The sequence below is a fragment of the Mastigoproctus giganteus genome, chromosome 10 (assembly GCF_048544385.1).
Source record: "Mastigoproctus giganteus isolate SK-2022 chromosome 10, ASM4854438v1, whole genome shotgun sequence".
NCBI lineage: Eukaryota > Metazoa > Arthropoda > Arachnida > Uropygi > Thelyphonidae > Mastigoproctus > Mastigoproctus giganteus.
This window is the reverse complement of record NC_143584.1, coordinates 76,152,446-76,296,624: the sequence shown is the minus strand read 5'-3', so window position 1 is coordinate 76,296,624 and position 144,179 is coordinate 76,152,446. Positions and strand designations below refer to the sequence as shown.

The 144,179-nt window shown below is 37.0% G+C and overlaps 1 protein-coding gene across 1 annotated transcript; it reads right to left on the bottom strand.

Moving 5' to 3' along the window:
• Positions 1-26,701: 26,701 nt before the first annotated feature.
• Positions 26,702-141,625, bottom strand: LOC150079097 (uncharacterized). Its single transcript, XM_090382950.1, has 5 exons — positions 141,452-141,625; positions 119,900-120,061; positions 92,222-92,429; positions 44,024-44,219; positions 26,702-26,891 (listed from the first exon to the last, which is right to left on the bottom strand). Exons 1-5 carry the CDS (start codon positions 141,623-141,625, stop codon positions 26,702-26,704), a joined length of 930 nt encoding a protein of 309 aa, XP_090239076.1.
• Between the last annotated feature and the right edge of the window lie 2,554 nt (positions 141,626-144,179).

Here is a 144,179-nt window from a genome sequence, read left to right as displayed (position 1 = left end):
GATAATCAGTATTTTTAAAACATTTGTGAATAACCTATTTAACTTACCAATGTGACTATTGTGAAGTCAATAAAAACAACTTGATAATATCAAATACAATCCAGAACAGAGAATAAGAATGATCTCTAAACTACCCATAACAGTATTAAAATGCATTCATATGGCCTTTACTAATTAAAACAATGATAAAGCAATACCATGCAAGTATTTAAGTGAATACCATGTTCACTTAAATCAGCTAGGTCATCAAGTCCGAGCCATTTTGTTAGCTAAAATAAATGACATCCAAAGTGGCACAATACTAGTCTTTTGCACAGAACTGATAAACTTTACTAGTATTGAAAAAAAAAAAAAAAAAAAGTCAATTTCACATATTACTAGTATAGGTTTTAATAATCACACTAATTCTAATTCTACATTTTAGTAGGCGCCTCCGTAGCCAGGTGGGAAAGAGCAGCAGTGCGTAGCACACGCTTCTTGATTAGACCGGAGTTCGAGCCCGTCACCACCAAATACGGAGGATGCGGAAAGGTCAGGGAATGACCACCGCATATCCCGGAGCAATGTGGCTTTAGTTGCTAATGCTCCTAAAAACCAAAACAAACAAAAAAAAAAATCTACGTTTTAGCTCAAAAAACTATATTCTGGGTATCAATAAGTAACATATTTTGAACAGCACAATTCTGTGCTGTTCAAAATATGTAACTTTATGTAATCTAATATATCATACTTTATTGTAATCTGAATGCAAAGCGGTAATTACTCAAATTAAACTATTTAATCTCTGCATAATTCTTTATTTCAATATAAATAAATTTATTATTTAACAACAAACCATTAAATAAGGGATTTTTAATGGATATATTAAATGTAAAATAAACCAAAAATGGAGACAAACAAGAACAAAGATCTCAAGTCTTACTTTACCTAGTGTGGCACATCCAGAAATTTTGTTTGGGGGTTTATACCTTATGAATTGGCAATTTTTATAAGCATAAACACATAACTACAATTATGTAATTTAAAACAAAATGCTCATAAGGAACTTCAGTTCCCTTAGCAGCCCCATGGGAGAACCTTTCCTTTACATATTTTATACGTAGTTACATTCTGTATAAATATATTGCATAAAAGACTATTCTTGAATTAAACTGTCTACACACTTTAATTCTTCATCTGTGATCATCTGTATACAACTGATTGAAATATACTGTAATTAGAATATACTATTATTTTCTCAATGACACTTATCTATAACTATTCTCTAGCATAGTGATTCTCAAACAGTATACTACAAGGGATGCTTTTACCTTAAAAGGAAACACTTTGGTACTGTGAATGGTAATGTAATCCTTTGTCCTGCTCAGACTACACAGGAGGGGCATAAATTCAAATTGAGGAAATATGATTGCAGGATAGAGTGTAGAAATTTGCCCTCAGCTAGCAGGAAGTTGATTGTTGGAACAAACTTTCATCACTATTGGAAGGGATGGACAGGTGATATAGAAAGTTCTATTTTTTTTTTTGTTTTGGTTGATACTGTATAAGCTTGCTTCCCACTACTAATACTAAGTAATGCATATTTAGTGTAAACTACGACCAAAATATCAAACTTTTTTGATATTTCGGTCCTAGTTAATTATATATATAGTTAGTTATTTTTAACTATTTTATATAAAATAGTTAAAAATAACTATCTTTCTATTGCATAATTGCAATTTTTAATTGCATAATTTAAAATATGAATCAGAAATACTGTTAGATAACTGTGCTTCTAAAAATCAAGAGCATACTTTAAAAACATCTCGCCCTGTATAATTAGCATTACAAAGTAGTATCCAATCACTGATGGGTATAATAGTACACCAGGGAAATAAAAAAAAAAAGCTCAAAATTAAAACAGTATGATAAAAAGCAGCAATAATAACCAAAATTACCAAATCTGAATGAGAATTATAATTACTGAAATGTAAAGGCAGCCTGTCACAAAACATGTGCCAAGGTGCTCCAGTATGCTCAGTCTTAGGAATTACTGATTTAAAATGGACAGACACACAGACATGTATTTCTTTCATATTTTGTGTGAAAGTTCAAAATCCTCAATTTTACATACCCCAATTTAATAAACTGGATTTAATGGACAAAAAAAAATTGGCACCAGAGTACCACTATACAGTCATGATAAATTATCTTCTGCTAATTATGTACTAATGTATCAACCAATAAAGGCAAGATAAATAAAAGGATGCTTTTTATTGTTTAACTTCATTACTTTCTAATATATACAAAATAACTGTTTAAATTTTCAATTATGTAGGGTATAAATGGTCTTGAAAAATAATTTAACAGACATTTGGTAGTAACAGACATCCCCCCAATCAGTCTGTAAAATCAAGGGCAACGTATTTGTGTAAACAATGAATTTTAGTTGGATACCCATTATTTTTGAGCCCTAGATTCCGTGGCATACTGCATGAGAAACAGCTCCAGCACTATTATATTCTATTTAATTAAAATGTAACTTGCATACAATAATATACCCCCTATAACAGAGATGAAACTATTATAAACACACTAGGAAGTCTAGCTATGGAGTTTTACAATAAAAATCCTTCTAATGAGAAACTACATAAACATTTCATATAAAGCGCACATGCACACACCAGAACCGTCACTCCCATTTTAAAACTTATTGGTAAAAATTAAAGATGTACACTGGAAAGGCAGATTAATGGAAAAGAACAAGTGCAATCAGCTCGGAATAAAACTTTGATACCAAAACATCTTTACTTTTAAGTCACATCATTAGCAGAGCATAAATAGTCTATAATTATCTTCATCTGTTAAGCAAAGAAAGAATTTTATGGAACACTATTCTGATACAGAAAATTTGTAAGATGCACCAACATATATATTTATATCCTAAAAATTAAATCAGTGTCTTTTCATTTTCAAAAAATTATACACATACACAGTAAAGAAGAGGGAAAGAGATAATTATGTTAAAAAATGACTAGATCAGATAACCCAAAGTTTTATCCTTTCAATATTTTTAATATCAAACAGGCCAGGCAAGCCCATTAAAACAGCAACAATTATTGGGCTTGCCTGGCCTGTTTGATATTAAAAATATTGAAAGGATAAAACTTTAGGTAAATATAACAAGATAATAATCATCACATAGAACTGCATTAACAATTGCACAAACTGTGTACTACATCTAACGAGCTCTGATAACAATAACCAATTAAAAATAGTAATAAAGATTTAGACTTACATATTAAATAACAATCTCTCTGCAGCCTCTCTGAAGGAATCTTTATTGATATATATAATCTAAATATCAGTATGCTTATAAACATCAAAAAAATTAATATTATAATCTAAGACTGGATGACAACAAAATTCACCATCCTTTATTTTTAACAAATGATTTAGCAATGGCAATGAAAGTATCTATGTAGAAAAAAATATACTACAAACATACAGATATAAATGTAACATACATGGACAAGTAACACCTTTATTATCATTGTTTTGTTAAACAACGTTTTTATGAATGGCTATATTTCAGTAATATATCAAGCGATTAAGAGGCTGTGACAATGTCAGTATTATGCGTGTGATCAAAGGACTGGCAGAAATCCTGTAACATGAAACTTAATTTTGTGTAATATCTTCAAGATACACTTAAATAGAAAGGGTTCAAGAATATTTGCTGATGCTATCGAGGCAGTGTTAGATGGGTCGGAAAACTGCTAGCTTAGCAGGATACACGGACTAATAGATTAACAGTAGCCGCTAGCAGAGGTGAAAGTGATTCTTGCACTGCTTTTATTGGAATGAGCAGCAGCCTGGAAAACAAGGTGCAGGGGATTCCAGAGACTGCTGAGTCATTGCAGAACAAGTAAATACATGGGCTGTGTCAGGGTAGCTAAGAATAGGAACAAGTGCATGTATGCTTCCGTTTACGCCAATGCTAGGAGTTGGGAAAATAAATTTGATGAATTTCAGATGTTGGTCAAAACATCAAAGGCAGATATTGTTGGGATATCAGAGATGCGGTGTCACATGGATATAAGGAATGCAGAACTGGAATTTGGGGACTACAATGTGTATAGACAGGATAGGAAGGGAGGAGGGGTTATGCTATTAGTTAAGAAACACACAAAATCCAAGGAAGTACAGTCAGTCAACATGGCTGGACAGTGCAGTGTCGAGTCAGTTTGGTGTGACATAAGCACTGGGAAAGCAAAATTGACAGTAGGAGTGTGTTGTAGGCCTAATGACTCTGATGAGTATAATGAGCAATTGTGCACAGAAATAGAGTGGGCCAGTAAATCAGAGTGTCTTATAATGGGGGATTTTAATTTCCGAGATATTGACTGGAATTTGTGGGTTGGTCACTCACACACTTTCAAGGCTTTTGTGGATTTATTGGATGATTGTTTTCTACAGCAGCATGTTCGGGAGGCAACTAGAGGGAGTAATACTCTTGATCTGATTATCAGTAGTGATTCTTCATGCATTAAGAATGTGCAGATAAAGGAATCACTAGGTGGCAGTGATCACAGTGTACTGAAGTGCGATTTACTCAGAGAGGTAACTACCGTCAGGGGTTTTTCCTTTCATAAAGGTGACTACGGTAGTCAGAGACAGTATTTAAATTCTATACGGTGGGACCAACTGATGTTGTTACCAACAGCAAATTCAAAATGGGAAGCATTCAAAGAATTAATCTTGGAAGCTACTAGGTTATTCATACCAACTAAGAAATATTGTTCAAGGTTTAGGTTAAATGAATGTAAGATGAACTCATGAGACATGTGGCAGAGAAGAAAAATGCATGGGATACATATAAATTAACAGGTTTTGTTTGTTTGTTTGTTTGGTTTTTATTGGCGCATTAGCAACTAAGGCTATAATGCGCCAAACTCAGAAATTCAGAAATTAACAGGTGACACAGAAGCCTGATAGATATAAGCTGGTATATAACCAAGTCACAAAGGAGATTAGGCAGGCAAAGGCAGATTACTGTAAATCTTTGGCAAAGGATGCACAGAAAAACAGCAAAGAGTTCTTTATTTATATAAACTCTAGGAGGAAGGGGATGAATCACATTGGTCCACTTGATATCGATGGTTCAACTGTTGATCATTCTGCTCAGCTGGCTAACAAACTAAATGAGTATTTTGCATCTACATTCACATATGAGGAGTTATTCAGAGAGTGGAATGCCACAGGTGAATTAAACTCTAGCAGTGAGCTAGATGATTTTGTAATAACTGAGGGCAAAGTGGAGGAGAAATTGTTGAAAATAAACATATGAAAGGCACCTGAGATAGATGGGATCTATTCAGTTATATTAAAGGAGACAGCAAAGGCAGTAAGTAAACCGTTAGTCATAATTATGAGAGCTTTCTCGGACTCAGGGGAGATACCCATGGACTGGAGATGTGCAAATGTGACCCCAATCCACAAAGGAGAATGAAAGGGCAACACAAGTAATTACAGACCTGTTAGTTTAACTTCTGTTCCAGGGAAATTAATAGAAGCACTGGTTAAAGAAGCACTGCTGGATCATCTAGACAAGACTTCAGTTATAGCTCGGACACAGCATGGGTTTGTTAAGGTGAAGTCTTGTCTGACCAATCTGATTCGATACTATGATGTGGTTACAAAGGAACTGGACTTTGATATCATATATTTGGATCTTAGAAAGGCTTTTAATACTTGCACATGGAAGACTGCTGCACAAATTGGAGCAGTGTGGTATTGGAGGCAAACTGCTACTATGGATAAAGGGTTGGTTGAGTGGGAGAAGACAGAGTGGTAATCAATGGACATTGCTCATCGTGGACTAATGTTATTAGTGGAGTCCCCCAGGGTTCAGTGTTGGGTCCATTATTGTTTTCTGCATTTATTAATGATATTGATGATGGTATATCAGGCTTAATGTCCAAGTTTGCAGACGATACAAAGGTCGGCACGGTTGTTAATGACAGTACATTTCTGCAAAAGGATCTAGAAAAGTGGAGCAGATGGGCTGATTGGTGCAACTGAAATTTAACATTGACAAACGTACAAGTACTGCATATGGGAAGCAATAACCCCAGATTAATGTATCAACTGAGTGGTACTACACTGACAGTGGTAGAGAATGAAAATGACCTGGGTGTAATTGTGCAGGCAGATATGAAGTTTTCTGAGCAGTGCAGATGGTCTGCCAGAGTAGCTCATGGTGTCTTATTAATGATATACAGGAATTTTTCTAGCAGGGATAAGGAGGTGATTATCCCCTTGTATAAGGCAATGGTCAGGCCACACCCTGAGTACTGTATACAGGTCTGGAGACCTCATTTTAAGAAGGATGTAGAGCTGCTGGAACGAATACAGAGAAGGGCAACAAGATTAGTGAATGGAACAAAGGATTTCTCTTAGGAAGAAAGGTTTAAGTTTTGCAAATTACAGTGTCTGAAGACCAGGCACCTGCGAGGTGATCTGACTGAGGTATATAAAGCCTTGAATGGTTTGAGCATGCTCAATGCTGATGGGATTCTTACTCTTGCTTAGAATAATCGCCTGAGAGGGCATAAATTCAAATTGAGGGAAGACGGTTGTAGGATAGATGTGTGGAAGTTTGCCTTTAGCCAGTGGGTGGTTGATTGCTGGAACAAACTTCCATCTGTTGTTGTAGTAGTTTATAGCTTAAATAGATTCAAGGGCAGAACTAGACAAACATTTGGAGTGAGTGGGTGGGTGAAATGAGAAGGGTGTTTGGTTTTTTTTTTTTTTTTTTTGGGCTGATGCTATATAAGCTTGCTTTCTTGCATCATGTGCCTCTACTAATGCTAATGCTAAGAAATACATTACTTATATTATGTGGTACTGCGTAAATTTAACATGCAATTTAATTCTGCATGATATTAAAAAAAAAAATAAATGAGTTATAAGTTATGCTGCAGAGTACTGGGTAAATTTACCTAGTATATTTAAGTGTTATATGTTTTTTCATGCACAAGACACTTTAATATCTAAGTATTCCTATTTAGTTTCAATTTTGTTTCCTAGAAGTGCATCAACTTTCTTTAGAAGCAACGTGAGGTTTAAATAAATTTTACATAAATTGTTACCCAAAAGTTATAAGAACAGTCAAGTAAAAATGTTGCTGTTAACAGTATGAACTTTTTCAGCTAGGTTGCGATAGAGTATACTTTCATGGTAGTTATAATAAGCCATTCTGTGTTACATTAGTCATGTATATGAAACTGTTCAGCGAAGCATATACGTGATCTTCAATTTTTTGAAATTAATAATTTAAGACAACAATGAATTTGCATCCAATCTTGATGAAAGCTTGACAAAACAACTTCAGAAACACAGCACTTTACAAGGAGCGTTCAGAGAACATGCTCAAACAAAAGTGCAAACACTCAGGTAGGGGTTCCAAGATTAGAAAGCAATCATGCTTCCATTCTGACAGACAAGAACCAAATCCTTGTGATCTCCAACACCTCATACTCTCCAGACCTTGCTCCTGTGGCTTTTTTTTTTTTTTTTTTTTCTCAAAGATGAAACTGAAGCTGAAAGGATAGAGATTTAAGTGTCTTGGAGATATGGTAAAATCTCCAAGAGGTAAAATTATCATTTTATAATCCAGAAATATTAGGAAAGCAATCCAATACTTGTATCTGCAATCACATTCGTCTTTCAGAATCCAGATAAAATAAAAGGGTGACATTTCTCTCTTTTATAGCCCATCAGCTGCATAGTTACTTATAATGGCATCATATATAAAACTTATATTGACTGCATTTTTCTGTAGTAGATTGTTAAAATCAAAATGTCATGGAAATTGATAAAAGACTTTGCATATTGTAAATCTGCAATATATTATAATGAGGTACAGACTTATATTTCATTATAATTATTTCTTAAGAACAGTTCATTTTATTTCATTCTCAAATGTGAACATACTTTTTATTCGAAGACAATTTCTGATATTCTCTCTTTAACAAATTGAACTGTGTACATTTTTAATGACTGGGCACTACCTTTTATTCATTATAAATGTTTACAGATGTAAATAAGTTGTTAGTGCTTGATATTCTTTGAAATGAAATCTAGAAAATTTTAAAATCTGGTGCCATTCAATTCTCAGGACTGCCAGATTTTAAATAGTTTACTGTGTTATGAAAATATAAAAAAAAAAACAATTTTACAGGGAATACTTTTAAAGGAAAGTAATGCAAAATTAGGTAAGCAAAATTAGGTGCAAAATTAATGTGAGGTAAGATACAAAGTAACTATGCAAGGTTGCAGTAGCATTCAAAGGATCTTTTTAAAAAATAATAAAAAAAAATAAAAGTAATAAAATATTTGCATCATTACATTACACTGAAGAGCACACAACAAAGATATTAGACAATTTTAAACTTAAGCATTATATTTTCAAACAAAATACAATAAGTGTTCTTCTTTTAGTACATATAGGAACTTGATAATCTAGAAAACAGAAAATTAAATATAATTATGACCACCATGAAGTGTCTTCATGGACAGAGAGAGAGGCCACATGGAAGTACATTGTTTTATGCTCCAGGCTTAAAATTAAACTCTGGCTTTATCGTTATGATCACAGGCTGTCCAAAGTGTGAAACTGGGTGTAATGCATCTCTCACATCCATCTAAACTCACTGATACCTCATAACCGGCTGTGACAAAGTATTTATTTAATTTTTTTTTTTTTTTGCATTTGTACTACTTGTAAATTTTGTGCATTTAGAAATTTACGAAATGTTAATGTAATTGAGGAGAAAAATTTGTTTGGTGACCACTGTTATCTTCTGGCTTCCCAGATGAGAAAAAAGAGATGAGATACAAATGACTATTTTTTTCTTTTCATATTTCTATTCTCATTTCACTGCCCTTTTATTATGGAGTACACAGTCATTTGTGACCCCCCCCCACTGCCTAGGCATTAAATCTTTCAGTGAAAAAGTAGACACCCTCAGCATATTGATTTTGTTTTCTGCCCAATGTATTACTTTTATTCATCTTCTTCTCTGCTACAATATACATTTTTAACATTTTAAAGTATATGTAAAATAATGCGTGTTTATGTATGAATTGTATCTTTAAATCATCCAGTATCTTTAAATCAGCCATCTCTTTCTTATGTGTTTTCAAGTTTATGATGTATCAATTTTATGAAGTATACAAAGTTTATGATGTATTAATTTGGGCTTATGGAAGCAAAATTATATATAATTCAGATCCAGAAATTGGCAAAACTGAATAAAGTGATATAGAAGATATTAATGCATTAAAAAGTAATGAGTGTTTTTTTTAACAACCTTATTATAATTTTTTTTAAAAATTCTGATTTGATTTTTGACAGTTTCAAAATAAGAACAAATTAATATTTAAAAGCATTAATGCAAAAAAGTTTTCATTTTTACAAATTTTAAATTTGTGAAAACGAAATGAATTATATGAAGAAATTCACATTCTTGTATTCAAATATCTTGTATTCTCTCTCTCTCTCTATTTTGCAAACTTCTCTGACTTTATGTGGTCATCCTGGAGTATAAATGGAAAATTTAAAACAACAAAATGCAATGTAACTTTTAGTAATTCTGACAAAATGTTTTTTGGAAGTGCTTTAGATGACAGAAACATTATGAGAAGTGTGTGACTGGATAAGGCACACACTTTGAAGGAGGCTATTTTGAATGGACCTTTTATTGCTGCAGCACATGGAGAATATACTTGGAAAATCACTACAGGGATATCTGAAGATAAAATAACAAAAGTATTCCCAAGTTACAAAAAGAATAATGCTAGAACTGAATATTAATACTGTCACTACAAAAGATGTTTGTACACTGCAGTGTGCAATACTTGAATAGTATGCTCTGGCTCTTTCCACATCAGATTCAATGAGTTTGGCCTTCATGAGTTCTCAGCATGGCCAAGCACTATGCATTGGAATTCTAAAGAGACCTTTTATAACTTCTGTGGGGCACACATACAAACTGCACATCACCAATACTGTCTACTTTGCTTTTTTCCTATACATATATGAAAAGCTCAATGTAATCAACATGCTAAATGTAATTCACATGTTAAATTTCAGCCTGGTATGTAGGTGATTTGTAGAAATCATGGAAAATCTATAATGGTTTCTCCATGATTTCTACAAATCATGAAAATCATTTCAAATTTTTTCTAACATGGCTTATTTCATACCCCCTGTTAACTATTTCAATCTTGAGACAACTAAGGCCAAATGGCACCTATAACATACAAGGTAAATAGCTTAAATTAGCCTAATCAATCTTATAAAGTAACTAATTTTCATAACAAAGTAATTTTAACTTGTATTTTTCTTATTTTATTAAGGAAAATGTAAAGAATATGACTACATTTTCTGGAATGCAAAGAAATGTGTCACAGCTTGTCATTTGTTATTTAAATATGCTCATATGAGTAAAATTTACTCATAGTTATGATTTTATATTGTCAAACAATACTGGATAATTTCCTTCAAAGAGACTGTCAACAGAAAAAATTACATTCAAAAAATATACTTTTTTAAAATACATAAATATATCAAATACTTAATGATGTTTACTGTTATGTCCTCAAAATGTATTTTTATAGCTACAATATACTAAATAATCTCCTTTGAATAAAACTCGAAATTTTACATGAAAGACTTCTCTGTACATGGCGACAAAAGTGTCCAGTTATGTGGACTTACCATCAGCACCATTGCATTTATATTCTATTTACATCTTAAAAAACAATTCTATATATATATATATATACAGTGTGTGTGTGTGTGTGTGTGTGTGTGTGTGTGTGTGTGTGTGTGTGTGTGTGTGTGTGTGTGTGTGTGTGTGTGTATATATATATATACAGTTATACTAATGAAGGAGTATGTGTATATACATAATATATCTATATATATATATATATACAGTTATATACTAATGAAGGAGTATGTGTATATACATAATATATATATATATATACAGTTTCAAACAAAACTAATAAAATACTAATAAGACTAATAAAATATACAGAATCAGGGACTTAAAAGCTGGAGAAAATTTCTGAAATGAGATTTTAGTTTAGACAATTCCAATTATGCTAGTGACTAATTAAACATGTATAAAAACATTTAGCCCACTCCATGTGAGAAATAAATGGAAAGAAAATAAAGATCAAGCAGATGTTGTTTTGGGGGAATTTAATAAAAGATCCTAGAAGGATCAGTTTCATAATACTCTGACAAAATCATTTAGATCTAAAATTTTTAACAATTTTCTTTTTTCCTTTTAATCATTTTTGAAATATAACTTGCATTTACTATACTCTGATAAAAAAAAAACAAAAAAACTGTGCAGTAATAATTGTAAAAATATTTCTTAAATTGAAGGGCAAAGTGGCACAATTATTAATGGAAAAAAAAAAAAACCTGACAGTTTTAGCATAGCAGAAGTGAAGATAATGTTTAGGTAAATAGATAAAAAAAAAAACCTGAACAAAAAATTGCACTGACCGAAGGTAAACTATAATTTCTTATATTATTATGGCATTAACATTGAATGTTAAGATAAAATAATTAGATATCAACCTGAAGTTATAAATGAAATTTACAAAAAAGAAAGAAAGAAAAAAAAAAAAAAAAAATAGGGTACTGATATGAGATCTGAGACATTTTCAATGTAGGCAGAATTGTTCTGGAGAGAATATGTCACTATAGCTGCATATAAAAAAATTCAAAGGAGAAATATCTTTGCAGATATGCTATAACCATGCAAACATTAGTTGTGAAAATCAGCACACAATTATGTTATGATTTAATTAACTATTGCCATTATCAATATGGTATTTTAGGGTTTTTTTTTTTTAGAATTATCCATAAATGCCCACATAATTTTAATTTTGAAAATCGAACAGACTTCATCATGATCTTAATGGAGAAAAAAAAAAAAAAAGTGTACCCCCTAATGAATTAAGGACAGAGCGCCTTCTTAGTAAAAAGCAGTTTAAACTAAAATGAGTATGACAGAGCAGAAGGGAAAGTGTCCAGCATGTGCACTGAAAAAAAAAATAAAAAATAATAACTTCAAATATTCAATAAAATACAAAAAATAACTTTCACTGAAATTGCTGTTCTTATATGCAAGAATGCTCTAACATAAAGGTAAAGTGCAGCCATTATCAACCCACTGCAGGATGGAAGCCTCCTCAACAATTCATGCTGAGGGAAATGGACCATAATCTGCCACGCTGGCCCAGTGCGGGTTGGCAGATCGACCGTATTCAGCAGTCAGGGACTTGAACTCCAGTCTACTCAAAGAGCGTGTGCTACTGCACTCCCGCTCCTGACCACTCGGCTACGGAGCAACCTATTACAGGACAAATAGTAATATCATCAAATATATAAGAAAATGCTCAAAAATGAATAGACATGGTATTCTTATAGGGTGGGCGATGACGTATACTTCCAGTGATATATAACTATTGATATATAAGATATATAACTAAGATATATAGATATATAACTATGAGAGCCCTGTCAATCAATTCGGCCCTGGAAAGATTGTGCAGGGCTCAAGGGGTAGAATTTTTTTCAGCCTGGTCTGTACTTGTTAACAGGAGAGACTGCTTCTACAGGGATGGGATACACTTAAATAGAAGGGGTGCAAGAATGTTTGCTGATGCTATCGAGGCAATGTTAGGTGGGTCGGAAAACTGCTAGATTGGGGGGATACAAGGACTAATAGATTAACAGTAGCCACTGGCAGAGGTGAAAGTGATTCTTGCACTGCTTCTATTGGAATGAGCCGCAGCCTGGAAAATAAGATGCAGGATATTTCAGAGACTGCTGGGAATCATTGGGGTACAAGTAAACACATGGGTTGTGTTAGGGTAGCTAAGAAAAAGAACAGGTGCATGTATACTTGTGTGTACACCAATGCTAGGAGTTTAGTAAATAAATTTGATGAATTTGAGGTATTGCTCAAAACATCAAAGGCAGATATTGTGGGGATTTCAGAGACGTGGTGTCACACAGATATAAGAAATGCAGAACTGGAATTTGGGGAGTACAATGTCTACAGAAAGGATAGACAGGATAGGAAGGGAGGAGGGGTTATGCTATTAGTTAAAAAACACATAAAATCCAAGGAAGTGAAGCCAGTCGACATCGCTGGACAGTGCAGTGTCGAGTCAGTTTGGTGTGACATAAGCATTGGGAGATCAAAATTGAGAGTAGGAGTGTGCTATAGGCCTAATGACTCTGATGAGTATAATAAGAAACTGTTCGGAGAAATAGAGTGGGCCAGTAAATCAGAGAGTCTTATAATGGGGGATTTTAATTTCCCAGATATTGACTGGAATTTGGGGGCTGGTCACTCACACAGTAGCAAGGCTTTTGTGGATTTATTGGATGATTGTTTTCTACATCAGCATGTTCGGGAGGCAACTAGAGGGAGTAATACTCTTGATTTGATTATCAGTAGTGATTCTTCATGCATTAAGAATCTGCAGATAAATGAACCACTTGGTGGCAGTGATCACAGTGTGCTGAAGTGGGAGTTACTCAAAGAGGTAACTACCATTAGGGGTAAAGGGAAGGGGTATTGCTTTCGTAAAGGCGACTACAATGGACTGAGACAGTATTTAAATTCTATACAGTGGGATCAACTGATGATATTGCCAACAGCAAATTCAAAATGGGAAGCATTCAAAGAACTTATCGTGGAAGCTACTAGGCTTTACATACCAACTAAGAAATATTGTTCAAGGTTTAGGCCTAAATGGTTGTCAGATGAACTAATGAGGCATATGGCAGAGAAGAAAAATGCATGGGATACATACAAATTAACACGTGACACGGACGCCTATGATAGATACAAGTTGATCTGTAACCAAGTTACAAAGGAGGTTAGGCAGGCGAAGGCAGATTACGAGAGATCCTTGGCAAGGGATGCGAAGAAAAACAGCAAAGAGTTCTTTACTTATGTAAACTCTAGAAGGAAGGGGATGAATCAGATTGGTCCACTTGAGATCGATGGGTCAACTGTTGATGACCCTGCTCGGGTAGCTAACAAACTAAATGAATATTTTGCATCGACATTCACACACGAGGAGTTATTCAGCGAGGGGAATGCCAGAGGTGTATTCAACTCTAGCAGTAAGCTAGAGAATCTTGTAATAACTGAGAGCAAAGTGGAGGAGAAATTGTTGAAGATAAACATAAGAAAGGCACCTGGGGTGGATGGGATCTATCCAGTTATATTAAAGGAGGCAGCAAAGGAGGTAAGCAAACCCTTAGCCATAATTATGAGAGCTTCCTTGGACTCACGGGAGGTACCCATTGACTGGAGATGTGCAAATGTGACCCCAATTCACAAAGGGGGATCAAAGGCTGACACAAGTAATTATAGACCTGTGAGTTTAACTTCTGTTCCCGGAAAATTAATGGAGGCACTGGTGAAAGAAGCACTGCAGGATCATCTAGACAAGACTTCAGTTATAGCTAGGACACAGCATGGTTTTGTTAAGGGGAAGTCTTGCCTGACCAATTTGATTGGATACTATGATGCAGTCACAAAAGAACTGGATGCAGGGAATAACTTTGATATTATATACTTGGATCTTAGAAAGGCTTTTGATACTGCTGCACATGGAAGACTGCTGCACAAATTGGAGCAGTGTGGCATTGGAGGCAAGTTGCTGCTATGGATAAAGGGGTGGTTGAGGGGGAGAAGACAGAGAGTGGTAATCAATGGACACTGCTCATCGTGGACTAATGTTATTAGTGGAGTCCCTCAGGGTTCAGTATTGGGGCCTTTATTGTTTTCTGTATTTATAAATGATATTGATGATGGTATATCAGGCTTAATGTCCAAGTTTGCAGACGATACGAAGGTTGGCAGGGTTGTCAAGGACACTACTGACACTATGCTGCTGCAACAGGATTTGGAAAGGTTGAGTAGATGGGCTTCGAGGTGGCAAATGAAGTTTAACATTGACAAATGTAAAGTACTACATATGGGAAACAGCAACCCCAGAGCAACGTATCAACTCTGTGGTACTACACTGACAGTGGTAGAGAATGAAAGGGACCTGGGGGTGGTGGTGCAGGCAGATATGAAGTTCTCTGAGCAGTGCAGACGAGCTGCAAGAGTAGCTCATGGTGTATTGTCAATGATATATAGGAATTTTTCTAGCAGGGATAAGGAGGTGATTATTCCCTTGTATAAGGCAATGGTCAGGCCACACCTAGAGTACTGTATACAGGCCTGGAGGCCTCATTTCAGGAAGGATGTAGAGCTGCTGGAACGAGTACAGAGAAGGGCAACTAGATTGGTGAATGGGACAAAGGGGTTCTCTTACGAAGAAAGGCTTAAGTTTTGCAAATTACAGTGTCTGGAAACTAGGCACCAGCGGGGTGATCTGATAGAGGTGTACAAAGCCTTGAATGGTTTGAGCATGCTCAATGCTGATGGGATTCTTCCTCTAGCTCAGAAAAATCACCTGAGAGGGCATAAATTCAAATTGAGGAAAGACAGATGTAGGATAGATGTGCGGAAATTTGCCTTTAGCCAGCGGGTGGTTGGTGGGTGGAACAGACTTCCATCCCTTGTCGTGGAAGTTGATAGCCTAAATAAGTTTAAGGCTCAGCTGGACAGGTATTTCGAACGAACAGAGGGGTGAAGTGGAAGTGGTTATTTTTATTTATTTATGTTACTTTTTTTTTTTTTTTTTTTTTTTTGGCTGATGCTGCATAAGCTTGCTTTCTTGCATCAAATACCTCTACTAATGCTAATGCTAATGCTAATGCTATTCTTTTCCTTCTAGTTGAAGTAGCAAGTCCAGGTATTATCCACAATCACAAATCTAGTCATAAAACTTTTTGGATCTTCCTCAAAGCATTGAAGATATTTTACTGAGAGCTTGAGTCACACAAACTATCATCATGATCATTCTATCCAAATATGTTTTGCAACTGTTTTTCCATCAGAAATCAAAAGTTTGGGAACTCAAAACAAAAAAACTTTTTATTCCTTAGACAGTATTCAAAATATGTTTGCAATCTTTCCTGTGCCATGTTAAAGGCATTAGCTGTATGGGAGATGGTAGCCTCAAGAACTTTCTTAGCCTAAAAACTCAAAAATTTGCACTAACCATGCTTGGCCTTTACTGTATAAAGGGAAAAATATTCACCATTCCTGAAGGAGAAAATTCACTGCTAGCAAATAATGGCAGATGACCAAGGGATGATACCCTACATATATGATGAAAAGGCTTTTAGATTTCTTGATGTACTTAATATATTGCCATCTTGATCATCTTGGGCAACTGGCCAAATTTTGTAAAAAAAAAAAAAAAAAAAAAAAACTGATTCCCAATTCCAAGTGAGCAGGTGTCCAACTTTTGTTTCTGACAGAGTTTTTGAATACATTAAATTTGTGAATTAAACACTATTGTAACACACTGAATAGATAGTTTTGCAAACTGCAACTGGTAACATTGAAGAGCTGCAAAATGAAAATGGCTTTTCAGTTTGCACAACCTACATATTAGCAAAATTAAAAATAAAAATAAGAAAATTTCAGATATTAATATATATTTATTTACTTATTGATTTTCAACCAGCATTACCTGGTTGCAGTTTGCAACTATCCCTTCAATGCAGTAGTACAATAATTATTTTAATTTCACAAATCATTATTTGATCATATTTCAACTTATAGTGAACATTAAGTTATTTTATACTAGAACCTCTACAAGTTCATCTCTAGATAGCTACTCACTGTTCCCCTGAAAGATTCAATGGAAGATCTAACTGCCCTTTCCTTAGGGATGGAGCAGTTATTCTGTGGATTTGCCTTTCACACAGATCTTCAGAAACATAACCCATATGAATGGCAATGTCCTACTCTACAAACAATTATTCAAACTCACCCAATACTCTCAAAACCAAACATCCCAAACCTTTCCAAGGCTGTTTGTTTCCTTTCTTTTTTATCACTGCATGATAAAAAAATTATTAACGAAAGAGAAAACAGAACATAGTTTAGAACCAAACACTGAATTTAAACATGAATTAAATCCATCCAAGCCTTCATACTGTTTCCATATTGCTCCTATTAAATATTACTGAATTTAATTTGAACATATAGTTCGTGTCACTCATTGCTATAAATGATTAAAAAGTTTTGAGCATAACTGAAAAAGCAAAGGCTACAATTCTAAAATGTTATGCACAAAATGTTTCATCCTTTGTTTAACAATTAAATCTGAAGGTCTCACAATATTGTGCATGTTGTTGTTGATGGCATTTTCAGTGCAATGGCTACTTAGGCCATATTGCACCTATGAAAGTGGTTCATACTGACTGTCTTTGTTGCTGTGAAAGCAGTTATATAATCCTATTCATTTTAGGAAGAAGAAAAATTCTGTGAGATTTGAATTTTTGCCTATGATATGGCTAAGCAACAAAGGTTCCTTTAAGTTCAAGAGACAGAGAGGGAGAGGGAGGGAGAGAGAACTGAATGATACTAAATGGGCATTATTATACAAAGTACATTCGAGAAGTATATGTTTGATTGTGAGTGTGTGGCAGTGATTACACTGAGGAGAGCCGTTTCTTGACAAAAGGAACAGGTGGATTAAATGAGTATGCCCTGTTGTTGTGCATGTCTTTACAGGTTCCATACTTAAATAAAGAGCTGATAACAAAAAAAAAAAAAAAAATTCCAGAACTGTGCAGTTACTGAGTACCTTCATCAGAAAAGGCTACCACATGAGGCCATATATACTAAGATATGGTGACCGATAACCATATATCTACTGTCACTTATATTAGGTGATGATATTCCATCATAAAAGATAATAAATATATGGGAATCTGAATTCCAACATGGCAGGAATAGTCTTGAAGATGATGCAAGATCTGAGAGGCCTCAACTATCAATCATATATATAGCTGATACCTTTAAGATGGTACAGGAAAGAGTGCAATGCATTTTCACTAGTACCTAAAGAATTGAAAAAAGTTTTTGCACACTGAGTCCACAAATTTTTCACACATACTGAGATACTGTGATGATGAAAAAAGTGCATGACACATCTTCAAGTGGTTTGAAGGAGATCCAAAGAATTTTATGTATTAGATTTGTGTGATGATAGATAAGACTTGAGTTCACTACTTGTCAGTAGAAGAAAAAGAACAGCTTAATCAGTAAAAGTACCTTTCATCTCCCACCTTAAAAGAATACATAGTATTCTTTCAGTTGGCAATGGCATTACTCCTCTAGGAATTTTGCTGTTTGTCACTACACCATTGAAGGGGAGTACTGCTATTCACTTTTGTATGAGTTGTGAGAAATTTTAAAGATAAGTAGCATTCAAAGCTTGCAAAAAAGGAATTAACTTTTACCATGACAATGTGCCAGCATACTAATTAGTAGCTGTAATGGGAAAAATTCATGAATGCAGATAAGAATGTTAACATTATTCACCTGATTTAGCATAAAAAGACTTCTACCTTTTCTCCCAAGAGAAAAACATTGGGTGGAACTTATTTTCATAAAAATTCAGGCTGCTAACAATGACTTTTTTTTGGAGCACTTGAACAGCACCACCTTTGAGAATGTAATTAAAGCTTTTCAAAAGTTTATCAGTAAGAAGGGATATTTATGTAGAAATATAATAGGTATTTATTTTACTTTCATATTTAGGCTGAAAACTTTTCAATAACCCCTCTTACTACATTTATATAGTAAACCTCACTAAATAGACTCCCTTATTTTTTTTATCTTGGATTTTATTTAAGCAAAACAGATTTGTAAAAAGTGAAATTATTTAAAAGGAAAAATTATATAGCTCTAAATGTCTATCCCAGGAAACAACTGAATTTTTTTTTTTTTTTTTTTTTTTCGTGTGTGCAATTCCAATAGTGGCAGGATACATGAAAGAAGACAGTGACCAATATTAAAAGTTAATTTATTGTAAATTAGTAATATCGGTTATTAAACTATTAATTTTGTTTTTTGTTTTATTATGTCAACGCAAGGTTGGTGTAAACTACTAAAAATTTATATAATATTAAAAGTCATAACATAAAAATGCTTTTACAGCTGAGTGGAAAGGTGGAATAAAGTAGAACAGGGTAGTAGAAATAGTAACTGTGTGGAAAAAAAGATTAAGTTTGAAAAAATGTGTTGCACAACAATGGCAAAAAGGATATTAATTTGGAGGATGTACAAACATGAATAAAAGAAGATGAGTTTGGATATCATCATATATTAAAAGAAGAATAAATAGCCACAACATTTCAAGGAGAAAAATCAAGTAGTGAAGTGGGAAGTTAAGAAAAGAAGAAAGTAAAGAAGAAAGTAAAGAACAAAAAATTACATAAAGGCAGAAGTTGCCTTGATATTCTTATTAAATCTAACTCTGATGAGTTCAAAACATTTTTAGTCTTTCCAATTTCTTAAAAGAAAGACAATATGGTTCAAGTACCATCTACATCAGTGGTGTCCAAACTATGGCTCGTGGGCCAGATAGCCATGAAAATGGCTATCTTTTTTTGGATCATGTTCGTGAGCAAATTTTTTCGTGCATGAAATCAAATAAATAATTACAAAGAAACAGAATAACAGATGAGCATCTTCTCTTCAATCCGCATTAAGAATTGCAAATTTTCAAACAAATTTTGAACAATTATCTAAAATATTCAGCCTCAATGGTCTCATTAAATGTTAAGTTTTGTTCAGTAAATGTTATTATGTATTGTACTTACAAAATTTTTTGAATATTTTCAATTTTAGGTGTCATATTTATTTATTCACCTTAATATTGAAAAGCAGTGATCTTTTCAGGTTGTAAATTTTCTAAAGTGAGCATTTAAAAGAAAAAGTAAGGTATTTTTTTTAAATAACAAAAGTAAAGTATTTTTTTTAAACAAAAGTAAAGTATTTTTATAATTTTAATAAAATCTAAAAAATAAATCACTAACACAGGGGGGGGGGTGATGGAGTCAACCAGTTACTCCATCACCCCCCCCAGAACAGAAGTCAAGCCAACAGGTCTACAATCGCTCATGTCGCCCCTTGTGAATTGGGAATAGACTGGGCATAAAAGTGTTGGGCATTTGCAATTTTTATATATAGCCTGAAAATGAAAAATGGTAACATGAAAATAGAAACTTTCCTTTTACGTATAACAAGATATGGAAAATGTAACACTAATTTCTCTCAAAATCAAATCAGTGCAGCCCACGAAACAAATCTAACTTTGAATATGGCCCCCGTATGGGAAAAGGTTTGACACCACTGATCTACATGATTAAATTTATAGTTACTAATGTTCAAAACATTAATTAACATGTTTATTTTTTGTGTTTTATTTGATTTGAAGTCTGTATTTCATTTTTTTTTTGAAAACAAGCATCTTCAAAAAAAATTTTCTTCATTATATTTGTATATAATGAAAATAGAAAATACAATTTAAATTTAAAATACGTTGGCAGGATTGTGCATAAATCTGCTTTTTTTTTTTTTTATGAACTATGACTTTAAAATATTTACACATAATTATATTCTATAATTTGAACACTTCATTATAATTCAGATTATTCCCCATTAGTCCAAATTACTGAGGTTTTACAGGATTAAGACTTTCGTGCAACGTAAGAAAGTATAATGTAGAGCATTATTTTCACAATTACATACATTACTTTTATAACAAAAACTAGAGATAAAGAAATAGAGCACTGCTAAAATATTACAATTCTTTTCAAGAATTGCAATCCAAAGTTTAAACTTTAGTTGATGGTAAGACTTGCACTCAAATTTATATAAGTAAATAATTACATTACAAAAAAAATTCAAAATGTTATTTTTTTCATTACTTCGGTATATAAGGTCCAAAAAAATTAAATTGTTTTTATAGTAGTCAGACTAATGGATGACAACAATTTCCAGGAAAAAAATTTAAAAACTTAATTTATTCCATTAACATTATGTTAAAAAAATAAAACAAAATAAAATGCTATTTAAAAGTAATTTTCATAAATTTAACTTTGAGAAAGATAAGGGTAGGAAATTACATTTTGTAAAATCAGGATTATAAATTAAATTAAAGTTATAACTTAGTTTCTGATAAAAACTGTGTAAAATTTCTCTGAAAAGTACTATAAACCTTTCTATCATATAATTAAAAATAATCCAAGCATTTTATCGAAAAAACAGTAGTCAAATTTTAATTCATAAATCTGAATATACTGTATTTCCAATTTAAATCACATCATTGCAATTCAGGTATATAGAAAAAATTTCATTTGATTCTTCTAATAGAATAAGATTAAAATTGAGAATATTCTTAAAAAACTCAGAAAACAGAATAAACCTGTACTTTATCATTTAACATAAAACCAGTACAACTTTCCCCATTACCAAAGTTCATGTTTACTAACCTTGAAGGCAGTTGCACAAAATGTTTTACTGTTTACAACGTTTTAGTTTTATCAATGTATTCAAGAATTCGCCAATATGCTCAAGAATATCCTAAGAATATACATTGTTTTAGAACAATGTAATACGTGCAATTTTCAGAACTTAAGCCTTTCTTCATAAGAGCACCCCTTTGTTCCCTTCACCAGTCTTGTTGCCCTTCTCTGTACTTGTTCTAGCAACTCTACAACATAGGGATATACCAAACATAGAGATATTTAATAAATATGGGGACTAGAACATTTATTCTAAGTTCAAATGTGCAATGTGAACACATGATCAGTAGAGCTAATGATAAATTCTATACTAGACTTTTATGGATATATGGAATTAATCACTGGAATGTATTATTCAGTTTAAAGGAAGAAATTTGGCATACAGTTTACAAAGGGAGTATTCAGCACAGAGCTAAATGCCCCAAGGAAGAGAAAAAAACATTCCAATAGTATAAGTAATTTCCCACTGTAAAGGCCTTAACTACAAGTCCAGTTCTATCAACTACTTAGAATAATGAAAAATCAAATTTACACTAAAGGATTATTAAAAAGGATTTTGAGCCAGTTAAGTCTGAGATTAAACAGGACCTTTAATCTGAAATTCAAATTACACACTCAATGTAGAAAGTTAAATGGCAGAAAGCACTGATAACAAGGTAGGGTCCTCAAAGGTGAATTCTCAGATTGATCAAAGGTTTTTTCTTTGCTTGTACAAGGGAGAAGTCTATTATTTTATGGAGGATCAGGTCAAGGTGCACTCTGAGGATAAAATGCAGGCAGCCACAAACATAGGGACATTTACAATGATGATATGCTAATAGTTTTTGATATTTATAATAAATGGTAGGGTGCCAGACCTCTGTCATATTCACAAAAATGAATCCTCAAAGCAGTACAGACAACAAGTATAAAAAGGGAGAAACAAATAACTTGGAACTATCCTGAAGATGAATCTGATAATGGGCAGCATAAGAATCTCAAAGACAGCTTTAGCATTGTTAACATTGTAATTATTACTCATCTAATCAAATAGTATACTGTCAAAGTAGAATTAAGTGGAATTTCATAATCACTCCCATATCACTACTCTATTATTAATTTTTAAAGAATATGGAAAAGTGTTAATAAGGAGAAATCTAATAAATTAAAATCTCTTGGTAACCACAGAATTTAGCTGAATGACTAAACAAATGCTTCACACTTATTCAAAGGGTTGAACTTGAATTGACACTCCCTCAGTCTGACCTTGCAACCAAGCATAATGTTGTTCATAATATGGACTTCATAATATGGAGTAATGGTGGATATTAAACTAAGATGGTGAATCTCAAATCGTGCATTGCAAGTTTTATCTCTTTCAGAACAAGAAATAAATTCCAAAGGATATTTACTGAATTTTAGAGACCAAGAGGGATCAAAGCAAAGATACTTTTGAATTTTACAACTCAAATTGGCTGGTGGCCACATTAAATAAAAAAATTATTGCATACAAGGTGTGGCAATAAAGATCTCAGACTGGTGCTGTTGTGGTCATGTTTGACAAGTTTGAAAATAAAAGATTATGGTTCAACTTTCCTCTAACAGATGGTGATACAAAGATTATCCAGTAGGCTGAAAGATTGCAAGCAACAAACAGTTTTGTTAGCAGTGTTATTTTAATATTCCATCTCACGATTTTGCAAGGGAGCAACAAAAGAATATCAAATTTTGCTTTAAACTGGGAAAATCTGCAACAGAAATGTAAGAAATGTTAAAAACTGTTTGTGGTGGTGATTTTACATCATACCAGTATGCTTGAATGGTATAAGTGGTTCAAAGTTGGACACGAGGATGTTTGCAATGACCCAAGAAGTGGGTGTCGGTCAACCTCTCAAAATGAGGACAGAGTTGCAAAAGTTTGGGAAATTGTGAAAGGAGATCATTGTTTGGCCCTCAAGAATGATGGCTAATGAGTTGTGTATGAATAGGGAAATGATTCATCAAATTCTGAATGAAGATCTAGGGAAAAGGAAGGTCTGTGCAAATTTTGTGCTGCACAGCCTTGTGGATGAGCAGAAGCAAAAAAAAAAATGTCACCATGCAAAGACTTCATCCAGACTTGTCAAGACAATTCCTAATTTCCTCAAATGTATTTTCACTGGAGATGACTGTTGGGTGTTTCAGGATGACCCAGAGATGAAGTGTCACAGCATGCAGTGGACTTCAAAATCATCACAAAGGCCCAAAAAGTTTTGTTTACAAAAATCCAGAATCAAGACAATGCTGATCGTGTTTTTTGACAAACAGTATGGAATTTGTGAATCCCGTAATGTACATAGAATGTAGCGTTGACACACTCACTCACTCACTCTCACTCTCTCTCTCTCTCTCATGAAGGGAAGAGAGTCAATACTACATTCTATATACAGGTGCTTCAAAGACTACTGAAGCACATTTCCCAAGGGGAGGCCACAATTTCGAAAAGGCAGCTGGTTCATGTTTCATGACAACATCCCTGCCCATTCCACACTTGTTACTAAGACATTTCTGACAAAACATGACATTATACAAATCAATCACCCACCCTACTCTACTGGTCCAGCACAAGAGGACTTCTTCCTCTTTCCCAAGGTGAGAACTGCACTCAAAGGAAGGGAATTTCAGGATGTTGAGGACATAAAGAAAAATTTAACCCCTGAACTGAACACCATCCCTTTGGACACCTTTGCTGACTCTTTTCAGAAACTTTTAGAATAATGTAATATGTGTGTAATATAATCAGGTGGTGATCATTTTGAATAAAACTAAACCATTTTTTAACTACTTCACTTAGTTCTTTTTATTGTACCACTCTAGGAACTTCATTGTCACACCTTGTATAAGCATAAGGAATTAATATCAGAATTGAGGGAGTGATTATGTCAGTGAAACTAAGCTATGACTAATGGACAGTCTGAGTGAACACAATGTGCCATCCCACACAGTGAAACTAGAACAGTCTGTAGTGGCCCAGCACTCCTAGAAAAAAGATTAATGATTTACCCTAAAAGAGTGACAATAACAGACCTTGGTCTTAGCACAAGAGATGGTTAAGATATGTTCATAATTTTATCTTAAATTCTGTTGTTAATAGGTGTCAATGCAAAAATGTGTCCTATTTTAGAAACTTTTCAATAAAATGATTTTGACATAAAGCCAAACAACCATTTTATTGAGGATGCATTGGTAAGTTTCACTACAGTTACATGGGATTAATAAAGCAGTACTATCACATATAGCAGGATAGCCTAAGGTTGTGTTCAGCAATAATGTTATGCTGAAATGCAGTCATAAACAGCACTACAAAACTCTACTCTACTTACTTAATGGTAAAGGCAGTTAGGCCTTTGATCACAATGTAATTCTTTTATGTGTGTACTTTTTAGGAATTTTATTTGCTTTATCTGAATTTGTATCAATTCTAGTAGATACAATTTTAAACGTTTATATTTTATCTTGTGTATTTTCATCTTAATATGGTTACTGGATATGCAAAAATCAATGTGAATTATATACCTAACTGTTCAACTTATTTTATAGGAGATCTTAAATGGCCTCAGCATAGGTTATTACTTTGCTACCTTTGTTAGTTTCAAACCAGAGTTGCAATGTTCTCTGACCACATGCAAGCAAACCAACCTGAGAATTTGTTATAGAAACTATAATATACAGTATGAACCAAAAGTCAGAAGTCAAATGATGTTGGCCATTATCATACTGAACTCTTCCTTTAAAGGCCTATTTCTTTTATAGTACAACCAGTTAAGTTTTTGTTCCTTATGTTTTTATATTGTTTGTAATTAAATATAAATAAATTTGTGTTTTATTGGCTTTTATTAAGTTCTCTTAACTTTGGATTCATACTACAATACACTCTTTGCTGTAGTGACAGCTCCTGATTACAAACTCCTCTCACCGTATGGCTGCCTACAAATATAAACTAAAAAAAACAAGTTATATAAAAGTCTGATACTATAAGAACGAAGTATACCATACTCTAAATTAGCTGTTTAGCATAACTTCAGTAAGTCAAAATGGAAGCATTACAAAATTAATTTTAAATCTTAACTTCTTTACGCATCTTGCACAAATGACTGCGCATATTACTACTATCAAACAATTATAAAAAAGTACTTGTTTAAAAAAATAGCTATACAAACCTCTTACACAATGTACATTCAAGTGGAGGAATACTTAGGACTGAACATGGCAACAAGTTGAACACAGCTGTTCACCATAAAAGATGGTATCCTTAGAGAATAATTTGACTTTTATTTTTCCCCAGTTCTCATAGCATCCATGACCAAAAAAAGTATTAATAGTACAGAAAAATTATATCTTATTAGATACAAGAGAAAAAAAAAAAACAGTTTTCATTTAAATGAATTACTTTTTATCTATATAAACATCAATATACAATTATTTAAACTGTAGTTTATGTATCTCCCATATGGCTGTAGTCTATTAAAATGGAACAGACTAGAATTATACATGCACCACTTGGAATTGGACTGAAGCAACTTCCACTTTGTGGAAGACAGCAACAATGGACAACTTACTAATACAATGTATTTAACCACAAGAGATTGTCTTCTATAATTTACTGGACACTTTTTGACACATACACATGGTAAAGGGAGAAAAGAAACATGAGAAACAATTACTTTAAAATGGCCTAAATATTTAGCAGATATATGCACAAATAATGTGCTTTATTTAATTATAACCACCAATTTTTCACACATACTGAACAGTTTGGAACGCAATAACAGCTATTTTTGTGAAGGGATCTGAAGCAACTCCATTGGAGCTTATTATTAATCTACAATTGCTGTTGTAGAGCAATAACTAAATAACTGAATAACTTTCTGTCATCAAGACATACTTTAAGAGAAAGTGTTGAATACCAAATGACAATACAATTGGTACATTAATTATACTTTTTTTTTACAACTAATTTGAAATTAAGAACACTATTAAAAAAAAAATAAAAATTTAAATAAAATAACTGGAATGAAAGCTTAAATTAATATAATCAAGTTCATTCCAAAAGTATATAGTTTTCTATCCTACCTGTCAACAGATTTTAATAGCAGGCACAGGCATTCAGATCTTATCAGATGTACTAAGTCTCTTGAAATTAAATTATGCTCGAGTAGTAGAAGCTTCAGCTTGTTCAGTTGTAGGTACAATTGTCTCATGATTTATGTAATTGTAAAATGGAAATTCAAAACATAGAAGACATTTAAAGAAACTATGAAAGTTATTATAAACATTGAGCGGTAAAGGTATAAGTGGACTTGTTGAGCTCTTGTATTTTCTGTATTCTTCATGGCTAGGGGAATGAAAAATTCTAAGTGTTACAATACATTTACAGTTCATCTAGCCTAGTTTTAGATATTTAAAGACTATCTCAGCCAGCTTTAAAATAGTTTATAACAAAATAAAAGAGCTTCAACATAATTTATAAGCACACACAATGGTGACTAAATGTTCTCAACAGCCCCATTTCTTTATATATATATATATATATATATATGTATTTTTTTTTTTCAGTGTCCAGGCAATCTTTACCCAAAAGTTATTCAATGTTTCATATAAGTTTAAACATTTATTCTACTGTAGATTTTTATGCTGATTTTGGATATTTTTTCAGCTTTGTAATACTTAAATAGTTCCCAGGCTAAAAATACAAAATTTCATGCAAGTGAAAGCAATATATGGGTATACCTTACTTAACATTTCATTATAATAACAACTGAAAATTACTACCAATATTCAGTTTGTGACAACCTTCAACTTATAACAGAAAATTAAAAAATAAGCTTTTGATACTGTTCCACTTGAACAACTGCTGTACAAACTAGCACAATGCAGCAAGTTACTGCGCTTAGTGGACTAGTTTTTATTAGTGGCATCTCTCATTGTCCAGCGCTGAGTCCCTTACTATATTCAATATTTATTAATAATACTGAGGAAGGCATATCAAGTTAAAGACTAAGTTTACTGAAAACACAAAGGTACTTTTGTGTTTTCAGTTTTCAAAAGATTAATGACAATAATCAGGATACGTTGCTCCAACAAGATTTGATTTAGTTTGGTTTGATTTTATTGGCTCCAACAAGACCTGGCTAAATTAGGTAGACAGGTTAAAAAATGACAACCGAGGTTCAAACTGATAAATGTAAGGTACTTCGCTTGGGTAGCAATAATCCCACAATAACATACCAATTGGGTGGTACCACACTTAAGGTAGTGGAGTATTAAAAATATATTGGAATAATCGTACAGTCCAACATGAAGTTCTCTTAGCACTCCACACAGGCTGCTAGGCCAACTCATATGGTTCTGTCAATGATATACAGGATTTTTTTCAGGCAGGTTACAAAGAGGTAATTATCCTACTGTATAAAGCAATGATTAAGCTATATTCTGAATGCTGCATAATTTTAGAAAAGGATGTGAATCTTTTGCAACAGTTATAGAAAGTGTTAGTCTGGGGGTGCAAAAGGGTACCTTTAGCAAAGAACGGCTTTAATTCTGTTAACTGTAGTATCTGGGAACTAGGCATCTCTGATGGGAACCAGACCGAAGTGCTTAAGGATTTAAATGGATTAAATAAACTAAATGCTGATGGCATCCTTGCTCTTCTCATATGACACACAAATTTAAATTGTAAAAGGATGGTTGAAGGATAGATACACAAAAATTTGCTTTCATCCAGAGACTGACTGTTGAAATAAACTTCCATTTGATGTTGTGAGAGCAGGTAGTTTGAATAAATTAGATGGATTAAACAAATTATTACAAGGGGCATTTGAAAAATTTGTTGCCTGAGTATGAAGGGCTTATTTGAAGTCTCGTAACGTGTTATTTTTCAACATGATCTCCTCTGGAGTCAATACACTTTTGCCACCAATGCTGCAATGCATTGATTTCAGCTGTGAAGAAAGTTTACCATTGGGCCTCCAGGAATGCATCCTGTGCAGCAATAACATCACTGTTGGTGGGAAAACTGATGGCAGCAGGTATTTTTTGACGGTGCTAGATCTGATAAATATGGGGAGTGGTCGAAGATTTCAAAACCACACTCATGCAGTGCAGCCATGGCAATGTCAGACTTGTGAGCAAGATCATTGTCCTGGCAGAACAAGACTTCTTTGAGTTTTCCTTGGAGTTTGTCTATGATGTTTTTGTGCAAATACCTAACAAGGTGTGCGTGATATGCCCCTGTAACTGTCTGCCCTTTCTGAAGGTAGTTCCAAAAAAACTGATTCCATCACCTAATCAGCAGAAGGAATTGACCCGGCTTTCTTTTGAGGTGAGAAGAGTTTGGTTTCCACTGTTCGAACTGCTCCTTTGTCTCTATCTGAAAGTGATAGACCCATGGGTCACAAACCTTATAAGGAAATTCATTGGATCTGCTTACAATGCAAATATTCACTTGATAACTCTTATGTGTTTTTTGATCTGCTGCCAACAACTCTGGGACCCATCACACTGATCCTTTTTCATAGCGAAAATGGCACACACATTCATATGAGATGCCCAAGACACTGGCAATATACCGAGCTGTCACTCATCGATCACTCATCACCAGCTTGTGCACACTGTCAGCAACTTCTGGAGTGATGGATGCTGCCTGTCTTCCACAGAATGGATCATCTTCCAAGCTCTCCCTTCCTCATTTAAATTCTGCTGCCCACTTCTCAACTTCTTGGAATAGGAAGGGGCATCCTCTCTAACGTTGTAATCACATCCGTATGAATTTCCTTTGGCATTAGTCCCTTTTTAGGGTCCATAGTGTAACGAAGGGCCCTTATAATGTCACCTGGTTGTCCGTCTGTCCGTCCATCCATCTGTCACAGCATTGTATCTCTGGAACCACTCAACCTATTGACTTGAAATTTTGCATGGGTTTATACATCGTGTGGGCCAACATAATGCCATATTGATCGTTGTTGACAAAAATTTGTCTGAGAAATGGGGATGAAATGTGGGGGACAAAAAAGTCAACCTATAGCTTATTATACAACATTGGAAAGAGCTCAACGAGTAGGTTTAAAATATAATTTCAAAATATTTTTTAAATTAAAATGGCGGCACCAGACAGGAAAATGTGAGTAATTTTTGTGCCCCCCCTCTATTTCCATCACTAATGGAGCTAAAAATTTAAAAATAACATTAGCTCTGCATTATTAGATGTTATCAAGGGAAATCTTTCATTTACTTTTTGTGTTAAAATTTAAAAAAAAAAACAAAACAATTTTTTATTGCACTTCGATAGCGCGCTTCTTTGTACTAAGTAACTTTCCTTTTGGTAACAAAAAGGTTGCTAAATAGTTAGTTAATAATTCTATGAAGGTCATTTATAAATTTTGCGACGAGAAGTATTTTTTAACAATTTTCAAAGCTGGAGTTGTCCCAGCACGGAGATACTCAGAGAGCCAGTGTTGAGGTGGTGGGGAGGTGCCTGCGCAGTCTTGCACAGCCCTCACCTGCCAGTTGCTTCTGCCCCAATACTTTAATTGCTTCTCCAGGAAGAAGTCAGAGTCACTTCTCCCACCTTTGTCATTCACAACAAATGGAAAGACTCAAATAGACGTTTTCATTAGTTCCTCAGCTTTAGGCCAACCTGTGGCACTAGAAACTTTTTTCAGTTACCATAAAGCTCTCTATTTGAGATACTACACTAACAATCATTCATGACTACGGACCCTTCATCCTGAGTGCCCGGCACTCAGTAGTTGACCGATTTATTTTTTTTTTACCAAATATTGGATGACTGCACAGTGACTTATTTAGTCATCTTTCCTCATTCACACAACTTTTTTGATTTCAGATGTGTAATTAAAAAAATGACATTACTGAAACTGCATGAAACTTGGTGGATTACTTCAACATACTCAGGCCACAAACTTTTCAAATGCCCCTCTTAGAAGGAATGGGCAAATTCAGTGGATATTTTTATTTGGCTGATGCTGTATAAGTTTGCTTCCCTGCATCATTTTGTCACTATTAATATTATTAAGAAATATTAAAACCACACCACCAAAGAGCAGCACTTCAAAACTGATTAAAAGTCAATCGCCACTGTAACATTTGCTGTCAAATTGAAGCATCATTTACTAAGTAGAATGCAGTGTATATGTTAATTTTATTTATTTTTTGCTTGATACATTTATTAATTTCACTTCAATAGTCTCTTTAAAAATAAGTCCAAAATACTCATGAATGGAAAGAAGCAACACAAAAGGAAGTTAAGGCATTAAATGTGAACAGAGAAAAACTATGGCAGCTGTATTATTGAAAATTACCATGGATTAGGAGAACCAACTCATGATATATGCAAAGAAATTGCAAAAAAGGTCAGCTTAGAAAATATTGAGGACGATGATGTGGTTGTTTTATTCTACCATATCAGCCTCCCCAACATTATCATGTGAAGAGCTGATTACCAAAGAACTCCCGGAATCTGAAAACCAAGAATGCAAGATAAGGCTGAAGAAATGCTAAAGCCCTAACAATCCATAACAACCAAGGATACATCAAAAGCTTTTAAACATTTACAAGCTACAATGGCTCTTTGGTGAGAAGTTAAAATACAGTTAAAGATGCAGCAGAGCATTAAAAAAAAAAACCCATAAGAATGCTACCTGCTAGTATAAAAAGAGAAGGACATGACCAGTTAGAAGTACAAGTGATCAAGAAATTTGCATCTGCCTCTCCTGACCATCTCCTCCAACTTTACAACCACTGCCTTGCACAGTGAATATTTTCTGCCCCCTGCAAGCAAGTTATGTTAAAACTAATACTAAAAAATCAGGAGAAACCTACTACAGAACCAAGATATTATTATCCGCTGATTGTGCTGCTACCGGTGCTAGGTAAGATTCTGGAAAGAATAATTCTAAGCTGGCAACTCTTCCACCACCAACAAGCAGCTCTACACTCTGGTAAACTATTTGGCTTTAAGCCTGGAAAATCTACTGAAAATGCCATGCTACTGCTAATAAATAAAGCAAATTCCACAGAACAGAAATACATGTTAGCAATTTCTGTAGATTTTGCTGGTACATCTGATGCCTTGTGGTAGCCTGGCATCTTGTGGAGGCTACACACCACAAATGTACCACAAAACCTACACCAAATTATCTACAGCTCTCTTCAAGATTAGTATTTTTAGTGACAAATGATGCAAGAAAGCAAGTTTTTTTTTTTTTTTTTAATCAAAACCCCAAGCATGATAGGTATTAGAACCTATAGTAGTTAGCACTGTGCATGGGTTGAAGGTCAAGAAGATACTTGTTGACATTAGGATACATTAGGTTGAAATTAGGACTGGGATGGGGTACACTTAAACAGGAAGGTGCAAGAATATTTACTCTGCTATCGAGGCAGTGTTAGGTGGATTAGAAAACTGCTGGATTGGGGGATTAACAGACTAATAGATCAACAGTAGCCACAGGCAGAAGTGATTACTGCTTCTATTGGATTGAGCAGCAGCCTGGAAAGTGAGGTGCTGGGGATTTCAAGGATTGCTAGGAGTCATCAAGGAACAAGTAAATACATGGGTCGTGTTAAGGTAACTAGAAGTAAGAACAGGTGCATGTACACCAATGCTAGGAGTATAGTAAATAAATCTGATGAATTCGAGGTGCTGGTGAAGACATCAAATGCAGATATTTTCTTGGGATATCAGAGACATGGTGTCACAAAAAGATAAGGAATACCGAACTGGAATTTGGTGATAGACAGGACAGAAAGGGAGGAGGAGGAGGGAGGGTTATGCTGTTAGTTAAGAAACACATAAAATATAAGAAAGTGCATCCAGTAGACATGGGTGGACAGTGCAGTGATGAGTCAGTTTGGTGTGACATAAGCACTGGGAAAGCAAAGTTAAGAGTATGTTATAGGCCTAATGACTGTGATGAGTATGACAAACAGATGTACAGAGAAACACAGTGGATCAGTAAATCACAGTGGATCAGTAAATCACATTGTCTCATAATAGGGGATTTTAACTTCCCAGATATAGATTGACACTTGTGGGTTGTTCACTCACACACTAGCAAGACTTTTGTGGATTTATTGGATGATTATTTTCTACAGCAGCATGTTCGCAAGACAACCACAGGGAGTAATACTCTTGAACTGATTATCAGCAGTGATTATTCATGTATTAAGAATCTGCAGATAAAGGAACCACTAGGTGGCAGTGATCACATACTAATGAGTTTTACCCATAGATGTAACTACCATCAGGGGTAAAGGGAAGGGCTTTTGCTTTCGTAAAGGTAACTATAGTGGTCTCGGACAGTTTTTAAATTCTATACAGTGGGATCAACTGATGACATTACCAACAGCAAATTCTAAATGGGAAGCATTCAAGGAATTAATCGTGGAAGTTACTAGGCTTTTCATACCAACTAAGAAATACTGTTCAAGGTTTAGACCTTAATGGATGTCAGATGAACTAATGAGACTCATGGCAGAGAAGAAAAACACACGGGATACATATAAATTATCAGCAGACACAGATGCCTGTGGTAGATATAAGATAGTCTGTAATCAAGTCACAAAGGCACCTTAGGTGGATGGGATCTATCCAGTTATATTAAAGGAGGCAGCAAAGGAAGTAAGAAAACCCTTAGCCATAATTATGAGAGCATCCTTGGACTCAGGGGAAGTCCCCAACGGACTGGAGATGTGCGAATGTATCCCAAATTCACAAAGGGTGACATGAGTATTGCCAACCTGTTAATTTAACTTCTGTTCCAAGGAAAATAATGGGGTCACTGGTTAAAGAAGCATTAAAGGTCATCTAGACAAGACTGCAGTAAGAATTCAAACACAGCATGGGTTTGTTAAGAGGCAGTCTTCTCTTCTCTGACCAATTTGATTGGATACTATGTGGTCACAAAGGAACTGGATGCAAAAAATAATTTTGATATAATATACTTGGATTGAAGGAAAGCTTTTGATACTGTTGCACATGGAAGACTACTGTACAAATTGGAGCAGTATGGCATTAAGGGCAAATTGCTACAATAAATAAAATGGTGGAGTAGAAGAAGACAGAGTGGTAATCAATAGACACTGCTCTTTGTGGACCAATATTATTATTGGAGCTCTTCAGGGTTTTGGCATTTGGCCCATTGCTGTTTTGTATATTTGTCAATGATATTGATGAAGATATATCAGACTTAATGTCGAAGTTTGCATATGACACAAAGGTTAATATGGTTGTTAATGACAGTAATAACAGTATGCTACTGCAACAGGATCTAGAAAAGTTGGGCAGATGGGCTGAGAAGTGGAAACTTAAGATGAACATTGACAAATGCAAAGTACTGCATATGCGTAGCAGTAATCCTAGAGAAATGTACCATCTGTGTATTACTACACTCAGGGTAGTGGAGAATGAAAAAGACCCAGAGTAACTGTGCTGTCAGATATGAAGTTTTCTGAGAAGTGCAGACAAGCTGCCAAAGCAGGTCATGGGGTCTTTTCAATAATATACATGAATTTTGGTAGCAGGGATAAAGAGGTGATTATCCCTTTAACCAGGCAATGGTCAGGCCATGCCTTGAGTATTGCTGGAGGTCTCGTTTTAGGAAGGATGTAAAGTTGCTAGAAGGAGTACAGTGAGCGGCAACAAGATTGGTAAGGGAACAAAGGTACTGTTACCAAGAAAAGCTTAAGTTCTGCAAAATGACCCTAGGTGTGCCAAGCCTATACTCACCAGATGTGAGCCCCTGGGGTTAATTCTTCATCTTGGTCAAATTATGAACCTGAAAGGGCACAAACTCAAATTGAGGAAAGACAGTTGTAGAATAGATGTGCCGAAATTTGGCTTTAGACAGTGGGTAGTTGACTACTGAAACGAAGTTCTATATTCTTGCTGTTGTGGAAATTGATAGCTTAAATAAATTCAAGGAAGTGGACAAACTTTTGGGGCAAATGGATGGGTGAAATGGGAAGGGGATTTTTTTTTTTTTTTTTTTTGGCTGATGCTGTATAAGTGTGCTTTCTTGCATCATATGCCTGTACTAATGCTAACGTCTCTAACTTTGTGGAGTAAGATGATGCTAGAAAGTACTGTCATATCTTATCTAGATGTCAGTGATTTGGCCAGGATTTATTATAATGAGAATAAACTTTTATGGTGTCCACTCTATATTCTCGTATAAAATTCCTCTTGATATAGTGAATGGCAAACCGAACACCTTATTTAACCACCTAAATAACCAATATTCTATGCTATTCTTAATAATATTTTCACGTGTGTTTCCATAGAAATGAGAAAAATCACAGATGCGTACATGGTGACTGAAAAAAATACCTAGCAACATGTATGCCAGTAAATTCTTGTCTAGAATGCCAGATGGTGGCTAAAGTTTTCTTCTTAGTGGTGATTAAATGCTCTGTGGACAGCTTGTCATTCCAGACCTGGAACGACAAGCTGTGGTGTGTTTTTAGAGGGTTTAACCCAAGACCAATTGAATTAAGGAAGTTGGCGTGGTCAGTTATCTCTTATAGTAAGCACACTTCCATATTGAGGCGCTGTTTAAACCAATTTTCAATTGAATACTAAACAGGCAATGTGGAATGGCTCGGTTACATAATCTAATTACATAATCAGAGCATCCCCTGTATACATATAGCATCAATAACAGCGATGACACGTCGTCACCTACTGCAGATGACCTGATACTGACTGTTGCCGCAGACAACTGACTTCAATTGGAAACCCAGGCAAATCGAGCAATTCAAATTGTACAAGACTGGATGAAGGTCCATTTTCTTAAGATCTCACCGGGAAAAACCTACTCAATGCTACTTGAAAGGAACATTAAATCCCCATAGACCACCGCAAATTAAAGTAGAAAATACAACTATCAAACTACTCAGTGAGATGAAATATCTAGGAATCATACTGGACAGGAACCAATCTTTCAACCCACACTTGAAACATATCCGAGAGAAAATCAGGAGATATTCTGCTCTCGTCTCAAGAATAGCTAAAAGGGATTGGGGACTCAAGAGGCACACCTTGGGACTGTATTACATTTATACCAGCCATAACTTACACGTCACCCATCTGGTTCCAGAAAGCAACTACTGCAGTTAACAGATGGACACTGGATTCCATCCAGCAGACAATACTCCTCTCTATTTCATGGGCCTGCTGCACTGTGAGTACACATGCTCTGCAGGTTCTGGCGGGAGCACTCCCCCTTGACCTCGAGGTGGTGCGTTGTGCCATGGTGCAGCATCTCGCAAAAGGGCTTCCCTGCACCTTCCTGGGCCACTCCATTGACCCTACAGGAAACCTGAAAAGAGAGAAAACAAAACTCGCCACCCACCTGCAGCAGGCCTGGCAGGATAGGTGGTCAGAATCCACAAAAGGGAAAATAACGAGGAAATTTCTGGCTGATGTCGGAAGATTATACCCAAAAGCACCATCATGGTTTCACCCTGGACTGTACACTACGTATCTTTTAACAGGTCATGGGGCCCTGAACGCCAAACTAAACAGTTTTAAATTAGTAAACGATCCCTGCTGTGTCTGTGGGGAAGTGGAGACATGGTCTCACATAATGTACAACTGTGAAAACTATGAGGATCTCTGCTGCCTCCTGATGACAAAGCTGATTTACTTCCCTCACGATAGGGAATCAAACCTGTTGGACTCGCAAGAGGAGTATAAGGAGCTGACAAAATTCGTCCAGGGACTGTTCACCCGAAGAAGGACACTTATTGCTATCTACAGGGATCAAGAACAGGCACCACGACTAAACTAACCATCCTTGGAATCAACGAAACTGGCTCTCACCCAGATACAAGACCTTCCTTTGGGACTCTATAGAATTTTTTTTTTTTTTAAGCCACGCTCCCTTGCGTGGCCCTTTGCCTCCACTCCCTGGGCGGGAGGGGGAGGTGACTTCTGGGCTCCTCCCCTCGCTGCCCCTCTCTTCCCTCTGGTGGGGCATGGGCCTGCTCCACTGATTTGGGGGTCATCTTCTCTATGGACCCCTTATTTCTGTCTTTTCCCCCCAGCCTTCAGTCTCCCCACCCCTCTCTCTCTCTTTTAATTATAATTACTAGTGTCTGAACCATTGTTAAATTGCTTGAGCCCTACACCCAAAAACTTAACAACATTTATTTGCATAAATAGTACTTCTTTTTGGCTGACCCATAACTATAACGGTTTTTTTTTATTATTATTATTATTATTTTATTTTTTTTTTATTATTATTTTTTTTTTTTAAGGTCCTAGCCACTGAAATCTCAGGAAATTAGGTGGCAGGACCTGCCAGAGTAAATAACTATAATAGTGGTGTACCTGGTCTGCCTCCACAAGGCAGAGTGTGGACAACGTTGGGTCCCATTAGGGGCCCAGCGGCTAAATGACCAGAGGAACAACGGTACACGACACTACACATGTACAAAATCCATACACTTTTAAACCTCTGGCACTGACAGTGTTCTGTTTCACACCCACAATGTATAGCACGCGGAGATGGGGGAAACCCCTGGTGCCGTTTGACACTAAACACACTCTACACTCTACTGTAGGTTTTGGTTTCATGACCATCTACATAAGGGAGTGCTGAATACATTTGTTAGGTGTGCTGAATACATAAGGGAGTGCTGAATACATTTGTTACTTTCTTCACGTTTTATTGTACACTGTAATAAAATGCCACAATGTTAACTTTAAAAGCAATGCCTCTTAATGCAGGTGTTACACTATAATCACCATTATGGGAGATATAAAAGATGACTGGAACTGGGAATATGTGATTAAATCTCTTATTCTGTCGTCAAGATCTCTTGTCCACCTGAATAGTCCATGTCATTTTGAAACGGCAAACTTCGGAAATATAAGACAAAGTTCTGTGTATTTGTTCCGTACATGCCATTGTATGGAACAAATATTTGTTCAGTGTATTTGGCAATACATGCTTTCCAAATACACTGCCTCATCTACATCTTCCTTTTAAATTCGTTTAGTTGTCTTTGTTCTTCCCATTTTCTGTTCATAAATTATTATTCAATAAATAATTTGTTACTACTGGAAATCTGGCTTTGCTAACCCATACATAGTTATTGAAAGCAGTGCAGTGCATGTTCTTATGATAAAAGAAAAAAAATTTAAGTTCTGATACAACCACCACTCTTTTCTGAAAATTAAAACAAGCTTACCCAGCATGCTATCAAACCTTTTTTTAAAGCTTTTTGATGAAGTGCCACTATTACCCCTTTAAAATATTAAGTTCATCTGTAAAACATTAACATCATAATTTTTAATATTACTGTGCTGACCATCAAGTATCTTATCATAGATATACATGTATATGTGTTGTGGATCTCGTGGATAACAGATGCTTCCCCCACTGATCATGACTGCAGTTGGTTGGGGGACAACCATTTCGAAAGCCCCTCACTGCCTTTACTGATACTATGTTGACTTCACTTCTTGGGTGGCATGATGTGGGATGGTAACACTACTTCAGCTGGTCTGACCAGTGTGGGTATGTCAGATTCCTCTGACCCCAAGTTGCCAGATGGCAATCAAACGCCCACATAGAGTACTCTGGCCCTATAACTTTAATTCCTTCTTTTTTTTTTTTTCAATCCTAGAGCATTGCCCATCTCTCTCCCCACCTCCTTATCCAAACCTTCACCTGGGATTTAGGATGGTGGGCTCTACCATCCTAAATACTTTCTGCTGCAATTAACAATTCCTCCCCTGTGGAGGGTGGATTGCCTCTGCAGGGGTGCCCATATGTCCCCCATCCTTCAAATTCACGGTGGAAGGTTTTCCTATCTTCCACCCTCTTACTCTTCACCTATCCTCCAAACTTGAACTGTCACCCTCATGCTCCTTTCCAATAAAACTTCTCTCTCTCTCTCTCTCTCTTTTTATTTTTTTGCCCTCCCTTGTAAGCTCAGGTGACACCAGTGTTTGCCCTGCCAGAGCTCGAGTCCCTTCTTCCTGGCCCAGCTCCCTTCACCCAGGATGGAAACAAAGGATCACTGGTGTTCCATGAGCCCCTAAGCTAAGTGACCAGATGAACAACATAACCCAACACTACAAAAACCACACTCTCTCTCTCTCTCTCTGGCCTTTACAGAGTTTGTACTACCTCACAAAGTTATGATGCAGAGTTTGTGGAAAAATTCCGGCATTACATGACCAGAAGAATACATAATTTTAAATGAACTTATGTACTCACACACTTACAACAGAACAATCTTCACTGTCTGTGCCTCACTAATATTAATAAAAATAACAACATAAAATGCTTTTTTTTTTTTTTTCATTCTGCTATGTTCCTTTCTTCATTGATTATAGGATTAACGGAGATGGTTCCGCATCAAATAAATTAATCCATGAAGTTTCAATCTTCTCTTTCATTATTATACTGTTCCGTAACTAAGCTATAGTTATTACAAGTTTATGCAAACTAGATAAATCTACTTTTTTTCATTATTACTGTATTACACTCTAACAACTATTACATTTAAAATTTACTACTTAATTTTTTCCAAGGAAGGCATCTATCATTGTAACAAAGAAATGAATGGAAAATCACCATTTGCTTAATGACTTTCAGTTAATGATTCATTTTTGAGAGCTTTAACCCTGTTAAGTGGGGTATACCAGTTAAGAGAAACTAAAATATGCCAGAGTCTTCAGCTGAGTTGGATCAGGTATCCATGAGTTACCTGCAATGTGGGTTGGTTTTTAGCTAATTCTGAAGTTTGCAGGTCAGGTGTGGTTCCAGTTTTTAAATAATTAATTTTCATACAAAACCAACCAAAATTAAAAGGCTCAACATAAAGAAAAAGGTTGAATGAAGAATATTTATTTGATGTGAAAGATTCAAGCGATGAAAATGTTGAAAATCCACCTGACAAAATCACACCAAAATGAAATTTTCAATACCAATATCTGACAATGAAGAAGATTTTCAATTGTTGCAGTGGTAGAAGAAAAAAAGGATGCCAGTGCAGGTCTGGATGCAGCTCAAATACAATGGACCCAAGCAGAACTCTAAATGTGCCAAAACATTTACAATTTTGTATCCTTATGAGATGAGAAGATAATTATATTTATAATATACTAACCAGCTGCATAAAACAGGAGTTGCAGAGTTGATATAAACAGGGGGACTCTGAATGCATTTGACTTCTTAAGAAACAAGCAGTCACTGGATGTTAAGAAGAAGAAGAAGAAGAAGAAGAAAAAAAAAAAAAGCAGCAGCATTTGAATTCTGAAAAGATCAAGGGAAAAATGTCACTAACCTCAGCTAAGCGAGAAGAACAGAACAAAAACTCAGATGGTGCTGGAAGATCAATACAGTTACATGGTTGGTTTGGGGTAGCAATTCTAGCTCCTGTAAGAGAACTGCTTTTGAACATATGGACCAGCCATTGTCTATGGAGAGACCACTGGGCCATTCTGCACCATTGAATAAGGCCTGGATACAGAACAATTCTCAGAAGATTCTCCTAGTTTTATGTTTCTCTTTTACTAGAAACTGGGTATCCAGAAACTCCCTGAAGTTCTTTGCTTTCTGTGTATCTGTGTATGTGGCTGATGCTGCATAAGCTTGCTTTCTTGCATCAAATGCCTCTGCTAATGCTAATGTGTGGCAGTGTTTCTGACATGCTAACATCTAAAAATGTTGAAGGCTTTTCAATATCACTTCTTCTGACACCACATAATATGGTAGATACTGAATAATCAATACTACAATAACTGAAGACAATGCAATTTATATTGTGGATTGAATATTTTTGTACATTTATCATTCCTCACTACTGCCAGCAAGCTTAACCAATGGTTTGGCATTCCATAGCAGCAACTTGCCTTTAATGCCATAGTGCTTCAATTTGTACTGTAGTCTTTTATGTGCAACAGTATCAAAAGCTTTTCTGAAATCCAAGTATATATGATATCAAAATTATTTTTTGCATCCACTTCCTTTGTGACCACATCATAGTATCCAGTCAACTTGGTCAGGCAAGAAAACTTAAAAGACAATTAAAAAAAAAAGCTTAAAGACTTAATATAGATATAAAAAGAACCAACAGATTAGTTCAGTGGAAAATTATATAACTTCTTTTTTCATTTTATATTATCATATCAATTATAATAATCTTATAATCATAAAAAATCATAACTATGAAAAATCGTAATTATCTTAATATTATCACCTTAATATTCTAATGCCTCATTCATAATGCAAAATCCTGTACAGATTCCTGTATGGGTACAGGAATTTTTACTGGTAGCATGCACACATTTTCTGAAACTCCACAGAAAATATTTCAACATCCTTTCCACCCCTAAAAGAACTACTGACGTAAAATTAGCATACTTAAAGTATATATGATTATAATAATAATAAAGTAGTAAATTAATATCATCAAAAGTTTAATTGATAATATTAGAGAATATTATTACATTACAGCAGTGACTTTAAAAATTGGGTTCTATTTCACTTGTTTCAGTTGTTTGGGTCCTTGTGCTCCTTGGTCCCAGTAGTATTTATAGTTGTATGCCCCTTAATATACATTGTATAATTCTTTCATAAGTCAGAAGCAGTTACCTCAAAAATTTTTCCTCCTACTTAAGGAGTAATACCATTTCACAAATCATCGGTGTTCTATCAAAACCTCGTATGTTGAAAATGACTACTTTTCAGGAGAAGTATAACATACGAGGTTTTGATGGTCACAATATGCAGCCAATGACATGCGAGGTTTCTGCATTGTCTTCAAACACTTGTTTTGCAGGGAAATGTGGGACCAAAAATGAAACTCATTACAAAATCAATTTTTTTACGAATTCAACATACAAGGTTTTGATTGAACGCCAACGAAAAATTTCTGTTTTCAAAGGTGGGACATAATTTTGCTTTGAATTGAAATACATATGTAACACATTACAATATTTTCTATGCAATATGATTAAAAAATAAATAGTAGGATGGTAGCTAAGCCTCACAAAATGTTTCCCATAGCAAAAAGAAAGGTTTATTTTATGAAGTAGGTAAAAAGTAGTTATAACCTATAGTACTTGATACTGTGCATGGGTTGAAGGCTAAGAAGACAAATGATACTTGTTGGCATTAGACTTGAATTTCTGTAGACTGAAATTTTCAGGAAACACGTGAAGGAAAGTTATTCCAGAAAACAGAAACAGAAGCGATAAATGAGGAAGAAAAAAAGTTGACTATATCAGTTTAAAGCTGGACAGAGAATGAATACTGAATGCTTGTGGAATGTTTTTGGACTGGTTTGGAAATAAATCGGTCAACTACTGAGTGCCGGGCACTCGGGATGAAGGGTCCATAGTCACGAATGGTCGTTAGTGTAGTATCTCAAATAGAGAGCTTTATGGAAACTGAAAAAAGTTTCTAGTACCCTGGTTTGGCCTAAACCTGAGGAACTAACGAAAACGTTGTCTATTTGAGTGTTTCCAGTTGTTGTGAATGACAAGGGTGGGAGAAGCGACTCCGACTTCTTCCTGGAGAAGCGATTAAAGTCTTGGGGGGAGAAGGACTGGCAGATGAGGGCCGTGCAAGACTCTGCGCAGGCACCTCCCCACTGGCTCTCTGAGTACCTCCTTGCCGGGACAACTCCAGCTTTGAAAATTGTTAAAAAATACTTCTTGTTGCAAAATTTATAAATGACCTTTATAGAATTATTAAAACTATTTAGCAACCTTTTTGTCACCAAAAGGAGAGTTACTTAGTACAAAGAAGCATACTATTGAAGTGCAATAAAAAATCGTTTTTTTTTAATTTTAACACAAAAAGTAAATGACAGATTTCAATCAGGATAGTTTTCCCTTGATAAGTATCGAATAACGCATAGCTAATGTGATTTTAAAATTTTTAGCTCCATTAGTGACAGAAATAGAGGGGGGGGAGGACATGAAAATTACTCACATTTTCCTATCTGGCACCGCCATTTTTAATTTAAAAAATATTTTAAACCTACTCAGTGACCTCTTTCCAACGGTGAATAATAAGCTATAGGTTGTCAACAACAATCAGTATGGTGTTATGTTGGCTCACACAATGTACAAACCCATGAAAAATTAAGTCAATTGGTTGAGTGGTTCCAGAGATACAAAGCTGTGACAGACAGATGGACAGACAGACATTCAAGTGACATTATAAGGGTCTTTTGTTAGACTACAGACCCTAAAAATGGGGGGGGGGGAATGGTTAACCAAACTTTTGGATTAAATTTCTAAATTAGGAAGTCCCCATTTAACAATTGAATGCCCCTAGTCATAACAAACAAGCAAGGGCTCAAAATTAAAACAATTTGCAACACTGACCTAAGAAAGAGAATTAATCTATATTTTCCTAGTTTTAAAACAAGGACAGATCATTAATTATTACCTCTCCTTTTATCTGATATTTTTTTCTAGCTAATGTAGATTGTTCTTCCAAAACAATCCAATCTTATTTTTTATAATAAAGCCTCTCCAGGAATAATAGATGATTCATCACTGTTTGTTTGTTATTTGGTTTTTAGGAGTTAGAAACTAAGGACATATTGCTCCAGGGATATGCGGTGGTCATTCCCTGACCTTTCTGCATCCTCCGTATTTGGTGGTGACTGGCTCGAACCCCAGTCTAGATTCATCACTAACACAATTTCTGCCATTTTCTCAGAAAATCCACAGCTGCCTTTCATCAGCACAAATAGCTTGACCTAGCACTTTAATGTTATGCTAGGCATAACAGTAAATGTTATGCTGGCTCTGAAATGCAATAACCAACCCATACTTTCATTCAAATTTCAAAAAAAAAAAAAAAAAGTATACCGAAAGTCTTAAATTTGAATAAAAAATCAAGTCTTTTAATTTCAGCAATAAGTTTTTCCATGTTGCCTTATAATCACTGATTGGAATGGCACTGCACTTTTAACTTTTGAACTAATTCCAGCTTTTCTTTGTATGCGCAGTTGTACAAGTAAGATTTCCTTCCTTTCTGGTTCCAGACTTTGATAATGCACTCCCACCTAAATGTTATCAATTTCATCTTCACTTCTAATGTTATGGCTTTTCTGCCTTTCTTTTACACTATCATCAATACTTGATGATGGTGTAAAAAAAAAATGGCAGAAAAGCCATAACAGAAGAACACTGACCTTCCTTTCTTTTTTTTTTTTTTTTTTATCAGACATTAACGATGAATAAATCTAATATTAAAAATAAGCCCTTGCTATTTTTAATATTAAATTCACTAGTGATCCACCAGTGTTATTAATGTTATTATTAATTAAAGTGCAGATTAATACAAATCAAACAAGTCAAAAACTACTTGTGTGCATATCCATTAGAGTTCCTGAAATTAATACTAATTAAACTAAATGAAATAATTTTCTCTTAGCTTATTCAATTCATGAGTGAGATATTTTTATACTTACTCCCTGTACCGTTCATCTGAACCTTTTTCTAAGAGAGGAATTCCACTCAAAAACAAAATAATTGCTGTTGTAAATAGAGGACTCAGAATTGCAATCCACTCTGGTCCCCTCAATATAGCTATCGAAATTATAAATATTCCCCACCACAACAGAATTTCTCCAAAATAATTCGGATGCCGAGAATATTGCCATAAACCTAGAAAATAAAATAAAACACTGAATACATCCATATCAAAATGAAAAGTTATGAAACTGAAGAAAAAACATTTCATAAGTCTTATTTTATTTGAACTGTCATTTTAAATATTTTAAAACAACAATAAATATATTAATAACAACAACCTTGGTTTATAAAATAGTGTTTAAATATAAAAAAGTTGAATTAGAAAATCCATACTGGAACCAGTCCTTAACCCATATTGTGAAATATTTGAAAAAACTTTACTCTTTGTGGACTATTGTTGGGTGTGGTCTTTCAGGGCTCAGTGTTAGGCTCGCACCATTTCTAGGCATAAAGTACCTATTGCCTTTACCATGTCCATCTGACTCTCTGGATCTAACGGCTTGACTCCTGCTGGATAAGATTTTCATAAAATTTTATATTTAGCTCATTTTATAGATTCGTCTATCCCTCCCAGAATATCATTAAAATCGGACAAATAAAATCGAGTAATTATTATTATTTTTTTAATACATATCACAGACTATCCATACACTGTATGTTGTAGCCAAAAAAAACTTTATATTATAATGAAATGCTGCTGATTGGTAGAATGAATAGGTAATGTGGTTGATGTACAGAAATTTTCCAGATTCATACATGTGAAAGTCATCACTTTTGAGGAGCTTATTTTCTTGTTATCAGTTTACTAAATATATAAATCATGAGTTATTACTATTTCCTTACATTTGTCACTGGAGAAATGCAAATTATATGTTATATTTCAACTGTTATTGAAAACCTGTAGGGAAACAAAATACATTCAAAAATATTGACTGCATTATGATCTGAGGTACATATTACACTAGCCAACAAAAAATATTTTTTGTCATACTTCTGCAATTAAAAAATGTGATTCTGGAGGAAATAAATGCACTGATTCCAAAAATTACAATAAAAAGTCTAACACATCTACATCAAAAGATGTACCAACGTTTAATATTAAAATAAAGGGATATATACATATAATTCAAGTTTGTAATACAAGTGTAAAAAAAATTATACGTTCTCTATAACTTATTTAACTTCGGAAAAATTATCGCAAATCATTGCGAAACAGTTATATTTCAATAATATATAATCAGCATACCTGTAATTGTCCTTAAAAATATTTGATACTAAGGGATTTTCTCTTGTATTCCTGTTTACTCTATCTCACAAGGAACCAGCAGTAATCCCCCATCATCTTGAGTGGTTTCATCAAGATATTTCCACGATGCTTTTCCATCGTGGAAATATCTTGATGAAACCACTCCCCTTGTTCATCACTCACATCACCCAGATTTTCAGGAGAAAATTCGAGATGGGAAGGAAGAAAATGAATTTTCCATGACATTCGACAGCCAGTGTCTTTGCAGCACTCAAGTAAACACAGGGGCTCACAGCTGGTGAGTATGGGCTAGGCACACCCAGGGTCCTGAGCTGGATATCATCATGCTTCTCTTTCTTGGCGATTCCCTTCTCTCTCTCTCTCTCTCTCTCTCTCTCTCTCTCTCTCTCTCTCTCTCTCTCTCTCTCTCTCTCTCTCTCTCTCAGGAGTAACTCAGAAATATTTTTTTGGCTAGTGCAGCAAAAGCCTCAGGCTTCTTGCACCATATGGCTAATTATAATAAATATAAAATTAGACACCAACATTTCATAGTTTTTTTTCTTTCCTATTACCCATATACTGCCACCTTAAATGATCGCCAAAGATGGTTCTTGCCAAACTATAGGGACTGCAAAAGGTAACGCTTTGAATTTGCCATGTAACCACTCCTAAAGGTTGTTGTACAGGTAATACAACACTCGTGAGGTGCCCAAGGTTTGCCTTGATCATCAATTTTATATCCATAATAAAAAGAATATGAAAGTTTCGTAATGTCATAGCTATTTTTCCTTCAAGTCTTTGGAGTAAACCATCACAAACGTAACAAAAGTTGTCTGGATTACTGATACACTTCTTATGTGTCTACTTATTCATCGTAGCACTAAATGAATTTCTGCATAAATTCAGTTTCGAACACTACAATATAAAAACAACACAAATTTAATTTTTATCATTACACAGTAGTTGTTGTTATATGGTTTTTAGGAACATTAGCAACTAAGGCCATACTGCTCCGGGGATATGCGGTGGTCATTCTCTGACCTTTCCACATCCTCCATATTTGGTGGTCACGGGCTCGAACCCCAGTCTAATCAAGAAGCGTGTACTATGCACTGCTGCTCCTGCCCACCTGGCTACGGAGGCGCCACAGTACACAGATGTGGCAAATTACTAGTTCTACTCATGTGAAAACACTGAAAGTAAAAATATTTGCAAATCGGCAGGTAGAGCTGGAAATTACTTTACTGCTATTGAAAGGGTTGCAGGACACACCCTCCTATCCTCGAGGTGCTGTTTATGTTCGGAGGATAGATTTACAACCCTGAGATGTCATGATCAGTTAATACTTGGAAGAACTTGGCACAGCCTACAAAAATCCTCACCAAAAACGCTGTGTGCTCTCTTCAAATTGTAAATTGTTGCATCAGAATTTAAACCTAAGAACCAAACTATAGGTAGAAATTTGATTATGTTTATCACAAGAAAACCCAAGGCCAGAATCAACTGCTAACATTAAGATAATTATCTTATATCTCTTAAAATAAAACAGTATGTCATACATTACTGGCTAGATTATGCAAAATTGACATTTTGGTAAAACGTAACTCCCTCTATATTTAATGACTGTAACACGTTGTGAAACTATCAGGGTCATTTTTCAAATATATACATAAAAATTGGTTAAAAAACAGCATTTAAGTTCTTGGAGGTAAAAATTGTGCTGGCTAGTGTTATTATTTGTTTATTTATTAAATTACAAACATCTGTGAAATACGTGTACATTTCAATTTTTATGAAAAATCCACAGGGAAATGATTAAAGCATTACAAAGCACTAAGTGAATATTATATTATTATTAGCCATATAGTGCAAGGAAGCCTGAGACTTATGCTGCACAGGCCAAAAAAAATTTCCAAGTTACTGTGTGTGTGTGTGTGAGAGAGAGAGAGAGAGAGAGAGAGAGAGAGAGAGAGAGAGAAGTAGAAAGGAATCACCAAGAAAGAGAAGAATGATGATATCCAGCTCAGGACCCTGGGTGTGCCAAGCCCATACTCACCAGATGTGAGCTGTGCAGCTTTAAAGCATTCAGTAAACTAAATGCTAATGGCATCTTCACCCTTTCTAGGACAATACACACACACAAGGGGATATAAATTTAAACAGAAAAAAGACAGGTGCAGAATATAAAAAATTTGCCTTTTCCAGTATTTATTGACGAAATAAATGTCTACTTATTGTTGTGGAAGTTGGTACTTTGGATAAATTTAAAGGACAGGACATTTCATTAGGAGGGATGGGCAAATGAAGTGAGACACTGCTTTTTTTTTTTTAGCGTGATACCATATAAACCTGCTTCCTTGTGTCATTTTGCTAATCTTCTTCCAATCACGTAACTCCCTGAGGGGCTGTTGTGGCTACCAACAATTTCCTCCAACTGCACCAATCTCATGCACTACAAGCAGTATCGCAAACTGTCACGCCCAGAAGGTCATTGATCACACCCTTCCACCTAGTTTCAGATCTTCCCCTGCTCCTCTTCCCCTTGATTTTTCCTTCCATTATATTCTTCAACAGAAAGTTATCCCTCCCTGCTATGTGTCCAAAAATTAGAGATTCCATTTTTCACATCCATATGTGGAAACTGGAAAAATTATCGAATCAGTGATTCTCAGTTTCATCTTTAAGGGCAGACCTTGATCTCTCCATAATTTCGTCAGATCAGTGATTAATGTTTTAGCAATTGTCTGTCTTCTCTTTACATCATTTAAGCAGTCACCATTTCTATTCATTCTTGATCCTAAGTAATCAAATTCATCAACTTCTTTGATATCTTACCCATTAACCTTCACTTTGCTGGAATCGTGATTATCACCAATCACCATTATTTTAGTTTTATTCACATTCAGCAACAGTCCTTTTTTCTTACTTGCTTCACATACTCTCCTCAGAGTTTCTTTCAGATGATCCTTGCAATTGCAAATTGGCATAGTATCATCTGCATAATGAGGTTGTTCATCTTCAGCCCTCCAATTTTGATGTCAGTGTCTAAACCTTACAAAGCTTCACACATCATATCTTTGGCATAAAGATTAAAACAGTGAGGTAACAAAATGCAGCCCTGCCTGACACCTTTACCAATTTTGAAAAAGTCAGTGTTTCCCATGTTGGTTCTTACAGTTCCTTCCTGTTCCTGGTAGAGTAGCTTAATCGGCCGAATTATGTGGATTGGGAATCCCATATTACTCATTGTTTCCCCATAGTTTCTATGTTGAATGCAATCAAATGCTTTTGAATAATCTATAAAACACAAAATGGCTGGAACTTTGAATTCTTTGCATTTTTCAACAATCAGATGTAGACTTAAGATCTGATCTCTGGTTCCTCTGCCCTTTCTGAAACCTGCTTGCTCTTCTGGCATTTCTTCAAGTTTTCTTGAAATTCTGGTTAGTATGATTTTAAGAAAAATTTTGCTAGCATGAGAAATAGTAAAATCTCGTTAATACAAACTTGGTTTATACAAATTACTCATTTATATTAAGTACATACCATTCCCCTGCAAAAGGATAGGCTTTTCTATGTAAATATATTCGTTTATTACAAAATTTGGTTAATATGTATTACAAAGTTCTTTTTCACCCTGTGAGAAATAAATATTGTTATTTTGTACTTTTAATACAAATCTTAGCACAGCTGTCTGATTATTGCACCTACAACATAGGTGCATTCTGAAAACATCATGTTAAATTAACAAAAGAATAAAAACATTTTTTCTAATAAGTTGTTTACATACACTCCCTTGCTCTCCATAGGATTAAGGACAATTGCAATTGTTACACCAGTTCAAAGAATGTTTTTCTACAGTATACAGTAATCTATTTTTTTTTGCCATTTTATCTGAGCTGATGTCTTTTTCGGAACTTGTGTCTTTAAATTAATTTAAAGTTTGTTTATATTAAATATCATCTAGTAGTGTTATGGTTACAAAACAAACTGACGGAATTGAGCCTGGAAATTAAACTGAAAATTATACAAGAGGCTGATAGGATTGAACTTAGCAAAACGGACATTGCAAAGGAATACAACATCCCTTTACCTTCTTCATGTACAATACTGAAAACTGAAAAAAAATTGAACTGTGTGACACTGGAGCAGCGATAAAAAAAAAAAACAAAAAAAAACAGGAAATGAATTCCTGGTTAAAATGACAAGGAGCTTGAAACAAAACGTTTTGAGTGGTACCAACAAATGTGTGTATCTAATTTTTCAATATCAGATCTGATTTTGCAAGAAAAGGCAAATTATCTGGCTCAGCAACATGGAATTGGCAACTTCGAATGCAGCAGTGGCTGGCTCCAAAGGTTTAATGATAGGCATAATTTGGTTTCGCGAAATGTTTGTGGTGACTCTGGATCAGTCGACAAGGAAAAGGCTACAGACTGGTTTGTGTTCTGTACGGTCCATTCTTGAAAAATATGAGGCAAAGGATATTTTTAATCTTGATGAGACAGGTGTATTTTATAATTTGCTGCCAAACAAAACATTTGCTGTTCAAGGAGAGTCTTGTTATGGTGAAAAATTAAGTAAACAAAGACTCACTATTCTGTTATGCTGCAGTTCAAATGGCAATACAAAACTATGCCCACTTGTGATTGGTAAGTTTTCCAAGCCAAGATGTTTTAAAGAAGTTAACCAACTTCCCAGTGATTGTGGCCAATAGAAGTACTTGGCTTATGATCAAAATTTTTCAGTCTTGGTTCTCAAAAGTAGACAGAAGAATGGCTTTAGAAGAAAGGGAACATTTTGATGATTATAGATCACTGTACAGCACAATCTGCCGAGACACTTAAGTTGAAAAATATACAGCTGCTGTTTTTAACTCCCATTACAATTCATAGCCAAGTGGTCAGGAGCAGGAGTATAGTAGTACACGCTCTTTGAGCAGACTGGCGATCAAGCTCCTGATTGCTAAATACAGTCGATCTGCCAACCCGCACTGGACCAGTGTGGAAGATTATGGTCCATTTCCCTCAACATGAATTGCTGAGGAGGCTTCCATCCTGCAGTTGGTGATAATAGCTGCAGTTTACTTTTTTTCTTTTTTTTTTTTTTACCATCAGTTTTATGCAGCCATTGAATCGAGGCATTATTTATAACCAACAAAGAGCATGTAGGTACTTGATACTTGGTACTTGATCCTCAACATGGGAGGGAGGGAGGGAGGGAGGGAGGGAGGGAGGGAGGGAGGGAACAATTTGCAGCTAAATTGGCATGTCTTGGATGCTATTCATAATCTTGTTATTGCTTGGGACAGTATTGCATCAAGTAAAGTATAATAAACAACTGCTTCAGAAAGAGTGGCTTTGGAGGGAATATCATTGAAAAACATGGTCCAGCAGACTAATGTGTTAGCAACATTGGGGAATGGGGGAGGAATTTGAAGGAGCTATGGATTTTGTTGGCAAATTTAAATAGTTTGAGAAGGTGCAACACCAGAAGAGCTGCTAAGCACCAAGCATGTTTTTGTTTTTGTTTTTGCATGATGATGTTTTTGTTACCAGTGACAGCGAAGGTGAAGAAGCACACACACTACCATCTAAAAAAGATGCCAAAAATGCATTGAGCATAATAGAGAAATGTGTTGGCCTGCAGTAACATTGATAAAGAAACAACTATTGCATTTTATAATGTCTGTGCTGTAGTTAAAATTGCATGTAGGACAAAAACTGTGCAAACAACATTGGATTCTTTCTTTAAATTAGGTTACTTTATCAAAAGGTTGGATTGTATATCTCCTTTTATATTAACATTAATTCTTTTATTCTGATACTAAAATATTGTATATATATATATATATTGTACAATATTTTCATTTCTGTTAATTGCTTTTCTCAGTTTATCTTACAAATAAAATAAAATCTTTAAAAAGTGTGTTAATCCTTTAAATAGTTTGTGAAGGTACATGTAGTTTCTACCACAGCAATGCAACACCAGAAGAGCTGCTAAGCACCAAGCAAAACGATGATGTTTTTGTTACCAGCGACAGCGAAAGCGAAAGTGAAGTAGCGCACACACACACTACCATCTCAAAAAGATGTACTGTATTGTTAGACAAGGAGTTTGTTTTTATTAATTTTTATTTTAATTATTTTATTTTATTAATTTAAATTTATTTTTTATTTATTTTTGATATTATTATTTATTATTATTCTTAGATATATAGTATGTGCCAAAAAAAAAAATTAAATATTAAAAAAGGTAAAATTTTGACACTTTTCGGGGAACTCATTACTACAAAGCTCATTATTACAAAACTTAAAAATTTAGGTCCCTTGAACTTTGTATTAACAAGATTCCACTGTAGTAGTAGTAATGGAGGCATGTGATGCAAGAAAACAAGTGTATGAGTTTATGTGGCATCAGCCAAAAAAAAAAAAAAAAAAAAATCCAATTTCACACATCCATTCCCTCTAAAAGTTTGCCCAGTTCCTCATTGAATTTATTTAAGCTATCAACTTCCACAATGACAGATGGAAGTTTGTTCCAGCAATTAACTACCCATAATGATTGTTCAATTAAGGCAATGATTGTTCGTAAAGGCAAATTTCCGCACATCTATTCTACAACTGTCTTTCCTCAATTTGAATTTATGCCCCCTCAGGTTTGTAATCTGAACAAGCAGAATCTCATCAGAATTCAGCACGCTCAACCCATTCAAGGCCTTATACACCTCAATCAGATCACCTTGCAGGTGCCTAGTCTTCAGCTGCTGCAATTTGCAGAACTTAAGCCTTTCTTGGTAAGAGGACCCCACTCCTCCCCAAGCTTGTTGCCCTTCTCTGTACATGCTCAAGCAACTCTACATCTTTCCTAAAATGAGGCCTCCAGACCTGTACACAGCACTCAAGGCATGGCCTGACCATTGTCTTATACAAAGGGATAATCACCTCCTTTTCCCTACTAGCAAAATTCCTGTATATCATTGACAATACCCCATGACCTGCAGTGGCAGCCTGTCTGCATTGTTCAGAAAACTTCATATATCTGACTGCACAATTACTCCCAGGTTTTTTCATTTTCTACCACCCTAAGTATAGTACCACACAGTTGGTACAGTTCTCTGGGGTTACTTCTACTCATATACAGTACTTTGCATATGTCAATGTTAAACTTCAGTTGCCACTTCTCAGCGCTTCTGCCCAAATTTTCTAGATCCTGTTGCAGTAGCACACTGCCATTACTGTCATTAACAACACTGCCAACCTTTGTATCATCTGCAAAGTTCAACATTAAGCACTTCATCAATATCATTGATAAATATACAAAACAACAGTGGGCCCAAAACTGAACCCTGGGGGATTCCACTAGGCTAATGGTCCTATAATTTGAACAAACTTTCAGATCTCCTTTTTTTTTGGCAAGGGAATGAAAACTGATTCGTTCCAATCTGATGGCCGCTGTCTCATTTCCCAAATCTTTAAAATCATTTTATGAAAAAAACTCAGCACCCTTTATACCTGCAGCTTTAATCAATTCTGCTGGATTTCATCAATTTCAGGTGACTTGCCACATATCAGTTCTTTGATGGCTTTTTCAACTTCTTTCTTCAGTGGAACTGGTTCGTAATCACACTCTTGAAAAATGGGCAGTAGATTATTAGTGTCAGTAGGTGCTATAAAGAGCTGCTCACAGTATTCTTTCCACCTTCCTTTAATTGTGTTCTCCTCTGTTAAAATATCAGTTTAGTCTGGTCAAAACTTAATTACATTAAGTTTTGATCAGACTAAACCAAGACTGAGACTTTGCATTGAAATCACCATTGATAATAAAATTTAAATAAATTAAAGCATGATCCAGTGGTTAATACGGAACACAATAACTGGAAAAAATATATGTAAAGCCAAAAGTGCCAGCAATATAAATACAGATTATAAATTGAGGGCATAAACTAGAAATTACAGTTACATCTAATAATTAAAAATAATAATGGCTGATCTTGGATAATCATGATTGGCCTGTATAACTCTGTTTAAAGAGGAAAAGCCAATAACTTTTCCTTAAACATATGGTTCTTGAATGAGTACAACATCAATTGACTGTTCAAAAGCAGTATGTTTAATTTCATCACTGACAGGTCTGGATTTATGAGCATTTATCTGTAATATTTTGAGAGTAGATTGAGAGCTACTTTGAGAGTAGATTGAGAACTTAACTATGAAGCAGGAGATAGTGAAGAAGAGGATAAATTGAAATTATTCATTACTGACGAATGATGAAAGTCATTTCTTGGACCTTTACAGTTAATATAACATGGGGTTCAGTTTCATTTGGGGAGTCTGCAAACATGTGGCCACTTTGGGAACAGTGGCCACAAGACAGACAACTGTGTGTACAGAACTGCATAGTATAACCATAACCCCAAGCACTGAAAGAACCTTGTTACAATGGTAAAGGCCAGCATAAGAAAATTTTGCTGTGTGAAGCAATGGATTTATAAATGAGTGGAGAAACACTTATTACCCAATGCACTGTTTGAGTAGATTTAAAATCAAATCTAAAGGAAATTTCTTGTTTAACTTCTTCTAATGTGAATCCAAAGTCTAGTAAATTTTTATTAAATAAATCCTCTGTAAGTTCTTTTGAAAACACTGAGAATGTCATATTAGGATTGATGGATTGGGTCTTTTGGGAACTTCACAGGAAATAGCAGCAGAGGAGATGGCATTGGAGTTAGCTATATTTACCAAATCAGAATTATTTACAGTCTCAAGCACAATTCCTTTGTTATTCACGAGTCACAGCAACTTAATTTTCACATTCCTAAATCCAGTTTTTGTGATCAAATTCTTAACGTCATCACTGGTTTTCAGTTCACTGTCTTTTTTAGCACAAAGTATTAATACATTTTGTTGTGTTTTGTTATCTGTATGGGGTTTCTCAGGAAAGGAAGATCCAACATCTTGAATTGTTTGTTGAGTAGGAGCAGATGGAACTGAGCTTCCACAGACTGCTTCAGCAAAAGAGGGAACAGTGCTAGGGCTTTTAACTGTTTTTTCAATAGGCAATTTGTGAGCGTTAGAAGTTATTGTGGAGAGAGTATCCACAACTTTGTCTAATAGCTCTAGTTTTAACTAGTTCTAGTTTTCTAATAGCTGTAGCTCTAGTTTTAACTTCATCAAGAGCAGCCCTTAGTTTCTCACTGTCTATAAGCAGTGCTGTTATAATAGTTTCTAAACTGGACCATTTGTCCAAAATAAAATTGCCAGAAGTTTTAGTTATTCTATTAAATTTACATATAAGATAGCTCATAATATCCTTCATTAGGTTAGAAATTGCTTGAAAAATAGATGTGCAGCTTGATTAATGTCAGAATCAAATTCAGTGGGAGCTATATCTAAAACACTGTTTTATTTACATTTTGTGAGAGTCCTGAAACATAATTTGGTGCAGGTTGGCTAGTAGTATTACCTAGGTTAGTCCTGAGTTTCTCTAGAGTCACTAAATTTGCATTTATCCAACATCTTGAGATAAGAGATTTTCATCCAAACCAACCAAGGGTAACACAAGGATTCAATAAATTTAAGCTTTTTATATCTCCATGCTAGTATCAGCACTTAATGGAGAAAATTACACCAATTTGTCGATGATTTTTTATTCCAAGAGTTATACATACAAATACATAATTATAATACAGTGAAGCCGTGTCAGTATATAGTGAAGAAAACAGTAACAATACACAATAATTCAATATATTGCCCTAAAATAATGTTATTTGATATTTTCTTCTTGTATTGGTTCAAAACTAATTTCCTTTGTTGAAAGTTCAGGGTATATTAAGAAATAAGCAGTTGATTCTTTCTGCTGGACCATGAGAATCTACATTTACCCTTATACTTCAGCTGGCTGAGTGATAATTGGAGCATGATGCTTTGGCTGTGGTGTTAGTAGCCCTTCTAACTGATAACCTGTGGTCTTTGTCTTTCAGCAGCCAAAAAAACAAAACAGCACAGCACATAGTAATAAGAAGATCATAAAAAAAATACTGAATAAAATTAATTTACCTTTTCAGTTTTTCGAAGAGCTGAGTCATATAGCTGGGATCTTGATCTTTTATCATGGAGATCAAATGTAATCACTGTTCTTTAATTTGAACACTAAAATTTTTATTACAGGATGGAGCTATGAAACACTGAACTTTCATATAAACTGCGCACGTGCACTTCTGATGATAGTGAAGGCTCAAAGTAGGGAACAGCTGATATAAGATTATAGTTAGCACACATGGTGATCAGTTTTTGAGTGTCTGCAAAAAAGAATGGGTCACTCTCCAGATCTTTTTGGACAGTGACCCATTGAATGAGTCAAATTGAATGAGTATTTTGCATCTACATTCACACATGAAGAATTCTATAGGGAAGTGAAGGACAGAAGCTTATTAAACTCTAACAGAGAACTTAATGATTTTGTAATAACTGAAAGCAAAGTGGAGGATAAATTTTTGAAGTTAAACATAAGAAAGGCACACGGGGTGGATGAGATCTATCCAGTTATATTAAAGGAGGCAGCAAAGGAAGTAAGAATATTGTTAACAGGAGAGACTGCTTCTACAGGGATGGGATACACTTAAATAGAAAAGGTGCAAGAATATTTGCTGATGCTATCGAGGCAGAGTTAGGTGGGTCAGAAAACTGCTAGCTTGGGGGGATACACGGACTAATAGATTAACAGTAGCCACTGGCAAAGGTGTAAGTGATTCTGTCACTGCTTCTATTGAAATGCAATTGAGCAGCAACTTGGAAACCAAGGCAATGGGGATTTCCAGAACTGCCGGGAGTCATAATGGAACAAGTAAATACATGGGCTGTGTTAGGATAACTAAGAGTAGAAACAGGTGCATGTATAATTGCATGTACACCAATGCTAGGAGTATACTTAATAAATTTAATGAGCTTGAAGTGCTAGTCAAGACATCAAAGGCAGATATTGTTGGGATATCAGAGACGTGGTGTCACACAGACATAAGCATTGCAGAATTGGAATTTGAGAACTACAATGTCTACAGAAAGGATAGGCAGGACAGAAAGGGAGGAGGGGTTATGCTGTTAGTTAAGAAACACAAAATCTAAGGAAATGCATCCAATTAATGTTGAGTCCGTTTGGTGTGACATAAGCACTGGGAAAGGAAAAATGACAGTAGGTGTGTTATAGGCCTAATGAATCTGATGAGTATAATGAGCAATTGTGTAGAGAAATAGAGTGGGCCAGTAAATCAGAGTGTCTTATAATTGGGGATTTTAATTTCCCATAAATTGACTGGAATTTGTGGGTTGGTCACACACACAAGCAAGGCTTTTCTGGATTTATTGGATGATTGTTTCCTACAGCAGCACGTTCGGGAGGAAACTAGAGAGAGTAATACTCTTGATCTAATTATCAGTAGTGATTCTTCATGCATTTAGAATCTGCAGGCAAAGGAACCACTAGGTGGCAGTGATCACAGTGTACTGAAGTGCGATTTACTCAAAGAGGTAACTACCAAGAGGGGTAAAGGGAAGTGTTTTTGCTTTCGTAAAGGTGACTACGGTGGTCTGAGACAGTATTTAAATTCTATACGGTGGGACCAATTCATGTTGTTACCAACAGGAAATTCAAAATGGGAAGCATTCAAAGAAATAATCTTGGAAGTTACTCGGCTTTTCATACCAACTAAGAAATATTGTTCAAGATTTAGGCCTAAATGGATGTCAGATGAAGTAATTAGACATGTGACAGAGAAGAAAAATGCATAGGATACATATAAATTAACAGGTGACACAGAAGCCTATGATAGATATAAGCTGGTCTGTAATCAGTCACAAAGGAGGTTAGGCAGGCAAAGGCAGATTACGAGAAATTTTTGGCAAAGGATGCAAAGAAAAACAGCAAAGAGTTCTTTACTTTGGTAAACTCTAGAAGGAAGAGAATGAATCAGATTGGTCCACTTAATATCGATGGTTCAACTGTTGATGATCCTACTCAGATAGCTAATAAACTAAATGAATATTTTGCATCTACATTCACACATGAGGAGTTATTCAGGGAGGGGAATGCCAGAGGTGTATTTAACTCTGGCAGCAAGCTAGATAATCTTGTAATAACTGGAGGAGAAATTGTTGACGATAAACATAAGAAAGGCACCTGGGGTGGATGGAATCAATCCAGTTATATTAAAGGAGGCAGCAAAGGAAATAAGCAAACTCTTAGCCATAATTATGAGAGCTTCCTTGAAATCAGGGGAGGTACCCATGGACTGGAAATGTGCAAATGTGACACAATTCCACAAAGGAGGATCAAAGGGAGACACAGATAATTATAGACCTGTTAGTTTAACTTCTGTTCCAGGAAAATTAATGGTTAAAGAAGCATTGCAGGATCATCTAGACAAGACTTCAGTTATAGCTCTGACACAGCATGGGTTTGTTAAGGGGAAGTCTTGTCTGACCAATTTGATTGGATACTATGATGTAATCATAAAGGAACTGGATGCAAAGAATAATTTTGATATCATATATTTGGATCATGAAAGGCTTTTGATACTGTTGCACATGGAAGACTGCTGCACAAATTGGAGCAGTGTGGCCTTGGGCGCAAATTGCTGCTATGGATAAAAGAATGGTTCTGTGGGAGAAGACAGAAAGTGGTAATCAATGGACACTGCTCTTCGTGGACTAATGCCATTAGTAGAATCCCTCACGGTTCAGTGTTGGGTCCATCGTTGTTTTCTGTATTCATTAATGATATTGATGATGGTATATTAAGCTTAATGTCCAAGTTTGCAGACGATACGAAGGTCAGCATGGTTGTTAATAACACTAATGACAGTACGCTGCTGCAACAAGATCCAGAAAAGTTGAGCAGATGTACTGAGTGGTGGCAACTGAAGTTTAACATTGACAAATGTAAAGTACTGCATATGGGAAGCAGTAACCACAGAGTAACATATCAACCATGTGGTATTACACTGACAGTGGTAGAGAGTGAAAAGGACCTGGGGGTAATTGTGTAGGCAGATATGAAGTTTTCTGAGCAGTGCATACGGTCTGCAAGAGTAGCTCATTGTGTCTTGTCAATGATATACAGGAATTTTTCTAGCAGGGATAAGGAGGTGATTATCCCCTTATACAAGGCAATGGTCAGGCCATAACTTGAGTACTGTATACAGGTCTGGAGGCCTCATTTTAAGAAGGATGTAGAACTGTTGGAACAAGTATACAGAGAAGGGCAACAAGATTAGTGAATGGAAAGATGGGTTGCTCTTACGAAGAAAGGCTTAAGTTTTGCAGATTACAGTGTCTGGAGATTAGGCACCTGCGAGGTGATCTGATTGAGGTGTATAAAGCCTTGAATGGTTTGAGCATGATCAATGCTGATTGGACTCCTCCTCTTGTAGGTTAGATGTGGATATAGGATAGATGTGGTAAAGTTTGCCTTTAGCCAGCAGGTGATTGATTGCTAAACAAACTTCCATCTGTCGTTGTGAAAGTTGACAGCTTAAACAGGTTCAAGGAAGAACTAGACAAACATTTGGAGCGAGTGAATGGGTGAAATGAGAAGGGGAGGGGAGATTTGTGTTTTGGCTGATGCAATATAAGCTTGCTTTCTTCCATCATGTGCCCTTGCTAATGCTAAAACCCTTAGCCAAGATTATGAGAGTATCTTTGGACTCGGAAGAAGTCCCCCATTTACTGTAGATGTGCAAAGGTATCTCCAATTCACAAAGGGCGACACGAGTAATTACAGACCTATTAGTTTAAATTCTGTTCTGGTGAAAATAATGGAGACATTGGTTAAAAAAGCATTATAGGATAAGCTAGAAAGACTGCAGTAATAATTCAAACAGCATAGGTTTTTTAAGGGAAAGTCTTGTCTGACAAATTTGATAATATGATGTGCTTACAAAGGAACTGGATGCAAAAAATAAGTTTGACATCATATACTTAGATATCAGGAAAGTCTTTGATATTGTTGTGCATGGGAAAACTACTACTGTACAAATTGGAGCAGAATCGTATTAAGGGCAAGTTGTTACAACGGATAAAAAGGGTGGTTGAGTGGGAGAAGACAGAGTGGTAATCAATGGATGCTACTCTTCGTGGAATAATGTTATTAGTGGGGGCCCCCCAAGGTTCGGTGTTGGGCCCACTGTTGTTTTGTATATTTATCAATGATATTGATGAATGTATATCAGGCTTACTGTCGAACTTTGCAGATGATACAAAGGTTGGCACGGTTGTTAATGACAGTAATGGCAGTGTGCTACTGCAACAGGATCTAGAAAATTTGGGCAGATGGGCTGAGAAGTGGCAACTGAAGTTTAACACTGACAAATGCAAAGTACTGCGTATAGGTAAAAGTAACCCCAGAGAAATGTACCAACTGTGTGGTACTACACTTAAGGTGGTAGAAAATGAAAAATACCTGGGAGTAATTGTGCAGTCAGATATGAAGTTGTCTGAGCAATGCACAGTCTGCCAGAGCAGCTCCTGGGGTACTGTTAATGATATACAGGAATTTTGATAGCAGAGGAAAAGGAGGTGATTATCCCTTTGTATGAGGTGATGGTCAGGCCACACCTTGAGTACTGGGTACAGGTCTGGAAGCTCATTTTAGGAAGGATGTAGTGTTACTTCAGTGTGTATAGAGAAGGGCAACAAGATTGGTGAGAGGAACGAAGGGGTCCTCTTACCAAGAAAGGCTTAAGTTCTGCAAATTGCAGCGGCTGGAGACTAGGCACCTGTGATGTCATCTGATTGAGGTTTATAAGGCTTTGATTGGGTTGAGCATGCTGAATTCTAATAGGATTCTTCTGCTTGCTCAGATTACGAACTTGCGGGAGCATAAATTCAAATTGAGAAAAGACAGTTGTAGAATAGATGTGTGGAAATTTGCCTTAGGCCAGCGGGTAGTCAATTGCTGGAACAAACTTACATCTGTCGTTGTGGAAGTTGACAGCCTAGCCTAAATAAATTCAAGGAGGAACTGGGCAAACATTTACAGGGAATGGATGTGTGAAATGATTTTTTTTTTTGGCTGATGCTTCATAAATTTGCTTTCTGCTTTCTTGCATCACATGCCTCTACCACTACTTCTTTCCAACTTTGAACGTGGAATGATTGGGGGGGTGGGGGTAAAACATGCAAGTGCCCATTTCTCAACAACAGCTAATGTGGTTAAGTGCTCTCATTCTGAGGTATCATGTGTATACTGCAACTGGATCAACAGCAGTCGAACAACCAGACAAAGGTCAAAGGTGGGAGGGATTGTGTGGTTGATGCCCATGGTGAGCATCATGTGTCTCATCTTGCAACACAGCAGTGATGCAACACAATAACCCAACTAACCACCCAGTACAATTTATGAATAAAAAACCAATATCCACAAAGACTATGCACTGGACATTAGCTTGTATAGAGTATGGCAGTTGAGAGCTACCATGAGTACCCATGCTCACTGCAAAATATAAGAAACTGTACTTTTCATGGGCACAGTCACCACCACCAATGGTCCATTGATATGTGGAAATTTGTCATCTAGTCATTTCCAACTTTATCATGCTGATTGATATACAGTTGAAGCTCTATATAATGTCCCCCCCAGGGGAATGAGAAAAATGGTTGTTATATCAGAAGGACATTGTATTGATCATTCATAAAATCAGCAACAAAACAAGTAAAAGCTTGAACATTTAATATAATGTCTACTAACAAAACAGTATAATCTTATTTATAATATGTATTACAGTATTAAACAAGGAAATTATGATTGCAAATTTTGCATTGATTGTAGAGTGCAGTAAGGTTACAATTAAATTGTAAATTTCACTATATAAGCTACATACCTATCAAGACCTAACAAAAGAATTGTTTCATACTTTAAAATAATCTGTCAGATATGCTGTTTCAATAATGGAGCATGTTTTAAAAGAGAATTATAAAGGTGCCGATAGCAGTTATTTCACTTTCACAGTTAGGCTGCTCTAGAAAAAAATTGACGTCCTAATCCTTGATGAGCATCTTTCACTGAAACTTCTTGTTCAACCACAGTAGGTTCCTCATCTTCATCACTACAAATTTCAGAAGATTTCATTACATCTGCAATGAGTTCCTCTTCATTTGTGCATATCTTGACACATTCAATGTCCACATCCACTTCTGCATAATCTTTGAAGCTTAAGTTTTCCTGCAAGTGATGAGGTGATGCTTAGGTAATGACACACCTACTCAAATATTTATTCCCTATTATCAGACAATTCTTCAATATTAATAGAGGAAGAATCATGCAAAACTTCGCACATTGCATTGTTCAAGGCAGTAAATCCAGCATGTTTGAAGCAGTTGGTGATCACCTTTTTCATCAATTTCATTCCATGCTCAAACAAGTTTCCTGCAGGATGTCGATCTTGCATTGAGTTTTGCTTTCAAGCAGTAACACAATTTTGTTTAATAGTATTCTTCAGCAGTTTTTCTTGAAACACTGGCTTACATCTTGATCAAGTGGCTGAAGAACTAACATCATATTTGGTGGTAGGTACTCAACACTGGTTGCACTAGGTCATTTACTTCACAGAGGTGCAGTTATCCACAAACAGCAAAATTTTTCTATTCTTCTCACTCATCCCACGAACCATGTCTCTGATCCATTCTTTGTAGATTTGTGATGCAGTCCATGCCTTTTTGTTTGTGCAATACATAGTCTGTAATGTCTTCAAACCTTTAAAGCATCAAGGCTTCTGGGCTTTCCCAATGATTAAAAAAGAAAGCTTCTGTGCCAGACATGTTTGCTGGTAGGTGAATGGTAATCAAATGTTTGTCCTCTTTTCCACCACTATATTTCTCACCTTTAAATGCAAGTGTTTTCTCCAATATAAATTTTAAAAAAGAGTCCGGTTTCATCAGCAATGAAGATTTCATTGTGGTTGTATGTCAGCAAAACTTTTTTAAAATTATTTCCCTTCCATTGCTTTGTGGTGTCAATGTCCATGGCTGCACTTTCACCACACACTTTTTTGAAAGACAGGCCACGAGTCTTAAATTTCCAGAACCATCCATCTGAACTTTTAAATTCTTCAATATCCATTCAATATGCAAATGATTCAGCCCTAGCTATTCCAAAAGTACCTTTCCAAGATCAAGATAACTTCACCTTTCGTGCTCAAATCCTACCCAGTGTAGCAGATTTCTCTAAACTTTCAATTTTTTTCGCATCTTTCAGAATAGTGAACGGAGTACTCTTAGGAAAGCCGAACTGTTTGGCAATGTCAGTCTTAGAATGCACACCATTATCTACAGCTTGCAAAATCCTAATTTTAAATGTGATTGGCAAAGCTTCCCACTTTCTTGGACCATACCAATAAACATACACTAACTAATGAAATGAATTTCCAGCCGATGTTCATTTCATTACCGCACTGTGAGAAACAATGGCTGCCAGAGCCGAGTGGTCAAGCAAAATGGTACATAAGTACACGTGCTTTGAGTGACTGGGGTTGAAGACAGTGACTGCTAAATACGGCACTGTTTCTTGTATTCTCTTGATCTCGTAAACTCCTCTAACTGTGTGGTCATCCCAGAGTATAAACAGAAAATTAATTTATTTTAAAAGAGGGTGGGAACTCTTAACAAATGATTTATCATGGTCAGGCTGCAAGCTCATTAATTACTTCAATATAATTGAAAAATTCTGTCATTTTTAAACATGAATATCGTAATAAAAAAGTAAAATTTCAGATTAAGAGGTAGAAATTTATGGTCGTTATAGAGAAATCCTTTTATTTTCAATGTCATTATATTGAATGTAAAATAATATTGGGTTAGTGAGAAATTGGCCAGGACCAAAAACATAAGACGCTATAACATGTTAGGATGTTAAAAAGAGGGTCACTATAAAGAGCTTCGACTATAACTCCATTTAGAGAAAGTACCATGAGGCCATAGCAACTGGATGGACTGTTGGTGTTTGCAGGATGCAGGCAGTGTTATGTTTTGGGGACTTCTTTTGTAGCATTCTCGGGGGGGGGGGGGTCCTCTGATTACTGTTAATCAATGGCTTGAAGGAAACATCTACCTTTCTTTCATCACTGACCAAGTAAACCCTTTCACAATGGCAGTATATCCAGATAACTCCGGCATCTATCAAGATAACACATCATGGCACAAGGCCTAGCAAGTTGCTAACTGGTCTCAGGAGGATGATGACATTGAATTCCCAGTTGGAAAAGGGCATTTGGGCATACTATGACCATCCATACCTGACAATGTTCGGGCATTACTGGACACACTGTGCAATGCATGTGCAGCACTACCACTGGGCATTCTGCAACACCCCGTGGAGTGCATACCAAGACACGTACCTATTAAGAATAAAAGGTGGCCCCATGAGGTATTATGGCTCCACCTTTTATCCTTAATAGGTAAATATGTAAAGCCAACTCAGTGTATTTATGAATTTATAAAAATGCTACATTGCTAAGAATTGCATTCGTAACTGTATTGATAAAACCTCAATACTGTTATGAATGCAGTTATGAAACATCAATAACAGTTTATTGATCACCAGTTCAACATTAACACATATACAAAGGCACAGTGGGTGGGGGGGAGAGAAAAACCTGACCTGAATGGCACATGGCCAGGTGCGAGTAAGTACATGCTTACACCGAGATAAAAATGTAGTATGGCTTACATCAAGATAAAAATGCATAGTACAAATGGAAATTATATATACAGTCGAATCTCGTTAATACAAAGTTCAAGTGACCTAAATTTTCACATGTTGTAATAACGAGGTTTGTTATTCAAAATTTCCAAAAAATCCAAAAGTCAAAATTTTACCGTTTTTTTTTTTTTTTTTTTTTTGGTACATACTATATATCTAAGAATAATAATAAATAATAATATCAAAAATAAATTAATTTAAATTAATAAAATAAAATAATAAAAATATAATATAATAAAAAGAAAGGCTTGTCTAAAAATACAGTAATAGGAATAACACGTTTTTTAAAGAATTTGTAAGATAAACGAAGAAAAAAGCAATTGACAGAAATGAAAATATTGTACAGTATATATTTTGATATAAAAAATAGTTTAGTATCACAGTAATAAGAATTACAATCTCAATATAAAAGGAGACATAAATCATTAACATTTTAATAAATTAATCTAATTTAAAGAAAAAAATCCAATGTTGTTCGCCAGTTTTGTCTTATATGCATTTTTAACTACAGCACACATTATGAAATGCAATTGTTGTTTCTTTATCAATGTTACTGCAGGCCAACAAATTCTCTATTATGTTCAATGTATTTTGGGAATCTTTTTTAGTTGGCAGTGTGTGTGTGTGTGTGTGTGCGTGCGTGCGTGTGCTTCTTCACTTTCCCTATTGCTGGTAATAAAAACATCATCGTTTTGTTTGGTGCTCAGCAGCATTTCTGGTGTTGACATTGCAGTGGTAGCAACTTAATCATTTCACAAACTCTTCAAATTCACCAACCTTCACAAACTCTTCAAATTCACCAACAAAATCTATATGCTCCTTCAAATTCCTCCATTCCTCAATGTTGCTATCACATTTGTCTGCTGGACCATGTTTTTCAGTGATATTCTCTCCAAAGCCACTATTTCTGAAGCAGTTATTACATGATGCAATACTGTCCCAAGCAATAACAAGATTACAGATAGCATCCAAGACATTCAAATTTGGCTACAAATTGTTCCCTCCTTCTATATTGTGGATCAAGTACCTTATCAGGTGGGCTCTGTATGCTCTCGAGGTTATAAATAATGCCTTGTTCTAGTAGTTGCATAAAACTGGTGGTATTGGGGGTTAAAAACAATAGGCATATCTTTGTCAACTTAAGTGTCTCGGCAGAATGTTCTGTACGATCTAGAATCATCAAAATGTACCTTTTTTTCTGAAGCCATTCTTCTGTCCACTTTTAATAACCATGACTGAAAACTTTTGACTGTAAGCCAAGCACTTCTATTGGTCTCAATCACAGGGAAGTTGGTTAATTGCTTTAAAACATCTCGGCTTGTAAAACTTACTAATCACAAGTGGGCATAGTTTTCATACAGCCATCTGAATTGCAGCATAAGAGAACAGTGAGTCTTTGTTTACTAAATTTTCCAACATGACAAGACTCTTCTCAAACAGCAAATGTTTTGTTTGGCAGCAAATTATAAAATTAACCAGTCTTGTCAAGATTAAAAATATCCTTTGCCTCATATTTTTCAAGAATGGACCATACAGAACACATCCAGTCTGCAGCCTTTTCTTTGTCAACTAATCCAGACTTGCTGCAAACATTAGCATTAGCACTGGCATATGATGCAAGAAAGCAAGCTTATGCAGCATCAGCCAAAAAAAAAAAAGACACTAACATTTCACCCCTCCATTCATTCAAAATACTTGTCCAGCTGAGCCTTAAATTTATTTAGGCTATCAACTTCCACAACAAGGGATGAAAGTCTGTTCCACCAACCAACTACCCGCTGGCTAAAGGCAAATTTCTGCACATCTATCCTACATGTCTTTCCTCAATTTGAATTTATGCCCTCTCAGGTGATTATTCTGAGAGAGAGGAAGAATCCCATCGGCATTGAGCATGCTCAAACCATTCAAGGCTTTATACACCTCTACCAGATCACCTCGCCGGTGCCTAGTCTCCAGACACTGTAATTTGCAAAACTTAAGCCTTTCTTTGTGAGAGTAACCCTTTGTTCCATTCACTAATCTTGTTGCCCTTCTCTGTACTCGTTCCAGCAGCTCTACAACTTTCTTGAAAGGAGGCCTCCAGACCTGTATACAGTACTCAAGGTGTGGCCTGACCATTGACTTGTACAAGGGAATAATCACCTCCTTATCCCTGCTAGAAAAATTCCTGTATATCATTGACAACACCATGAGCTACTCTTGCAGCCCGTCTGCACCGCTCAGAAAACTTCATATCTGCCTGCACAATTACCCCCAGGTCCTTTTCATTCTCTATCACTGTCAGTGTAGTACCACAGAGTTGATATGTTGCTCTGGAGTTACTGTTTCCCATATGTAGTACTTTACATTTGTCAATGTTAAACTTCATTTGCCATCTCTCAGCCCACCTGCTCAACCTTTCCAGATCCTGTTGCAGCAGCATACTGTCAGCAGTGTCCTTAAAAAGCCTGCGAACCTTTGTATCTTCTGCAAACTTGGACATTAAGCTTGATATACCACCAGCAATATCATTTATAAATACAGAAAACAACAATGGACCCAACACTGAACCCTGAGGGACTCCACTAATAACATTCGTCCATGATGAGCAGTATCCATTGATTACCACTCTTCGTCTTCTTCCCCTCAACTATCCCTTTATCCATAGCAGCAATTTGCCTCCAATGCCACACTGCTCCAATTTATGCAGCAGTCTTCCATGTGTAGCAGTATCAAAAGCCTTTCTAAGGTCCAAATATATAATATCAAAGTTATTCCCTGCATCCAATTATTTTGTGACTGCATCATAGTATCCAATCAAATTGGTCAGGCAAGACTTTCCCTTAATAAAACCATGCTGTGTCCGAGCTATAACTGAAGTCTTGTCTAGATGATCCTGCAGTGCTTCTTTAACCAGTGCCTCCATTAATTTTCTTGGAACAGATGTTAAACTCACAAGTCTATAATTACTTGTGTCAGCCTTTGATCCTCCTTTGTGAATTGGGGTCACATTTGCACATCTCCAGTCTATGGGTACCTCCCCTGAGTACAAAGAAGCTCTCATAATTATGGCTAAGGGTTTGCTTACTTCCTTTGCTGCCTCCTTTAATATAACTGGATAGATCCCATCCACCCCGGGTGCCTTTTTTATGTTTATCCTCAACAATTTCTCCTCCACTTTTCTCTCAGTTATTACAAAATCATCTAGCTCACTGCCAGAGTTTACTTCACCTCTGGCATTCCCCTTCCTGAATAACTCCTCATGTGTGAATGTAGATGCAAAATACTTGTTTAGTTTGTTAGCCAGCTGAGCAGGATCCTCAACTGTTAAACCATTAATATCCAGTGGACCAATCTGATTCATCCCTTTCCTTCTAGAGTTTACATAGGTAAAGAACTCTTTTCTGATTTTCTTTGCATCCTTTGCCAAGGATTTCTCATAATCTGCCTTTGCCTGCCTAATCTCCTTTGTGACTTGGTTACAGACCAGCTAATATCTATCATAGGCTTCCATGTCACCCATTAATTTATATGTATCCCATGCATTTTTCTTCTCTGCCATATGTCTCATTAGTTCATCTGACATCCATTTAGGCCTAAACCTTGAACAATATTTCTTAGTTGGTATGTAAAGCCTAGTAGCCTCCAAGGTAAGTTCTTTGAATGCTTCCCATTTTGAATTTGCTGTTGGTAACATCATCAGTTGGTCCCACTGTATAGAATTTAAATACTGTCTCAGACCATCGTAGTCACCTTTACAAAAGCAGCAACCCTTCCCCTTTACCCCTGATGGTAGTTACCTCTTTGAGTAAATCCCACTTCAGCACACTGTGATCGCTGCCACCTAGTGGTTCCTTTATCTGCAGTTTCTTAATGCATGAAGAATCACTACTGATAATCAAATCAAGAGTATTACTCCCTCTAGTTGCCTCCCGAACATGCTGATGCAGAAAACAATCATCCAATAAATCCACAAAAGATGTGTGAGTGACCAAACCACAAATTCCAGTTAATATCTGGGAAATTAAAATCCCCCATTATGGATAAAGGGATGGTTAAGTGGAAGAAGACAGAGTGGGCACTGCACTTCGTAGACTAATGTTATCGGTGGAGTTCCCCAGTCATCCAATAAATCCACAAAAGCCTTGCTAGTGTGTGAGTGACCAACCCACAAATTCCAGTCAATATCTGGGAAATTAAAATCCCCTATTATAGGACACTCTGATTTACTGGCCCACTATTTCCCTGTACAGTTTCTTATTATACTCATCAGAGTCATTAGGCCTATAGCACAATACTACTCTCAATTTTGATCTCCCAATGCTTATGTCACACCAAACTGACTCGACACTGCACTGTCCAGCGATGTCGACTGGCTTCACTTCCTTGGATTTTATGTGTTTCTTAACTAATAGCATAACCCCTCCTCTCTTCCTATCCTGTCTATCCTTTCTGTAGAGGTTGTACTCCCCAAATTCCAGTTCTGCATTCCTCTTATATCTGTGTGACACCATGTCTCTGATACCCCAACAATATCTGCCTTTGATGTTTTGAGCAATACCTCAAATTCATCAAATTTATTTACCAAACTCCTAGCACTGGTGTACACTCACGTATACATGCACCTGTTCCTATTCTTAGCTACCCTAACACAACCCATGTGTTTACTTGTACCGCAATGACTCCCAGCAGTCTCTGAAATACCCTGCATCTTGTTTTCCAGGCTGTTGCTCATTCCAATAGAAGCAGTGCAAGAATCACTTTCACCTCTGCCAGTGGCTACTGTTAATCTATTAGTCCTTGTATCCCCCCCAAGCTAGCAGTTTTCCAATCCACCTAACACTGTCTCGATAGCATCAGCAAATATTCTTGCACCCTTTCTATTTAAGTGTATCCCATCAATGTAGAAGCAGTCTCCTGTTAACAAGTACAGACCTGGCTGAAAAAAATTCTACCCCTTGAGTCTTGCACAATCTTTCCAGGGCCGAATTGATCGACAAGGCTCTCATTATATACTCCCTCCTATCATGTCTGGGCAGAATTGCAAACACATTTCATGAAACCAAATTATTCCTGTCTTTAAATCTTTGGAGCCAACCACTGTTGCATTTGAAGTAGCTAATTCTATGTTGTTGAGCTAGATAATTTGCCTCTTCTTGCAAAATCGGACCTGATATTGGCAAATTAGATGCACGCATTTGTTGGTACCACTCAAAGTTTTGTTTCAAGCTCCTTGTGTTTTGCAACACGAATTCGTTTCCTCTTTTTTTATCACTGCTCCAGTGTCACGCACGTCAAGTCTTTTCGGTTTTTCAGTATTGCAGATAAAGTAGGTAAAGGGATGTTGTATTCCTTTGCAATATCCATTTTGCTTCATTCCATCCTATCAGCCTCTTGTATAATTTTCAGTTTAATTCCGTCCGTTTACATTTTGTCACCATAACACTGCTAGATAAGATTTAATATAAACATTAATAATATAAACATTAATTAATTTAAAGACACAAGTTCCAAAAAAGACATCAGCTCAGATAAAATGGCACAAAAACCAGATTACCGTATGCTGTAGCAAAAGACTCTTTGAACTGGCATAACAATTGCAACTGGCGTTAATCCCATGGAGAGTGATGGAGTGTATGTAATCAACTTAGAAAAACTGTTTTTGTTCTTTTGTTAATTGAACAACTCGTCCTTCAGAAAGATGTTTTATGTTTTTTAAAATGCACTTGACATTGTAGCTACCGTAAACTGGTTTTGTTTACACAAAAGTAATTTCTAACAAGTCAGTGCTATCCTTCAGGAAGTAGCGAACAACCAGGTGGCCAGAGACAATAATAGGGGAAATAATCTGACAGCTGTGCCAAGATTTGTATTAAACATACAAAATAACAATATTTATTTCTTATAGGATGAAAACGAACTTTGTAATACACATTAACCGAATTTTGTAATAAACGAATATATTTACATAGAAAAGTCTATCCTTTCCCAGGGGAATGGTATGTGCCTCATATAAACGAGTACTTTGTATAAAACAAGTTTGTATTAATGAGATTTTACTGTAATTACAGATGCACACTCAAATGCTTTAAAACAAACCACAATTAACTAGTATAAATAGGTATAAATAACATATAATTAACTATTATAAATAAGTACAAATAAGTCAACAGTATAAATAGCATACACAGAATTTAGCTTTATGAATACATATAAAGTAGACAAGCAACAGCTACATCAAGCCTTAGACACTTGTTCAGCAGACATTTTTCCAGAGGTAATGTAATTCAGAAATAATTTTGAGTGGTATTGTTTATTCTGTATAAACAAAATAATATCCATGTCATTATTATTTATTTAGTTAATAGCCTGATGTGGGAAAAATCTATTAAGAGATTTCATTCTATTTTTCAACGTATATATAAGAAATCTCACTCTTGTGCATCAGACAACACAGTGGCAATCTTCAAGGCAGAATGCACTGGTCCCATAGGAGCTAGTTATTGTCAGGGAAACAGGAAAAATTTTGTGCCAGAAGGATAGGTGGAATAGGCCCAGGACTGCCAGGGGTAAAAGAAAATTATGTTGCAGAGCAGATATATTTTAAGGGCACAAAAGATTGTTGAACACACCAGCACTAATGATATTAAGAATAAGAGATCTGAGGACTTAACAAGTACAGAACAATATTGGCAAAAAGTAAAAAATCTTGAATTAGGATTGAATTTGAAAGTGTCTGCAATTCTGCCCAGACACAATAGATCAGTGTATTGTGTCACAATGAGAAACACAATAGTTGAGAGCCTTTTCAATCAATTTGGCCCTGGAGAGAATGTGCAAGGCTTGAGGAGTAGAATTTTCCTCACCATGGTCTGTGCTTGTTAACAGGAGAATGTTTTTACAGGCTATCGAGGCAGTGATAAGTCAGTCGGAAAACTGTTAGCTTGGGAGATACACAGACTAATAATTTAACTAGAGCCGCCGGCACAGGTGAAAGTTATTCTTATACTGTTATTACTGGTATATGCAGCAGCCTGAAAAGCAAGGTGTCTGTGATTTCAAGCCCTATGTGAATCAGAATGGAACAAATGAATACATGGGCTGTGTTGGGATAAACAAGACTAAGGACACGTGATGTACACTAATGCAAGGAACATTGTAAATAAATTTCAAGTACTAATTAAATTGTCAAATGCAGACAGTGCAGGAATAGCCGGAGACGTAGTGTCATTCAGATATAAGTGATGCTGAATTTGAAAATGGGGAGTACAATGTATACAGGAAGGACAGGAGAGGTGGAGGGGTTATGCTCTTAGTTAAGAAGAATATTAAATCTAAGGCAGTGCATACAGTTGACTTGGGTGACGAGTACAATGTTAAGTCAGTTTGGTGCGATATAAGCACTGGGAAAACAAAACTGAGAGCAGGGGTGTGTTATAGGCCTAGTGACTGTGATGAGTATGCTAAACAGCTATACAGGGAAATAGAGTGAACCAGCAAATCAGAATGTCTCATAACGGGCGATTTTAACTTTCCAAATGTTGACTGGAATTTGCGGGTTGGACACGGACACACACACACGACTTCTGTGGATTTCTTGGATGACTGCCTTCTACAGCAGCATGTTAGAGAAGCAACAAGAGGAAGCAATAATACTCTTGATTTGGTTATGAGCTGTGATTATTCATGCATTAAGAATCTGCAGGTAAAAGACCCACTGGGTGGCAGTGATCACAGTGCACTAATGTGCAATTTATTAAACATATAATTACTGTCAAGGATAAAGGGACAGGTTTTGCTTTCGTAAAGGTGACTACAGAGGTCTCAGACAATTTTTAAATTATGTGCAGTGGAACCAACTGATGATGTTACCAACAGTAAATTCTAAATGGAAGCATTCAAAGAATTAAACTTGGAAGCTACTAGGCTTTTCATACCAACTAAGAAATATGATTCAAGGTTTAGTACCTAAACGAATGTCATATGAACTACTGAGGCATGTGGCACAGAAGTCAAGTGCATGGGATGCATACAAATTATCAGGTGATACAGAAGCCGATAGTAGATATAAATTAGTCTGTAATCAAATCACAAAGGAGGTTAGAAAAGCTAAAGCATATTATGAGAAGTCTCTGGCAAAGAATGCAAAGAAAAACAACAAAGACTTCTGTGCTTTGGGCCACTTGACTTAACTGTTGATGACCCTGCTCAGGTTGTGGACAAACTGAATAGGTGTTTTGCATCTTCATTCACACATGAGGAATTCTTTAGGGATGCCAGAAGTTTATTAAACTCTATCAAGGAGATAAATGACTTTGTGATAATTGAAAGGAAAGTGGAGGAGAAATTGTTGAGGATGGACAAAAAAAAAAAAAAAAAAAAAAAAAAGGGAGACATCTGGGGCAGATGAAATCTACGCAATTATATTAAGGGATGCAGCAAAGGCGGTAAAGCAAACCATTAGCCGTAATTATGAGAATATCATTGGATTCAGGGGAGGTCCCTATGGATTGGAGAAGTGCGAATATATCCCCAATTCATAAATGAGGATTAGTATTAGGAATGGCCACATGGTGCAAGGAAGCCTATAGCTTATGCTGCACCAGACAAAAAAATAAATAAATAAATAATTTTAAAAAAAATAATAATAATAGAAAGAAAATTAAAAAAATAATAATAATACAAAGAAAATTAAAATAATAATAATAATTAATAAGAGAAAAGGAAATAGACAACCCATGCATTTTTCTCCTCCTGTAGGTAATTTCCCCAAACTGTCAGCTCTACCACCATTGTAGGTAACTTATTCCAGTAATTTACAACTCGCTGGCTAAAATAAAACGTCCTGCAATCCAGTCTAAACTTCTCCCCCGCCGTTTGTTTTGTTTGTTATTTGGTTTTTAGGAGCATTAGCAACTAAGGCCATATTGCTCCGGGATATGCGGTGGTCATTCCCTGACCTTTCCGCATCCTCCATATTTGGTGGTAATGGGTTCCCCTGCCGTAACTTGAAATTATGGCCTCTAGTTCTGGAATCATTTATAATAGTGAAAATTTCATCCTCATCCATTTTACTTATGCCTCTCAGAGCCTTAAACACCTCAATCAAGTCTCCTCTAAATTGCCTAGTTTCCAAGCTCTGCAACCCACATATTCAGTCTTAACTCATATGGACGCCCTTTTGCCGATCTCACCAGGTGAGTTACTGTTCTTTGGACCCTTTCAAGAAGCACAATGTCTTTCTTTAGGTACAGTCTCAATACTTGAACCCAGTATTCCAAGTGTGGTCTAAAAGTAGCCTTATATAATGGGATTATGACGTCCTTATCTCTACTAGCAATCGTTTGATAAATCATCAATAGGACACCATGGGCCCTCCTTGCAACCAGTCTACAATGCTCGGAGAACTTCATATCTGACCGTATCGTAATACCCAAGTCTCTTTCCTCCACTACTGGCTTTAGTTCAACTCCGCCAAGTGTATAAGTTATTTTGGGGTTACTGTTCCCCAGGTGCGATACCTTACACTTTGCTGGATTAAAGCATAGCTGCCATTTTTCTGACCATCTCTGAATTCTATCTAAGTCATTCTGAAGAAGCTCTGCTCAGTGGCAATCATGGAACTACTCTACCAATCTTTACATCATCTGCAAATTTAGACATCACGCCCTCTATAACTTCATCGATGTCATTTACGAAAATCAAAACAACAGTGGTCCTCATACTGATTCTTGAGGAACTCCACTTCTTACATCAACCCAATTTGAGGAATAACCATTTATCACAACCCTCTGCCTCCTGCCCTGAAGCCATTCAGCTATCCATCTAAGGATTTTCCCTGTGATTCCAACTTGTTCCAACTTATAAAGTAACTGCTCATGTGGGAACAAGTCAAATGCTTTACTGAAATCTAAATAAACTATGTCGAAATTATTTCCTAAGTTTGCCCCTTGAGTGACCCAGTCAAAATAGCTAACTAGATTAGTTAAACATGATTTTCCCTTTACAAAAAACCATGCTGAGTATCCTTCAAAATTCCATTTCTATCTAAATGATCCTGAATTCCAACCTTGATCATTGTCTCCATGATTTTCCCTACTACTGAAGTTAGCCTGACCGACCAGTAATTTCTCACTTCACTCTTAGAACCACCCTTATGTATCAGAGATACATTGGCACTTTTCCAATCCAACGGAATTATTCCCAAGTCCAGTGATGCTCTCATAATTAGCCTCAATGGTTCAATGCACTCACTTGCCGTCTCCCTGAAGATTAAGGGCATATGCCATCAACCCCAGTAGTAGGGCATACAATACCGGGATCCCGGTAATTTTTTTCCGGTATTGAAATACCGGTTTTTCGGTACTAATTTTAAAAAAATAATTGTTTATAATTTAATCACATAAAGGTTATAAAATGACCTTTATGTGATTATGACGTCGTTATCTCTACTAGCAAATGTTCGATAAATCATTGATAGGACACCATGCAACATTGCAACCTGTCCACAATTCTCGGACAACTTCACGTCTGACCATATCGTAACTCCCAAGTCCCATTCCTCCACTACTGACTTTAGTTCAACTTCACCAAATGTATAAGTTATTTTGGGGTTGCTGTTCCCCAGGTGTAAGACCTTGCATTTTGCTGAATTAAAGCATAGCTGACATTTTTCTGACCATCCCGGAAGCCTATCTAGGTCACTTTGAAGAAGCTCTGCTTGGTGGCGATCATTAACTACTCTACTGATCTTTACATCTGCAAATTTAGACCTCACGCCCTCAATCCCTTCATAGATGTCATTTAAGATAATCAAAAACAACAGTGGTCCCAATACTGATCCTTGGGGAACCTCACTTCTTACATTAACCCAACCTGAGGAATAACCATTTATCACAACCCTCTTGCCTGGTGCCCTCAAGCCATTGTGCTATCCATCTAAGGTTTTCACTATGATTCCAGCCTGCTCCAACTTATAAAGTAACCACTCATGTGGGACTGAGTCAAATGCTTTGCTGAAATCCAAATAAACAATGCCAAAATTACTCCCTAAATCCAGCTCACGAATGACCTGTCAAAATGGCTAACCAGATTTGTTAAACATGATTTTCCCTTTACAAAATCATGCTGTATATCCTACAGAATTCCATTTCCATCTAAATGATCCTGAATTCCACCCTTGAGCATTGCCTCCATGATTTTCCCTACTACTGAAGTTAGACTGGCCGGTCAGTAATTTCCTGTTACACTCCTAGAACCACCTTTATGTTCCAATTTACATCAATCCAATGGAATCTCTCCTGAGTCCAGTGATGCTCTCATAACTAGAATTAATGGTTCAATGCACTCACTTGCCGCCTCCTTTAAAATTATACGGTATATGCCATCAACCACAGGAGCCTTACTCACCCGTAGGCACGAAAGTTCTCATTAAATAATCATTTGAAATTTCAACATCATTAATTACATTTTTTTCATTTTCAGTTCCATAACATCTCATTGACACAAAGGGGTTTTTTAATGTAAATATCGATGCAAAGTAACTTAAGTTCGTCTGCAACTTTGAAAAAACTCAAGTTACTTTGCATCAATAACAGAGCATCTGTTCTGGTCAGCCCTTCCCTATCTTTTCCATCATGCAGTATGATTGATGACTTTTGAGGTTATGATGAACATCGTGGCGAGATCCAATATTCCTTACATTTCAAGGGTAAAGCTCTAAAACGGTGTTCGCAGGCCGGCTGCTAGTTAGTACACCGGACCGAACCTATTGGTAACTCTCTAGGAGGCTTCTGGATCAGCTAGTGTATAATCTTGTTACCTCTACTCTGCCAGATAGTGATTGGAGGGAGTCCGGGTAGTGTGTATGCGGGGAGCATTGTCGAGGCCACGTTATGCCAAGGATCTGGGTATATTCTTACCATGTGTACGCCATATGCAAAAATTTCATTACTTCATACAGCATATCCCACCCACTTTTATTGAATACACCATGAATTGTCAAACTAATAGAGCAAGCTTATCTGCGAAAAGATCTAAACCTCCCAAGCACTTCCTAATTCATTTCACAAATACACGTGGTCTCAATTCTAATCTTAACAATGTCCATTTCCACTTGCAGTCTGCCAAGCCCCATGTACTTTTTCTGACAGAATCTCAGTTATTGGTTGATTCAACTACTGCTCATCTCAGATGCCTAAATTATTCCCTGTCAGAGACTTGGCAATTTAGAATCACCTCTCTTTGATCTTCTCTGGCTTAAAATTTCTCTCTACCTCATTGTGTCAAATTCATCTGTTGTCTCTACAGTTCTCCCAACTCCACTAATCACTTGGAGCTCTTTGACTTCCTCTCTTTGCAACTTGACTTTCTCCAGTCCAACTTTCCTAACAGTGAGGTAATTTTCCTTGGTGATTTTAATGTTCACAACTCCAGCTGGCTTCCGTTTTCTAGTCACACCGACCCAGCTGGTCGAGATGCTGAGGCTTTTGCAATTACTAATGACCTTGCACAGATTGTTCATTGTCCCTTCTAAGTACACGGTCAAAGTGAGAGGAAAAGTGCCACTTCAGATCACAACTTGGAGATTGTCTCTTCTCTGATGGAGCCTTTATCTCATCACTATTCCCAACCTCGTGTTGTTTGGAATTACAAGAATGCAAAATGGGATGACCTGCGAGATTTCTTTTCTTCTTTTCCTTGGTCGGATTACCGTTTCAAAACTTCTGATGTCAATGTTTGCTCAGATCGTGTCAGTGAAATTATTCTTGCAGGAATGGAATCCTTTATCCCACACTCCACTTTAAAATCTCATCCTTTATCTAAACCTTGGTTTTTCCAATAAATGTGCTAAGGCTGTTCAAGAGAAGAACGTTGCATATCATAATTGGCTTGTTTCTAATTCTTCAGTTTCATTTTCTACCTACACCAAAGCTCGCAACAATTGTGAAGCAGTTATTAATCAGTCCAAACTAGAGTTTGAACAGGCTAAGAGTAGAAAACTTGCTTCTTGGCCTAATGGTAGCCGAGCATTCTGGTCTCTTGCCAAAGCTATTGGCCGCAACTTTTGCCCATCTTTGTTTCCACCTGTGTTCAAACCAGATGGTTCTGTTGTCACTTCAGCCAAGGATAAAATTGACCTGCTAGCATCCCATTTTTCTTCCAACTCATGTATTAATGATCTTGGTAAAACACCTCACACCATTCCCATCATGCTCCATTGGTAAAACACCTCACACCATTCACATCATGCTCCATTCAATGCCTCCTGTGGTCTTCCGTCAAAAGGATGTCAGAAGGATTTTGACGAATCTTGATGCTAAGAAAGCTCCAGGTCCCGATGGTATTTCTCCACTTGTTCTCAAAACCTGTGCTCCTGAACTTACTCCTATTCTTTGCCACTTTTTTTCAATTCCAAAGGTGTTTTTCCTTCTGCTTGGAAATTTGCTCATATCCAGCCAGTTCCTAAAAAGGGTGACAAATCCCTCCCATCCAATTATCGTCCCATTGCAATTACTTCTATTCTTTCTAAAGTAATGGAGAAATCAATTAACCGCCAACTCTTAAAGTACCTAGAAACCTTCCATCTGATCAACGATCGCCAGTATGGATTCCGCCAGTGTCAATCCACTGGTGATATTCTGGCTTACGTTACCCATTTATGGACTAATTCAATGGAAAGGTTCGGTGAAACACAAGTAGTTGCTATTGACATCTCAAAGCCTTTCAATTGTGTTTGGCATAAAGGTCTTCTAAACAAGCTTCCATCTTATGGTTTGCCAACTGTTTTTTGTAATTGGTTATCCAGTTTTCTCTCTGATCGCTCACTGAGGGTGATGGTAAAATGGTTCTCTGTCTTCTAACTTCTCCACTAATGCTGGTGTCCCCCAAGGTTCAGTTCTTTCCCCCACTCTTTTCCTCTTGCATATTAATGGCCTTCTTCCATTGACTGGAAATCCTATCCATAGTTTTGCCGATGATAGCACATTGCATTCTACTTTCCATTTTTGAGAAACCTTGCCCTGCACAATCAGTTTCAACTTCTTGAAAATCTGCTTCCAATTCCTTAAATGCCGATCTTCATAGTTGATTTCAACCCTTCTAAAACTCAGTCTTGTCTTATATCTCGCAAAAAGGATTCTTCTGCGCCTATGCTTATCTTTAGACACTCCAATTTCTAGCAAAATGATATATCTCTTTTGGGGATTACCCTGACTTCTAAAATCTCTTGGCACAAGCACATTACAAATATTGCTTCCTCTGCATTTAAAAAACTTGGTTTTCTCTTTCGCTCTCGGCGTTACTTTTCTTCCAAACAGCTGCTCACTCTGTATAAATCGCAAATCCGCTCTGCCATGGAATATTGTTCCCACATCTGGGGTGGTGCCCCAAAATCTCTCTCAGGCTTCTTGATTCCATTCAGAAGAGGGCAGTTAGGTTAATTAATGATTCATCTCTAACCGAGTCTCTCCACTCTCTGTCTCATAGACGTACTGTTTCTGCTGCATGCCTCTTCTACAGATACTTCCATGGGCACTGTTCTTCTGAATTGGCTTCTATAATTCCCGTTCTCTCCTTCAAAACAGTCCGAACACGTGCCGCCACCAGCCAACAGAACCAACTTTTCATCCTCGTTTATTCATTCAACTGCCGTTTTCTGGAACAACCTTCCTTCATACGTATTTCCTGAAAATTACAGTCTACAGAAGTTCAAGTTCAATGTCAACAAATATCTTCTTTCGTCTTCTTAACCTCAACCCAAGCACGGTACTAAGTACTATAGGTTCTAATACCTCTCGTGTTTGGGGTTTACATAAAAAAAAAAAAAAAAAAAACCTTCAGCTATGTTATTTAATACTATCCCATGTCCATTACATAAGGGTCCAATCTAGTTTGTCCTTCTGTTCTTTGCATTTATATATGTGAAGAATTCCTTAACTGCACTCTTTGCTCTCTTCTTTATTCCTTATCCCTACTCTTTGCTCTCTCCCAGACTCAGTAAAGATACTAAGTGAAAATTATACTTCGCTGAATAAAACGTCTTTTTCCTTCATAAAATGAACATAATTCAACCAGGGAAGACCAACATGGAATAGAACATCAGTGTTCTGCAAATTCTTTCCAAAATAAGAAATTGTCTGACTCCAATGAGATTTTAAAAGATGAACTTGAGTCAGAAATTAATGAAATACTTTAAACTATTTTTGCTAAAAAAAGTTCGAAGCCTAGAAAATATGTACTGAGATCGTGTACAATTATCTCAGTACCAGAATAGAATCTGAAAGGGCTTTTTCTGCCACTAATAAAATATGTACCAAAATTAGATTCTTTTTAAACGATCATACTATTGATTGCTTACGTTTCTTAAGAGCTCACTTTATACGGACAGGTAGTGTAGTGCATGCTTAAACATAACTAAACTTTGCAGTAACAATATGTATTTTTTTTGTTTTTAGAATAACTGTATTTTAATGATTTTTTCAGAATATTTATTATTGTAATAAAAGTTTATTTAAAACATGAATTCAAACAATTACGGTACAGTCAGTCCTCGTATAACACGTGTTTACACTACACGAATTCGATCATACACGATTTATAAATAGGGGAATGATATCTTATATAACACGAACCGAATTCGCTTATGCATGATTCGCCTTTGTGTTTACAAGAAATGGCAGTCGAACGCAGAATCATCCCAACTGAACGCAACACGATAGGAATGAGGAGAAGATTCTGAAAATGTATTTATGTATTTTTTATATCAGTGAAGGGGAAACACATTTAACCATAATAACGTAAAAAGCAACACAATTCTAGCTATCGGTATAATCGCAAATGCAATTAGATGAAGTTTACTACCAGTTTATAACAGATTCCACTAGCAGAAACGCAACTGGAAATTGTTTTTATTGTTTTATGGTAGTAACCCCTAGAAATGTGCTTTAGTAAAGTGTGAGGTGTTATTAGTGTATCTCTGCCTTTACGGTGTTGTTTATTCAGTTGCTACACGCACGCAGCTTTGTTTATGTGTATTATCAAGCGTGCCTCCTCGTTTTGTAATTGTGCTTTATTCCCTAAAAATGAGTAAAATACTTAAAAGGTGTGAAAAGGAAGCGTCCTGGTGAAGATACTGCAGATTCAGAGAGAAAAAGAAAAGCAATATCAATAGAGGCGGACTGGGTCAAAAATTCTTATCCGGGAAAATTTATAGTGGCCTCATACTACGGTTTATGGCCAAAATCACACCGGCCTCCGGCCCACCGGGGTTTCCCTGGTAAGGCTTATGGCCAGTCCGCCTCTGTCGATAGAGAAAAATATGAAATTGTGAAATGCTTTGAGCGAAATGAAAGACCATGTGATATTGCACATGCTACAGACCTAAATAAGGCAACGCCGAGAATTAGAAAGAATGCAGAGAAAATAAAAACAACTTTCATAGCAGGAACAACTCAAAGTGTAATTAAAATCCATTAGATTAAGACACAAAGAATTGGAAGAGATGGAATGCCTGTCATCTATTTGGATAGAAAATCAAACAAAAAACAAGTTTGCTTACGATACAAGTAAAAGCATCAGCAATATTTTATTACGTAATAGTCGTAATAAAATGCGTAAGTATTTTATTACGATTATTTATTGTGTTTGGTAATGTTTTGGTTACAAATGTGTGTTCAATCTTGGGTGGTCGGAACCTAACCCCATTTTTCCCATAGGGCCTGTTGTTTATATTGCACGATTTTGCATTGCACGAGGGTTTCTAGGAACGCAACTATCGTGCTATACGAGGACAGACTGTACTTGTTTTTTCCTTACTTTATTGCATCTAATTGTCATAAAATTTATTGAAAAAATCGTTTGTTTTTGGAATACCGGTATCCTGGTTTCATAAATTAAAAATACCGAAATACCGGTATTAAGATTTTGACCGATATTGTAGGCCCTAACCCTTACTGGTCTGTAGGCTCAAAAGTTTCTTCATTAAATAAATATCATTAATTACATTTTTTTTCAACTTCATTTCCATAATTTCTCATCGAAACAATGGATTTTCTTCTGTAAATATCGATGCAAAATAACTGTTCAGTTCATCTGCAACTTCAGCTGGGGTATCCAATACTATCCCAAATCCATTACGTAGGGATCCAAAACTGGTTTGCCCTCTTTTTTTGCATTTATATATGTGAAGAATTCTTTATCCCCACTCTGCTCTCTTTGCCAGCAATTTCTCATAAGCTGCCTTTGCCAGCATAACCTTTTCTGCAGCACTATTTAAAAATCAATTTGTAGCTGTTATAGGCTTGAGTACTTTTTACTGGTCTGTAATCTGGCAACTTCCTTATTCATCTGACTTGCAATCTTCCTCCTGCAGTATTTTTTTTTAATGGTATATAAGCATTCAAGGCTTCTGTGATTATTGTTTTAAAGGTATACCATAATTCAATTGTATTCGCTCTCTGTGCGATATCTACCCAGAGAGGTAGATAACACAGAGAAAAGAGAGGTAGCAGTGATCACTTTCTGCTACTGGCTGCTGTACTGTCATCTGGTCCATGGGTGTTGATTAGGTATAGAATATTCTTTTCCCTAGTACTTTCCCTAACATGTCTGGAAGCCAAATTTTAAGAAGGATCTAGATTTTCTTGAGCATGTACAGAGAAGGGCAGCAAGATTGGTGAGGGGAATGAAGGGATCCTCTTACCGAAAGAGGCTTAAGTTCTGCAAATTGCAGCGGCTGGAGACTAGGCACCTGCGAGGTGATCTGATTGAAGTGTATGAGGCCTTGAATGGATTGAGCACGCTGAATTCTGATGGGATTCTTCCACTTTCTCAGATTACAAACCTAAGGGGGGCATAAATTCAAATTGAGGAAAGACAGTTGTAGCACAGATGTGCAGGAAATTTGCCTTTAGCCAGCGGGTGGTTAATTGCTGGAACGAACTTCCATCTGTCATTTTGGAAGTTGATAGCTTAAATAAATTCAAGGAGGAACTGGACAAACTTTTAGAGAGAGAATGGTTGTGTGAATTTTACATATATGCTTGCTTTCTTGCATCACATGCCTCTATTACTATGTTGATACAAATAGCAATCATCTAGTTGATTTAAAAATTTTGTCCCCCATGTCAAGTTTCCTTCCCATTTGCTCCATTCAATTAGAGGCAAATTAAAATCACCCATAAGTATTCATGCTTTCTTGCCTATTCTATTTGCATGTAGAGGCTCTCATCATAATCTTCACAATCACCTGGCCTGTAGATTACTCCAGCTCTCATTATACCTTTGCTTCCAACCATCTCACACCACACAGATTCTATACTAGCATGCCAAACGTCTGAATCCGGGAAAGCTTTCATCACACTCAGTCTGCTTTTGATAAGAAGCATGACCCCACCACCCCTTCTATCTTCCTTATCCTTCCTAAATACAGTATACATACCATACTGAAACTCATCATCTCCTATCTTCAATTGGCACCACGTTTCCATAAGCCCTATTATGTCAGCTTTACTTGTCCTAACAAGCAATTAGAATTCACTCATTTTACTGACCCTTCTTGACATTACTGTATAAACAATTAAGACTTAGTGTTCTCGTATAGTTAACTACCTTACACATCCCTGAAAGTTATTTAAGCTCACTTCCCTGGCATTATACCTGCTCATTTGAAATGTTTCTGCCCTCAGAACATCTTGCCAATATGTCACAGTAACAAGTGTTTCTTTGACATATTGGACAAATTGGTAAAAAATTGGTCAAATGAACAAGTATTACTTTGAACAATTGTTATTTTGACCCATATTATGAAATAAATGCATATCTACATTACCCATGTCCCCACCCCCCCTAAACTAGCAGTTTCCCTGAACCTTTCATCATCATCATCAGCCATTTTCAATCCACTGCAGGATGAAGGCCTCTCCAGCAACTTTCCAGTTCCTTCCTTTTTTGAGCACTGGCCATCCATTTACTTCCCACAAACTCATGAATTTCATCTATCCATCTCCGCCTTTGTCTTCCAGTTCTGTTATTTTCTTAATCCATCTGTCATCATGTCTTTGAGCTATGTGTCCTGCCCAAGACCATTTTAGTTCTTTAGTTTTGATAAGAATGTCCTTTACTTGAGTTTGCTGCCTAATCCATGTGTTTCTCTTCTTATCTAAGTCTGATTCCTAATATAATTCGTTCCATTCTTCGCTGTGTAGTTCTCAGATTCTCTTCCATGCTTTTGGTGAGTGCCCAAGTTTCACTTCCATAAGTCATGGTGGGGAGTACAGTGGTTCATTATTTTACATTTCAGACAAACTGGGATATTGTTCTTCAGTATGTGACTATATTTCCTGAATGCTATCCATCCAAAATTTATTCTTCTCTTGACTTCCAGCCATTTATTATTATTACAGCTAATAACTTGTCCCAGATAAGTATATGACTCCACCTTTTCAATTACTGCTCCTTCAATCATTATTTCCCTTTCTGTGGCATACTTGTTCATCATTACTTTTGTTTTAGCCATATTCATCTTTAGACCAAAATCCTTACTAATCGTGCATAACTGATTAAGATTTTCCTCTAATTCTTTGGGATCGTGGCTTATGACCACAATGTCATCTGCAAATCGTAAATGATTTAGGTACTCTCCGTTCACATTGACTCCTTTCTGCGACCAGTCTAATCTTCTGAAAGCTTCCTCAAGGGCAGCAGTAAACAGCTTCGGAGATATTGTGTCTCCTTGTCGAACTCCTTTCTCAATTTTAAATTTCCTACTGTCTTTGTCTAGTCTAATAAAGGAGGTAGCACTCTCATATATTTTCTTCAAAATCATAATATGTGGGGTATCTATGCCTTGTCTTTCCAATGCCCGAAACATTGCTTCATGCTGTATGGAGTCAAATGCCTTTTCATAATCCACAAATGCCAGGCATAATGGTGTTTTACATTCATTTGCTTTCTCCATTAGCTGTGATATTACTTGCAGGTGATCGATAGTTGAGAATCCTGTCCAAAAGCCAGCTTGCTCTTTTGGTTGATTCTCATCAAGTATTCTTTCTAATCTGTTAGTTTGTTTGTTTGTTTGTTATTTGGTTTTTAGGAGCATTAGCAACTAAGGCCATATTGCTCCGGGATATGCGGTGGTCATTCCCTGACCTTTCCGCATCCTCCGTATTTGGTGGTGATGGGCTCGAACCCTAATCTGTTAGTAATGACCCTTGTGAACAGCTTGTAGATGTGGGATAACAAGCTAATTGGTCTATAATTTCCAATTTCTGATTTATCTCCTTTCTTATGCAGCAAAACTATGATTGCATTATTCCACTGCTTGGGTGTCACACCTTTTCTAATGCACTTTGTGAAGAGCCTTGCCAGTTTTTGTGTTATGTCTCTTCCTCCCAATTTTAGCAACTATACAGTAACTTCATCTTCCCCCGGGGCTTTCTGATTCTTCATTTTCTTCAATGCACGTTCTACCTCATCAGGAAGAATATCGGGTATGTCGTTATGTGTTGCTACTTCGCAATCCATCTTCCCCGCTGCTGGCATCATTCCCTCGCTCCTTGTATAATTCTCTATAGTAGTCTTCTGCTATTTGAATTATGCCTTCTCTGCTGTTTATAAGTACACCATCGCTATTCTTCAGTTTCAGTATCATTTGTCTTTCTGTATTACTGCTCATGGCTGCTGATTTAAATCCTGTTTTCTCTTAATATTTGTTCTACTTTTCTTGTGTTAAATCTTATGTCCTCTCTGAGCCTCTTTCTAATGGCTTTGCATAACTCAGTATACTCAATTTTCTCCTTGTCAGTGTTTATCTTGCTCTTCATTTGTCGCCTTTGGTTCGTCATGACAAGTGTTTCTTGACTAATTTTTTCTTCTTTGGATTTCTTTTTCCCTATCGGTTTCTTGAGCTTTATCACTTTCAGAAAGTTGTAATATTTCTCGTCGATATCTTGGTCCTGAGCAGTCTGCAGAAGCTCAAACTTGTTCTTAAGTTCCAGTACATACTGCTTTTTCTCCTCTTCTGTTATCTCAAAGACCTTTGTATTATTTACTCGAGTCAGTTTTTTCCTTTATCTATATCAAGTGTACATCTTACCATTCTGTGATCACTTCCAACATTTACCTTATTCAGGATGGTAACATCATTCACAATATATCTTCTGTTAGTGGGGATGAAGTCGATTTCATTAGTAGTTAATCCATTTGGACTCTTCCATGTCCACTTTCTGTTCACCCTTTTCTTGAAAAAAAGTGTTCATTACTGACAGTCCTCGAGATTCTGCAAATTCCACAAGTCTTTCACCTCTTTCATTTCTTTCACCAATTCCAAAATTTCCTATAGTTCCCCTTTCTGCACTGTTTTGCCTTTTTCCAACCTTAGCATTGAAGTCCCCCATAATAATAGTGTAGTGGGTTTTCTGCTCATCTAGAAGATTCTCAATTTCGGTGTACATTTCTTCAACCTCTTCGTCATCATGGCTCGATGTTGGTGCATAAATCATTATAATCTTTAGCTTGTACCTCTTAGAAATCTTGAATATTAGTCTTGACACCCTTGCTGATGTACTTTTGAATTCCAAAATGTTGTTTTTAAAATCTTTACAGACCAGAAATCCAACTCCACCTTCACTCCTTTCACTGTTTCCATTGGTGTACAGCAGATTTCCACATGATAAACTTATAAGTGATTCATTTCTTCTTCTTCTTCTTTCAGCCAAACCGATGATATTCCAATTCACATTTTCTAATTCCTTTTCCAGCTCTAATATCCTGTCTTCACCGATGAGTGATCTTACGTTACAACAGGCCAAGTTCAGTTTCCGTGCATGGCAGCCTGGTCGTACCCAGAGATTCTTAGCACCCTCTGCTTCCACTCTGATCCTCTTGCTGCCGTAAGAGGGAGAGTGAAAGCTGCTGGGGACTGAGGGCCATTTGTTTCGTCGTGCTGTCATATGCTGGAGAGTTTGGTCTTTTCCTCTTCACAGTGACGAGGCATCTTGAAGAGAACCACTCTACACGTTCATTGCCACCTAAGTGACGTAACAGGGCTTACCATCGAGAAGGTGTGCATGAGTGGATTTTAGGGAAGCAGGCCAACCGGACTTTAAGGTATCCTAAATATTACTGACAAAAACACTTGCACCACCTTTGTTTAAATATATCCCGTCTCTACAAAACAGATTCCTTCTACCTACAAGTGAGGGCCAAGCTGATAGAAATTTCCCCCCAAAAGCCTTGCAGAGTCCTTCAAGCCTTGAGTTAATCCACAAGGCTTTCAGCATATAATCCCTCTCATTGTGCCTGGGCAGAATTGCAGATACAGACATTGTAACCTAACTCATGGCATTTCTTCAGCATGATGCTATATTTGTCTAACAAATCACCAGATCGTGTGTGCTTAATGTCATTAGTCCCCGCATGAATAATAATATTCTCTTCACCCCCCAACCCCTTAAAATCTACAGCCTGTTGGTGACATCATTAATAGTTGCTCCTGGCAGAAAATGTTGAGAATGCACAAAAAAAGACATCGGTGGAAGATGAAATCTATGCAATTATATTAAGTGAGGCAGCAAAGGAGGTAAGCAAACCCATAGCCATAATTATGAGAATATCCTTTGATTCAGGGGAAGTCCCTATGGATTGGAAAAGTGAATGTATCTCCAATTCATAAATGGGGATCATAAGGCAACATGAGTAATTACAGTCCTGTTAGCTTAATGTCTGTTCAAGGTTATTTTTGTTATTTTGTTTTGTTAGGAGCATTAGCAACTAAGGCCATATTGCTCCGGGATATGCGGTGGTCATTCCCTGACCTTTCCGCATCCTCCGCATTTGGTGGTGATGGGCTCGAACCCCAGTCTAATCAAGAAGCGTGTACTATACACTGCTGCTCCTGCCCACCCGGCTACGGAGGCGCCTGTCTGTTCAAGGGAAAATAATAGAATCACTGGTTAAAGAAGTAATGCAGAACCATTTGAACTTTCATGCAATTATACTACAATCACAGCATGGATTTGTCAAGGGGAGGTTTTGCTAAAACAATCTGACAGGTTACTAGGATGCAAAAAATTATTTTGACATTATATACTTAGATTTCAAGGCTTTTCATACAGTTGCACATAAAAGACTGCTGTATAAACAGGAGCAATGTGGCATTAAGGGCAAGTTACTGTTAGCATTAGCATATGATGCAAAAATGCAATCTTATGCAGCATCAGCCAAAAAAAAAAAAAAAACACACTTCCACTTCACCCCTCCGTTCGTTCGAAATACCTGTCCAGATGAGCCTTAAATTTATTTAGGCTATCAACTTCCACAACAAGGGATGGAAGTCTGTTCCACCAACCAACTACCCACTGGCTAAAGGCAAATTTCTGCACATCTATCTTTCCTCAATTTGAATTTATGACCTCTCAGGTGATTATTCTGAGCAAGAGGAACAATCCCATCAGCATTGAGCATGCTCAAACCATTCAAGGCTTTATACACCTCTACCAGATCACCTCGCCGGTGCCTAGTCCCCAGACACGGTAATTTGCAAAACTTAAGCCTTTCTTTGTAAGAGCAACCCTTTGTTCCATTTCTTTGTAAGAGCAACCCTTTATTCCATTTCTTTGTAAGAGCAACCTTTTGTTCCATTCACTAATCTTGTTGCCCTTCTCTGTACTTGTTCCAGCAGCTCTACATCCTTCTTAAAATGAGGCCTCCAGACCTGTATACAGTACTCAAGGTGTGGCCTGACCATTGCCTTATACAAGGGAATAATCACCTCCTTATCCCTGCTAGAAAAATTTCTGTATATCATTGACAAGACACCATGAGCTGTTCTTGCAGCCGGTCTGCACTGCTCAGAGAACTTCATATCTGCCTGTACAATTACCCCCAGGTCCTTTTCATTTTCTACCACTGTCAGTGTAGTACAACAGAGTTGATACGTTGCTCTGGGGTTGCTGTTGTAGTACTTTATGTAGTACTTTACATTTGTCAATGTTAAACTTCATTTGCCACCTCTCAGCCCATCTGCTCAACCTTTCCAGATCCTGTTGCAGCAGCATAGTGTCAGTAGTGTCCTTAACAATCCTGCCAAACTTTGTATCGTATGCAAACTTGGACATTAAGCTTGATATACAATCATCAATATTATTTATAAATACAGAAAACAATAATGGACCCAACACTGAACCCTGAGGGACTCCACTGATAACATTAGTCCACGATGAGCAGTGTCCATTGATTACCACTCTCTGTCTTCTCCCACTCAACCACCCCTTTATCCATAGCAGCAATTTTCCTCCAATGCCACACTGCTCCAAATTTGTGCAACAGTCTTCCATGTGCAACAGTATCAAAAGCCTTTCTAAGATCCAAGTATATAATATCAAAGTTACTCCCTGCATCCAGTTCTTTTGTGACTGCATCATAGTATCCAATCAAATTGGTCAGGCAAGACTTTCTCTTAGCAAAACCATGCTGTGTCCGAGCTATAACTGAAGTCTTGTCTAGATGATCCTGCAGTGCTTCTTTAACCAGTGCCTCCATTAATTTTCCTGGAACAGAAGTTAAACTCACAGGTCTATAATTACTTGTGTCAGCCTTTGATCATGCTTTGTGAATTGGGGTCACATTTGCACATCTCCAGTCTATGGGTACCTCCCCTGAGTCCAAGGAAGCTCTCATAATTATGGCTAAGGGTTTGATTACTTCCTTTGCTGCCTCCTTTAATATAACTGGATAGATCCCATCCACCCCAGGTTCCTTTCTTGTGTTTATCTTCAACAATTTTTCCTCCACTTTACTTGGTTATTACAAGATTATCTAGATTATTGCCACAGTTGAATACACCTCTGGCATTCCCCTCGCTGAATAACTCCTCACGTGTGAATGTGAATGCAAAATATCCATTTAGTTTGTTAGCTACCTGAGCAGGATCATCAACAGTTAAACCATCGATATCAAGTGGACCAATCTGATTCATACCCTTCCTTCTAGAGTTTACATAAGTAAAGAACTCTTTGCTGTTTTTCTTTGCAACCTTTGCCAAAGATTTCTCATAATCTGCCTTCGCCTGCCTAACCTCCTTTGTAACGTGGTTACAGATCAACTTATATCTATCATAGGCTTCTGTGTCACATGTTAATTTATATGTATCCCATGCATTTTTCTTCTCTGCCATATGTGTCATTAGTTCATCTGACATCCATTTAGGTCTAAACCTTGAACAATATTTCTTAGTTGGTATGTAAAGCCTAGTAGCCTCCAAGATAAGTTCTTTGAATGCTTCCCATTTTGAATTTGCTGTTGGTAACATCATCAGTTGGTCCCACTATATAGAATTTAAATACTGTCTCAGACCATCGTAGTCGCCTTTACGAAAGCAATAACCCTTTCCCTTTACCCCTAATGGTAATTACCTCTTTGAGTAAATCCCACTTCAGCACACTGTGATCACTGCCACCTAGTGGTTCCTTTATCTGCAGATTCTTAATGCATGAAGAATCACTACTGATAATCAAATCAAGAGTATTACTCCCTCTAGTTGCCTCCCAAACATGCTGATACAGAAAACAATCATCCAATAAATCCACAAAAGTGTGTGAGTGACCAACCCACAAATTCCAGTCAATATCTGGGAAATTAAAATCCCCCATTATGGGAAATTAAAATCCCCCGTTATGGATAAAGGGATGGTTAAGTGGAAGAAGACAGTGGGCACTGCACTTCGTAGACTAATGTTATCAGTGGAGTTCTCCAAAGTTCAGTGCTGGGTCCAATGCTGTTTTCAAAATTTATCAATGATACTGATGAAGGTTTGTTTGTTATTTGGTTTTTAGGAGCATTAGCAAGTAAGGCCATATTGCTCCGGGGATATGCAATGGTTATTCCCTGACTTTTCCGCATCCTCCATATTTGGTGGTCACGGTCTCGAACCCCGGTCTAATCAAGACGTGTGTGCTACGCACTGCTGCTCCTGCCCACCTGGCTACGGAGGCGCCTTACTGATGAAGGTATATCAGGCTTAATGTCTAAGTTTGCAGATGTAAAAGAATAAGAGAAGTTTACCTCAATATGATACATAGAACACTTCTGTATGATACTCTCCAGAAATTAAAAAAAAAACAATTAAAAAACAATTAACAATAATTAAAAATCAAATGAACACAATTAAAAATTAAGTAAAAAATTAATTTAACAAAAAAAAATTGCAAAACGATTTTCCTTCCTGAAGCTGATAATGCTTTTCGACCATATGTCGTGATCACAGGAATGAAAATTACTGAATAGGGGTGAGCATGGAACTTAAATAGGGATTATTTGCCTTCGCACATGCGGTAAAGGACCACGAGTCAGATATTAGATATGGCCGGCAAACATTAACAGAATTCTCATCTAATTTAATTTCGACAGTTACTGCAATTAATAGTCTCGTATAATTACATTGGACACTAAGTATTTTGGTCTCGTTAAATAAAAAAGTATCTTTTTCATTAACAGCATGACAGGCTAATTCTTACACTGCTGAATAAGAAAGCACGAACTGAGGCTGCATATTGATTAACATGAAAATTCAGAGGAAACCGCGTAGAACCCTGATAAGACGAGTCACAATCACTGCAAGAAATGTTGTATAATAGGTCATTTATTTGTGTTGCGAACGAGGAAAGGGCTGAGCGATTATTCAGTATAGTATGTAATTTCCGTATTGACCTGGCTACAATTTTAAATTCGGTATCTTTAAAGAATGTGTTAAGTTGTTTGTGCCACTGTTCAACATTTGGGACAGAAATAAAGTATTTTTTGATATTACTATTGTTGGTTGGTGTATTTTTTTGTATACTATCCTTAGCTTGTACCCTAATTCTGTCTATTGTAGCAAGTGGATAACCCCTGTTTAAGAATCTGCTGGTTAATATTTTTATATTTCTGAGCCCAAAGCAGATTCCATCGTTGAATATTTATAAGTATTGAGAAATTGATTAAAGATAATCGATCTTTTGTAGGTGAATGGATGATAGCTGTTATAATGCACAAGCATACCAGTGTTTGTGTTATTCTTTTACAAATATTTATATCAACGTAGAATGTATTGAGCATTATAGCTCTGGTTCATACTATCAAAGTTTGCAGATGATACAAAGTTTGGCAGGGTGGTTAATGACAGTCCTACTACAACAAGATCTAGGAAAAATGGGGTTGATGGGCTGAGAAATGGCAGCTGAAGTTTAACATTGACAAATGCAAGGTACTGCACATGGGTAACAATAACCTCAGAGTAACTTATCAACTGTGTGGTACTATGCTCAGGGTAGTGGAGAATGAAAAACACTTGGCAGTAATTGTGCAGTCAGACATAAAATTTTCTAATTTTCTGACCAGTGCAAAGGTGCTGCAAGGGCAACTCATGGGGTTTTGTCAATGATATACAGAAACTTTGCTAGCAGGGTTAAGTGGGTGATTTTCCTTTTGTACAAGGCCATGGTTAGGCCGCATCTTGAGTACTGTATACAGGTTCTGAAGGCCTCACTTTAGGAAGGATTTAGATCTGCTGGAAAGGATGCAGAGAAGGGCAACCAGATTGGTGTAGAAAACAAAAGAGTGCTCTTACCTAAAAAGGCTTCAGTTCTTCAGCATCTCGAGACCAGGCACCAAATCTAGACCAAATCGAGACCAAATTTAGTAGAGAGAAAAGCAGGCAGATTTGCTTTAGCTGAGGCTGATCAAATTACAGAGTCATATAACATGACAGGATTCAAATGCTTTAGATTAATTTAATACTGTAGAAGAATCAGAAATACAAATTAAATTTTTCTTTAGATTTCATTTACATTTCAGAGATTTAATAATATAATTCTGAAGATACTTCAAATGAAACATTAGAATCTTGGTAAATACCAAGATCTATGTGAACCACAAAATTTTCTATTAGTGGAGCAAACTGAAGGAGGGCTGATCAAGATCTATGTGAACCACAAAATTTTCTATTACTGGAGCAAACTAAAGGAGGGCTGATCACCTTTTGATTGAAAAGCGAGTAGATTTGTGGGTTTATGGCAGCACCAAACCAGAGGTTATTTTCCGACAATCTTATTATTTTTAGACATTAAGTTCCATTATAATGTATTATTTTTAAACAATATTTTAAGAGAAATATCTCACTTACCAGCATCACACCATCGTCCTTTAGTTGTGGGATTCTCTTTAAATCTGAATTTTTGAATATCTGCTATTGCTTCACAAAAGAACCCAACACCAAACATCGTAGTTCCAGCAATATCTAAATATGTCATAGGAGGTGGTGCAAATGGAATAGTTTTCCTTGGAGAATTAATGAATATTACTGGTAAACTCACTGTATACACCCAAACAGCCTAAAATATAGAAACCAAAAAATTAAATCCTTAAAAAAAAAACAATATGGAATTAAAATAATTTCTTTAATGATATTAGTTTTTATAAATACTTTTAAGTTCTCTTATTAATCTTTAATGCTTTCTAAGCTGAAAGAGTCTCAAATGATAACATTCCTGAGCTATAGTATTTTTACTGTGTTGGAAGTACAAAACCAGCAGAATAAAGCTTGCTGCTTTTTTTTTTTTTAGTTAACTGAACAATTATGTCAAACTCTTCTTGGATGTTTATTATGGCTATATGCATTCTTTACACAGGATGATATTCTTACTGTACTTCAATATCAAACAGTAAGCCTAGTGTAAATATAACATTTTATTATGCCTAAAAATTAACAATACAAAATTGACATTGAAGTTAATAACTGTACTAATCTTTAGTATTTGAAGGTATTACCTTGAAAATAATATCCAGATCTATATGAATTTGAATAGTATTTTCCATTCATTTATTGAAGCTTATTCTAACTGTACCCAACTTATTTAGAATTAAGGAATATCTTTAAAGCACTAGTTAGAGAAGTAAAAATACCATTAAGAAAATATAATAGTATATATGCATAATTGGTTGGTTTTTTTTAGGAGCATTAGCAACTAAGGCCATATTGCTCCGGGGATATGCGGTGGTCATTCCCTGACCTTTCCGCATCCTCCATATTTGGTGGCTCACAGGCTCGAACCCCGGTCTAATCAACAAGCGTGTGCTACGCACTACTGCTCCTGCCCACCTGGCTACAGAGGTGCCATATGCATAATTGCATATATACCATTAAGAAAATACAGCATAAGGAGGATGACACAAGAAGGATGAGCTGTCCTGTCTAACAGAGCAGAAAAAGATGGCAAAGGACAGTTATGATTAAAAGTACTAAACCCTATGATAGTTACATGCTGATCTATAATAGTACCACAGAAAAAGTTAGGTTGGCAAAGGCTAAGTATGAGAAATCACTATCTAAGAGAGCAAAGAATGGGGTTAAAGATTTTTTCTTGTATGTGAATACAAATAAGAAAATGAATAAGATCAGACTCTTGTCTGATCTTATTCATGTCTGAGATGTGACTGTGCAATGGGCATGGTCAAGTCTCAGAAAACAAGGCTGATAGGTACTTCACATTGATCTTCATAATTGTATTGGTACTTCACACTGATCTTCACAACTGCATTGGTACTTCACACTGATCTTCACAATTGCATTGGTACTTCACATTGATCTTTATCAGATGGCAAAGGCCCTTTATAGTGAAAAGTGGCTGTGCAAGTGACGATTAGATTAATTACGATTAGAAGTATGAAATTAGTGATACTGAAATTACACATGATTGTTTATTAGGAAAACATTTGAAAGTAAGACTCCTGGAGTTGATGGCCTAGTCATTTTCAAGGAGGCAGCAGAGAAATGCAATGAACCATTAAGGTAAATTATGAGGTCTTCATTGGATTCAGAAGCAGGAGAGATTCCTCTTGACTGACTGGAGAAGTGCCAACATATCATCCACACATAAAGGCAGTTCTAAGAGTGAAGTGGGTAACTTCACTAGCAGTCCAGTTCCAAACCAGTCAAGTCCAACTTCGGTGGTAAGGAAAATCATGGAAGCAATGATATAAAGAGTGCAATAGAGAGATGGACATTTTGATAGAAATGAAAAGATCTGAAGGCTACACATTAGTTTTGTTAAGGAAAAATCACATTTAACTAACCTGGTTAACTATTTTGAAAGTCACTCATGGGTTGGATGTAGGAAATAATTTCAACATTTCAGTCCCTTGTGTAGGGTTATTGCATAAGTTGGAGAATGCTGGAATCACAGTAAGGTGGATCAGAAGTTTGAAATTAATGGTTGCTCTTTGGATTAATTCTAAAGTTGGAAGTTGGGTTCCCCCAAGGATTAGTTCTAAAATTACTGTTTCCCATTTCATAAATGATATTGACTAAGGAATAGAAGGAGTGATGTCAAAAAAATTTGCAGATGGTGTGAAGATTATGAGAGTGGTTAATAATCAACAAACAACACTCCTTCAGGATGGCTAGGACAGGTTTCAGGGATAGGGACTACTTGGGGACTACTAGAAAAATAACTTATACACTTGGTGGGTCTGAATTAAAAAGAATAAAGGAAAGAATGGATTTGGGAGTTACAATACAGTCAGATAGGAAGTTCAAGCAGTGTAGACAAGAGGAAAGGAAGGCATGCCTATTTCTGACTTGACAATAATTTATCAAACATTTGCTTTGTAGAGATATGTAGGTCAAAATCCTGCTGTATGAGGTAATTGTAAGACTGCACTTGGAATACTGTGTTCCAGCACGGAGACCACATCTAAAATAAGACCCAAACTTCTTGAAAGAGTCCAAACACAGGCAACTTGCTTGGCAAGATCTGTAAAAGACTAACCAAAAGAGAAAATACTTCAAATCTGTAGGCTACAGAGCTTGACAATCAGGCACTTTATAGGGGACCTGACTAAGGTCCATAACACTGTGGATTTCCTCTGTGGCCTGTTTGCCATCAGGGTGGTTTAGGCTGCCAGGTTGGGGGAGGGGGGATCAGAGGATGGTAAAAATGAATGAAGGCAAAATTATAAAAAAAAAGGCCCTGAGTGTCGGGTATATTCATAATGAAATAATATTATACCAACTAACAAACTGTTTAAAAATAAATAACTTTTATGAGAAAATTTTAGTTACATATAAATATAAAATGAAAATTAAAGACTGAGAATTGTAAAAATAAAAGTGCTAAAAACTGTATATAGTGGACTAAAATGAAATACACAAAACCAATTAAAAAACCTTATAAGAAGCTTTCAAGGCATTGTGCCTTTTTGTTAAGTCAAAATAAATACGACGGTGTGTCAGTATATTGGCAAAAGTATAGACATCAGAAGGTGTTTGCTCTTGTGCAGACACCTTCCGATGCAAATCGTGGTTGGCAGAAAAAAAAAAAAAAGAAGTGGAAAAGGTATGGTGGGGTGTGAAAGTGAAGGAGGACATTACTTGTTAGACCCTGCAAACCCAGTGCAGCAGGAATTGGTGATGCAATTAGTCTGCCATTTGTCACACCACAAAATAACAGCTTCCATAATAGGATGCACAAGAGTTCCACCACTACGATTAATGGTGGAATCTGCTGCAGCTATAAGGAGAGTTTCCATCCGCATGAGATAGCGGGAGTTGCAAACAGTCTAACACCTCAACACTGGAAAGTAGGTTACAATTAAGATATTGTTCATTCCAAAAGTTTTCCACAATGGCTCAGCTAGTAACATCAGTCTCCCCCCTCCTTGGATAGCCCCCACATGCTCCAAGATACGGTCACAGAGCCTACTTCTAGTTTTCTCAATGTAACGCATCACATAACTCTGGGCACGTAATATAATAGACCATACTGGCACAATACAATAAAAGGATCATTGGCTTAACTTTAGAAAAGCACTGATTGCAAATTGATGCCAGGGGATTACATACGGCCAATACGGTATTGACATAATTAGCATTAGCATTAGTAGAGGCATATGATGCAAGAAAGCAAGCTTATTCAGCATCAGCCAAAAAAAAAAAAAAACACACACCACTCCCATTTCACCCCTCTGTTCGTTCGAAATACCTGTCCAGTTGAGCTTTAAATTTGTTTAGGCTATCAACTTCAACAACAAGTGATGGAAGTCCGGTTCCACCAACCAACCACCCGCTGGCCAAAGGCAAATTTCCGCACAATAATGTTCTAGCAAGATGTGCCGACACACCCGAATAATATGGAATATAGGCTGTAACAATGTGTCCATCATTAAGACCAGAATGGGAAACAGACCCATCATATAACTGAAACTTATCTAGAAAACACGAGGGGAGAAGTATCCACATTTTATCTAACCCTAAGAATCTCAGCCACTCTATCGACATCAGTACAATGGAACCGAGCACAGTTAAACAATGCTTTAACTGTGCTATAAAGAAGTTCTTGGGGCATGCACTGACTTATACTAACCTTATAGGTGACCAAACGGTAGCCATCACAGCAAACCAAGATATATAAGAACGGAAAAGCACTGTCCACTTTCAATTCCATAGTAAATGAAATGTACAGTGATAAAGAGTTGAAATAGTGAAGGTGCAGCTCCTCTGACTCCTGGAGAATGACTGCAAATATGTCATTCATGTATCTCCACCAGAGTCTGATAGAAGTAGACAAACCCACAAATGTCCTCCTCTAGAGCCTCCATTGTAATATTGGCTATAGAGGTACTGACTGGAGTGCTACCTTGAATTTGTCTGTATAACAAATCGCACTACTGGATAAACAAACATTCCAAGCACTACATATATCATTAATAGAGAGTGAGGTCCTATTATTCAGCATGGCAACCGTGTCAAACAACTGCCTGGCAAAAGCAATTGCAGGCTGTATAGGAATAAATGTAAACAGGAAGACCAAGACCTCATCCTCAAAAACATTAAAATTCTTGATGACCTGCAGGAATTGCATTCTACTATTTACCACATACTCTGTGTTACCAATAAATGGAGACAGTCACATTCATTCCCCAAGGGTCACAGGAGTTGCTCATTAAGGTAAAACTTTCATTTCGTAAATATATCATTATGAATAATAATAATCAATTACACATTATTCCAGAACCAAGGCAATAAATCAAATGACAGTGAAAGAGATTTACACTGCCCTGTAGGACATTTTCTTTTAGGCAGCGAGTTGTGGATTATTGAAGAGGGTTGTCTCTGTGAGTAGTTGGGGATGGAAGCTCAAGGTGGATTTCTGGGGACAGCTAGATGGCTGCAATTTTGGAATAGGAAGTACATTAGTTGTTTGCTTCCTTTTTTGTTTTTATATATACATATTTATATTTTATTGTTTATTATTAATTTTTATTGTTTATTATTAATAATAATGGGTGCTTATAGCCAACAGTTGTTGGATCAGCAAATGCATGCACTGTAGGTTCACTGCATGGTGAGGAGAAAAAAATTTTTTCACAGCCTTTTTTCTCATATCATATTATCAAACAAAAGTAATGCACAAAATTATCACTAAAGAAAGTTGGACTCTGTATGACAACAGTGGCTCAGGATCTTGTATCCTTATGGTTGCCAAAGAGTGCTTAGAATGTAGCCAGTGCATAGCGATCCACTAGTTTTCCAATAGTTTCCAATCCTGTTAGGATAATAGGATTTGGTATTTTAGTTGCATACATATTAATTTCTCCTGCTTTCCCATTAATTACTTAAAGTCCTTTTAATTTTGCTCATTGTTTCCACAAAACTTGCAGTTACCATACTCTGAATGAGTATTTTGCATACTCATTATAAAGGTGAAATTTTTCTGTTAAAATATAGTTTTTCTTTTGGATGTTGTACCTTATTTGCTCACCACAGCCATGACCTTGTTATATCTATACTCATCATTGTAAGTGGTGGCTATAACTGCTTTTCTTACAATAGTGCAATAGTGTTGAGCAAACTTAATTTTTGCTACTTTAGTGCACTACATAGATGGTTAGACTATTAATGATCCTGCATAAATGACTGATGATTGCACATAGATGGTTTTGACTATTGATGATCCTGCTCAAGTAACTGATAAACTGAATGAGTATTTTGCATCTACATTCACACATGAGTTATTCAGGGGAAATCCCCACGGACTGGAGATGTGCAAATGTATCCCCAATTCACAAAGGGGTGCAAAGGGTGACACATAATTATAGACCTGTTAGTTTAACTTCTGTTACAGGGAAAATAATGGAGTCACTGGTTAAAGAGGTGATACAGGATCACCTAGACAAGATTGCAGTAACAGTTCAGACACAGCATAGGTTTGTTAAGGGGAAGTCTTGTCTGACCAATTTGATTGGATACCACGATGTGGTCGCAAAGGAACTGGATGCAAAAAATTATTTTGATATCATATACTTAGATTTCAGGAAAGCTTTTGATACTGTTACACATGGAAGACTGCTGTACAAATTGGAGCAGTATGGCATAAGGGCAAGTTGCTGCAATGGATAAAGGGATGGCCGAGTGGGAGATGGCAGAGAGTGATAATAAATGGACACTGCTCTACATGGATTAATGTTACTAGTGGGGTAACCCAGGGTTCAGTGCTGGGCTCGTTGTTTTGTGTATCTATCAATGATATTGATGAAGGTATATCAGGCTTAAAGTCCAAGTTTGCAGATGATACAAAGGTTGCCAGGGTTGTTAATGACACTAAAGACAGTATGCTACTGCAACAGGATCTAGAAAAGTTAAGCAGATGGGCTGAGAAGTGGCAACTGAAGTTTAACATTGACAAATACAAAGTACTGCATATGGGTAGCAGTAACCCAAGGGAAACGTACCAACTGTGTGGTACTACACTCAGGGAGGTGGAGAATGAAAAACACGTGGGGGTAATTGTGCAATTGGATATGAAGTTCTTGGAGCAGTGCAGACAGCTGCCAGAGCAAGTCATGGAGTTTTGTTAATGATATATACAAATTTTGCTAGCAGAGACAAGGAGATGATTATTCCTTTGTATAAGGAAATGGTCAGGCCACACCTTGAATACTGTGGATAGGTCTGGAGGCCTCATTTTAGGAAGGATGTAGAGTTGCTAGAACAAGTACAGAGAAGGGCAACAAGATTGGTGAGAGAAACAAAGGGATGCGCTTACGAAGAAAGGCTTAAGTTCTGCAAGTTGCAGCATCTGGAGACTAGGCACCTGCGAGGTGATCTGATTGAGGTGCATAAGGCTTTGAATGGTTTGAGCAGGCTCAATGCTGACAGGATATCCCCGATGCTCAGATTAAGAACCTGACGGGACATAGATTCAAATTGAGGAAAGACAGTTGCCGAATAGATGTGCGGAAGTTTGCCTTTAGCCAGCGGGTAGTTGATTGCTGGAACAGACTTCCATCTGTTGTGGAAATTGATGGCTTAAATAAATTTAAGGCTGAACTAGACAAACATTTGGAGTGACCGGATGGGTGAAATGAGAAGGGGGTTTTTTTTTTTTTTTTTGGCTGATACTGTTAAGCTTGCTTTCTTGCATCATATGCCTCAATTAATGATAATACTAAACACCTTTTTTAAAATGGAGAAGTACATTGCTGTTTTATTTAGTTTTTGCTACTGCCCAGATATGAGTTTTGATCCTGTTTGGAGTCTTGTCAGTGAGCAGATAGGCAATATAAAGATAGTAAATAAATTTGATGAATTTGAGGTATTGCTCAAAACATCAAAGGCAGATATTGTTGGGATATCAGAGACTGTTTGGAGTCTTGTCAGTGAGCAGGTAGGCAATATAAAGACCTTAGCAACCCAGTGACAAAGTCTTCACAATATATGAGATGCAAGAGGATGCACAAAAATAATACTAAGTAATATAAGTTATCAAACAAAAATTAGAGATGTGCAAATGTTTCTTCTGTTTACAAAGGGATCATAGAACAAAGCGAAAAATTATAGACCTGTAGGCTTGACTGGGCATACTTCTGATATTCGCCATCCCTAAAAACTTATTTGCAAGTGAATGTAAAGAAAATATTTATTTAGATTGTCAGCAACATGAATACGATCATAATTATGCAATTCGTATCTGGTGGGCAAATACATTTAATTCCTTTTCTTCTAGTTTTAACATAAACATGTAAAGAAAAGTAGAAAAGAATTCTTTGCTACTTTTCTTTACATTCTTAGCAAAGACTTCTCATAATTTGCCTAATCCCCTTTGATCATTTGTGACCAAGGAGAGTAAGGCAATTTATGATCATTTCATGCATTTTTCTTCCCTGCCTCTAGTCTCATCAGTTCATCTAACATCCATTTAGACCTACACCATGAAAAGTATCTCTTAGTTGGTGTAAAAAGCTGAATAGTTTATATGATTACTTCAATGAAAATTACACATTTAGAATGTATAGTTGTTAACATCCTCAGCTGGTTCCACTAAATTAAATTTAGAAATTACCCAATCACTGTAGACCTCCCTTTCCAAATTCAAAATCCCTTCCCTTTACCTTTGAGAGTAGATACATCATTAAGTAGATCCTATATCAATATATTGCAATCACTGCCACCTAGTGCCTCCTTAATTTGGATATACTTTGTGCATGAGGAGTCACTGCTAATAATCAGATCAAGGGTATTGCTTTCTCTCGTTGGCTAACATGCTGATGTAGAAAACAGTCACCAATAGATCCAGAAAAGTGTCTTGCTGCTGTCTGAATGACCAATCTATCTGTTCCAGTTAATGCCAAGAAAGTTAAAATTCCTCGCTAAAAGAGATTCTGATTCATTGGTCCACTCAATTGGTCCTTGAGGCTGTCGCAGACATTCTCTCAGGTATGCCAAGCTGTGCTTGCAACCTGGGAGTCTAAAATGCTGATGGAACCAATATTCCGGTGACACTCAAGTGGCCCTAGTGGTGCCCACACCACACAGAAGGATGCTGCTCCTCTGTGTCACCAGGCAATACTACAGTAGATGACACTCATCAACCAGTGTAGAATCGATGTGCGGAAATTTGCCATGGAACAGACTTCCATCTTTTGTTGTTGAAGTTGATAGCTTAAATAAATTTAAGGCTGAGCTGGACAGGCATTTGGAACAAATGGAGGGGTGAAATGGGAGTTTTTTTTTTTTTGGCTGATGCTGCATAAGCTTACTTTCTTGCATCGTATGCCTCTACTAATGCAGTGCAATAGCACCACTTTGCTTACTGGAGGCTTGAAATGGTGGAACTCGTGTCCAGAGCAAAGCTCCAGCAAACCCTCCCCCATCTCTTCTATCATGCAGTACAACTAATGACATCAATGAAGCGAGGAACTTTAGTGGACTTTTTAATAATAAGGCCACCGTAGCCTAGTGGTCAGGCGCGTGGATGCATAAGTACACGTGCCTTGAATGACCGGGGTTCAAGCCCATGACTGCTGAATACGGTGCTGTTTCTTGTATTCTGTCTATCTTGTCAACTTCTCTGACCGTTTGGTCGTCCCGGAGTATAAACAGAAAATTAATTTATTTATTTATACTAAGATGCATTTAGCGCTAAAGCCTCAAGCTGCGAGCAAATTTAGACTATGTATATATTAAGTGTAATAGCATCATTAATACACAGCCATTTCTGAATGAACAGAATATTTATAAGGCAGCATCGTTTTAAGTTATATCTCATATTGTGAATACCTTCACGAGTTGCCATGATATTGCACTATTTCGAATAAGTAACGCTTCACCTAAGGAGAAGACTAATGTTACTTATTCTCAGATAGGTACCACCACCCAGATGGCACCGTTTCAGGGCTATTTGTCCCTGAGGTTATGAAGAACATCATGGCAAGATACACTTTCCTTACATTTCGAGGGTACAGCTCTAAAACAGCATTCACAGGCCGGCTGCTAGATAGTCCACCGGACCAAACCTATTGGTAACTCTCTAGTAGGCTTCTAGATCAGCTAGGTTATAATCTCACTGCCTCTACTCTGCCAGACAGTGCCTGGACCAAGTGCAAGCAGTGTATATGCAGGGGGGAAGGGCAACGTTCTCCCTTGGACCTATAGAATGGGTGCACCACTCGGTAAATTTAACTGACCGTCCAGCTAAAATTAAAGCAATTCTCGTAGTACCGTATGGTACTGCTTACTGATCTCAATCAATATTAATTCGAACATACTATGCAATTGAGGTCAATGCAACAGGAACATATAATGTCAAATTATGCAATTAATTTTTACTCTGGATTGCTTAAGTCACATTTACAAATAACAAAAAATTTTATAATATTGCAAAGAATTACACTTCCCCACCTGACTACTTCATAATGCCACACAGCTGGCAAAATTTTCTGGGGAGACTTTGGGGGGAGGGAAGCTTTGTTGAGGCCACATTATGTCAAGGAGCTGAGTACATTCTTACCATGTGTATGAAGTATACAAAAATTTCATTACTTCATTCAGCATGTCCAGCAACATTTTCTTACTTCTGAGTACACTACGAATTGTCAGACTAACTGAACAAACTTATCTTAAAAATGATCTAAATCTTCCACACACTTCCTTGTTTGTTTCACATATATACAGTGGTGGACAAAAAAACGCATCACTTGTGAATTTTGCAAATAATGTGTTTTGTGCTGCATTGTGGGTTGCAGAAACGTTCAAAATCCATTTATTAGATGGGATATATATCTCTGTGAATGAAATCCAATAAAAAGACGACACCTGATATACCTAGTTGCCATAAATATCTTCCCAAAGGGTAAAATGCGTAATTAATGGAAATATGAGAAATCATGCAAATGGCAATAATGACAATCAAACATACATTTTATTGCATTTACGCGTCTGGCATACAGTTAATCAACTTCTGGATATACAGATGCCGAATTTCGTGGTACCACACCCTTACAATGCTCTCCTGCAGCTGAATCTTACTTGTTGACTTCTTCGGAGCAATTTTAGACAACATCATGTACCAGCAATTTTCAATAGGGTTCAAATCTCGACTATTGCTTTCCGGGCCAGCCAACACTGTAATGCCAGCATTTCTGAGGTATGACTGCACCTTAAGGGAGAAAAACGAGGGAAAACATTGGTGTATGTTTTAAGCCTTGTGAGACACAAAAACAAACTCATCATTAAATCTAAATAGCATAAAACTTACCAATTTTGCTGTGTGGCAAGGTGCTTAGTCCTGTTAAAAAATGCAGTTTTGGATGTCTGTGTGGTGAACCCTAATAATGGGTTTCAGGCACTCCTCTCCAAGATAGCAGTGTAGGTTTCTGCATTCACCGTTCCGTCAATAAACTTAATTTGCCCCACCCCTTTTGCTTGTTATGCATCTCCAGACCATCTGACCGCTGGGGAACTTTACAGCCGATGTTGTGCAATCAGGATGATATGCCTCCAATTTTTGTCTTCTGACATATCGCTTCCCATTCGAGCCATGCAGGTTGAGTTTTGATTCGTCAGAAAATATAACGGTGACCCATTGCTCTTTTGTCCACGAAACATGCATTTTAGCCCAAGCAAGTCGCTTTTTCCTCATTTGTTGGGTCAACTAAAGCTTCTTCTTGAAACAATAGGCATGCAGACCACATTCTGAAAGTGGTTAGTTCATGCACTTGTTTCAACACCAGAGGCCATCTCAAAGTCCAGTTTTAGATCAAGAGCACTAGGCATGGCGATTACAAAAGCTTAGCCGTTTCAAATATCGATCTTGGGAAGGAGTAATCACTCTCTCTTATGGCCTGATTCAGGTCTTCTCTTCACATCAGCAGTTTCACGCTTTAATTTCAGCACCCAGAATAATATTGACTACTGGCAGCCTATTTTATCAGTGATAGCATACATAGAAAGCCCTTCCTGGGACAGAGCAACAGCCTACACTTTTTTCCTTGGTGTCAACAGAACATATGGAGCTATGCTTACACCTCCGCAAAACAGTATACCCTTCCAACGCTGTATTTATAGAAACGGCTGATGCCATACCTTGCAATTACTGTCTGATGCAATAGAAGCGTTATCCGATGCAATACCTTTGCTTTGCGACAAACAAAATGACTGTAATCAAACAATATCTTATATGTTTCACTACAAATGTTACTTTTTTTTAAGGTGATGCAGTTTCTTTGTTCACCATTGTATACGGTCTCAGTTCTAATCTCAATGACGTCCACTTCCACATAGTCTGCCAAATCCCATGTACATTTTCTGACAAAATCCCAGTTATTAGTTTATTCAATCACTGCTCATCTCAGTAGTCCAAATTATTCCCTGTATGATTCCTTTCACTTCAAAGGTGGTACTTGTACATATATCTGTTCTGATATTCCCTGTCAGAGATTTAGTAATTTGGAATCTCCTCTTTTCAATCTTCTCTGGCTTAAAATCTCTCTACCCTATTCTATCAAATTCATCTATCATTTTTGCAAATCCACTAATCACTTGAAATGCTTTGACTTCCTCTCTTTGAAACCTGACTTTCTCCAGTTCAACTTTCCTAACAGTGAGGTAATTTTTCTTGGTGATTTTAATGTTCACAACTCGAGCTGGTTTCCATTTTCTAGTCCTATGGACCCAGCTGGTTGAGATGGCTTTTGCAATCACTAATGACCTTGCACAGATTGTTCCTTTTCCTACCAGAAACCCAGACAATCCTTACCACACAGCCAATATATGTTCGCACTTTTTCTCAAAAACAACCTTTCTAAGTAGACAATCAAGGTGAGTGGTTCTCTAGGCACCTCAGATCACAACTTGGCGATGGTCATTTCTCTCATGGAGCCTTTCTCTCATGGCCATTCTCAACCTCGTGTTGTTTGGCATTACAAGAACGCAAAATGGGATGATCTTCAAGATTTCTTTTCTTCTTTTCCTTGGTTAAATTACTGTTTCAAATCTTACAATGTCAATGTTTGCTCAAATCATGTCAGTGAAATTATTCTTGTAGGGATGGAATCCTTTATTCCACACTCCTCTTAAAATCTAATTCTTTATTTTGGTTTTCCAATAAATGTTCTAAGGCTGTTCAAGAGAAGAATGTTGAAATTCACAACTGGCTTGTATCCAAATCTCCAAGTTCATTTTCTGCCTACACCAAAGCTTACAAGCTTTGGTGTAGGCAGAAAATGAGATTTCAAACAGGCTAAGAGTAGAAAGCTTACTTGTTGTCCAAATAGTGTCAGGCATTCTGGTCTTTTGCCAAAACTACAGGACACAAATTTTACCCATCTCTATTCCACCTCTGTCAAAAAACATGGTTCTATTGCCACTTCAGCCAAAGATGAAGCTGACCTGCTAGCATCCTACTTTACTTTCAACTCGTATATCGATGATCTTAGTAAACCATCTCCTATCACTCCTAGCTATCTTGGGGGGACAAACTGCTAGCTTGGGGGGGATACACGGACTAATAGATTAACAGTGGCCACTGGCAGAGGTGAAAGTGATTCTTGCACTGCTTCTATTGGAATGAGCAGTAGCCTGGGTACAAGATGCAGGGCATTTCAGAGACTGCTGGGAGTCATTAGGGTATAAGTAAACACATGAGTTGTGTTAGCGTAGCTAAGAATAGGAACAAGTGCATGTATACTTGCAGTAAATGTTTACCAATGCAAGGAGTTAGGAAAATAAATTTGATGAATTTGAGGTATTGGTCAAAACATCAAAGGCAGATATTGTTGGGATATCAGAGAGGGGTCTCACACAGATATAAGGAATGCAGAACTTGAATTTGGGGAGTACAATGTGTACAGGAAGGATAGACAGAATAGGAAGGGAGGTGGGGTTATGCTATTAGTTAAGAAACACATAAAATCCAAAGAAGTGCAGCCAGTCGACATCGCTGGACAGTGCAGTGTCGAGTCAGTTTGGTGTGACATAAGCACTGGGATATCAAAATTGAGAGTAGGAGTGTGTTATAAGCCTAATGACTCCGATGAGTATAATAAAAAAACCGTACAGGGAAATAGTGGGCCAGTAAATCAGAGAGTCGTATAATGGGGGATTTTAATTTCCCGGATATTGACTGGAATTTGTGGGTTGGTCACGCACACTAGCAAGGCTTTTGTGGATTTATTGGATGATTGTTTTCTACATCAGCATGTTCGGGAGGCAAATAGAGGGAGTAATACTCTTGATCTGATTATCAGTAGTGATTCTTCATGCATTAAGAATCTGCAGACAAAGGAACCACTAGGTGGCAGCGATCACAGTGTGCTGAAGTGGGATTTACTCAAAGAAGTAACTACCATCAGGGGTAAAGGGAAGGGTTTTTGCTTCGTAAAGGCAACTACGGTGGTCTGAGACAGTATTTAAATTCTATACAGTGGGACCAATTGATGATGTTACCAACAGCAAATTCAAAATGGGAGGCATTCAAAGAATTAATCTTGGACGCTACAGGGCTTTACATACTAACTAAGAATTATTGTTCAAGGTTTAGGCCTAAATGGATGTCAGATGAACTAATGAGACATGTGGCAGAGAAGAAAAATGCATGGGATACATATAAATTAATGGGTGACATGGAAGCCTATGATGGATATAAGCTGGTCTGTAACCAAGTCACAAAGGAGATTAGGCAGACAAATGCAGATTATGAGAAATCTTTGGCAAAGGATGTAAAGAAAAACAGTGAAGAGTTCTTCACCTATGTAAATTCTAGAAGGAAAGGGATGAATCAGATTCGTTCAGTGGATATTGATGGTTCAACTGTTGATGATACTGCTCAGGTGGCTAACAAACTAAATGAGTATTTTACATCTCCATTCACACGTGAGGAGTTATTCAGGGAGGGGAATGCCAGAGGTGAATTAAACTCTGGCAGTGAGCTAGATGACTTTGTAATAACTGAGAGGAAATTGGCGGAGAAATTGTTGAAGATAAACATAAAAAAGGCACCTGGGTTCGACGGGATCTATCCAGTTATATTAAAGGAGGCAGCAAAGGAAGTAAGCAAACTCTTAGCCATAATTATGAGAGCTTCCTTGAAATCAGGGGAGGTACCCATGGACAGGAGATGTGCAAATGAGACCCCAATTCACAAAGGAGGATCAAAGGGCAACACAAGTAATTATAGACCTATTAGTTTAACTTCTGTTCCAGGGACATTAATGGAGGCACTGGTTAAAGAAGCACTGCAGGATTATCTAGACAAGACTTCAGTTATAGCTCGGACACAGCATGGTTTTATTAAGGTCTTGTTAGTCTTGTTAAGTCTTGTCTGACCAATATGATTGGATACTATGATGCGGTCACAAAGGAACTGGAAGCACTGAATAACTTTGATATCACATATTTGGATCTTTGAAAGGCTTTTGATACTGTTGCACATGGAACACTGCTGCACAAATTGGAACAGTGTAGCACTGTAAGCAAATTGCTGCTATGGATAAAGGGATGGTTGAGTGGGAGAAGACAGAGTGGTAATCAATGGACACTGCTCTTCATGGACTAATGTTATTAGTGGAGTCCATCAGGGTTCAGTGTTGGGTCCAGTGTTGTTTTCTGTATTTATAAATGATATTGACGATGGTATATGTCTTAATGTCCAAGTAAGTTTTCAGACCAAACGAAGGTTGGCAGGGTTGTTAACGACAATAAAAACAGTATGCTACTCCAAATGGATCTAGATAAGTTGGGAAAATGGGCTGAGAAGTGGCAACTGAAGTTTAACATCGACAAATGCAAAGTACTGCATAATGGGTAGCAATAAACGAAGAGAAATGTAGCAACTTTGTGGTACTACACTGACAGTGGGAGAGAATGAAAATGACCTGGGGGTAATTGTGCTGGCAGATATGAAGTTTTCTGAGCAGTGCATACAGTCTGCAAGAGTAGTTCATGGTGTCTTGTCAATGATATACAGGAATTTTTCTAGTAGGGATAAGGAGGTGATTATCCCTTTGTATAAGTCAATGGTGAGGCCACACCTTGAGTACTGTATACAGGTCTGGAGGCCTGATTTTAAGAAGGATGTAGAACTGTTGGAACGAGTACAGAGAAGGGCAACAAGATTGGTGAATGGAACGAAGGATTACTCTTACGAAGAATTGCTTACATTTTGCAGATTACAGCATCTGGAGACTAGGCACTTGAGAGGTGATCTGATTGAGGTGTGTAAAGCCTTGAATGTTTTGAGCATGTTCAATGCTGATGGGATTCTTCCTCTTGCTCAGAATAATCACCTGATAGGGCATAAATTCAAATTGAGGAAAGAGAGTTGTAGGATAGATGTGCAGAAGTTTGCCTTTAGCCAGTGGATAGTTGATTGGTGGAACAGATTTCCAATTTTTTGTTGTGGAAGTTGATAGACTAAATAAATTTAAGTCTGAGCTGGACAGGCATTTGAAACGAACGGAGGGGTGAAATGGGAGTAGGTTGTTTTTTTTTTTTGGCTGATGCCGCATAAGCTTGCTTTCTTGCATTGTATGCCTCTGCTAATGCTAGTACACCCCATTCAATGCCTTCTGTGGCCTTCTGTCAAAAGGATGTCAGAATAATTTTGAACAACCCCTTTGCTAAGTGAGCTCAGGGTCCTTATGGTATTTCTCCAAATATTCTTAAAACCTGTTCTCCTGAACTTAGTTCTGTTTTGTGTCTCCCTTTTCCACTTTTTTTATTCCAAAAGTTTCCTTTCTGCTTGGAAATTTGATCATATACAGCCAGTTCCTAAAAAGCGTGACAAATCCCTCCCATTCAATTATCATCCCATTGCACTCGCGTCTACTCTTTTTGAAGTAACGGAGAAAACAATTAACCACCGCCTCTTAACTATCTAGAAATGTTTCATCTGATCAACGATTGGTAGTATGGATTCCACCAATGTCGATCCACTGGTGATATTCTAGCTTATGTTACCCATCTTAGGACAAATTCAATAGAAAGGTTTGGTGAAACTCAAGCAGCTGCTCTTGACATTTCAAAGACTTTTGATCGTTTTTGGCATAATGGTTTTCTGAATAAGCTTCCATCTTATGGTTTGTCAACTGTTTTTTGTAATTGGGTTTCCAGTTAGTTTTCTTTCTGACTGCTCACTGCAGGTGATAGTAGATGGCTCTGTCTTCTAACTTCTCCACTAATGCTGGTGTTCCACAAGGTTCAGTTCTTTCTCCCACTTTTTTCCTCTTGTATATTAATGACTCTCTTCCATTGACCTATCCATAGTTTTGCTGATGATAACACATTGCATTCCACCTTCCAGTTTGAGACAACTTGCCCTGCTCAAACAGCTTCAACTTCTTAAATATCCACTGCCAATTCCTTAAATGCTGATCTCCAAGTAATTTTCCACTGAGGTAATGATAACTCAGTTGACTTCAATTCTTCTAAAACTCAGTCCTGTCTTATATCTTGCAAAAGGATTCTTCTGCTCCTATGCCACTTTGATGACACTCTGATTTCTAGGTAAGATCATATATCTCTATTGGGGATTACCCTGACTTCTAATATCTCTTGCCATAAGCACATTGCAAAAACTGCTTCCTCTACATCTAAAAAACTAGGTTTTCTCTTTTGCTCTTGGTGTTACTTTTCTTCCAAACAACTGTTCACTCTGTACAAATCGCAAATCAGCTCTTAAACTATCACCATCAACTCTTAAACTGTCTAGAAACCTTTCATCTGATCAATAATCTCCAGTATTTATTCCATCAGTGTCGATTCACTGGCTTATTTTACTCATCTATGGACAAATTCAATGTAAAAATTTGGTAAGACTCAAGTAGTTGCTTTTGACATTTTAAAGGCTTTTGATCATGTTTGGAATAAAGGTGTTCTAAATAAACTTCCATCTTACTGTTTTCTAACTTCTTTTTGTAATTGGGTATCCAGTTTTCTTTCTGACTACTCAATATGGGTGAAGGTATATGGCTCTCTGTCTTCTAACTTCTCACTAATGCTGGTGTTCCCCAAGGTTAAGTTCTTTCTCCTACTCCTTTTCTCTTATATATTACTGACTTTCTTCCATTGACCAGAAATCCTATCCATAGTTCTGATGATGATAGCACATTTCATTCCACCATTCAGTTTGAGAAACCTTGCCCCTGCACAAACAGCTTCAACTTCTTGAATATCAACTACTAATTCCTTAAATGCTGATCTCCAGGTAATTTTCCGTGGGGCAATGGTAACTTAGTTGAATTCTTCCAAAACTCAGTCCTGTCTTATATCTCACGAAGAGGATTTTTCTGCTCCTATGCTTATCTTTGATGACACTCCGATTTCTAAGCAAGATCATATACCTCTATTGGGGACCCTGCCTTCTAATTTCTCTTGGCATAAGCACATTACAAATTTTGCTTCCTCCACATCTAAAAAACTAGGTTTTCTTTTTTGCTCTTGATGTTACTTTTCTTCTAAACAACTGTTCACTCTGCACAAATTGCAAATCCATCCTACCATGGAATATTGTTCCCACATCTGAGGCAGTACCTCCAAAACCTCTCTCAGGCTTCTAGATTCCATCCAAAGTGGGCAGTTAGATTTATTAATGACTCATCTCTACCAGAGTAGCTCCACTATCTGTCTCATAGGCATTCTGTTTCTGCTGCATGCCTTTTCTTAGATATTTTCATAGGCACTGTTCTTCTCAATAGGCTTCTATAAGTCCCACTCTTTCTTCAAAAGCAGTCCGAACACGTGCTGCAACCAGTCAACATCCTTTTACTGTCCAACTTCGAACATATAGAACCAACTTTCCCTCTTCTTCATTTATTCATTTAGCTTCCATTTACTGGAACAAACTTCCTTCATACGTATTTTCTGAAAATTACAATCTACAGAAATTCAAGTCTAATCTCAACAAGTATCTTCTTTCATCTTCTCCACTGCTACTCTTATTTTATCTTTTTGGTGCCCATGTCATACAAAAAGAACTAAGTATTGCATTGCTGATCCACTTAGAATCTAAGGCATTGCACAAACTGCCTTAGATTGTAAGTGCTTCTTAACCAAGAATATAACCCCCCCTCACCCTGTCTTAGTTTTTTGTACACATTGTAGTAACCATATTCATATCCCACATCTCTTATATCTCGGTGGCATCATATTGCTGACAATCCTACAGCGTTCATGTTTAATAATGTAACCAATACTTCAACTTCACCAAGTTTGTTTAATATACTCTAACATTAGTGTACATGAAAGTATACCTGCATCTCTCACTACTTTTAATTACCCTAATACAGACCATATATTTCTTCTCCTGTGATTTCCCCCCCACCAGCATGCTTTGTAATCATTGAAAACTCACTTTTCAGGTTGTTGTAGCAGCTATGTTTTAATGCTGCTAAATGCAAGATCTGACACTTCAGGAATAGCAACCCACAAATATATTATACACTTGGTGGGGTTGAATTAAAAAAAAGTGGAGGAGGAAAGGGATCTGGTAGTTACAAAATGGGCAGATATGAAATTTTCTGAACAGTGTAAAGAGACAGCCAGGAGAGCCCATGGTGTCCTATCGATGATTTATCGAACGTTATTCTGTAGAGAATAACGTTCGAACATATAGATTATGACCTCTCTATCTCATAATTGTATAATGAGATAGAGAGGTCATAATCCCACTGTATAAGGCAATTGTAAGACCACATTTGGAATACCGTGTTCAAGTATGGAGACTTCATCTGAAAAAACGACATGGAGCTTCTTGAAAGGGTCAAGAGCAAGCAACTTGCTTGGTGAGATTGGAAAAACGGGTGACCATACAAGGAAAGACTCTGATCACGTGGACTACAGAGCTTGGCAACCAGATACCTCAGAGGTGACCTGATTGTAGTTTATAATGCTCTGAGAGGAATTAGTAAAATGAATGAAGGTGGAATTCTCACTGTTATAAAGAATTCCAAACCTAGGGGTCATAAATTCAAACTACATTAGATTAGATGGCGAAGGTTGTCAGACTGCTGTTATTATTAGAAATATGGAAATTGGAGTGACCCAGGTGACTTCCTTGACTTTTACACATGGAGTATGTGTGGAGTTGATTGGGACATTTGAAGGTTGTATGTTATCAATGTATTGACAACATTAGCAATATCAATATTACTGTCAGATCAGGGAGGAGCCACGAGTTTATTTATAGTATATAGACAAGGTGTGTCAGGAATTACAAATTAAGCACTTTATAATTGGATTTGACTCGAATGCAAACTCAGTGTTGTGGGGTGGAAATGAGACTGATGAACGTGGAGGTTTGTTCAAAAATTGTATAATCTCAAATAGATTAGAGGTTTTGAATAAACCAGAACAATTGCCTATGTTTGCCTCTACACTGGGAGAGTCATATATTGATGTAACAGTATGCAGTCAATCCGTAGTAAATAAAGTGCAAAACTGGAGAATAGTGGATGATTGGTTTAAAAGTGACCACCAAGTAATACTGTATGAAGTGGCTTATTCAGAGGCAGAAATAGAGTCAGAAGTTATAGAGAGATTGGCCTCAGCTGACTGGCAGGTATTTGATGACTTATTAAAAGAAAAATAGACAAAAGAAATACACGAAAAGTGGAACAGCAGCCTGGCTCCTGAGAGAGTGAGGATACTAACCAAAATTTTAATTTGTGTTTCTGATGGTGCAATGAGGAAGGGTAGGCATTGTTTTCAAAGGGCAAAGCAGAATAATATAGGTGAGAAGGTAGAAGAATATAAAATGGAATATATGGTACTGAAAAGGGAGTATGTTAAAAGTATAAGGGTATGTAAAAGTAAGTGTTGGCAAGATTTTGTCAAAAAAGAAGGAAATAAAAATGTGTGGAGTTTACCCTATAAAATAATGATGGAGAAAATGAAAGTAGAAAAAGTTGTGACTACCATCTGCATGGATGGAGTTGAAATGCTTTGCTGGAGAGACACGATGCAGAAAATTCTAAATATACTATTTCAAGAATACAGTGTGGAGGATGAGACTGAGGAACAGACAAATATTAGAAGTGAGAATAGTCTGTATGCTGGCCAAGATGAAATTGAACCTTTTGTAGCTCGGGAGCTTGTGACGGCAGTAGAGAAATGCAAAAACAAGAAGGCATCTGGAAAGGATAAAATTGTAGTTGAAATTGTGAAACAAATAGTAAGAAGGCCTGATCTCTTATTAGAGATGTACAATAAATGTCTACAAGAATGCATTTTCCCAAGATGTTGGAAAGAGGCTGAGATAACATTACTATTAAAAAAGGTAGATAAGGATCCTAACAGATCCTAGATCATATAGGCCCGTGGCTCTGTTATCTGTACTTGGGAAAATCTACAAAATGTTATTAATACACAGGCTAGAGGGCATATACAAAGAAGCTGGGCTCGAATCTGAGAGACATTCAGCTTTAAGAAGGGTAAGTCTGCTGAAGATGTGGTATTTGAGGTAGTAAAAAGAACACAGCATTCTTTAGCAAAGTATGTAGCCGGGGTATTTCTTGACTTTCAAGGAGCATTCGATGGTCTTTGGTGGGAGAGCATACTTAGAAGACTAAGACAAGCCACATGTCCAAATAACCTATATAAGATAATAAGGGAATATCTGAAAGAGTGTGAGGTCATGATAAGATCAAAGTACATAAAAATAAGGAAAGCTGTAACAAAAGGGCACCACAAGGCTCGATTATCGGGCCATACAGGTGGAATTATGTACTAGATGAACTGCAGGACGAATGGGAAGGAAATGATCTCATAGCTTATGCTGACGATGTGGTTATTCTAATATATACAAATTCCAGGATTGTCTTAGAACACAAGGCTAAGCGGGCCTTAGAAAAAAAATAATAAAATGTACTAAGATGCATAAACTAATAGTATCTCCCACTAAGACTAAAGCATTAATAATGAAAGGGAGGCTTAGTGGGATTAGACCTCCTGTAATAAAGCTACAAGAAAAGACCATAGGTTTTGCCACAGAGGTGAGATACCTTGGCATTATATTTGAAGAGAGGCTGTTTTTTCCCATATGCTGAATACCTTAGAAATAAGATAAAGATTATATATGCAAAGATAAGAAGGATTGTAAGAGTCATATGGGGTTTAAAAGGAATAGTGTTGAGCATATTATATAAATGTATTTTTATCTCCATCTCTATTATGACTTATGAATGTGGTGCATGGGTGTCAGCAATTCAAAATGTTCATATGAAAAGGAAACTGATATCCGCATGGCGATATGCCCTGTTAGCACTGACAAGAGCATGCAGAATTGTCTCAAATGATGCAATGCAAGTTGCTGCAGGACAAGATCCCATTAATTTGATTATAGCTCTTCCAAGTTTGTATCCCACTGGGCGGAGTCATTCCAGAACGCTTTGGGGATGAGATCATGTGCTCTTATTACAAAAGAATATACAGTAAACCCCCGCTATTCGCAGTATCTGTATTCGCGGTTTCGCGTATTCACAGTTGCTGATTTAATATAAAATGAAATCTAAAAAAAATGTGAATTTTAAAGTGCCGTGAACATTTTCCGCCATAAAAAAACATGGGCGTGGCTAAAATCATCTTTCCCGGTCAAAACAGTGCTCAGTGGGTGTGGGGAGAGGGGTGGCAAAATCACGAGCGTGAATATTTCCTGCTAATCCTTGTTCAGTATGTGTTATGCGCTTGTCATGGATGGTTTCATCGTTTGCTTTTAAATGCTTATAAATTGAATAAATTTATTAATTTATAAATTGATAACAAAAGTGAAAAATCTACCGTTTTGCAGTGTATTAGAGTAAACAGACTCTTTAGAGTGTGTTAACGGTTAAAAAGCAACTTTATTGTGGACAAGTTCTTTTCTAACCCCTACAAAAAATGTGGCTATGAATAACAAGGGAATTGTGAAAAGATCAAAGAAGGTGATGACATTAGCGAGTAAAATTGAGTTATTAGACAAAATTTCTAATGGTGAAAGTGTCTCGTCAGTGGCAAAACATTATAAAATCAATGAGTCAACGGTACGATCAATCAAGAAATCGGAAGAAAAAATCCGCCGCAGTGTCCTTGAAAACGCGCTAATTGCTTCAAAAGTTTGCTCTGTAACTCGTGATGTTAAATTAGAAAAAATGGAAAAGGCTTTAAATCTGTGGATAGAACACCGAACTCAAAATAAAATTCCGTTAAGTTCACTCATCATTCGTGAAAAGGCAAAACACCTTTATCAACAATTTAGCAAAACTGGTGATAGCACTGGCGGGATAAGTTTTTTAGCTATAGCAAAGGCGCTGGTTTGAAAGATTTGTTTGAAATTTCTAATAAATATTACATTTAATATTAAATTGGGGCTTCTTATTTTCATTTCGATGCCTTATGCTTGTATTTCACTATGTACAGTCTATGTACATAGTCATATTATGAAAGTACATATAATACATACATAGACAAAATTTTAGACTAATATATTTCATACTTTGGAATGGAACCCTTTTATTACTATGGAAGCCATAATTCAGTATTCGAGTTTTCGGTATTCGCGGCATTTCTCAGGAACGTAACCCACGCGAATAGCGAGGGTTACTGTGCTAAGATGGATGTGAAGGAGGCGAGGAAAAGGTTATATAAAGAGGTATTAGAGAAATGGCAAAAGCGATGGGATGGCTCCATGGTGGGTAGAATAACATATCAGTTGATTCCAAGAGTTCAGGTTATGTTGAGAGCGAGTAAGTGGACTGAATTAAGACACAGTCAGATGAAGATAGTCACGGGGCACGGTATGAAAGTATGTCTAACTGAACTAGGCATAGAGCAGGAGTCAAGATGCACGTGTGAAGAGATGGAGCATAGCCTTCATGTGCTTCTGAGCTGCGTGGCATATGGGTATTTGAGGTTAGCAGCATTTCAAAGTATGGGCAGGCCTTCCTCAAAGTGGCTATTGGATATTTTTGAGAACAGGAAATTTTACATGGAATTTTTTTATGGTATATAGAACACGTTTTTAAAAGATGGAAGAATTTTAATGTTTGAAATTTTATATACTGAAATGTATATATGTAAATAACGTACACGTTGGTCCAAATGCATCATATTGGTACAGAGGTGGGTCGGAAAACTGCTAGATTGGGGGGATACAAGTACTAATAGATTAACAGTAGCCACTAGCAGGGGTGAAAGTGATTCTTGCACTGCTTCTATTGGAATGAGCAGCAGCTTGGAAAACAAGATACAGGATATTTCAGAGACTGCTGGGAGTCACTGCAGTACAAGTAACCACATCGGTTGCGTTAGGGAAGCTAAGAATAGGAACAGGTGCATGTATACTTGCGTGTACACCAGTACTAGGAGTTTGGTAAATAAATTTGATGAATTTGAGGTATTGCTCAAAACATCAAAGGCAGATATTGTTGGGATATCAGAGACATGGTGTCACACAGATAAGGAATGCAGAACTGGAATTTGGGGAGTACAATGTGTACAGAAAGGATACACAGGATAGGAAGGGAGGAGGGGTTATGCTATTAGTTAAGAAACATAAAATCCAAGGAAGTGAAGCCAGTTGACATCGCTGGATAGTGCAGTGTCAAATCAGTTTGGTGTGACATAAGTGTTGGGAGATCAGAATTGAGAGTAGTAGTGTGCTATAGTCCTAATGACTCTGATGAGTATAATAAGAAACTGTACAGGGAAATAGAGTGGGCCAGTAAATCAGAGAGTCTTATAATGGGGGATTTTAATTTCCCAGATATTGACTGGAATTTGTGGGTTGGTCACTCACACACTAGCAAGGCTTTTGTGGATTTATTGGATGATTGTTTTCTACATCAGCATGTTCGGGAGGGAGTAATGCTCTTGATCTGATTATCAGTAGTGAATCTTCATGCATTAAGAATCTGCAGACAAAGAAACCACTAGCAAGCAGTGATCACAGTGTGCTGAAGTGGGATTTACTCAAAGAAGTAACTACCATCAGGGGTAAAGGGAAGGGTTTTTGCTTTCGTAAAGGTGATTACGATGGTCTGAGACTGTATTTAAATTCTATACAGTGGGACCAACTGATGATGTTACCAACAGAAAATTCAAAATGGGAAGCATTCAAAGAACTTATCTTGGCAGCTACTAGGCTTTACATACCAACTAAGAAATATTGTTCAAGGTTTAGGCCTAAATGGATGTCAGATGAACTAATGAGACATATGGCAGAGAAGAAAAATGCATGGGATACATATAAATTAATGGGTAACATGGAAGCCTATGATAGATATAAGCTGGTCTGTAACCAAGTCACAAAGGAGATTAGGCAGGCAAAGGCAGATTATGAGAAATCCTTGGCAAAGTATGCAAAGAAAAACAAAAAAGAGTTCTTTACCTATGTAAACTCTAGAAGGAAAGGGATGAATCAGATTGGTCCACTGGATATTAATGGTTTAACAGTTGAGGATCCTGCTCAGCTGGCTAACAAACTAAACGAGTATTTTGCTTCTACATTCACACATGAGGAATTATTCAGGAAGGGGAATGCCAGAGGTGAAGTAAACTCTGGCAGTGAGCTAGATGATTTTGTAATAACTGAGAGGAAAGTGGAGGAGAAATTGTTGAGGATAAACATAAAAAAGGCACCTAGGGTGGATGGGATCTATCCAGTTATATTAAAGGAGGCAGCAAAGGAAGTAAGCAAACCCGTAGCCATAATTATGAGAGCTTCTTTGTCTAGAGAAGTACACATAGACTGGAGATGTGCAAATGAGATCCCAATTCACAAAGGAGGATCAAAGGCTGACACAAGTAATTATAGACCTGTGAGTTTAACTTCTGTTCCAGGAAAATTAATGGAGGCACTGGTTAAAGAAGATCTAGACAAGACTTCAGTTATAGCTCGGACACAGCATGGTTTTGTTAAGGGAAAGTCTTGCCTGACCAATTTGATTGGATACTATGATGCAGTCACAAAAGAACTGGATGCAGGGAATAACTCTGATATTATATATTTGGATCTTAGAAAGGCTTTTGATACTGTTGCACATGGAAGACTGCTGCACAAATTGGAGCAGTGTGGCATTGGAGGCCAATTGCTGCTATGGATAAAGGGATGGTTGAGGGGGGGAAGACAGAGAGCGGTAATCAATGGACACTGCTCTTCGTGGACTATTGCTATTAGTGGAATCCCTCACGGTTCAGTGTTGGGTCCATTATTGTTTTCTGTATTTATAAATGATATTGATGATGGTATATCAAGCTTAATGTCCAAGTTTGCAGATACAAAGGTTGGCAGGGTCGTTAAGGATACTACTGACGCTATGCTGCTGCAACTGGATCTGGAAAGGTTGAGCAGATGGGCTGAGAGGTGGCAAATGAAGTTTAACATTGACAAATGTAAATTACTACATATGGTAAACAGCAACTCCAGAGAAACGAATCAACTCTGTGGTACTACACTGACAGTGGTAGAGAATAAAAAGGACCTGGGGTAATTGTGCAAGCAGTGCAGACGGGCTGCAAGAGTAGCTCATGGTGTCTTGTCAATGATATACAGGAATTTTTCTAGCAGGGATAAGGAGGTGATTATTCCCAGTTATATACCAATGGTCAGGCCACACCTTGAGTACTGTATACAGGTCTGGAGGCCTCGCTTCAAGAAGGATGTAGAGCTGCTGGAACGAGTACAGAGAAGGGCAACAAGATTAGTGAATGGAACAAAGGGTTTCTCTTAAGAAGAAAGTATTAAGTTTTGCAAATTACAGTGTCTGGAGACTACGCACCGGCGTGGTGATCTCATAGAGGTGTATAAAGCCTTGAATGGTTTGAGCATTCTCAATGCCGATGGGATTCTTCCTCTTGCTCAGAATAATCACCTGAGAGGCATAAATTCAGATTGAGGAAAGAGAGCTGTAGGATAGATGTGCGGAAATTTGCCTTTAGCCAGCAGGTAGTTGGTTGGTGGAACAGACTTTCATCCCTTGTTGTGGAAGTTGATAGCCTAAATAAATTTAAGGCTGAGCTGGACAGGTATTTCGAACGAACGGAGGGGTGAAATGGAAGTGTTTTTTTTTTTTTTTTTTTTTTTTGGCTGATGCTGCATAAGCTTTCTTTCTTGCATCGTATGCCTCTACTAATGCTAATACTTCGAATAAGTAATGCTTCACCAAAGGAGAAGACTGAAATGGTGCCATCTGGGTGGTGGTATCCCGCTGAGAATAAGCAACAATAGTCTTCTCCTTTGGTGAAGCGTTACTTATTCGAAGTAGTGCAATATCATGGCAGCTTGTTGTAAAGGTATTCACAACATGAGATATAACTTAAATGATGCCGTCTTTGCATATTTGTTCTAACTCAGAGTTTAGCTGCGTACTAATATGATGCATTTGCACTAACTTGCACATTGTCTAAATCTCTCGCAGCCTGAGGCTAAAGTCCTTAACACATTTCAGTCATATATGTAAATAAACATTGTAAATATGTATATATATGTGAACACTCATGGGAGAGCTTTAGACAAAGTGCAATCGTCTACGTTTTAAAAGCTAAGATAGTAGAAACCTGCCCCCCCCCATGGCAGGGGTGGTAAACCTGCTGCTAGGTCTGACTGGTTCAGACGGCAGCAGGGGCTAAGAGGTTTTCAAAATTTTAAATATCTATAAGCTTTTGCTTGGGTGATGCCATAAATGTAATATGATGATATGATGTTATAAAGAATTCCAGAACTACAGGGTATAAATTCAAACTACAGTGGTTGAGATTTAGATTAGATTGGATGAAGTTTTCTTTTAGCCAGCAAGTCACTGATTGCTGGAACAAGTTGTCCTTGCAGATAGTTGAGGCTGACAGTTTGAATAAATTCAAAGGTAAACTTGGTTCTTACCTTTGTGAGGAGTGAAGCATAATTTGTTTCCTTATCTACTTGTTTTTTTTCTTTTTCCCTGTGCAGCAAATGCCTGTGGCTTTATTGCACTATATGGCAAATACTATTACTATTGCAATCATAAAAATAATCAATTCAAAAATAAGTAGGCTTTAAATAATTTTTTATAATTTACTTACTTGAAATGTCCAAAATACAGCAAACCGTATAACATTACTTTTTCTATCATCAAATCTTTTATCTCTTCCAATTTTTATAACCCTAAAAAGTAGGAAACCAGAAAGCCTCACACCCCAAACACATACTAGTCCTGTTACTAAGCACTGGCGGAGATCATATGTCTAGAAAACAAAGTAATCAAAAATTTACACTTTTGTTGTTAATACTGAACAGAAAAGCCAAACACATGAAAAACAAAATATCACTAATCAGTATGAGCAAAATGACGTGAGGAAGAAAGCTTATACAGAACCAGGAAAAAAAAAAAAAAAAAAAAAGATTACACCTTGCCCTTAATATTAAAATATATGCACATAGTTAATTTGTAAATTCTTCAAATGTAATGAATTCTAAATGGGAAGCCTTCAGGGACTTAATTTTGGAGGCTACTAGGCTTTTCATTCCAACTAAAAAAATACTGTTCAAGGTTTAGGCCTAAATGGATATCAGATGAATTAATGAGGTTGTGGAAGAGAAGAAGAATGTATGAGATGCATATAAAGCATAAGGTGACACAGAAGACTATGGCAGGTATAAACTAGACTGTAATCAAGTCACAAAGGAGGTTAGGTAGGTGAAGGCAGATTACGAGAAATCTTTGGCAAAGGATGCAAAGAAAAATAGCAAAGAGTTCTTTACTTATGTAAACTCTGGAAGAAAAGGGATGAATCACATTGGACCACTTAACATAGATGGGTTGACTACTGATGATCATGCACAGGTAGCAGATAAACTGAATGAATATATTCTGCATCTACATTCACACACGAGGAGTTACTCAATGAGGGCAGTGCCGGAAGTTTATCAAGTTATATTAAAGGAGGTAGCAAAGGAAGTAAGCAAACCCTTAGCCATAATTATGAGAGCTTCCTTGGACTCAGGGGAAGTCCTCATGGACTGGAGATGTGCAAATGTGACCCCAATTCAGAAAGCAGGATCAAAGGGAGACAGGTAATTACAGACCTCTTAGTTTAACTTCTGTTTCACATCTTAGTTTAACTTCTGTTTCAGGGAAATTAATGGAGGCACTGGTGAAAGAAGCATTGCAGGATCATCTAGACAAGACTTCAGTTATAGCTCGGACACAGCATGGGTTTGCTAAAGGGAGGTCTTGTCTGACCAATTTGATTGGATACTATGATGTGGTCACAAAGGAACTGAATGCCAAAAAATAATTTTGATATCATATACTTGGATTTCAGGAAAGCTTTTGATACTGTTGCACATGGAAGACTGCTGTACAAATTGGAACAGTGTGGCATTGGAGGCAAATTGCTGCTATGGATAAAGTGATGGTTGAGTGGGAGATGACAGAGAGTGGTAATCAATGGACACTGCTCTTCGTGGACAAATGTTATTAGTGGAGTTCTCCAGGGTTCAGTGTTGGGCCCATTGTTGTTTTGTATATTTATCAATGATATTGATGAAGGTATATCAGGTTTAATGTCAAAGTTTGCAGATGATACAAAGATTGGCAGGGTTGTTAACGACAGTAAAGACAGTATGCTACTCCAACTGGATCTAGATAAGTTGGGAAAATGGGGTGAGAAGTGGTAACTAAAGTTTAACATTGACAAATGCAGCAATAACCGAAGAGAAACATAGCAACTGTGTGGTACTACACTCAGGGAAGTGGAAAGTGAAAAACACCTGGGGGTAACTGTGCAGTCAAATATGAAGTTTGCTGACAGTGCAGACGGGCTGCCAGGGCAGTCATGGAGTCTTGTCAATGATATATAGGAATTTTGTTAGCAGGGTCAGGGAGGTGATTATCCCGTTATACAAGGCAATGGTGAAGCCACACCTAGAGTACTATGTACAGGCTGGAGGCCTCATTTTAGGAAGGATGTAGAGTTGCTGGAACGAGTACAGAGAAGGGAAACAAGATTGGTGAGGGGAACAAAGAGATGTTCTTACCAAGAAAGGCTTAAGTTCGGCAAATTGCAGGGCCTGGAGAGTAGGCACCTGCAAAGGGATCTAATTGAGGTGAGAAAGCTGAATACCTGAGCTGGATATCATCATTCTTCTCTTTCTTGGTGATTTCCTTCTCTCTCTCTCTCTCTTTCTCTCTCTCTCTCTCTCTCTCTCTCTCTCTCTCTCTCTCTCTCTCTCTCTCTCTCTCTCAGGGTAACTCAATTTTTTTTTTGCCTGGTGCAGCAAAAGCCTCAGGCTTCCTTGCACCATATGGCTGATAATGATAATGCTGATGGGATTCTTCCTCTTGCTCAGACTAAGAACCTAAGGGAGCAGTTTCAAATTTGAAACGAATCAATTTACACTACTAAATATGTTCATAGTCTTTAATCTGAAAAATCACAGCATCTCTTAATATTTAACACATTTTTTGTAGAATAGATGTGCAGAAATTTGCCTTTAACCAGTGGGTAGTTGATTGGTAGAACAGGCTTCCATCTTTTGTTGTGGAAGCTAATAGCCTAAACAAATTTAAGGCTGGGCTGGACAGGATTTGGAACAAATGGAGGGGTGAAATGGGAGTTTTTTTTTTTTCCTGGCTGGTACTGCATAAGCTTGCTTTCTTGCATCGCATGCCTCTACTAATGCTAATAATGAATGCAAATTTGTTAAATTAAATATATAAAACGTTTTCAAAGATGAACATTAAAAATTCCAAAAATGTCAAACACAGAAAAGCAAAATCATTAAAAAATCTAAGGAGCTGGAGATATATATATATATATATATATATTACTATCCAGTACCTGAATAATTTATTCCGATCATATGAGCTGTTTGATGACACTGAACTCTGGGTCATATCTTGTTAGAGGCATGAAAGTAAGTTTACTCTACATTTTAGGGGGGTTGCTAAACACAGAAATAGTGCTTAAAATGGCAGATTGGTTCTTGTTTTTGAAAAAAGTAGTTTTTTATAGTGACAAATGGGCCTGGAGTACTGGGGTCCATAGTTTAACAAATAGATATTTATTTACAGTATACCCAGTATAAAATAAAATAAAATAAAATATTTCAGTAGCTTTCGGAACTCGTGTCCCTTTTTCAACTGACAAATTTGAATACATTACAAGCAAAGTGTGGCACGTTACTCATTCGTCATTGTTGTAGCATGGACGTGTGCTGCCTTGTGCCAGTGATCATCCATCAATAAAACGGTTGTCTCCAGGATTGGATGTATACGCATGCCTTTCTGGCGATTTAATGCCTTAGGGTTGTTCATTATGTTTAGTGACTCTAGCCATAGGCGGTGGCGAAAGTGTCGCGCGTGGTCCACTATCTCAAAGTCGCGCTTGGGGTCAAGATCGTGGTTGGTAGCCCAAAAATGTTCTGCAAGCGCGGACTGGTCAGTTTCGGCAAGCCGGATTGCTCTGTCGTGTTCCGTGAGGCGATCCTGGAGACGTCTCGATGTCTCACCTACGTAGCAACTGTTACAGGCCCTACAGGTGATACGGTACACTACATTGCTGCGTAAGACAGGTGTGACAGGGGTCTTCACACTGGAGACAAGTGAACGTAGGTTCCTACCTGGTAATTGTACACATTTGATGTTGTAACTTCTCAAGATCTTCGAGATACGTCCTGACACTCCTGGATAGTACGGAATGTAGGCGGATGATATGCCGACTTGCTTCGGAGGTCTTGGGTTAGAAGTAAGTTCTTGTGCCTGTAACAAGCATCTGTTTAGTACATGGGATGGATAACCGCATCTGGTTAGGTCCGCCTTCACACGGGAGATCTCGTTACGTCTAATTGTGTCGGTGCTGGAATGGCTCCAGGCCCTGGAGAACAGGGTGCGGGCAGTGCTATTGAGATGGCTTGGAGCGTGGCCGGACCCGTAGTTGGTGAATTGACCGCACCACATTGGTTTGCGGTATACTGAGGTCTCTAGATGTGGGCCTACGCGATGCACTAGCACGTCCAGAAATGGGAGCGAACCGTCCACCTCTGATTCTACGGTAAACTTGATGAAATTGGATAGAGAGTTGAGGTATTCTAGTAGTACCGTTTCAGAACCACGTGGTATTATGGTAAAAATATCGTCGACATATCTACACCACGTTGTAATAGGTGTAGGTGGGTTCTGGTGTACCTGCTTCTCCAGATCTTCCAATAGCACTGCCCGCACCCTGTTCTCCAGGGCCTGGAGCCATTCCAGCACCGACACAATTAGACGTAACGAGATCTCCCGTGTGAAGGCGGACCTAACCAGATGCGGTTATCCATCCCATGTACTAAACAGATGCTTGTTACAGGCACAAGAACTTACTTCCAACCCAAGACCTCCGAAGCAAGTCTGCATATCATCCGCCTACATTCCGTACTATCCAGGAGTGTCAGGACGTATCTCGAAGATCCTGAGAAGTTACAACATCAAATGTGTGCAATTACCAGGTAGGAACCTACGTTCACTTGTCTCCAGTGTGAAGACCCCTGTCACACCTGTCTTACGCAGCAATGTAGTGTACCGTATCACCTGTAGGGCCTGTAACAGTTGCTACGTAGGTGAGACATCGAGACGTCTCCAGGATCGCCTCATGGAACACGACAGAGCAATCCGGCTTGCCGAAACTGACCAGTCCGCGCTTGCAGAACATTTTTGGGCTACCAACCACGATCTTGACCCCAAGCGCAACTTTGAGATAGTGGACCACGCGCGACACTTTCACCACCGCCTATGGCTAGAGTCACTAAACATAATGAACAACCCTAAGGCATTAAATCGCCAGAAAGGCATGCGTATACATCCAATCCTGGAGACAACCGTTTTATTGATGGATGATCACTGGCGCAAGGCAGCACATGTCCGTGCTACAACAATGACGAATGAGTAACGTGCCACACTTTGCTTGTAATGTATTCAAATTTGTCAGTTGATAAAGGGACACGAGTTCCGAAAGCTACTGAAATATTTTATTTTATACTGGGTATACTGTAAATAAATATCTATTTGTTAGTTTTTTATATTTATAAAAGGTATTTTTTTTTTTATAAAATATAAAATATTTATATACGAACATACCTTTTCAAATACGGGACCTTTCACCTTTCGCTTGTATTCAGCTTCAGGAGCATCCCTTTTCACCATCCAACAATAATCGGCTACCATGGCGACACTTCATTTGCTTTTGTATCTTTGTTCCATTGCTACAATGTAATGATGGAACTACAAAGTTTTTCATGAGCTCCAGTTTGATATGGAGTGGTGGAAGTAAAAGTTGGATGTACTAGAGATTCAAACGCTACATTCTGCATTCCAGGTGTTAAAGATTTTCGTTTAGGGCAACTCCTCTTCTCATAGTATATATCCTTGGCATGACTATCCCACTAGGAGAGAAAGCAACCATACTTAGTGTAACCCTTTTGTAGTCCTAACAAAATGGAGATTACCTTTAAATCGCCATATATCTGCCATTCATACTTCTCATAATGTACATCTAGCAGTATGTACTCCATGTTTGCACATGTTTCTTTTTTGTGGATGGCATATGCAAGAGGTATTGAAGGTAGCATATTTCCATTGGGTAATAATAGAGCCCTAAGGCTAACCTTAGACACGTCTATAAATGGTCTCCATTCTTCGGGAACATGCCTCATGTTCATTGCTGCCATTAGCCCATCAACATCCTTACAAACAGTGAGTTCACCTTCTCTTTGTTAGAATTTATCATAGTCTATTTTGAGTAAGAAATGTTGTCACTTTCACAGAATTATCTAGAAGATTCCATTGTTGTAGCCTCAAGGCCAAAAGCTCTACCTTATTCTTCAGCAATTCAAGATCTTTGATGAGGTCATTAAGCTCACTTTCTGTGATCTTATGTGGTTCAGGAGGATAAAGGTTTTGGACAAAATGGCGGATCCCTTGACGTAGATGGCTGCTGTACTTCTTCGTGTATATCAAGTTGACGTTCATCAGTGTCTTCATCTTCTTCAGTGTACAGAAAAATGGTCAGATGGTTCAGGAATAGGTAGTACTTCTTCACTGTGAGGCACGGGACGAATTGCAGACGTTATATTAGGGTACGTCACTATCCACCTTTTCTTCCTCGTCTTCCCTTTTCTAATAGGAGGCACCATACAGAAGTAACAGCCTGTGATGTGATTTCTTGACTCCCTCTATATCATGGGCACTACGAAAGGCAAAAACATCTCTTTCAATTCACCCATGCATTGAGTTTGATGAACAGGTAGCGCAGCATATATGTGGAATCCAATTCTTGTCCTGGTCACCTACTTTACACCCAAAATACAAGAATTAGCCTTTTTTATGGCTCGAATTAAGGGACGCTTCCTTGAAGCTAACATGACTTCTCCACATACGTAACAGAAGTCATCCGGACTATTCACACAACTACAGGGCATATTAATCTTACATGACACAAATACTGTGCAAAAAATAGGAATCTCACAGAGACCAACTGCTAACTGAGAACAAATCACCCATTATCTAGCTGTATTCGAGGATTACTTCAATAGAGTTGAAGGCATTTGAGACAACAATAATTTATCATGTGATGCAGAGTGAAGCAACAATTGCTGATCACATGATAAGAGTGTGGTGGTACTGAAACTGTGGTGATGCCATGCACTTTTCTGAGAGCCATAGTTGATAATCTAGAGTAACTCGCTAATATGAGACCCCCAACTGAAATTCAAAAACAAGAGCTTGGCTCTTGTCGATTAAATTTTAATGTGATTTTCGTGTTCAGCATCATAAAATTAGTCAAGATTGGGTATTTTCGTTTTCATAACATTTTATATGTTGACCAGTGTAATATAACAATCACTTATTTTGCCTTCCTTGTCTGGCAAATATGGTGAACATCTGTTTCCTTTAATATTAAATCCCTTTGTGACAGAACTGAATCTTCTGAAAGAGCATTACAGAAAAAATTATTCTTTTCATGTAGCTTAAACAGGACTAGCTCTATACCTTAGGTACCCAAGTGTAAGATAACTGTGTAAGGTTGGCAATCAGTATTCAAATAACCCTTTTTATAAAAAATAATAGATAAAAATAAATAAAATAACATTTTATATCATTACAGGAATAGGAACAATGGGTGCAATTATTAACTTGAGTACTAGCTTTTCAATACATAAAATAAAATAGAATTCACTAAATAACAGAGTGGTATCACCTAAAATTTCTGCACTTAGTTGATATATAAGGAGCCAAACCCTAAATAGCATGTTTCACATTTCAAAATCTTGAAAGAGCTAAAATTCATATATCCACATGGTTGCCATTTTCTATATGTATAACTGTTCAATTTATTAAAAAATGTATAATGTAAATTTTGTTTTCAAAACCATGTCTAAATAAGACTGCTGTATGACCTAAAACCCTTCCAGTGGTATCAAGTTGGATCAATGATGTTAGGACAGTTCCAACCAGATTATAGTAGAGATCTGATCAAAGAGCTCCTAGTGTCATGCTGGGTTTAGATGCTCCAACCCCCTGTAGTTAAGCACTCATTTGAAAGTGGCAAAACAAATCTCCTTTGGAAAAGGAAGAAAAAAAAATCACAAAGAAATTCAATCAATTACGAAAAATACCAAGAACAAATGGCTCCTCTGTATAATAACCATATAAATTACTCACTGAAGTACCATCAAATTCCACTTAGAAAACACAGTTTGAATCAAATTTGGAGGTGTGTTTAAGGTGTTGTGAAACAGTCATCAGATGTGACAGATGATCAATGTTAACAAAGGTGAACAAAGAAGAATTTTGGCCTTTGCAAGTATAAAATTCTATGAGAATTAAAGAAACGTTTATCAATGGCACCAATCATGTTGTCATCAAAAGTATAGCAGTAGAGATGTCTTCTTTCATAAAAGAGGGTGATTTTCGGGGTGCTTGAAGATACTTTACCCAACAGGAAATCTCAAACAATGGTAAAGGATTTTGGATTTGTTATTTTGTTATTTGGTTTTTAGGAGCATTAGCAACTAAGGCCATATTGCTCCGGGATATGCGGTGGTCATTTCCTGACCTTTCCGCATTTGGTGGTGACGGGCTCGAACCCCGGTCTAATCAAGAAGCGTGTGCTACGCACTGCTGCTCCTTCCCACCTGGCTACAAAGGATTTTGGAGATGACAGAACAAGTACTATTAAAAGTTATTCCCAACTATAAAAGTTAATGCCTTTTATTTCATTAAATGAACTAAAATTACCATTTGAATTCATGGAGTAAAATAAAAGCTTTAGGTCTAGTTCATATTGTCCTTTCCTATATTGTCGTGACAGACAATATAGGAAAGGACAAGGATTAATGATAAAATTATAGATTAAAGATTTTAAGCATGGATGAGCTGTTGCTCAGGTAGCACATTATAAAAGTAGTGTAGGTTTTAGTGAGTGGTCAGTTTTCATATATCCTGTTAACTGGTAAGATATCCTCCATTTTCATTGATCACAAAACAAATCCATAAAAATGGACAACAGTCCATTTTTATGGATTTCACTTTGTTATATTATTTTATTGTATTTATTTCACCTTGTTTTTTGGTTAGTTTTATTTTACCCTGTTTTTTATTTTATTGGATTTCATTGTTTAACTTGTTTTTGACAATGCTAAAACAAGGTGGTCAATAGAATCCAATGGAGAGGGACACCAATAATGATGCTGCCAAACTTGCACTAAATTTTTGAGCTACTAAACTTTCTTCACAGAGAACAGCCAATGTACACTGAGTGGACAGAAATCATGGGATACCTATTTAGAAACGGGTAGGCCCACCTTTCGCCTGGATAAGGGCAGTCACGTGACGAGGTATTGCGTCTGCTAGTTCACGAAAGCATTCCACAGGTATTTCCATCCATGCTTGCTGCACCGCTGTCCATAATTCTGTTGCATTCCTAGGTGGAGGATCCAAAGCTCGAACAGATCTTTCCACAGCATCCCAAAGATGCTCCACAGAGTTCATGTCCAATGAACAGGGAGGCCATTCCATGGTGGTAAAATCTGTAGAATACTCTTCGAACCATGTTCTAGTCACCAAGGCTCTGTGGGGAGTTGCACTGTCTTGCTAGAAGAGTCCATTGCCCTGTGGTGCACGATGGCCATGAAGGTGAAGGGATGAAGATGGACAAGTAACCGGGACAGTTCAGAGATGCATCTAGAACTGGCATCTAGAACTGGATGTGGTCAACTGGCACACGGGACCAGAGGTCCCGTGTGCCAGTTGACCACAGCATCCCAAACGTGCCCGAACGGGTCCTTGTTGACATGACAGGTGCATAGCTTCATGCAGTGTCCATGAGTTACGCACCCTCCCATCCACTCAAAATAACTGGAAAAGGAACTCATCGGACCAAGAGACCAGTCTCCAATCATCCAAGGTCCAGTGCTAACATTCTTTCGCCCATTCGAGGCATAGAGACCTGTGTCATGGTGTTAGCAATGGGACTCTGGTGGGTCAGCGGCTCCCATAACCTATGATTGACTGATATTGGTAGAGATGTTTCTGGCACCTCCCTCGTTGAAGTCGATGGTGATTTGTGCCACTGTCTTTCTTGGGTTGGCTGAAACAATGCAAGACATGTCGATAGAATTCATCCACCACCTTTCTTCACTCACAGCGCTGTCCATGATGAGATGTTATTCCAGAAATGACTTATTCCCAATACACTCTTGATACTATCAAACGGGGATAGTGCAATTTCTGTACCACCTCCGCGATAGAGTAACCCATGCATCGGGCACCCACTATCATCCCTCTTTCAAAGTCGGTTAGCTCACAACGTTAATCCATACTGACATAGCTGTTGATGTTAATCCATACTGACATCGAATTACCATCTAAGTGAATGCAGTTATGTAGTATACCTATATACCTGCCAAGCAGTGGGTTTGTCCACTAGTGAGAGGGGTGACAGCATCACGTTTCCCAGGAACCAGTTATCCCATGAATTCTGTTCTTTCAGTGTACATGAGGCATTCTTAGAAAGCTACAAAAGTGTTCATCGCATGTCATTCTAAAAAATATTTCTGGTATTTGTAGATGTTTTCTTTTTATACTCCAGAATGGCAACATAAGGTCAAAGAGGTCCACAGAACTGTTCTGACTCTGTGGCCATTCTGGAGCATAAAAAATATTTCACAGTATCATTTGGATTTGAACACAAGACAGATAATTCTGTACTTTCCGATATCACTCGGCTATGATCATATATAACATTAAATGGGTTGAATATTCCAAGAAAAAATAATAATTTGAATTACAAGAAGAAAGGCTATCTTGATAGCCTGAAGAAAGACTAATGAAAGAAAAATTTACGGTATTATTCTTAAAATTCATGAAATTTTCAAGACTTCTTGTAGATTCCCAGACATACTGAAAATTCAATACATTCCTGTTCTTGTTATTTTCTTATTTCCAATAAAGCTTTAGCACTGTTCTTCTGCTGCTATGCATAACGCCAAACTAGCTGAAGAAGCCAATGTAATGTTTTAGGTGTGAAGAAGCCAATGTCAATTTGCTTCAAATGCCACACTGTTCCAATTTGTGCACCAGTCTTCCATGTGTAACATTATCAAAAGCCTTCTAAGATCCAAATATATGATATCAAAATTATTCTTTGCATCCAGTTCCTTTGTGACTACATCACAGTATCCAATCAAATTGGTCAGACAAGGCTTTCACTTAACAAACCCATACTGTATCCGAGCTATAACTGAAGTCTTGTCTAGAGGAACCTGCAATGCTTCTTTACCCAGTGTCTCCATTAATTTCCCTGGAACAGAAGTTAAACTAAGAGGTCTGTAATTACCGGTGTCAGCCTTTGATCCTCCTTTGTGAATTGGGGTCACATTTGCACATCTCCAGTCCATGGATACCTCCACTGAGTCAAAGGAAGCTCTCATAATTATGACTAACAGTTTGCTTACTTCCTTTGTCGCCTCCTTTAATATAACTGGATAGATTCCATCCACCCCAGGTGCCTTTCTTGTGTTTATCTTCAACAATTTCTCCTCCACTTTACTCTCAGTTATTACAAGATTATCTTGCTTACTGCACAGTTGAATACACCTCTGGCATTCCCCTCCCTGAATAACTCCTCATGTGTGAATGTAGATGCAAAATATTCATTTAGTTTATTAGCTACTTGAGCAGGATCAGCAGTTCAACCATCGATATCAAGTGGACCAATCTGATTCATCCCCTTCCCTCTAGAGTTTACATAAGTAAAGAACTCTTTGCTGTTTTTCTTTGCATCCTTTACCAAAGATTTCTCGTAATCTGCCTTTGTCTGCCTAACCTCCTTTGTGACTTGGTTGTTTGTTTGTTGTTTTTTATTTGGTTTTTAGGAGCATTAGCAACTAAGGCCATATTGCTCCAGGGATATGCGGTGGTCATTCCCTGACCTTTCCACATCCTCCGTATTTGGTGGTCACTGGCTTGAACCCCGATCTAATAAAGAAGTGTGTGCTACACACTGCTGCTCCTACTCACCTGGCTACGGAGGCGCCGTCACTTGGTTACAGACCAGCTTATATCTATCATAGGCTTCTGTGTCACCTGTTAATTTATGTATCCCATGCATTTTTCTTCTCTGCCACATGTCTAATTAGTTCATCTGACATCCATTTAGGCCTAAATCTTGAACAATATTTCTTTGTTGGTATAAAAAGCCTAGTAGCTTCCAAGATTAATTCTTTGAATGCTTTCCATTTTTAATTTGCTGTTGGTAACATCATCAGTTGGTCCCATTGTATAGAATTTAAATACTGTCTCAGATCACCATAGTCACCTTTACGAAAACAAAAACCCTTCCCATTACCCCTGACGGTAGTTACCTCTTCGAGTAAATCCCACTTCAGCACACTGTGATCACTGCCACCTAGTGGTTCCTTTATCTGCAGATTCTTAATGCATGAAAAAATCACTACTGATAATCAGTTCAAGAGTATTACTCCCTCTAGTTAGCTCCCAAACATTCAACTGTAGAAAACAATCAACCAATAAATCCAGAAAGGTCTTGCTAGTGTGTGAGTGACCAACCCACAAATTCCAGTCAGTATCTGTAAAATTAAAATCCCTCATTAGAAGACAATTTGATTTACTGGCCCACTCTATTTCACCCTATAACACGCTCTAACTTCAATTTTGCATTCCAAGTGGAATGCAAACATTTCAACTGGCTGTACTTCCTTAGATTTTGTGTTTCTTAACCAATAGCATAACCCCTCCTCCCTTCCTATCCACATTGTACTCCCCAAATTCCAGTTCTGCATTTCTTATATCTGTGTGACACCACGTCTGTTATCCCAAAAATATCTGCCTTTGAAGTTTTGACCAACACCTCAAATTCATCAAATTTATTTACCAAACTCCTAGAATTAGTGTAGACAGAAGTATACATGCACCTGTTACTATTCTTAGCTACCCTAATAGAGCCCATGTATTTACTTGTTCCACGATGACTCCCAGCAGTCTCTGGAATCCCCTGCACCTTGTTTTCCAGGCTGCTGCTCATTTCAGTAGAAGCAGTGCAAGAATCACTTTCACCTCTGCCATCAGTTACTCTTAATCTATTAGGCTGTGTATCCCCCAAGTTAGCAGTTTTCTGACCCACCTAACTCTGCCTCGATAGCATCAGCAAATATTCGTGCAACCTTTCTATTTATGTGTATCCCATCCCTGTAGAAGCAGTCTCTCATGTTAACAAGCACAGTCCAGGCTGAGAAAAATTCTACCCTTTAAGCCTTTCACAATGTCTCCAGGGCTGAACTGATCAACAAGGCTCTCATCATATACTTCCTCCTATCATGTCTGGGCAGAATTCCAGACACTTTCAAATTCAACCCCATCTCACAGCTTTTTTTCAACACTGACCTGTACTTGTTAAGTAATTCCGCTGGTCTCCTACTCATAATATCATTAGTGCCAACGTGTACAACAATATCACCCTTTGTGCCCTTAAAAGATCACATCTGCTCTACAACATCATCAACCTTTGCCCCTGGCAGACATACCTTGGTCCTGTTCCACCTATCCTTTTTTTTGCGCAATATGTTCCCTGTTTCTCTGACAATAGTCACCGACAACTAGTTCCTTTGCAACCAGCACATTCTGCTTTGGGGGTTGCTGCTGTGTTGCGTGATGTTCAAGTGCAAACTCTGGCATTGATGTGGGCAGCTGAGAGTTTGATGGGCCCCTCAATTTAAATCCTTCATGGGCAACCACCCTATCCTTCAAGCTCTCATATAGGCCCAACACAACGCAAAGTTGGCGCCTGATTTCCTCACACTCCTTGCATCGCGCGTACACACAAAGACATTCCCCTTGGAATTAAAACCAATTGATTCCAGTTAAAGAAAAAATTAATGAATAGCAAAAAACAGTCCTACCTGAATTTTAACAAAGAAAGCGAAATATCAGGATGAAAGCAAATAGTCAAGATATGACAACTTGCTAAAAAACCGAGTGAAGTGAATATAACAGGGCTGTAACGGAGACCAAAGAAGTAAGCCAATAGTTCCTAGCAAATTTATAACAGCTAAAGTAACCCCGAGTATAGGGAGGAAGAATGCGTGGATTGGTCAAAGTGAACCATACATGTCTGACAGGGGAGTAGGCAATTAAACAAATGAGGCAAAAGGGCCAGAAAAGGGGAGAAAACTAGACAAACAAAGAAGCGTTGAAAGAATGCCGTAGAAGAAAAAAAAAGTGATAGCAAAAAAATAGTATCTTGAATATTGCTTTCGGCCAGCCTAATCGTGCACAAGATATAAGATGTAGTGTATAAGAACAGCAAAAAGTAATTGGAAGAATGGGAATGTAGTGGTACTCGAGCAGTCTGGGATCGTAACCCATACCTAAAGTAGGTCCTTGGACATGCCTCGTGTTTAAGTCAGTAATGGCATTGTTATGACAAATATGAAACAGAAAAATGTCTAATAAGAACAATAAAAATAAAAACGACAAAACAGTTAGTAATACAAGACAAACAAAACATAATACCCTGTAGTTAGCCAATCAGTGGGCACAGGCTTTCTACATTGTGAGACACGACAGAGGCTAGGGGATATATTGACCATACATTATATACATGCCTGAATGAAAAAAGAAGATATCAACCAGTAATTACATTGTTAATATCAATATTGTTAAAGTTTTTTAAATTTCATGATATTCAGTGCTTTCCGAAAATGATGGTAGGAAGGCTGAAGGGAAACTATTACTGAGCAGTTTATTATGGAGTAATTTAATATGGTCTAAAAGGAGAATGTTGTTGTTGCAAATACAGGTGGTTCTCGACTTTACGAGTTAATTTATTCCTAGCGCGTGCTCGTAAAGCGAAAACTCGTAAAGAGGGAATTTATTTCCCATTGACATAAGGTTAAAAATAGGGGTTACGTTCTCAAAAATGAAATTAGTTAGCTAATTAGATTATGTTTAAACAATGATTGATTTATCGAAAGAAATGAAAACAGTCTGTAAAATCAAGCAAATTATAATAATAGAGAAATTGTTTACGACTTTCAAATGTTAAAGAATGTTTATTCTTCATCATCGACTAAATGCACACTTGTTGATCACTCAATATTGGCTCAGCACTCGGTTTGTTGCACAAGGAGTCGTCAAGGAGGAGTCTTCAGAAATGTTTCAAGAGGCGTTTGTTTCCAAGAAAATCTTCTCTTAATAAATTTCATGATTTTCATGATTTGCAGTATTTATGAAATTTTAACATTCATTTTTTTCAATTAATGTTCATATTTTCGATTTTGTTGCAATGATAAAAAACTCGTAAACCCGGGAACTCGTAAAGCGAGAACTGCCTGTAGTGGCAATTCTGATGCACTGGGAAAGTATTATATTTGAATGCACTGTTTTTTAAATGTAGGAGTACCAATGTGTGAAACTGACAACATTGAAGTTAAAAGCATCTCTTTTATTATATATGTTAATTTCAGTTTAAATACCAGCAAAGTCCTGCATAAATGTAGCGTAGTTGATTACTAACAAGTCATTTATATTAGCATTAGCATTAGTAGAGGCATATGATGCAAGAAAGCAAGCTTATTCAGCATCAGCCAAAAAAAAAAAAAACACTCTCCCATTTCACCCCTCCGTTCGTTCGAAATACCTGTCCAGTTGAGCTTTAAATTTGTTTAGGCTATCAACTTCAACAACAAGTGATGGAAGTCGGTTCCACCAACCAACCACCCGCTGGCCAAAGGCAAATTTCCGCACATCTATCCGACATCCGTCCTTCCTCAATTTGAATTTATGCCCTCTGAGGTGATTATTCTGAGAAAGATGAAGAATCCCATTGGCATTGAGCATGCTCAAACCATTCAAAGCCTTATACACCTCTATCAGATCACCTCGCCGGTGCCTAGTCTCCAGACTCTGTAATTTGCAAAACTTAAGCCTTTCTTCGTAAGAGCAACCCTTTGTTCCATTTACTAATCTTGTTGCCCTTCTCTGTACCCGTTCCAGCAGCTCTACATCCTTCTTGAAATGAGGCCTCCAGACCTGTATACAGTACTCAAGATGTGGCCTAACCATTGCCTTATACAAGGGAATAATCACCTCCTTATCCCTGCTAGAAAAATTCCTGTATATCATTGACAAGACACCATGAGCTACTCTTGCAGCTCGTCTGCACTGCTCAGAGAACTTCATATCTGCCTGCACAATTACCCCCAGGTCCTTTTCATTCTCCACCACTGTCAGTGTAGTACCGCAGAGTTGATACATTGCTCTGGGGTTACTGTTACCCATATGTAGTACTTTACATTTGTCAATGTTAAACTTCATTTGCCACCTCTCAGCCCATCTGTTCAACCTTTCCAGATCCTGTTGCAGCAGCATAGCGTCAGTAGTGTCCTTAACGACCCTGCCAACCTTTGTATCATCTGCAAACTTAGACATTAAACTTGATATCCCATCATCAATATCATTCATAAACACCGAAAACAACAATGGACCCAACACTGAACCTTGAGGAACTCCACTAATAACATTAGTCCACGTTGAGCAGTGTCCATTGATTACCACTCTCTGTCTTCTGCCACTCAACCATCCCCTTATCCATAGCAGCAATTTGCCTCCAATGCCACACTGCTCCAATTTGTGCAGCAGTCTTCCATGTGCAACAGTATCAAAAGCCTTTCTAAGATCCAAATATATAATATCAAAGTTATTCCCTGCATCCAGTTCTTTTGTGACTACATCATAGTATCCAATCAAATTGGTCAGGCAAGACCTGCCCTTAACAAAACCATGCTGCGTCTGAGCTATAACTGAATTCTTGTCTAGATGATCCTGCAGTGCTTCTTTAACCAGTGCCTCCATTAATTTACCTGGAACAGAAGTTAAACTAACAGGTCTATAATTACTTGTCAGCCTTTGATCCTCCTTTGTGAATTGGGGTTACATTTGCACATCTCCAGTCTATGGGTACCTCCCCTGAGTCCAAAGAAGCTCTCATAATTATGGCTAGGGGTTTGCATACTTCCTTTGCTGCCTCCTTTAATATAACTGGATAGATCCCATCCACCCCAGGTGCCTTTTTTATGTTTATCCTCAACAATCTCTCCTCCACTTTCCTCTCAGTTATTACAAAATCATCCAGCTCACTGCCAATGTTTACTTTACCTACATCATTTTCCTTCCTGAATAACTCCTCATGCGTGAATGTAGATGCAAAATACTCGTTTAGATTGTTAGCCACCTGAGCAGGATCCTCAACTGTTGAACCATCAATATCCAGTGGACCAATCTGATTCATCCCTTTCCTTCTCGAGTTCAAGTATGTAAAGAACTCCTTTCTGTTTTTCTTCGCATCCTTTGCCAAGGATTTTTCGTAGTCTGCCTTTGCCTGCCTAATCTCCTTTGTGACTTGGTTACAGACCAACTTATATCTATCATAGGCTTCCATGTCACCCATTAATTTGTATGTATCCCATGCATTTTTCTTCTCTGCCACATGTCTCATTAGTCCATCTGACAACCATTTAGGCCTAAACCTTGAACAATATTTCTTAGTTGGTATGTAAAGCCTGGTAGCCACCAAGATTAGTTCCTTGAATGCTTCCCATTTTGAGTTTGCTGTTGGTAACATCATCAGTTGGTCCCACTGTATAGAATTTAAATACTGTCTCAGACCATCATAGTCGCCTTTACGAAAACAAAAACCCTTCCCTTTACCTCTGATGGTAGTTACCTCCTTGAGTAAATCCCACTTCAACACACTGTGATCACTGCCACCTAGTGGTTCATTTATCTGCAGGTTCTTAATGCATGAAGAATCACTACTGATAATCAGATCAAGAGTATTGCTCCCTCTTGTTGCCTCACGAACATGCTGATGTAGAAAACAATCATCCAATAAATCCACAAAACCCTTGCTAGTGTGCGAGTGACCAACCCACAAATTCCAGTCAATATCTGGGAAATTAAAATCCCCCATTATAAGACATTATATATCTGAAAATCTTTATGTCTGAGGGTAGGGAAGTCTCAGAACAGTATAGGTATAGATTAGCTAAGACACAGCTAGCTGGGCTACCCATAGGGGTATCTTTTATACAGTTTTGCCATCAAATATGTAATTATTGGAAATACATAGGTTTATGAGATTGTTCCAATATACAGAATTACAACTAGTAATATGTTTATAGTCATTGTAAATTTCATCCATGACTGATTTAAGGTTGGTTAGGTCTATGCTAGTGAATAGACTATTGAAGTCAAATGTTTGAACATGAGTGATGTTGCCATTATTTAGAGCATTAATAACTGGTATATTATTATTAATTATTCTTCTATCAGGAAGGATGTTGATTATAGGTTTAAGTAACAGTTCTAAAGTAAATAAAAGGCCTTACAAATAATGGCATAGTTAGAGGAGGTTTATTCACTGGAATGATGGTAAAATGTTTGTGTAAATCTGCCAATTGTTGTTTTAATTTGGAAAAATGGAATTTTAATCTAGTAGTTGGTTGCCCATGTGGCATAGATGTCTTATATTGATGTAACATCTCAGCTAGAGCAGCATTAATCCATAATTGGAAGGCTTCAATGGGGATGTTATGGTGGTAAGAAAGCTTAAAACGAAGTTGAGCAAATCTTGATATACTGTTTTTTGAAAAGTGTGAAGATGATTTTAGAGTATAACCTGTATTTGAAGCCATAAGACACGTTGCTTCTTAGTTCCTGGTTTGGAATAATATTTAGGCTGCCTGTGTGCATGACCAAAGTGTGCATCAACAAAAGGTTGGCAATTTGGCTGATGGCAAAAACATCCATGGGAAATGGGCTCGAGAGCAAATTTATCCACGTTGGTGGCTATATATTTATAATTACAGGCTATGAGTCCGAATGGTTTTTCTGGTGCAGCATAAGCCTCAGGCTTCCTTGCACCATATGGCTAATAAAAATAATATCTGAATCTGAATGCATTGATCAAATTCTGGCAGCCAGCAGGAAGTAGTATTAAATTATTAATGCCACTGTTAATGTTGAAGTTTTCCAAGCTAGTATTGCATTTAAATATGACGGTAGTATTATCTTGGCTGTTCAGATTGATGCTGGATTTTAATTTAAATTTACAAATGTCTGTTATAAGTAGTAGTAGTGGCATGTGATGCAAGAAAGCAAGTATATGAGCTTATGCACCATCAGCCCAAAAAAAAAAAAAAAAAAAAAAAAAAAACACACCATTCCCTCCAAATGCCTGTCCAGTTCCTCTTTAAATTTATTTAACCTATCAAACTTCCACAACAACAGATGGAAGTTTGTTCCAGCAATTAACCACCCGCTGACTAAAGGCAAACTTCCGCACATCTATTCTACATCTGTCTTTTCTTAATTTGAATTTATACCCCCTTAGATTCGTAATCTGAACACATGGAAGGATCCCATCAGAATTTAGCGTGCTCAACCCATTCAAGGCCTTATACACCTCAATCAGATCACCGTGCAGGTGCCTAGTCTCCAGCCACTGCAATTTGCAGAACTTAAGCCTCTCTTGGTAAGAGGATCCCTTCATTCCCCTCACCAATCTTGTTGCCCTTCTCTGTACACGCTCAAGCAAATCTACATCCTTCCTAAAATGAGGCCTCCAGACCTGTACGCAGTACTCAAGGCATGGCCTGACCACTGCCTTATACAGAGGGACAATCACCTCCTTTTCCCTTCTAGCAAAATTCCTATATATCATTGACAAAACCCTGTGACCTGCCCTGGCAGCCTGTCTGCATTGCTCAGAAAACTTCCTATCTGACTGCACAATTACTCCCAGGTCTTTTTCATTTGCTACCACCTTAAGTGTAGTACCACACAGTTGATACATTTCTCTGGGGTTACTTCTACCCATATGCAGTACTTTGCATTTGTCAAGGTTAAACTTTAGTTGCCACTTCTTAGCCCATCTGCCCAAATTATCTAGATCCTGTTGCAGTAGCACACTGCCATTACTGTCATTAACAACCCTGCCAACCTTTGTATCATCTGCAAACTTTGACACTAAGCCTGATATACCTTCATCAGTATCATTGATAAATATACAAAACAACAGAGAACCCAACACCGAACCCTGTGGGACTCCACTAATAACATTAGTCCACGAAGAGCAGCACGCATTAATTACCACCCTCTGTGTTCTCCCACTCAACCATCCTTTTATCCATTGTAGCAACTTACCCTTAATACCATTCTGCTCCAATTTGTACAATAATCTTCCATGCGCAACAGTGTCAAAAAGCTTTCCTGAAATCCAAATATATGATATCAAAATTATTTTTTGCATCCAGTTGCTTTGTAACCACATCATATCTTATCAAATTTGTCAGTCAAGACTCCCTTAACAAACCCATGCTGTGTCTGAATTACTGCTGCAGTCTTGTCTATATGATCCTGCAATGCATCTTTAACCAGTGACTCCATTATTTTGCCCAGAACAGAAGTTAAACTAACTGGTCTGTAATTACTCGTGTCACCCTTCTATCCCCCTTTGTGAATTGGGGATACATTTGCACATCTCTAGTCCGTAGGGACATCCCCTGAGTTCAAGGATGCTCTCATAATTATGGCTAAGAGTTTGCTTAGTTGCTTTGCCGCCTCCTTTAATATAACTGGATAGATCCCATCCACCCCAGGTGCCTTTCTTATGTTTAACTTCAACAATTTCTCCTCCACTTTGCTCTCAGTTATTACAAAATCATTAAGCACCCTGCTACAATTTGATAACCTTTTGCCATTTTCAAACCTTAATAACTCCTCATGTGTGAATGTAGATGCAAAATACTCCTTCAGTTTGTTTGCTATCTGAGCAGGATCATCAACAGTGGAACCATCGATATCAAGTGGACCAATCAGATTCATCCCCTTCCTTTTAGAGTTTATATAAGTAAAGAAATCCTTGCTGTTTTTCTTAGCATCTTTTTCCAAAGATTTCTCGTAATCTACCTTCGCCTGCCTAACTTCCTTTGTGACTTGATTACAGACTAGCTTATATCTGCCATAGGCTTCCGAATCACTTGATAATTTATATGCATCCCATGCATTTTTCTTCTCTGTCAAGAGTCTCATTAGTTCATTTGGTAACCATTTAGGCCTAAACCTTGAACAATATTTCTTAATAGGTATGAAACTTTTAGTAGCATCCAGGATTAAAAGGTGAAGTAAGTGTTTAGAAGTGAAATTAAAGGTGAGGAAGAACCTGTAAAGGGCCTTTATGATGCTGTGTTTAGTACAAAATAGCAGATCATGAATCATCTGTACATTAAATTGACTGTTATCCCATTCGGTGATGGTTTGTTGAAAGTCACCCAGCTTATATTTATACATAGGAATAATGGTACTTTTGGGTTTGTGTTTCCTGTAAGGGCTGGATTTACCCAGGCCTTTGATGACTTGGAATTTGTCATATATGCAAATTTCTGTAATATTATTTGTGATGATTTTGAGATTAAACTTATTATTGAGTCCATATGGTTAAAGAGTTTTTAACTTTAGCATGAATTCTTCGTGTCTATTTCTGGCGCTAGGGCAGGTATTTGTGCTAGTATGGAAATATAAATGTTGGTAAAACAGTGTGACTGGAAGTGATAGTACTCAATTTCTTGATCAGAGTTGTTATGGTTATTGCAATTATTGATATCCGATCTATGTAGGTTAAGCCTGAGGTGAAGTTTATTACCAGTTTGTTCTACATATTTCATATTGTAGTTTATTATATAAACCATCTTTTTATTTTTTTAAAATAAAAAGATGGAGAAAAGCTTTGTTTGAAAAAATACAGAAAAACTCCCTGCCCAATTATATTATGATGGTGAGACAGAGAAGGAATAAAATAGAGTAAAAAACATGGATTCTTCTGCATAAATCAAGAATTAACAGCTATGTATGCATTAGCACAGCTCCCAATCTGTACACAATCCTAGTTTTTAGTTCTCTTTTTATTTCTATTGAGTGAATGATTTGCTTTAAATAAATAATTGTGAACATATTCATGATTGTTCACAGGTATGTACAACTACAATATAAAAAAAAAATTGATTTCTACCATAAATACCTCTGCAAGAAGAAAAGTAAGTATGGCAATTATGATAAAGTTTGCACCTCCACCAAAGTCTGTCAGTTTGTCAAACTGGAATGAAGCTGCTATGGCAAAGAAGATGAGTTGCATAGCAACAGTTATAATAGCACTAACAGCAAGATGATCTTCATCAAAAATTTCTATGGCCATGATTTGTGCTGAAAATGTAAGAATTATTAATTTATTAAGCATTCATTAAATATCAGTTTATAACATTACAAATTTTATAAACAGATAATGTTATTTTCCCATTCCAATAAAAATTTATTCTGATAATATTTTTACTTAACTTCTTAAAGCTAACTTACAGTGAAAATGCAAAATCTTTTTAAAAAAATTGTCATAATCATTTATTCATAAACATGAAATCTACTGCAAATATTAACTATAGTAATAAAAACATTTTAAAGAAACAAGCTTTATCATAAATTTTTTTTGCATTTAACATAGATTAAAAAGAGGCTCCAAATGAAACACCCATTGAAATACCTTTATAAAAGCTATATAGCAGAAGCCAAACATCTTTGTTGTAGGTAGTGGAAGTAATTTGTCAGAGAGGGATCACTGATTACTGCAACCCAAATGCACTATTTTCGACAGAATTAAGTAGATTTTTCAGAGAAGCTTTGGGAGTATCCATACAGAAATTCTATGGATAACAGTAAAACAGATATGGAATTTGTACAGATATTTGTATAAATTTGTATAAATCAGAATAAAAATTGTGAGCAAAATATACAACTGAGGCTTCTGATGAGGAGAGAAAGCTATTATTTTAACACCACTTTTTTTTTCTTTTTTTTTTTAATTTTGAATGACAGGAAGCAACTAATAGAAATATGTACTGTACATTTTTTCTGCAGTGGCAAAGATGGAAAGTATCACTAAAAACAGTAAAGGATGGCACAATCTTGTATTTTTTATTCATCCATACACAGTACTTTCTTGATTTATTCAATGTGTACACATATATAAGGACCCTAATTCTGCATAAGAAATAAGGTGGGATGCATGCATGCAAGGAGGACCATGATGATGCAATAGGGTTCAACTCCCAAATTATATATGTTTGTTCATGTAAAATGTGAAGTAGCCCAAAAAATTATTTTTTGAAGATAAATGTTTATAAAAGTATACTGATTGCTGTGACTTCTTAGTTCATGTTTTTATATTTTGTTCTCTTTTTTTTTTTAATTTTATTAATTTTAATATTGTTTAATTTTAGAAATTAAAATTTTATTTTTTACTATAAAATAAAAATAGAAATTTTTGTTTTTTATTTCACCTTTTCTTGGTTCTACTTGATAAATGGAGCATCCATAATTCAAAAAAGTCTGAGACTGGACCAAGAGCACTGTCTGACTTTCACAACATTCATGCCAAAAGTTGGAAAGTCATAAAAAACAGTGATAATACAGATCTAGACCATAACTATTTTCTCAGCCTATGGTGGGAAAGGCATACAATGAACCTTACCCTAGAACTGATCTCGGGCAAGGAAAAGGATATGCCAGACAAACATGCACCACCCATTTTTGCATTATCCTGGGAGTCAAATGAGGAAGGAAAACATTTTAACTAAAAGGGGTCAATGCCCATATGTGTCTGCTCTACAGAATTCAGCCTGGCAGATGCAGGGGAGAAAAAAATTTTAAAATTAAAAGGAGAATTTATTTTTATTTTTTTGTCAGAACAGAAGCAGAAGAATGTCAAGCACATCACCAGAGAATAACACTCACCTATACTCCAGGCAAAAGAAAACATGCCCTTGTGGTTTTTTTTTTTTTTTTTTTAAATTACCAGTAACAGAAATACCAAATCACTCACATTACACTTGCATCCCTTTGCAGTTTTCAATAAGTTAGTGGAATAATGGAATTTGCACCAATACTCTATCTCCTAAATTAGTTCGAAACATGATTACAATAGTGTTAAGGGTAGTTAGGAGATTTTTATTACATACACAACTTTTTACTGAAGAAGAATTATGAAGATTTCGCTGGTATATTGGACTTAAAAGCACTGTATACTTGAAACTGCAAGTTCTGAATTCACATACATATTTGCAACTGTTACACTTCCCTTGGAGTACTTTGTTTCTTTTTGTTTTTTTTTTGTCTTCACAGTTGATCTGCTGGTTAGGGGTACCTGGATTTTCTTACATGATTAGAGGCAATCTTATGTGTTACTGCAAGGGTAGATAGCTCTGACTCCTCTTTGGCTGTAGGTCAGATCACAGAGTGATACTTCTTCTGGAGTTGTAGTAGAGACTCACATTCCAATACAGAGGGTGGTGTACAGTCATAGACTATGATCAAGGCAGAGCAGATCACTCCCCATTAGTTCAGGAAGTCATGATATGAAAAGGAATAGACCAGAGTTAGTAAATATACTTACCCATTATAAGGGTTTCAAATTATGACTTATCATTGCCTGTGATCCTGTGCTTTGGTGGTGATCTGATACAACAAGATATTAAGGGTGTTGGCAGCATCACATTTAGTTTGTCCTTGCTGACAAGGTGTTGTTGCCTTTACAAGGTTTGCTGGGCATTAGGCTCAGGGATACAGAGTATCCATTCTCCTGTTGCAAAATATAACAGAATCATCAAGACTCAATCTGGCCATGCAGTATATTCTAATCCTAATGAGTATACATAAAAATTCTCCAAATTGCAGCTGGTTTTCACTGACATGGCTGGAAT

Coding starts and splice junctions, on each gene's coding strand:
- LOC150079097 (XM_090382950.1), bottom strand. CDS start 141,625: ATGGCCATAGAAATTTTTGATGAAGATCATCTTGCTGTTAGTGCTATT. Junction 92,430..119,899: donor CTGTATTTTGGACATTTCAA/GTAAGTAAATTA, acceptor TCTATATTTTAG/GCTGTTTGGGTGTATACAGT. Junction 26,892..44,023: donor TCAGATGAACGGTACAGGGA/GTAAGTATAAAA, acceptor TCATTCCCCTAG/CCATGAAGAATACAGAAAAT.